At 38.4% G+C, this 144,179-nt stretch overlaps 7 protein-coding genes across 10 annotated transcripts in view; 3 read left to right on the top strand and 4 right to left on the bottom strand.

Moving 5' to 3' along the window:
* Positions 1-33,629, top strand: part of LOC584901 (phosphatidylinositol 3,4,5-trisphosphate 5-phosphatase 2B) — a 69,900-nt gene extending 36,271 nt beyond the window's left edge. The window contains exons 3-26 of one of the 2 annotated variants that reach the window (XM_030982068.1): positions 2,776-2,917; positions 5,187-5,430; positions 9,684-9,777; positions 10,149-10,229; positions 10,622-10,840; positions 11,299-11,437; positions 12,056-12,150; positions 13,163-13,265; positions 13,806-14,014; positions 14,818-14,935; positions 16,024-16,120; positions 16,909-17,047; positions 17,444-17,543; positions 18,609-18,697; positions 20,010-20,091; positions 20,703-20,792; positions 21,331-21,450; positions 22,267-22,361; positions 25,234-25,321; positions 26,410-26,506; positions 28,463-28,530; positions 29,027-29,116; positions 29,610-30,640; positions 33,152-33,629. In XM_030982068.1, the coding sequence (XP_030837928.1) occupies positions 2,776-2,917; positions 5,187-5,430; positions 9,684-9,777; positions 10,149-10,229; positions 10,622-10,840; positions 11,299-11,437; positions 12,056-12,150; positions 13,163-13,265; positions 13,806-14,014; positions 14,818-14,935; positions 16,024-16,120; positions 16,909-17,047; positions 17,444-17,543; positions 18,609-18,697; positions 20,010-20,091; positions 20,703-20,792; positions 21,331-21,450; positions 22,267-22,361; positions 25,234-25,321; positions 26,410-26,506; positions 28,463-28,530; positions 29,027-29,116; positions 29,610-30,640; positions 33,152-33,370 (3,849 nt within the window). In that variant the 3' untranslated portion in view covers positions 33,371-33,629. Of the gene's footprint in view, positions 1-2,775; positions 2,918-5,186; positions 5,431-9,683; positions 9,778-10,148; positions 10,230-10,621; positions 10,841-11,298; positions 11,438-12,055; positions 12,151-13,162; positions 13,266-13,805; positions 14,015-14,817; positions 14,936-16,023; positions 16,121-16,908; positions 17,048-17,443; positions 17,544-18,608; positions 18,698-20,009; positions 20,092-20,702; positions 20,793-21,330; positions 21,451-22,266; positions 22,362-25,233; positions 25,322-26,409; positions 26,507-28,462; positions 28,531-29,026; positions 29,117-29,609; positions 30,641-32,964 lie in introns of both variants that reach the window. The other variant, XM_030982069.1, reaches the window with a different exon arrangement.
* Positions 33,630-42,132: 8,503 nt separating this feature from the next.
* Positions 42,133-44,420, bottom strand: LOC105436564 (mediator of RNA polymerase II transcription subunit 11-like). The gene is made up of 3 exons (XM_030982066.1): positions 44,286-44,420; positions 42,994-43,124; positions 42,133-42,408 (listed from the first exon to the last, which is right to left on the bottom strand). Exons 1-3 carry the CDS (start codon positions 44,362-44,364, stop codon positions 42,280-42,282), a joined length of 339 nt encoding a protein of 112 aa, XP_030837926.1. The 5' UTR covers positions 44,365-44,420; the 3' UTR covers positions 42,133-42,279.
* Positions 44,421-45,715: 1,295 nt separating this feature from the next.
* On the top strand, positions 45,716-72,666 carry LOC115922692 (histone deacetylase complex subunit SAP130-like). Of its 3 annotated transcripts, none has more exons than XM_030982065.1 (18): positions 45,716-45,780; positions 50,576-50,854; positions 51,606-52,161; positions 52,860-52,996; positions 54,336-54,475; positions 56,037-56,587; positions 57,272-57,370; positions 58,869-59,162; positions 59,590-59,664; positions 59,911-60,084; positions 60,912-61,062; positions 61,763-61,876; positions 62,468-62,743; positions 64,059-64,183; positions 64,561-64,719; positions 66,206-66,309; positions 67,836-67,955; positions 69,039-72,666. In XM_030982065.1, exons 2-18 carry the CDS (start codon positions 50,591-50,593, stop codon positions 69,186-69,188), a joined length of 3,489 nt encoding a protein of 1,162 aa, XP_030837925.1. In that variant the 5' UTR covers positions 45,716-45,780; positions 50,576-50,590; the 3' UTR covers positions 69,189-72,666. The 3 variants fall into 3 exon arrangements, with proteins under 3 accessions (XP_030837925.1, XP_030837924.1, XP_030837923.1); XM_030982064.1 differs by having other exon boundaries at positions 59,911-60,126; positions 64,564-64,719; XM_030982063.1 differs by having other exon boundaries at positions 59,911-60,126.
* A 15,332-nt stretch (positions 72,667-87,998) lies between these two features.
* Positions 87,999-94,582, top strand: LOC105445094. Its single transcript, XM_030982062.1, has 4 exons — positions 87,999-90,930; positions 91,428-91,643; positions 92,792-92,881; positions 93,930-94,582. Exons 1-4 carry the CDS (start codon positions 88,059-88,061, stop codon positions 94,064-94,066), a joined length of 3,315 nt encoding a protein of 1,104 aa, XP_030837922.1. The 5' UTR covers positions 87,999-88,058; the 3' UTR covers positions 94,067-94,582.
* A 4,012-nt stretch (positions 94,583-98,594) lies between these two features.
* On the bottom strand, positions 98,595-105,766 carry LOC589484 (cholesterol 24-hydroxylase). The gene is made up of 6 exons (XM_030982061.1): positions 105,699-105,766; positions 104,365-104,449; positions 103,827-103,937; positions 102,064-102,152; positions 99,714-99,780; positions 98,595-98,930 (listed from the first exon to the last, which is right to left on the bottom strand). Exons 1-6 carry the CDS (start codon positions 105,704-105,706, stop codon positions 98,787-98,789), a joined length of 504 nt encoding a protein of 167 aa, XP_030837921.1. The 5' UTR covers positions 105,707-105,766; the 3' UTR covers positions 98,595-98,786.
* Positions 105,767-107,153: 1,387 nt separating this feature from the next.
* LOC115922490 (cholesterol 24-hydroxylase-like) lies at positions 107,154-119,187 on the bottom strand. Its single transcript, XM_030981417.1, has 4 exons — positions 119,021-119,187; positions 117,958-118,096; positions 111,312-111,425; positions 107,154-107,489 (listed from the first exon to the last, which is right to left on the bottom strand). Exons 1-4 carry the CDS (start codon positions 119,185-119,187, stop codon positions 107,199-107,201), a joined length of 711 nt encoding a protein of 236 aa, XP_030837277.1. The 3' UTR covers positions 107,154-107,198.
* Positions 119,188-121,406: 2,219 nt separating this feature from the next.
* LOC115922690 (cholesterol 24-hydroxylase-like) lies at positions 121,407-132,107 on the bottom strand. The gene is made up of 3 exons (XM_030982060.1): positions 131,926-132,107; positions 122,382-122,456; positions 121,407-121,568 (listed from the first exon to the last, which is right to left on the bottom strand). Exons 1-3 carry the CDS (start codon positions 132,057-132,059, stop codon positions 121,472-121,474), a joined length of 306 nt encoding a protein of 101 aa, XP_030837920.1. The 5' UTR covers positions 132,060-132,107; the 3' UTR covers positions 121,407-121,471.
* Positions 132,108-144,179: the final 12,072 nt, after the last annotated feature.

The following is a 144,179-nucleotide window of genomic DNA, read 5'->3' as shown; positions in this document are numbered from 1 at the left end:
TTGAGAAGTGTTACACTGGTGGCAGCGGTGGGATATGAGAACTTCTACATTTCTCCTCGACCTTTAGCAGTTTATTTGACTGAGTTTGCTTCTTGTATGATTGATTGTGGGGGTGTATCAGCATTCATGTGAGAAGTGTTAAACCACTAACAGTGATGTGGGTGCACAGGTGACTGGAACAACAAGTGTTCAAAGTTTTAAACTACAAGTCAAGCAAAAGCAAGCAGTATATTGTAACTAAAGGCTGGTGAAACCTCAAAGTTGCTTTTGTACACACTTCATGTAACTCCAAGTTAAGTTCCCCCTTCCCCTCCTATGGCTCATATTCACAGTTGTATTTTGCTAACCATAAGATTGCTCATGATTAAAACTTTGGGTTAAACCATGAGTGCATCTGCATGGCCCTTATAACTACAATATATCTTCAAAATTTAAAACCACAAGCATAACTTCAGGTGTACTTCTTGGTCCGTCTGCCGTGTGAACTCATCTAGAGCCTTAGAGCGATGTAAATCCCTACTCATTCAGTGGGTGATTAACTGCTGTGATAACAAGAAATGAGGATCTTAGCACTCCTCCTGAAAGACAGGCTGAATCTTATACTGCTTTCTAACTGGCTTCTATCCGAGTCACACCGATGAAAATACTGATTGAATTTTCCTCATGTAAACAAAGGTGAAACCGCAGTTTTCCCCCTGTCGCTTTCTAACTGCCGGTGAAATTCACTCGCTGTGGCGAGCCCTTGCCGGAAGTGAAGAATTATTGCGTAATTATTAAGCCCGCGCTCCATCTAGCTAGCATGCAGCATGTTCAACCATAAGTCAACAAACACAGCTGGTTACAATAAAGCGCGCGTATACTGCAACCTTTGACCATTTTAATCGCTGTTTTAATCGCCTTTTTCTCCCGAACGATTTCTAACTGGCAGTTTCATCGGTGTCACACCGATAGAATGAGAATTTAATGGCCTATTTCTCTTCTTTTCATCGGCTATTTAATCGCCTTTTTCTCCTCTGTTGCTTTCTAACTGGCCCTTTCATCGGATGCATCCGGCTGCATCCGATGAAAATCAGTGCAGTTAGAAGAGGGTATTAGTTGCGCTCCCAGGCCCTTGATTCATGTACGCTCGTTACCGAATTGGTTGAGTTTTGTTAAGGAGATCCGAGACGAGCATCTCCTTGGTTTTTTTAATGATGATAGAAATGAATATCCTTGGTTTATTCAGCACTTGATAAAACTACACAATGTCATGAAGCACTTTAAGAAAAAGAAGATTACTCTGACCATAAGCGCTTCGCAAATATAAATACCTCAGTCATCAGGTCCAGGCATCTCCATGGTCCAGGCTTGCCAGCCCATATAGTGTGCACAATTGCATATTCTCCTCTCTCTGGGGAGCCAAATTACTTGTTCACAGATGATTACAATGCTGAACAAACCACAATGATTTTTTACATCCAAATGAGTATCCATTAAATAAATGAATTAATCTGGATGGAGAGAAGCATTATAGAAAAAAAGCCTTGCCTGAGGATATAAATTGTTTAGAATTATATGATTTATTTCCCTTCTAACGCTCAACGGATCATATCATCTTGTATAGACATATCATCTTAGTAGAGACATAACATCGTGTAGAGACATATCATCTTTGTACTATGAAAGCCATTGTGATAATGATTTTCTTTTTCCTTTTCAAAGCTCCTTAATGATTAGACAGGATTGTTTTTCTTCAGCATATATGAAGCTAAATTTAGAGTCAACTTATTATGTCTGGATGTTGGCTGGATGTGGAGCCAATTTATAGATTTGATGTGAATTATCGGATTAACTCATTGATATTACACATGCATGTTGAACTGTACTTGATACATTCAATCAAATCAATATGTGATTTAATCTTTGACAGTTGTATGCCTAGATACCATTTGTTCATACTGATAGTGCCTGAACATCTCATATCATCTTTTAAAAACTCTTTTTGGCCACTTTGTATTTGGACGATTGTCATGAATCGACTTCCAAAAGTGAAAATTTGATTTAAAGGATTGTTTTTTCATTGACAAATTGTGCTTGAAATATCTTTCATAGATACTAACTGCTTGATAGAGGTATGTGCCTCTGTTTCTTGAATAAAAATGTAGACTTTCTCAGTCCAAACTGCCTACAGCTTGGCAGGAGTTACTTGGGGCGCGTTCATGCTTGATTTTGACGGCCAGAATCAGGCATCTGTTACGCGTTTAGTTTAAAACACGATTGCGTTCATGCTCACTTTTGTAGAATCACCGAAAAACGGCGATCACGATCGCCGATCGTAAACTCACAAAAAGATGCGTTTACAATTTGTAAACGCGTTTAAATGGGGTCAACGCACTAACCTCTAGTGGGTCTACGTAGCATGCGCACACAGGTTTGCGAATCCAGCTGAGGGCCACCCAAGGAGAATTGCCTGGAGAAGTGAGCATGAACAGTGCACCGTGGAACTGCGATTACGATGAGCGTTTACGATGAGCGTTACAAATTGCTCATTCTGCCTTTAAAATCAAGCATGAACGCGCCCTTTGTGTTACATCCTGATTTCCTGGACATCTAGAAATAGTCTGTGCCAAGAAGGGCATTAACTTTGCATTCAAGTACACGTCTGTTCACTCTGAGCAGATAGTTGCATGCTGTGATCCTTAATTATTATTAATGTGATTGTGTTGTTAGTGTTAGCATATATTTAATAATGATTTCATGTTTTATTTAATATTGTTCATATGATTTTCTTTACAGTCTTCGGATCCGAACAGCAAGTTCCACCCATTCAGCAACCTCTCTGAGCTCGTTAACAGCTACAAGATTACCAACAATGGTCTCTGCTGCCCTCTACAACATCCCGTCGAAGCCAAGAAAGAAGAGGAAGACCAAGACACAGGTAGGTTTAACGTAGACTATTCTTAGCAACTGGAACAAGTCCAAGGGATTAATAATCAAATTTCATTAAAAGGAACGCTGTGGAGTGGTCATTTAATTGCACTTGTGAATGTAACAAGTCGGCAAGCACAGCAAATAATTTCTAGCTAATATGGGAACATGAGGAGCATTTTAAGAGCGATCCTTTTCATATGGCTATGATATTCTGCCACATTAGGAATAAAACAGAGGAAAATGTTTGGACGTTATCTTTTATCTGAACCAGAACTTGCAATCGTCTTTAAACTTGAGGTACAGGTGTACATGTAGTTCTGCTAAGTAATGACAGGAAATGATTCATGTGGAATTAAATAAAATTACACTGAATGTTCAAGATTAGAAATCGATGATGTCTGCCAAATGATCGTGGTAGAGAGCGGAGAGAAGTAAGTTACAGGGAATCGAGTTTGTTGCCCTGCCACGACCACTAGGATAACATGTGATCTCGTGCGTGAAAGATGAGTTGTGCTTTTCAGTGACCATGAAGTTGTAGGTCTATTTATATTCTTTTCGCTGGTTCAGACAACATGCCCATATAGCATGATAAACAAACAATTTAGAATTATCTTCTGCCAGTTCCTTGTAGAAGACGATTCCATTTCCAGAATCCAAATATTAGCTTGAAGTTTTTAGGTCATGGTAAGATAGAGCATAATGCTTTGAGAGGCTATCTTTTGAATGCTCATCTTCCAAAGCAATTTAATTTCTATTTTGCTTCATTGTCTGCACCCAAGAGTATCCACCCCTGTGTACATGTATAGAAACTAGCACATGCTGTTAGACAGAACGTATCATAAGTAGAATTCAACAAGAGCGTAGAATTACTAGTGAAAGTGATCATGGGGAGTGCTTGCGTCATGCTAGAGTCATTCAGACCTCCAGTTCTTGATCTTCTCAGTTTTTTTACTTCTTTGAATTTTCAAAGGCTTTGTAACTATTTCTCTTCAACTTATATATTTATGTCAAAACTGATTAAGAAGATAAAAAATAATAAAAATCATCTGTTGAGAGTCAGGTGGGTTTTGTTAACCTTGCGTTAAGTGGATATGAGTTAAAACCCTTTTCAATTCGGAACAAATGGATTTTTCTTTCAAAGATATGAGAATTATTGTATGTCAGAGTCAACATATACATGATAATTTCTCTTATTTTTCAGTATGACACATAAATTGAGATTTAATGTCAATCTACATGATGTACATTATTTGTGGCATACATTTTAAGGGTAGTTTTATTGTTTGATTTACTTTAAAACCCCGTCAAGTATAATCACTCATAAAAGTTGAAATACCAGTTATTTAATTCTGCTAACTTTACATTCTGCAGTTGAGTGTGAATGCATCTTTGCTTTGACGTTCACATCATGTTCATAAGAGGTCTCCAGAACGTTTCCAGAACGTTTCCTCCCCACTCATTGAAATCATCCACCCCACGTCGTCGCCACAGTTTCTATTTTAGGGTCCTGGGCAAAGCAAGAGCTTGGCCTGACTGTCAACGAGTAGGCAAAAGATGAAATTGCGGGAATTTCTGTGCAGGAAGTTGGCAGCAATTCTATTTGATTGGGAGGATATCGAAATATAAATAACGACTGTCAAGAGTTAACTCTCTTCCTGCTAAACATTGCTCATGTCACAGCTTACATAATGTAGAAAAGTTTAAAGTAAAAATTGAGTTTTTTTTTGCCTAGTGTATAGAAACCAAATCAATATGGAATATGAGTGAAAGTATAATTTTCCTTGATATATCTTTTTTTATGCCGAGCTGTAGTAGGGTGAGTGGACAAATATGATCAGTTTAGTAAAACCTTTGATGTGTTCAGTAACAACACATATCCTGGACCTGCCCATGTACTGACATAGTCTGGTTGTTCATTTTTTTGTGGAAACTCTCATTAAAGGAAAACCTCACCCCGAAGAAAAAGTGTAGGTTTTGCAGTGGGGAATCTTGTCCATTAATCGGCAAGAACACAATAATCTGTCAGAATAACTGAAGTTATTTCTTAGGTAAAGTTTTCTTTAAGGCTTGTGTACATATCTGCCATGATGACACAGAGTTTCAAAAGCATGTTTACATGTAAGTGTACTGCACTTCACATTTTTGTAGTTCTTATACTATACTATAATACAAATTTATGATACTTCTTGTGTGAGCTGTGACGTATTGCATATCTAGACACTCCCAATGAAGCATCTTTATCTTCTCCTGCCTTTCTCGCCATCTTCTTCCCTTAGATGATGAGGATGAGAGATTTTCCAGCGATACCTCCGGGTCATCCCAAGATGGTCCTCAGCATCTCCTCCAAGCCAGACTGGATGCCATGGACCTCACACCCCTGGAAGGGGGTGACTTTGTGGGGCGGCTTAAGGAGTATGTGAACAAGGGGGTGCGGGAGGACAGCGAGGAGGTCAGGTTAGGCGGAGGCCACGCCTCTAATTTTAGGAGCATGATGATGGCTTCCACTAAAGATCTCACAAGGTAAGAATCATATTTTATGTGAACTTATATTGTTAAAGCCTGTGTGTACTAGTTTGGCCAGGGGGATTAAACCTCCCTGTAAGGTCACTGACAGGTGGTTATCTCATCAAATCAGAAGATCATTAGGGACCAACAGACACCAATTTAGGCATTGTGTGCTATCTAGAGGGCGCAAGTAGCTGCAAGTAGTGCAGTGGGGCTTTAAATGACCTGACATTAGCAATGAGCTTCATTTGCTCAAGTGATATAATGTTAGTGCTTTGGTTGCAGCTGGTTTAAAGGTTAGATTTGGTTTGGGGTTTAATAAAAGAATAGAAAGTGCAAAAAGAAGAAATAGAAGAAAAGAAGAGGGAAAGAGAGAGAGAGAGAGAGAGAAAATAGATAAAAAGATAAAGGGGAGCTGGGGAGATAGACATTCACAGAAAGATGAAAAAATCGGGGGAAGGGGAAGGAAAAGAAGAATGAGAAATATGAAGACAGAGAGTAAGAGTTGGAAAAAAAATGTTAAAACCATTAAAGAAAAAGAGAGAGAGAGAGGGAGGGAGGGATAGAGAGAGAGAGAGAGCAAGCAACTGAAAGATAGAGAAGTTTTCTTCTGATCCCCTTTTCTCACCCTATTCTCCATACCCTTCTCTCCATTGAAGCAAGTTACATCCTTGAATGGCTTTGTGTATATTCTCCAGATTTACGATATAAATATTGAAAACTTAATCATACGTAGCTCTATGTGGGGTATCAATGAGAATAAAGAGATTGTAGGTAGTGAGGTTCCTTTTCAGAGGAGAAGAGTTGATATACTGTAGAATGATTAGCAGAAGGAAAGAAAAGAGAGAAAATTAGACAAAATATGAGAGAGATAGGTAGGTTCATGTTTACAGGGAGCAAGATAGAAGAGAGAGAGAGAGAGAGAGAGAGAGAGAGAGAGAGAGATAGAGATAGAGATAGAGGTGGGGAAGGGGATAGAGAAATTTATAAAGCTTGGGGTGATAACTGATGAAAATATATAATGACAAAGAAAAAACTACAAAAGCTAGAGAGAGAGAATGGAAATACTAAGAAGCAAGAGAGTTAGATATTGGCAGCAATACAGAACAATAGATAGAGAGGGAGAGTGAGAGAGAGGGGGAGGGAGAGAGAGTGAGAGGGCATGCAAGACGAGCTACAGAAAGAGAAATCTTCTTCTCTTCCCTTTTTCTTACCCCCTCCTCAGTACCCTTCTCTCCATTGACGCAAGTCACATCATTGAATGGCTTTGTGTATATTCCCCAGATATACAACATAAATCTTGAGAACGTAATCATACGTAGCTCTATGTGGGGTATCAATGAGAATAAAGAGACTGTAGGTAGTGAGGTTCCTTTTCAGAGGAGAAGAGTTGATATACTGTAGAAAGATTAGCAGAAGGAAAGAAAAGAGAGAGAATTAAACAAAATGTGAGAGAGGGAGTTAAATTCATGTTTATGGGGAGCACGATAGAAGAGAGAAAGAGAGAAAGAATGAGAGAGAGAGAGAGAGAGAGAGAGAGGGGGGAGGGAGGGAGGGGATAGAGAAATTTATAAAGCTTGGGGTGATGAAAATATATAATGACAAAGAAAAAACTACAAAAGCTAGAGAGAGAGAATGGAAATACTAAGAAGTAAGAGTGTATGAGAGTTAGATATTGGCAGCAATACAGAACGATAGATAGAGAGGGAGAGAGAGAGAGAGAGGGGGGGGGGGGAGAGTGAGAGGGCATGCAAGGCGAGCTACAGAAGGAGAAATCTTCTTCTCTTCCCTTTTTCTTACCCCCTCCTCAATACCCTTCTCTCCATTGACGCAAGTCACATCATTGAATGGCTTTGTGTATATTCTCCAGATATACAACATAAATCTTGAGAACGTAATCATACGTAGCTCTATGTGGGGTATCAATGAGAATATAGAGACTGTAGGTATAGTGAGGTTCTTTTTCAGAGGAGAAGAGTTGATATACTGTAGAAAGACTAGCAGAAGGAAAGGAACGAGAGAGAATTAAACAAAATGTGAGAGAGGGAGTTTAATTCATGTTTATAGGGAGCAAGATAGAAGAGAGAAAGAGGAGGGGGAGAAATTTATAAAGCTTTGGGGTGATGAAAATATATAATGACAAAGAAAAAACTACAAAAGCTAGAGAGAGAGAATGGAAATACTAAAAACCAAGAGTGTACGAGAGTTAGATATTGGCAGCAATACAGAACAATAGATAGAGAGAGAGAGAGAGAGCATGCAAGGTGAGTTACAGATAAATAAGTCTTCTTCTCTTTCCCTTTTTCATACCCCCTCCTCCATACCCTTCTCTCCATTGACGCAAGTCACATCCTTGAATGGCTTTATGTTTACCCTCCAGATTTACAATATAAATATTGAGAAAACATAATCTTAGGTAGCTCTATGAGGGTATTTCCCTTTAAAAGCCCTAGCAAGTGTTGTCACATCGAGCCAAAATGTTGAGTCATAAAACTTGTGTCCAGAGCCAGAAAGGCATTAACTCCGATCATTTTACGCATACAACTGCACTGAATGCCTCTCTGCCTCTGAGAGGTTGATAGGATGAAGGATTAAGAACATCAGTGTGTTCAGAGCCAGAGTGCTGTTAACTCATATCATTTATCACAGTGTTAATGCCCTTCTGGCTATTTTCATCATCTTGAGCTAAGGTTTGGATACCCTTACACAAAACCATTGTCATTGATATGCCCCAAATGCATGAAGGTTTTCAGGAGATGTATCGAAAATCATTCCAGTACTACTGTAAAAACGCAATTCATATTGTTCTAATTGATTACAATCTTAATCCTTTATTTACTAAAACATACAATGTGTAAAGTGTTATTTTTCAAATATTGGGGCTGCTTTTAGTTACATTCTCAACAAATTGATTATATTTTACATTACTCCTATGACAATGTCTGATTGTCATTTTGAAAAGTTAACTACTCCCTTTAATACTAAGACCATTGTTTATTATCATCAAACCACTTCCTTACAATACGAGTAGAATAAAGTACTCGATGCAAATTCACTATGTATTGAAGAGGATAGGGAAAGGATAGCAAAGCAAAGGGGAATTATTTTGTAATTTCCTCTTGTCACTGTATGCAGATATTGTTCTTTCATATTGCTTACTGTACATGTATAATTACTGGCAATGACAAGTGTAGACCTATTCAAAGAGTCCTGGTGAAATTGTTTATCGGTGTATTATATGATATAATTTATGAGCATGTAGCTATAATAGTCTTCTACTAGCCTTGAAAACTTGTAGCCTTGAAAACAAGACAAATTAGTCGGTGGAAAATATAAATGATATCAAATTTTCATGCTGTTGTACATTGTAATTGTCTAACAACTTCCAACAAAAGTCTGAAATTTGAGAAAAAAAACAATGGATTTTGCCTCCACTGTAAATGCCCCTTCTGATTTTGTTTGAGGTTTTTAGAGATTAAGCATTGTATTGGGTTACATAGGGGGTTGATTAACAAGTAGACTGCTGAAAAGAAATAAACATATGATTATTAAGGTAGATTTTAATCAACCCCTTCTGTAGTTTGCAGGCACATATCATTGTCTGTCATTGTGCATAACAGTGTCTGCAAAGTGAGACTACAATATGCTCTGTACTTGAGCTGCACCGGACAACATAGCCAGAACCTGTCAAGGCTCTGCTCAATGCTATAGGAATTATGGTTAAGTGTCAAATTAGAGTCTGTGCTTGGAGACTACCCATGAATGGAAAATCCCACGCATGACATTTTGTGTTGAAATTTGTGTTTTTACTATGAATGGCAGCATTTTCCTGGAATTTGAAACAGGTACTTGATTGGGGAAGGTTACTTGTACAAGAGATAATTTATAACTCATTTAACAACAAAATGAAGTATTTCAACACAATTTTGCTCTTCAAGGTTCATATCCTGGGATGACATTTTTAAAGAAAAAAAATGATGGCACAGAATGAGGTTAATGAATAAGATGAAAAGGGATATAGAGCAAAGGATGTTATTGGTAAGGGTGTACAAATTTTAACAAGAAGGACAGGTTGAATTGACTGTGGTTAAGGAGTGAAGGGGTGGGTGGGGTTGCTTCTCCTATGTCACTGCTTGACAGTATTGTCATTTCTGTCACTTTTTGTTGTTTTGTTGTTGGTTGCTTTAATAAGGTGTTTTGTAGTGTTCTTTGCAAACAACAAACTAAAATCAAAACTCTTTTCTCTTTTTTATCTTTCATTTGTACAGGCAACTTAACTTTTTCCAACTCCAACTGGATGCTATGCAGTGTCTCTTTGATGTTCAACTCCCCTCCAATAAGAAATTCACCCTCCCAGATAATGTAAGTCTTTTTACTTCCCCCATGAATTTTCATTTTTATTTTTTAAAATAAATACTTGATGAAGGAATAGATCCATGCCATAGTGGGAGTGTCTAAGATATGTGTTTAATTAAGGGTACAGATATAATTTAATGTTATGATTGGAGAAAATAAGAATGAATGACATTTTGAGTTTACAACAATTATGAAAGTGATGCTCACAAGGTAAATCACAGAGTTGCCAATTTCAGATTTATTGATCACAATTTGAAAACTCTTTTACTTCTATGCTTTCGTTGAAGCCAACTTGATGCATGAGTGGACTCCCCCTATAACCTATTAAACATTGTAGATAAAATAATTTAAGTTTTTTATAACTTTTCTTTTTGCAGTCCCCAGTAGAGAGCAGTCCTGAGAACCTATACAAGAGATTTGCAGAATGTGAGAAGCAGGTCAAAAGTCTTGAGTCAAAGGTGAGCTAATATCAATGTCAAATGAATTCTCAATTCTAGTATATTTTTTTCATTACTATCTTAAGGCTTATCATTATGGATTTATTTGAATCAAAATCAGTTTAATATGTTAACACTCATGTGCTGGTTGTGTAAGTCAGGAAATGGATAGACATTGAACATTGAAAGGTCAAAGGTTAATAACATGCACAAAGTTGGTTGCTCTGTCAAAATTTGAGTGTACAAAAGGTTGGCAGGTTTATTGTTATCCTAAGAAACATTGGCTATATTTATAATTATGAGGAAGTTAAATGTATTAATTTGTTAACAACTAGTATGACAACTAGTTTGTTTTGTAAGACGGGTTGAGTTTCCTTATCTTATTTTACGTATCCCCAATTAACTGTATCCAGGTCAAGGCGACGCTACGTGACCTTTACAAGCCCAGCATGGACTCCCATAGCCCATCCTCCACGTTGGTTACCAAGGCAACCCCTCAACCAGGAGATGATGAGGATGTTGATGATGATGAGCCTGCTACGTACATGCCTGTGCCAGACAACCTTCCTTCTTTCAGTGACAGGGACGTCCGGGATCTACCCACACGCAATATTCTTCCAACGCCGTTCGAGGTATGGAGACATTATTTTCAGAACAGAATCCTGATAATGTTGATTGTTCTGGATTATTGCAGAGAACTATTTTTGCTGTGGCAACAATGATTCAGTTTTATTTTGTCAAAGATGTAGGTTGTTGATTACAATAAAGTTTTCAGTAAGGTATAGTGTTAGGGTTGAGGTTTGGTATACTGTGGTCCAGGGTTGACGTTATGAATTTGGTTACCATGACAAATCCTCTTCTCTTTCATCTGAGTCTTGGAATGGGCGCCCGTAACTATTAGTGTTCATATTGTGCAGCTTTTCAGACTCATGATAAAGGTAATTTCTATAGTTTAATGTGTAGAAGTTTTATTTAAGTATGCATTAATTTAATGCACGCACTAGATATGTAAAAAGGGGTATGAGTCTATGCTCATTTGTTAGTGCAAAGTTTAAAAATGTTTTCACATGTTTCTCATTGTCTCATTCAGGTGAAAGTACTCAATGTTCCATCCTTGACCCATCCAAAAGTCAAGTTGACCGTTGACCTCGCAACTGGTCATCTGGTGGTGGCCAAAATAACAGGCAAAGAGATGAATGAAGATGTCCAGCTATTGACTCATGATAAAGGTATAAAATTAAGCCCTACTTGTAATTTTTGTGTCGTTTCAAATAACTTTACATTTTGAAAAAACAGGTGGATATGATCATGTGTGAGTTTGCACATGAATTGCTTATATATTGGCAAATATACTCTATAAACTTTCAGGATACAGAAAATTTTCATTGATTGAGGTAAGCACAACATGTAGTTTGAGCTTCTACCAGCCTCGAAATTAGCTGGCACTCTTTCACCCACTTCTGTAAACTTTCTCAAGCCCAAGGGATTTCTCAAATAACTTGTTGCTGTCTATTGTTTTGAGATGCATGTAACTGAAACAAACATCAAAGATAAGCAACAGTATAACATGCTATTCATTAACTGACATTATGTTAATTAATTTGCATTTAATCAACATTAAATTTCATGACAGTCGATCCATCTTGTGTTCATCATCATCTAGTGCCGTCCCTTCGGAAGGGGTTGGTGGCTATGCACCTCCATCGCTTGCTGTCATGTACCCTTGCTCTAACCTCTCCGTAGTTAAGACCAGTCCATTTCTTGACATCATCAAACCAAGCGATTCGCTGTCTACCCCTTTCTCGTTACATCTCCAATAAAATTTGTGATTAATTTGTCATTTTCAGTTGCCCAGCTGATCAAATCAAAGACGAGTAACACCAAGCTAGCCATCAAACTGAGCAACGGAAAGAAGAAGGAGTATGCCTTTGAGGATGCCAAGGTAAGGTGCAGGTGCTAGGGTTGTAGGGATTCTTTCTCATGCCTTTCAGTCATAAGGTTAAGGGTGCAAATCCCAGCACGGAACTAGCATCTTTTAACAAGACATCAATCAGCATTTACCACTCAACATCCGGATACAAATTGTTGATATGCTTGAGCGTTAAGGCCAGGTTCATAGTATTACTGTCTAGGTGCCTTTAACAAAAAAGAGAACCTTATCTTTAACTCTTTTTTTCTGCTTTCCCTGACTTTCAGAACACCTTGGTTGACTTTTAACACATATACAGTGCCTATTTTACACAAATGGAATTTGCAGTCCAGAGATTTAGTTCCTGGCAAATGAAGAGTTGATATATCGCTAATGTTTAATAATAATAATAATAATAATAATAATAGCTCACATTTATAATGCGCCTAATACTACGTTTCTAGGCGCGGAACATATTATTACCCCGGTCATCGGATTCAGGCTTACCCGCACACAAGGTGTGCACATTCTCCACTCCCTGGGGAGCATTCCAGCCAGACGCCATTTTACAAGCGCCACTTGCTAATCAAACCACATTAGCTTTCGCATCCTACCGGGTACCCATTTTAACACCTGGGTGGAGAGTGGCAAATGTAGATCAATGTCTTGCCAAAGGACATTAGTGCCGCGGCGGGACTTGAACCGCGGACCTTGTGATCCACAGTCCGGTGACATATCCACTCGACCACGACACCTCTACCTGATATGGTTATGTCCTCTAGATTGGAGACAAGTTATTGTTCTAATTATTGATCAAATTATTTTACCGCTGGTCTGCCTGTAGAGTATAAAACATGCTTGCTTACATTATATTTTATGAAGTGTTGCAGCAGCGCACGAAACGTTGTGATTTTTTATCAAATCATATGAACAAAGATACAACTGCCAAATATAGCCTTATTTACGTCAAGTGTATAGAAACAAAAGAGAGAAGGAACGAACTGTTTGTTCTACGTATATTAATTTGGTTTTATCCCCTGCACAGAAACGAGAGACATTTTGTCAGATGTTACAGTACATGAAGATGGTCCATTCTAAGAGCAAGGAAGTGGATCAGATCTCTGTCTTCATTGGAACATGGAATATGGGTGAGTCTCTCAGACCTCAGACCGCAGACCTTGTGATCCACAGTCCGGTGACATATCCACTCGTCCACAGCACCTATATATGGCTCCTTGCAATTAAAAATCTTTTGTCCACAGCTGTCCATACAGCAATCAAATCCCAGTGTGCCTGGTCATGCAGACAGGCAATTTATCTTTCATCTCTCAATTGTTTGGTTTTCCTCTTAAGGAGTACCAAACTGGAAAACGTCTTAATTACTATTGCCAGTGTCTTGATATGTATCAAATAAAAATAAAAGAAATTTGTTGAAAAATTTCAGAGGCCTACCGCAAAAATCTATCATCATCATCAACTTCAGGTGACGCTGTAAAGCGCTGCTGTGGTCTTCACGAGAGCACGCCATGCAACTCTTTCACCTGCCATTTGTGTTGCACCTTTCATTCCTTATCCAGACACTTTCTTGATATACATGAACGTTAATCGTATTTATAGCTTCACGCTTTTGCTATCTTTTAGTCTCTAAATTCTGATTTTTTTTTTCATTCTTTGTCTCTTCCCACCAGGTGATGCCCCGCCTCCAAACTGCATCACAACGTGGCTGACATGTCAGGGGGATGGGAAGACGCGGGACAGTCGTCTGGTTTACATGCCTCACGACCTCTATGTCATCGGTACACAGGAGAGCACACTCAGTGAGAGGGACTGGGTCAACAGACTCAAAGTGGAGATACAAAACATATGCAGGGTGCCTGGAGAAAAGGAATATTCTGTGGTACGTGAGAAAGGGTTGATGTACTTACATGAAAAGCTGTATGTGGGACTGGGTTGTAGTATGGTTGGGCTGGATGTGTAGAATCACTACATAACCTACATGTATGTAGGGTACCGCAGCGGTAAAGCATATATTGTGGTGAGGTATACTTACTCACTTATTTGAGATTATATATGTGGGATTGAGATGGGCTGTCATCCCAGAAAATTTGTCGGCCGGTTGGCAGAAGGGTAAGCGCGCGTGCGATTCAAAAACTACTTTTCGAATTATTCGCATTTAAAGATTTGTTTTGAATTAAAACTGCTTTCCATCCCGAAAATTGCTTTAAAACTTAAAAGAGTAATAGAAATGTTATAGTAGAACACGGCCACAATTTTTTTCTCGGAAATAAGTCAGTTTTATAAAAGTTTGAGGCAATTTAGAGCTTACGTCCTTTTGCTTAACGCTTCATTTTTTACTTGAAATTCGAGCTAACGCCCTTCTGCCAGCCAGGCGACGAAGTCCTGATCACTTTGAAATCACAATGATGGATGTCAGACAAGTCACAACATGTCCTACTACATATACATGTAGCTCTCAGTATGTAATTATTCTAGTTTTGTTTTCTCTCTCTGTCTCTGTCTCTCTCTCTCTCTCTGTCTCTCTCTCTGTCTCTCTCTCTGTCTCTCTCTGTCTCTCTCTCTCTCTCTTTCTGTCTGTCTCTCTTTTTCTGTGTCTGTCTCTGTCTGTCTCTCTCTCTGTCTCTCTGTCTCTCTGTCTCTCTCTGTCTCTCTCTCTCTCTGTCTCTCTCTCTCTCTCTACAGGTGACGGTGTGTTCACTATGGGGCATTAGAATAGCAGTACTTGTCAAGCCTGAACATCAGGATCGCATCAGTCACGTGAGGGAGTCCTCCGTCAAGACTGGTATCGCCAATGCACTGGGTAAGTTCAGGGCTCACTCACAGATAAGTGGGTGATTCAACAGAACGATGGAATTGCATGACCAGGTGTAGTTAGCACATGATAACAAAAACACTCATTAATAATTATTGTTACCTATACAAGGCATTTTTTCACAAATGATATACACCTTTGATATCAAGCATGATTTTTACTCACCGTGTATGCATGTATTTCCCTTAATCTTGTCCAGAGATGAAAATGTAATGGTGACGTAATTATTGTTACCGTGCGTACACTTGAATGCGTACACAATACTGCGTGTATGCACTACAATAAAAGCGCACTGACAGATACAAGGAAGAATGGAATATGGGAGGATATTGCCCTCTGATTTAATACAGTGGTCTACAGGGAAAACCCGGAAGAGGGCACTATGGCAAATATTGCCCACTCCGGTTTCCTATTCGGAGTATTCTGCAACATACGCCTTTTTATATTACAGCTAATATGCTTTGTATGGGTACAATCAATTATGATGGTGGCTTCTTGTCTTCCCTCATTAGATATTGAATATGCATAGATCTTTTAAAGCCCCACTGTACTGCTTATAGCTACTTGCACCCTCTATATATAATGTATTATTATTATTATTATTATATAGCAAACAATACCTATTATTATATATCACAAACAATGCTTAACTGGTGCCTGTTGGTCCCCCATGATCCCCTTTTTTAACGTTAATTGAGAGCTGATTTGATGAGATAACCACCTGTCAGTGACCTTGCAGGGAGGTCTAATCCCCCTGGCCAAACTAGTGCAGACAGGCTTTAAATATGAAGAGATCCCACTTTGTTCATTTTAGAGTAATCACTCTCAAAGTGAAGAACATGCTTCATTCATAATTATTGTTTTCCCTGTTGATAAAGAACTTCCATCTGCACCTGTGTACCTTTGGAATGCGGCATTTATGCATCCCGGTACATGAAAAAGGATTTACATAACATACTTGATCACTTATCCAGTATTTTCCTCAGTTGATAGTCAACTAATCTGCTGCAGTTGATAGTACCTATTATATTTTAAGAACAGCTTTGCTGTTTCCTTTTTATTTTTGTACAATATAGGTAATAAGGGCGCAGTTGGTGTGTCTTTCTCATTCAATGGAACGTCTTTCTGTTTTGTCAATTGCCATCTTACATCAGGGACGGAGAAATGTACGAGGTAAGCAAATCAGATCAGATCAAGGGGGTGTTTCATAAAGCTGTTCGTAAAGTTGCGCTTGACTTTACGAACGACTTGTATATGAAGTGCCAGATAGGATGCTAGAAGTTTTTCCTGATGTTTTAACAAAATGTGACTACATTTCCAATAACCTCAATTAAATTATGGCAAAAAAGATACCTTTGCATTAAAAATGTTTGTTATAATAAGAATGTTAATCTACATCTGCACAGTTCAACTTTTGTTGATGCAGTTAAAAATGATTGACCATCCCATTTTGCTTTTCATATAAAGTCATTCGTAAAATCATACGTAACTTTACAAACAGCTTTATGAAACACCCCCCTGGTCACGTAGCAAAATACAATACAGAGTGGCCCAAAGATAGCGCAACACCTGAAATCTGCAATTTGAATGTCATCATTAACATAAATGTCATTGGTTTTATTTTGTTCTGATAGGACTTAAAGCCCTAGGGCCCCTCAGTGAATTACCTGCCGGCATATACTGTCTTTCATAGAAGTGAGGTACACAAATCATCATTATTGCATTCTTTGAGTCACCATAAAATTTAGGAATGTTAAATATAACATTCTCTCAAAAAATTCTCTTTTTTATTTCTGTCTTGTTTTTCTCTTGCTCTTCATGTTACTCCCTCTCTGTCTCCCTATTTATCTCTGTCTTTTCTCTTTCTGTCTTTCTCCTCACTGTCTGCCTTTTGGTCTCTTTCTCTGTCTGTCTGTTTTTTTCTTTCTCTCTTTCTCTCTCTCTCTCTCTCTCTCACTTAGGCGGAACAACAACTTTCATGACATCCTTCGAGGACTGAGCCTTGGTGCTAAGGGTCTAAGTCTCTTTGATCTTAACAATCAGTTCCATCATATATTCTGGCTTGGTGACCTCAACTATCGTATCGACTGGAATGTACAGGTATGTGATAAATATATTGCAGGATTTGTATGTGTTTATATATGCTCGTCTTGCTTGGCATAAGTGAGAGAGAAAGAGAAAGAGAGAGCCAAATTATATTTAGTGAAAAATAGATGCATACAGAGAATGATAATGATTCACACCATGATGATGATGATGATGATGATGATGATGATGATGATGATGATGATGATTTTTCTACCAGAGGACATGCCCTTACACTAAGAGCCACCAGTGTTCTGCATCATGATAAACATTTCAATACTCTGACAACAATTCAGGAATAAGCCTCCAATTACACACAAGTAGATCAAAACTATCTAAGAATAGGTACATACTTTATTTTCTTTAACTCTATGTGTTTTGTTCAATGTCGTGAATGTTTTTGCATTGCAGGAGATCCTGACCAACATCAAGAGTGGCCATTATGAAGTGCTGTTCAACCATGATCAGCTCAAGATTGAGAAAGATCAGGGAAAAGTCTTTGTAGCATTTGGTAAGTTGACTCTCATTCAGAGGTAATCTTGCGTTCTGCAGGGCCCCCGTCTTATAAAGAGTTGCGATCGATCCAAATCAATAGCAAGTCCTCCAGTCAATCGCAAGCTTGTGGTCCCCTTTCTTTTATGTACTTATTTGCACTTGCTTTCAATCGCTACCTAGTTGCGATTAATATCAACTCCTTATATAAGATGAGGCCTGGTAATGACAAAAAGTTACTTCTCAGAGAATCAAACAAAACTTATCGTGTTGCAAGTTTTTCATTGAATGTTCCCAACTACAAATCAATCATGATAACTGCAAATGATTTTCCTGACAGGAATAAGCAACACAAAATAAGAAAATGAAGCTAGTCATCCAGAGATATGTGCATAACATGTGGTCTAATACATTACTAGAACTCAGTATTAGTTTTGGGTCATTTACTCATATGCTGGTATTTGTGGGATGTACAAGATGATTCTTCAACCTTTGTCATGAAGAAATATGAATTGAACTATAAATGTGACGTGCACCTTGAAGGCATGTTTTCAACAAAGCTCAAAAACATGAAAAGGAAGTGATTATAAATTGCTTCTTGAGAGTTCTGATAAATAGACACAGATGCATGTGTTATGATTAATTACAAATCAATAGTCGGGAAAGCAATATGAAACTAAGATTTGACCATTACAAGGATGGCAGTCATAAGCTATAAATTCGATTTTGTTCATCTACATAGAGATAAATGTACCCGACCTTCTGAGGTTTCACATTAATGGTATCACATTAAAAAGTTTTATTGATGGAGCACTTAATGAATGTTGACAAACCATAATGTTTGAACTCTTGATGCTCTTTAAGTTGAAAATTAATTAATTGATCTTTCATAATTTATTAATGCATGTGTAGATTTGTTTTCACTTTGTGTGACATAGACCATGTATTTGTGTATTTGTATCTTTCAGTGAACGATTGAAGTAATGTTTTACTCTTTTGTGTGATTAAAAAAAAATGTGTGTCGTCACAATGAAATACACATTGTTATGATGTCCATGCTTTAATCTTTATTTTATTCATTCAGAGGAGGATGACATCACATTCCCTCCAACCTATCGCTATGAGCTAGGTCATAGGTCAACATACGCCTACAAGAAGATCAAGAAGACTGGGGTAAGTGCTTGCATCAGTCAAGTTCTTTCATATCATCTTTCAAATGTTTTCCAATTTTTAGATAATCATGTGATATTTATCTGATTGTCGGAATCCAATATTCATTTTGTCCTCATTTCTTTGTTTTTGTCTATCTATCTCTGTCTCAATCTTTTGATCTCTGTTGTGAGTTTCTCTTTCTCTCTCTCTCTCTCTCTCTCTCTCTCTCTCCTTTTCTTTCTCTCTCTCTCCTTTTCTCTCTCTCTCTCTCTCTCTCTTTCTCTCTTTTTTTCTCTCTTTCTCTTTGTCTCTCTTTCTCTTTCTCTCATCCTCTCTTTTCCTCTCTCTCTCTTTCTCTCATCCTCTCTTTTCCTCTCTCTCTTTCTCTTTATCTTTTTAGCTCTTTCTCAATCTTTTCATCTTTCTCTCTCTCTCTTTCTCTTTCTCTCTCTCTCTTTCTCTCTCTTTCTCTTTCTCTCTCCCTCTCTCTCTCTTTCTCTTTCTCTCTATCTTGTTAGCTCTTTCTCTATCTTTTCATCTCTCTCTCTCTCTCTCTCTTTCTCCCTTTGTCTCATCTCTCTTTCTTTCTTTAACTCTCTGTATTACTATCTCCCTCTGCCTTTTCTCTCTATATGTCTCTCTATGTTATTTTGTCTCTTCCCTGCTCTTCTAACTATAACGGAAATGAAACTAGGTCTCAACATTTACGAGTACATGCTGTGGACTTAATTGAACTTCCATTATACAGCCCATTAAATATTCTATACAAGCTATGAGTGAGATTAAGTGGTTGCATATCTTTGACCAGACATTTGTATTATTTAGAAGTGTATGAAGATCTATTGTTTTAATAGTTTTTTTGTTAAATGCTTTTGTATGAATGAATCTGTGATCTGTCCAAGGAGATAAGTTTTAAGCTAAATGTAGCTCAGTCATGATATGGTAAAACAATCAAAAAACAAACAACAAACAAAATTAAAAAACTGGCAAAATATTGTAGCAGGAATGTAGTTCCCATTTCCAATCGCTCATAACAGACAGATAAGTGGGTATGCTTTTATTAGGGGCCTTTATTTTACAAAGCTACATTTCCCCCCTAACCTAATTTATAAGAATCATTAACATTATTATTATTAATATTTGCCCTGATTTGTTTATTTAACATATGTTATGTGAATGTGAATTAATCAATTGTAGGTTTGAGGCTTACAAAATCATAGAGAAAATTGATTGCGACAATGAATCACGATAACACTGTGTACGAATGTGTATAGCATGTATACCCAGTGTATATTCAACTGATGTTTTCTTGTCTGCTCCGTACCTGATTTAGATTCGCATTAATCAGCCTTCGTGGTGTGATCGAGTACTATGGAAGTCCTACCCAGACACCCACATAATCAATACCACGTATGGTAAGTAATGTTGGGATTGTCTGTAATACACTCATCACCAAATACATATATGGATCGTAAGATTTTTGATCTGTCTGTAGTGCCCACATACTCAATTCCATGTATGATTAGTTAAGTTTAGTTTCAGCTGTACAGTGCACATGTGTGTGTTTGTGTGTGTGTGTAATTGGGTTTTTACAGACGTGTATCAATCAGATATGATTATTTACGTCTGTGGACCGACCTGTAACGTCACCATCCGAAAGACGTGACTCAGTTTCGAACCGGGGTCGCGGCCTGAGTCAGTTTGTAGGCGAAGACAGAGAGCTGACCAAGTGAACGTGCTGCGAGACCAACTGACATGTAGTTTGTGAGGATTATATCAATACTACATATGGAGAAAAAAATCCAGTTTATTCCAGCTCAATCCTGTCTCAACTCGTTTCATTTCCAATAAAATCAAACCTGCTTTTAAAGTGACCACCTGTCGACAAAGACCACATTTTTTCCCCCTTGAAAATAGTTTCTCATGGAAACATGTACTATAGGAACCTGCCCTTGGGTGGTCTTTATAGACAGGTTTCACTGTAGTTATGTTATTTATAATCCTAGTTGTATCATTCTGTGCTCAGGTTGTACAACGGACATTGTTAGCAGCGATCACTCCCCTGTCTTTTCAACATTTGATGTCGGTCTCTCGGCCTCCACTGTCATTCCGAAAGGTATTTTGCTTTATTTTTTCTGTGATAATCTTAATTTTAAACAGTCATTACTGAACTAACCTCTGAAAAGATATTGCCAGGGCCTGTGAACTGTAGCATAAAATACTGTGGTTCATGAATTGTTTTAATTCTTATGATAATAATGGAAACTGTATATATAGTGCACTTGTCCATCACATCGCGATACCACAGGTGCTCCATTAATCCAGTCAATGTGTAGCGCTCTGGCATAACGGCTACCCATTTACACCTGGGTAGAGAGTGGCAAATGTGAATCAATGCCTTGCCAAAGGTTGTTAGTTCAGGGTTTCGATTCCTTCAAGTAATGGAATGATATTCAAATTTCTGTTTGTATATTTGTCATAAGTAGAATAGAGTAAGGAGGTTCATAACATATCTGTGTCTATGTGAATTGCCTGTCCTTTAAATGTGCATCAAAGTATATAGTATTAAAAATTACATCTCTGTAAAACAAAGTGCTTAATTTTAAGTTGTTTAGCTTCAGTTCTTTTATCTCTTGTTTATTTGTTTTGAGTAGAACAGAGCGAGGGCGGTACACAAGATGTGAAGATCATTTTTACCCAGGTAGATGCTACCATCGTCACCAGTATGTGTAGCAGTCGCTTCTATCTGGAGTTCTTCTCCACGTGTCTAGAAGGTAGGACAGATCCATTTCAACATATCGAGGGGTCAGTGACACAAAGACGTAACTCCATTTTGGCCATTTTGAGAAAAAGTGGTTTATGTGTCACTGAGCACCTGGGCCTTAAAGAGTTAAGTCTATGTTTCATTAGTCATTGACTTCAATGGGGTGTTGGGTGGAGTTAAGTTTTTGTGTTTTCTGGAAAGCCCACATTTTTCTAAACATTTTGATATCAAATACTAATTTTTGCAAAATATGAATTACGTCTTTGTGTCACTGAACCCTCGATATAAAAAATATAAATAATAGACCAGGGACAGATTAATGGCTCAAAACATTAGATATTGAATTGTGTGATCATTAAAATGACATTACAATAACATGGCAATTACAAATGTACATGTACAGCAATCTTTATTAAAATGTGGGAAGACAAAGTGAAAACTTCTTACAAAGCCATTATAGAGTTTTTTGTTTTCATTCTCCTTTTTTCGCGTTATATAAATTGTAAAATGAAACATTTTTCTTACATTGCTGATGATATTGATTACTCTGTTTATTCATTGTTTTGTAGTATAAATACATGTTCATGTGCTTTTATTGTTACTTAATGAAAATAATGCAGATAAACGATTGATTGATTGATTAATTGATTGGTTTGTAATGTAGTGATGTGTGTATTTCAGATCATGAAGATATTTGCAAATTTTTGCAATTTTTTTTTTGAAATATGTAGTGTTCCTCTTCTGAAGTATGCAACATTTTTCTTTTGAGATGGTCAAGATGTCATTTTTGATTGTTCAAACATGTTTCCTTTGATTTAATCTTCAGCCAAGTCAGAGAAGAGTGGTTACAACTCAATGTGCCAGCAGAACAATACTCTGAAACTCACCAAGCCATCATGGACTAAGGACCAACTTGTAAAGGTAGATTATTATCCTACTTTTTTCTCTCTTTCTATATATCTCTTTGTCTGTTTGTCTATCTTTGTATCTCTCTCTTTCTCTCTATCTCTATGTCACTGCTCGTCTTTCTCCCTTATGTACCCTAAACCATCATGGACTAACTACCAGGGACCCATTTCATAAAGCCTTTTTGAATGACAAATGACAAAAATCAGTGACAATTCTGCTGATAACCAATCAGAAGCAAAGGATTTCACTAGCTTATAACAAAAACTGTCATTTATCACTGATGACAAGTTTTGTGAAACGGGGCCCAGGTCGTCATGGCGAGATTGTGTTACGGTCTGTTGCAACTTCTCTTAATCCCTAATTCTTCCCTCGAACAGAAATAAAACATTTTAACGAAATGCAACCATTCAGCTTTTAAGACATGTAAAGCAATGCACTTTTCTGTCTGTTGTAAGATACAAAATTGTGAAGTGCACTTTACTGCAATTTTGCTTGCAGAAATGTAAAATGAAAGTGTCCCTCTTCTCAAAATAGATGATACTTGTCTTTGAAGATAACTGTGATCTCACTGTGCATGCCCTTTTAATTCATCATCATATTTTTAGGCAACTTACCTTGTCAAAATAGGACAAAAGGCCTAATAGGCCAGTTTCGGCGGTTACGTAATGCGCGGTTACTGTAACCAAGCCCGACAAGCTTTGTCAAATCACCATTTTGAATCTGTGCATTGTGTATTAGACTGTCGGTTCTTGCCGTTAAATTGCATTCATATCTTTCTATCAAAACTGCGTGTATATATATGAATTTCTGTTTTGGCCGGAAATATCTTCCAACTTGCCATTCATCAAGCTGAGTTTCAGGCAGCTGCAATATTTTCTAAGAAAAAGAGGAGTTTCGACTACGGTATACACCCGAGAAAAGACTCGTTAAATTAGCGTCCGCAGTAGCGGACTAGCCTGCCCGTAGCCCCTGACCTACGGGGTCCGTGTCACTCGGTAGACGTGACTGTATGGGGAAATTACAACGGGCAGGATTTTCGTTAAGTGAACTAGTTACATACCTCCCTTAAGTTTGACGATATTCCTGACTTTGGGACCTATGACGTATTCAATTATCTAGTAGAGAATATGGCGGACCATGCATTTATGATCGTCGAAAACTGAAGGCTTTTAAGAGTTTTGAAGACTTTCGATTGATATTTCTCGATGGCCATAGATTATGTGGCCTGGAGAAGCTCGAGTACAATCCCCCCTCTAGTTAGCTCTCGGCAGCTCATGATAGCGACTTGTGACTAGATTATACAGGTCAAACCGACGCAAAAAGACAGAACATACCAACTTGAACAAAAAGAAAAAATATATAAATAATAAACAAATAAAAAGTAGAAGTCTAGACTAGATCTAATAGAAAATGTAATAACAATTTTATTTTTAAATGTTTTTTTTAAAATAATAATAATTTCTTCTTGAAGTTGAATAACGAAGGTCCGGCATAATTGCAGTCTAATACTATTAACTTTTATTTTATGAAAATCAAACTTAATTCCTAATCTTATTCTAAACAATAATTCATCATCCTGATTCTTCTTCCTCGCCATCATAAGGTTTTTTATTATTACTTTTATTATTCCCTTTTTCCATTGCTCTATCATTCTTTTTCCTTGTTCATTGTTTTTCTTCATTTTTTCCGTTCAAAATTATTTGTTTATCATTATTCATCATTCTTGTTCTAGCTCTCTGTCATCGGACGATATTATTTTATAAATATTATTTTATTAACAAAGACCTTATAGTGAAATAATTATTACCTTTATTGTTATTATTTCTCGTTGCTTTTGTTAATAATATTGATTCTGCGGTCAGTGCTTGCTTCTCGTTAGCCGTTTCTTGTCCGCCTTGAAATAGTCCGTATCGAGGCGTTTCACAAACATTTTTTAATCCATAAAATTGTTTTCATTTTGAAAATGTGAATCGCGCCTACACGAACACGAACACGTGGTACGCGCGCACGCTTCTGCAAGCAGAGGTGACTGTGTGTGCGAACGAGTGGAAAATAGTTCATCACTTCTTTCATTTCCACGTCCAAATTTGTACTCAGATTCAAGCTAAGGTAAATGCAAAATTGAATGGAAATTACCGATTTCGGCTAGCTAACTTATATTTTGGTGCTTCGCTTTCTGTTTCATCATTGGCTTTCAAGCCAATGTCGCTTGTATCATCGACGTCGTTTTTCTTCTTTTTTAGGGGGTATCGTGCGCTGCCTGTACCGGGGACTTGGCCGAATAGGTTTAGCTGCAAGATGTGAATCGCTAGTTCTGTACCAGCAATGCTTTTCTATTATTCTTGCCTAAGACTCAGCGATTTTAAAGATCAAATGTATGAAGAACAAAATCACATCTCAAAGATATTTATTATTCAAGTTTGAAACTGCCTCCTTTTTCTTCTCTCTCTCTCTCAAAATAGCGAAAACAAACGATACAATCACACCTAGCGAACACAGTCATGTATGGTATGCACGCAAAGTGTAGTCTGCTACGCACCGCGAGTTCTGCTTGTCCGACCCTCCGATTACGTAATGCGATTTAAAGGTCTCTGAATACATTACGAAACTGGCCTATTGATGAAGCTTTCAAGAGATGTTAGATGCTACTTTTCGAGAGGCACGATAGCTCAGTCGGTAGAGCAGTGGTCTCGTAATCCGGTGACCCGGGTTCGAAACCAAGTCGATGCGCTAGTGTCCGTTGGTAAGGCATTAATCCACATTACCAGGTCTCTCGGAAAGAACCTAAAGCCGTCGGCCGTCTGGTTGCTTACTAACAAGCATTTATGCTTTCTTAGCAGTCAGGTAAAATAACCAACAATAACCAACTTTTGTTTTGTTACAGTTGAATCCTATAGTATCCGACGTGGAGTACTTGGAAGAGCAGTTCATCTTGGTAGCTATCAAATCGGAAGACAGTGACGAGTCGTACGGTAAGAAATTCTACCTCTCTTTGCCCTTCAACAGTAGAACAACAAAACATGTTCATGTGCTATGCACTTGAGTTGCCTGTACACAAAGACAACCTGCCTATAAGGATTGTTTTTTGTGTCTCCCTCGAGGGGTCTATAGAGCTATAAATTTGTGAAGTATTGAAGAGGTTTCGTAGTTGACTGGGATTGTAAAGCTCATGGGTTCGTCGCATTTTATCTAAATTGCCCCTCTCCACCCAGATGTTTAACTGGGTACCCGATAGGATACAAACGTCAATGTGTTTTGATTAGCATGTGTGGGCCTGTCAAAAGGGTGACTAGCCTGAATGCTCCCAAGGGAGTGGAGAGTGTGCACTGTACAGTGCAGGATCATAACATAATCCAGTGATCGGGGTAATAATACTGTATGAGCGCTCTGGTCGGTTACACTGTAACTGGTAAAGCACTTTATAAGAAACAGTTATTCTTAGTAATCTGTGTTTTAAAGCCTATCTGCACTAGTTTGGTCAGAAGGGATTAGACCTCCGTACATGGTCACTGACAGGCGATATCTCATCAAATCAGCTCTCAATTAACATAAGAAAAGGGGACCATGTGGGATCAACGCGTACCGCTTAGGCATTGTTGGCTATATAGAGGGGGCAAGAAGCTATAAGTAGTGCAGTCAAGCTTTAATCAAAGACATATGTGACTCTACTTTAACTCCTGCTTATCTAATCCTCTTTAAGTGTTGTGGTCGAGTGGTTTAAGACGTTGACTGGAGATGCGATAGTCAAGGGTTCGAATCCCGACACGGTACTAATATCCTTTGGCAAGATATTAACCTGCACTTGCTACTCTCCACCCAGGTGTTAAATGGGTACCCGGTAGGATGCGACCGTCATTGTTGGTCAAACAGTTTTTGAGCGTCAAGTAACGCCTGGCTGGAATGCTCCCCAGGGAGTGGAGATTGTGCACACAGTGTGTGTGGGCAAGCACTGAATCCAATGACCGAGGTAATAATATATTTGTAAAGCGCTAAGAGACATTTGTGATAAGCACTATATAAAAACTAAATATTATTATTATTATTATTGTTATTATTACAGGAGAGTTTGTAGTGTCATTGCGCAACCGGTTTGAGTCGTCACCTGTCTTGTTCAAGAGCATCCTCACACACCAAGGACACAGAACAGGAGAAGTGGAGTAAGTCTTTGAAGATTGATTGATTGATTGATTGATTGATTGATTGATTGATTTTATTATGCCTCCGTTACGAAGTAGCCAGAGGCATTATGTTTTCGGGTTGTCCGTCCGTCCGAACGTCCGTACGTCCCGTTCTCGTGATCGCGTTATCTGAAGAACCGATTGATGGATTCCTGCCAAACTTTGGTCATGTATGTATCTTACAGAGCCGATGAACTGATTAGATTTTGGGGTCACGAGGTCAAAGGTCAAAGGTCACAGGGCTCATTATGTATGCAAAAACAGCTCGTGATCGCGTTATCTCAAGAACCAATTGATGGATTCCTGCCAAACTTAGGTCATGTATGTTACTTGCAGAGCCGATGAACTGATTAGATTTGGGGGTCTTGGTCAAGGTCAAAGGTCATGCGGCTCATTATGTATGCAAAAAATAGCTTGTGATCGCATAATCATTAGAACAGATTGATGGATTCCTGCCAAACTTAGATCATGTATGTATCTTGCAGAGCCAATGAACTGAGTAGATTCTTGGGTCATGAGGTCAAAGGTCAAATGTCATGGGCTCATTATGTATGCAAAAATAGCTTGTGAACGCATTCTCAATAGAACTGACAGATGGATTACTATTTAACTCTTTGACATCTTGCAGAGCCAATGAACTGAGTATATTTTAGGGTCATGAGGTCAAAGATCAAAGGGTCATATAATTATGTATATGAGAAATTGCTTTTTGGTTTGTAAACTTGCTCCATGACGGAGGCATCATTTTCGACTGCGCGCAGTCGAAGTTCCATCTAGTTTCATTTCATTTAACAATTGTTTGCACAATAAAGAACATAGTTGACAAAGTAAGATCAAAATTATGAAATAAAACAGAAACCTACCGGTACTGGAAAGCATAGCTCGTTTTTTGTAGATTCCCAAGAATAAATATAATATAAAACTTTTTTTCATAAATCATTTTAAAGTGTCTTAATAATCACAGTAAAATAGATATAATATAATAACATATTTTCATAAACCATTTATAAAGTATCTAAATAATCAAAATATACAAAAAGAAAAGAATGGCAAAAACGGGACACAAAGGACAGGAAACTGACATAATAAGATAAGACATGACAGGACAAGACAACAACAAAATCATTGTACATCCTGCCAACTTCCCTCTTCAAATTGGCAATTTTGATTTCAAGAGTTGCCTCTTAGATACATATAGTGTAACATTGTTACTGTGTAAAGAACATTGTCACAAACTCTCTTAGAAACAAGGATATTTGCCCTCAATACCTTATTCTATTCTATTCTTTTGAAAACCATGTAACCGGAGTTTCAATAAATGATAGTCCCCATGTGTTTGGTAGAATTAGGTCCAAGGGGGTGTTTCACAAAGATCCTAAGTTGAACTTATCTCTAAGTTGGACTTAACAATTATGGAAAGCCGTTAGCATCATTGAAAATATTTTGTAGAAGTTATTTCAAAAGGCATAAAATGTTGATTCAAAACATTCATATTTTCTATCATCAAGGAGATTTCATGTTCTTGATGTAGAATTTATAAAAAGTCTAAAATAGTACAATTTTTGCTTATGAATATATTTTATTTTAAGGCTACAAATGGCTCTCCATAATTTTTGAGTCCAACTTAGAGTTAAGTTTGGCTTAAGATCTTTGTGAAACACCCCCCAAGTGTATTAATGTATTAGCAAGAAACCCTAACACCATCCCGGCTCTGTCCAACAGCTGTAAAATCTTAAAAGAGGAATATGTTACTTAGCTGATGTTTCTATCTGTCAAAAGTGGGTATGGCAGGTCTGTGAAGTTGCAGACTGAAGAGAATGAAACCCACAGATGGCCGCCTCAAACATTTTAAAAACCTTGCACTCTGTTGAACGTTTCTGTCAAATTCACGATCATGGAAAAGTTATCTTTTTATCCTATGTTCATTGTCTACAGAGGAATGGTTCACGTGAAGTCCAGGGACGAGAGTCTGTATGGTGGCTTCAGGAAGGCAAAGACATACGGTAAGTTGAGCGGAAAAGAATTTATCCTACAAAAAAATAAAAGCTAAATTGTGAAAAATTCTTGACTTGACTGTAGGAAAGTGATCAAAGAGCTATTTTCTGAGAGTGATTTTATCGAGAACACACCTAGAAATAAAGTCTGCATTAGGTTTCATGCGCATGTTTTTTTTCCGGTTATTTTTTTATACTATTTACTCCCTTTAACTTGTAACTCATAGAATGCATCAAAGAGGTATTGGAGTTGATTTTGTCCATACATATACCAAGCCGAATGACAATGTGATTGGTCCACATTTTAATAGAAAGACAGCTCGGACCATTGTACCTTTTTGTTCCTATTTTGTGATAATCAGAATTGGTGAAATTTTGGGAGTTAATATTATCCAAGCATATACTAGCCCAATGACAATGTCCGTTCTTAGGTGATTGGTCCAAATTGAGAACCACAGCGCAGGCCACTTTATCTTTACCTTGTTTCCTGTTTTTTTAAAATCAGAACTGGTGAAGTTTGAAGACAAGACTGACAGCATGTCATCGGGCGATGTAAGCGATGAGACCGCCTCAGCTAAGATCAGTAAAGCTAAAGGTAAGCATTGTTTTGGTAGAAGAGTGTCCTCTTAAAATATCTCAGAAGATACAAATTTTGAAGAATAAAAATTATTGTACGTGATAACTTATTTAAGAAATATACTGAAAGTGTGAAACATGGATGCTTCATTTCGTCTGTCCAGCCACAAGGGCATTCACTCTGTGTTAAAGAATATGAGTTGATGCATTTCTAGCTTCAAACAGACAAATTGTTGTATAACAACAGTAGATACAGGAAAATCAGATTGTGGAAAGCTATCATTGTGCTTATCTGGCCATGCATTTATCATTCTTTAACATTGGTGCTGGTTGGGAACATGCACGTAACTTTGGGCGTGGATCTACGGATAGTAAAGATAGGACTTGTAATAGTTCTCCATACAACGCCAATGCCAACAAGACCATCTTTTTATATCTTAGGCTTTTTGGTTAATTCTTGATAGGTGTAGATTAATGCCTTTGCTGTTTCTTTAACTGTCCTTTGTGTTCAGTTTGCATTGAGAACACCAAGAACAAGGTGAGACAGTGGGTCAACAAGGCACCCAGTGAAGATCATTCAAGGAAGTCCCAAGAAGCTGCTCCACCTATACCTACCGCACCCCGCCCTAGGGATCTCAATGTCTCCAGTGGGTCACTCACCCCTCCCCAGAGTGACCCCGCCCCTGTGCCTCCAACGAGGAGGAAAAATGGCCTCAAGGTATCGACTGGGAAAGCGATGAGTCAGAATGGAGTTGGTGAGGAGAGCGAACAACCCCCACCGTTGCCCCCTCCACGCCTTGGAGCTAGTCCAATGAGCTCAAGCCCTATGAGTACCAACCCCTTGAATGCGGCACTCATGAACACCATGCCCATGAGTGCCACGCCTATGAGTGCCACGCCTATGAGTGCTGACCCGATGGATGGAGGAGAGTACATGGGACTGAGTTTAGACGCGATGCCTCTGAGCAGATCCTCAGCGGCAGAACAATCGGGAGGACCGGACGTAGGAAGAGGGATGAACCAAGTCACCAAGCCGCGTCTCAGAGGATGTCGATCAGTTCCTGCCGAGTCAGACATTCCACCTCCGCTCCCTTCCCGCTTACCTGCACCCCCTCAACGCTCACTCTCCCGGGACGTTGCACTTCCCCCTCCTCTCCCTGCAAGGCCTTCCCTCACGCTACCTCCCTTCCACCCGGAGCGGTCTGATTCAGAGACATCCGATGAGGGGCAGGTGCTAGAGCACTCACCACCCAGGAGAACACCACCGGCGCTTCCAGGGCAGCAAGTGAGTCGGCTACGAGATCACTGGGAGAGACGGTCCAGCCGCGATTCGTCCCCAGATAGTAACCGGTCAAGCGTGGATACAGGAGACGCAAAACCAGCCCTACCGCTCAGGATCACGGAAAGAATGGCGCCTGATGGACGTCCTTCTTCGTCTTCTACGGATGACGGTCAGCTGCTTCTAGAAGGACTTCCTCCGCCCCTCCCTAGCAAGTCCAGACAGAATACACCACCTAGAAGAACAACAGACACTGAGCTGGAAGTAAGTATTCCTCTGTGAAAGCACAGTCTTGCTCGTGAGGTCTAGTCCCACTCACCTGATGAAAAAAAAACTATTAACTATCTCTGAATAAAGGTAGCGTCTAAGCTGTTCAAACCTGCTTTTCCGACCTACTGTGTCGACAGACCACCTGTCTATTTGTCTTAATTCATTTTTTTACCTGAAGTAGATTTTCAAATTAGAAGTACATAAAGACTTCCTGCCTATAAAGACAGCTTTTCTGGTCTCCCCTAAATTGTCTTTATAATGGCCTGCAGGTTTCACAGTCTTCAGTTTTTCTGATTAAAATTAAGATTGGTTCAATCGTGCTGAGTGAATCCATCTCAGTCTACTTTACAAATATATTGTCAAGGTTCAGCCAAAAAGAGAATGGTCGTTGAGAGAGAAAGTTTGCCACTTTCTTTGTATCTCTTTTTATTCTCAGTGCATTTCTTCAACATATTTCAGAACAAATATGAAAAATAACAACAAGTATAATATGTCAATCTTGATGATGTTTTTTTTTTACTGGCTACCTTCATATTCCAAATCCTTTTAATACGAATTATAGGGTTGGGTATTTTATTGGGTACGTGGGACTACGCCTTTAGACTCGCACGGCTCGTTTTGTTGTCGGGTTTTTGTTTGTTGCCTGATTGAGGTACAATAGAATAGGCATCTTTGTGTTGGTGTGGCAAATACTGTTCAGAGAGCTCTATACTTCCAAACTGCTGATTTCTTCTCTCCTAAAATATTATTTACAAAGCATTGACTCTTTCTGTTTTTCAAACGTTTATTGTTTGCTGTGTCATTTCTTTTACAAACTTCATCATCTGTGCTGTCTTTGCTTATAGTTTTCATGTGTAGAACTCTTTAAACATATTATTGCATGAGTCCAAAGTCAAGATTGAAAAAAAAAGAAAAACACCACTTATCGAAAATTAATGAAATCTTTCACTTTTTGTTCATATTTTCCATTTCTCTCAAATCAATAGAAGTAAAACTTTAATTTCAAATAAATGTATTTTCTCCTCTTTTTCTGCTCATCTTAATTTACATGTATTTATTATTTGATGTATCCTACTAAAGGATTTAATGTATGCCGGCCAGCTGCTCACTTTCAAGGTATTTGAAATGAAATAATGCACAAGCTCTGAAACTGAAGTCTGTCTCCTTTTGCGGAGTTTGCTTTTCAATGCTGCCAATAAAACTGCTTTAAAGGCTTCATTTAACAATGTTAAATCTGAGATGCATGGCCCTGCGTGCTACCAGTGTCTGTGATATGGTGTAATATTGAAGCCCTAAACAAAAGTTGCTCTTCAAAATCTTTAAGTGACCGGTTTTACCATACTCGTTTTCCCCAATAGACTGTAGTGTTATGAAAACCGTTAGGGAAACGCAAAATTTTGTTTTGATTTCCAATCATAAATATCTTGATAATTAGACAAGCAATTGGATTGTAAAAGTCATGGGGTTCCTGACTGACCTAAAGGTTTATAATTATCATTGCAGCATGAGCTAAATCCTGGATGTTCTTTCAGAATCTCAGACAAAGTTACCCAATCCCTTTAAAATGAGTCTGGAGTTTGTAAAGTAATCCTCGGAAAGAAAAAAGTCTAAATACTCTTTGCTATTTACCAGGGTAGAACCAGGATTTTGTAATGGAGGCACAATTAAACAAAAAATTAACTGCCTTTAAATTTGAAATGAAGGAGGGAATATTAACAGTAAGGTATGTTAGATTTGGGTTTTCAAAGGTTGTGGGGGGGGGGGAGCATTGGCTGGTTGTGCCCATTCAACCCACTGCTCTTTACAATACTTTTTTGTTCTCAAAGCAATGTAATACAACACAGTTTCATTGATTGGACAGATAAATACTACAGCATTAAGAGCTCAATGTTTTATTACATGTTCACACCATGTGAGTGGGTTAGTGGCATTGGCTTGTTGTGATCATATTAAATCCATTTTCCCATTTCTTCATGTCTCTTGTCTACCATCATCTGATCTTGTTTCGTTTTCATTTCCAGATTAGATTCATGAGAAGCCATCATTTTCCTATTCACAAACTAAATACATCCTCATTCCCTTTCCATTAATAACCTTGCGTTTATTGTTATGCCATTTCCCATCTTACCAAAAAAATTATTGCAGTGTTTGTATATATATGATTTTATGATTTATGTGGTGGTTTTGTTTATAAATCAAAAGCATTTATTTTATTTTTGCCGAAAAAAAAAGCCTTTCATTATGCATTGCATGACTTACCTATCTTGTTTGTCTTCCCTTTCCTTCCTTTTTATTTTCTTTCTGGGTGTTGTGATTAGATTTAGTGTTTTATTTGGATGTTTTCGTTTGGTTTTCGTTTGATTTCCAGATGAAATAAACCAGATCATCTCATGTTCAATATCGTTCTAAAAGAAGAAAAGAAAGAAAGAAACGAAAACAATCCTTATTTGCACCTCTTGCCCCCCTCCTCCCCTCACTCCCTCCCTCCCTCTGGGGTTTAAACAGGACTATGACTGCCTGCGTCGGCCCATCACCATCACGGAGTGGCTTAGCAATCTAGGGCTCATGCAGTACAAGCAGCAGCTCTACGATAACGGTTGGGACAACGTGGCTTTCCTGGATACGATCACGGATCAGGATCTCATCTCTGCCAGGGTGGAGAGCATCAAGCATCGACGACACATGCTGGAGAGTATAACCTGTATCATGGCTATGCAACGATGATGAGGATGATGATGACGGGACGTCAAGGCTGGGGACCTAGACCACATGAAGAAGAACCTAGACTGCTACAATAAGGACCTAGATTACCTGAATAAGGACCTAGACCACAAGAATAAAGACCTAGAAAACAAAATTATGAACTTTTGCCACATTATTGTAAGTCGAGGCTGGAGACCTGGGGGGCGTTTCACAAAACTTGACATCAGTGACAAATGATAGTTTTTGTTATAAGCTAGTGAAATCCTTGCTTCTGATTGGTTATCAGCAGATTTATCACTGATTTTTGTCATTTGGCGTTTCACAAAACTTGACATCAGTGACAAATGATAGTTTTTGTTATAGGCTACTGAAATCATTGCTTCTGATTGGTTATCAGCAGATTTGTCACTGATTTTTGTCATTTGTCATTGAAAAAAGGCTTTGTGAAATGGGTCCCTGGACAACGTGAAGAAGAACCTAGACTGATGATGATGATGATGATGATCCACAACACTTGTATGGCGCCATTTATCTGTTTCAATAAGGACCTAGAATAAGGACCAAGATCACATGAATAAGGACCTAGACTACTAGAATAAGACCTAGATAACAAAATTATGAACTTGTGCCACATTATCGTAACACTTTGTCTCAGTGACTGGACCTGTTTAAATGAATGAAAGCATGAAAACTGCTTCATATATTTTCAGTCGATCAGGAGTTGTTAAACCGTGCAACTTTTATATGTCTTTCAAGTACAATACATGCCACAATCATACATGTTTTCTTTCCTCTATTTTGCAATATGTGATGTGAAACGTACAGTACAGCCATCCATTGGCGAATCCAAATTTTCTTTGAAATCATTTTTCTCAGAATATTTCGATTTACTGATGCATGCGTGTATAGGCCTATATACCTGTACTTGTCTATTTGCAAAGGGCGGTGAAGCAACAAAAAGTTATGACTTAATTTTAAACTGTATTTTAAATGTATATGATATTTGATTTTGCAAAGTGTCTCTGAAAATATATATGTAAAATCTAGTTGTACATGTATATCTACTTACATTGTACTACTACATGTAATTCAGCATATCCTAGTTCAAGTTACACTTCTTATAAATCTTGTTACTATTAATCATGTTAAAACTGCATGATACATGATATTAAAAACAAAGACACTCCCTTTTTACAATAGCTCTTGTGATTGTTCCAATTGCATACACATATACATTGGGGCCTGTATGTACATTGTACATGTACCATGTAATTTTGCTTAGAGTACTTGAGTAGAACTAAGTAATGGATTAATCCTAAATTTGTCTTTATATATTACAGCAATCAATTTGTCATTTGACTTTCAGGTCCGATTTCGAATGTTTGTATGTATACTTGTAAATATATGTACAAGTGTATGTTCAGGTCCCAGCCTGAAAATGAAAAATATCACTATGAAAAAGTTGACCACAGTTATTCATTGCATATGGATGATAATTGATTAATTTGTGCTGTTTTTGTATAGATTTTTGTAATCATATGATCTGATTGTCACTGTGTATGTGTTGTAGCTGTTGTGTGTACATTCTTTTTATGGAAGTAACATTGCAGACTTACTCTAAAACTAAATCTATTTTTCTACCTGATTATATTGATGTATATAAGTAAGTTTAGTACAATATTGTGTAATTATCACTTGGAGATAGATCTAACCTAGAGTTAATTGATGTAATAACATGTAAACATGCACTTGTTGTTAACAGTAACAAATATATTATTCTTTTAGGACCCTCTTGCATAAAAAGTTGTGTTTAATCGCAAATACGTGATCCTGATTGGTTGAAAATCAAGTTGCGTTTAATGTGCCGAGTTGCGTTTAAACGCAACTTTTTATTTTATGCAAGAGGGCCAGGTAGGTGCCAGCTCTATTATATCTATTATTGCACATGTAGCTTGTTATAATTAGTGTCTGTTATATGACACATACACCCACACACATAGTGACAAATATATTATTCTTTTAGGACCCTCTTGCATAAAAAGTTGTGTTTAATCGCAAATACGTGATCCTGATTGGTTGAAAATCAAGTTGCGTTTAATGTGCCGAGTTGCGTTTAAACGCAACTTTTTATTTTATGCAAGAGGGCCAGGTAGGTGCCAGCTCTATTATATCTATTATTGCACATGTAGCTTGTTATAATTAGTGTCTGTTATATGACACATACACCCACACACATAGTGACTGTGCAATCATCTGTTTCATCATTTTCTGTGATGAGGTTCAAGAGACATGTTCCTTGGATAATTACTTTGAAGCCAGTATCATCCCACGCTGGACCCAATACTATAAACCATATAGTAAACCTAAACCTACATGTAATGCCCTATGTACATGAATAGACTGGTTTACTGATATATTCAAATGTTATGCATAGTTTTTCAACAAAGGTTGTTCTTCACAACCTGAAAGCTTGCTAGAGGCTTGCATGACATAGCAACAAGTAATGTATGCAGACTGGATTCCAAGTATTGTAGTTCATGAATAACAGGTTAATGGAATAATTTGAATACGTTAGTAATCCAGTCTTTTCCCTTTTGTAATGGCCACATATAAAACAAATTCATACAAATGTCTGTGAGGTAGATGTGCAGGATGGCCTTCTTCAAAGCTTATGCGTGAATGAAATGGCATTCTATGGCAAATTAGAAATACTTGTAGGAAGTCTAGGATCTAGTTTTTTCAAATTCTTTGTTCTTGAGTTTTTAACTTTGATTTGGCGTTTCTTATTTTTACCTCCTCCAATAAAAATATTTTCAATTACCCAGTAGCTTTTGGGGGCATAACATTTATTCAAAGAAGTTTGTACATGTATATAGAATTGTGATAATGGCAGTAGAAAATATAATGTATATTGTACATGACCTGATTCGGGCGAGTATAGATAATTAATGCCAAAGTTACTAGTTATGTGTAAATGTTTGAAATACCTGATATATACAGTGTATAAACAGAAAGTTGATATACATTATTGTATTTTAGGTTGTACTTATATATTGATATATATACCTGTAGCGTTATTCTGAACTGATTCTTCTTTTGTTGTTTGGTACATTTGTTCTGAACGAGAATGAATTAATGCCGTGTCACAATATGAAGTACTTCTAGACTAAATAGTTTGTATAAATTTGTCGATTAGCGTAAGAAAATTGATGTAAATATCAAATGTTGCATATTTTGGCTGAATTTTATAATGGATGAAAATCTGTAATTTGTATATAAGAATACAAGTATTTTGAAAATTTAGTGTGTAGTGCTAACAAATAGAAAACAACTGTTCCGTGTATATTTCATCAATGATATATTACTTTTTTTTTGCTATAAATATAATATGACTTTATAAAGTGCATAATAAACTCTTGTCTCTCTCTCTCTTGAACTAAATCACAGATTTTGGAGAAAAAAGAAGCAAATTTCAAGGAATACAGTGTCATTCTGATTTAATTTGTTGGGGCGATTAACCAACCGAAAAATGTTGCAAGAAAGAACAAGTATAAATGAAAATGTTTTTTCTCATTTGACCAGATGACCTTGCAACAATGAATATCAGCAACTTTGCAGGAACAATTTTACCTGCATTTAAAGAAGTATCTCTTCAAGTGAATTATGATACAACAAATAGTAACCTTCATTATTGCAGGCTATTAAAAAACTAAATGTTCAATGTTCTAGAGAGTCTGGACTTGCCTTGGGTGGTAATTCTGTTGTAATATTTACAGCAGAGAAGAAATTTTTTTTGGCTTCCAATTTACTTGTTATGCTTACCTACTTGCTGCGCTTCCTATTGGTACATTATATATCTTTCGAGAATTCTGTTTCATCATTTTGCTACTGTATAATTGTGGACCTCAGTTATATATAGTTGTGGAGAAAACGAATTTGAATTATCTTCCTATTTCTCATAAATGTATGTCTGAGAGCTAACTCATGAAAAAATATTTGTGACATTTTTTCGTTGCCAGTCTATTAAATTGATTTTCATTTCAAAGCCTGTATACAGACACCCGTCAGTGATAGTAATCAGGGTAATCTTCATCATAGTTTCATGTGTCAGCAGTAGTGTGTCCTGGTGGGGGGGGGGGGGTCTGATAAGGTGGGCATGTGTCCCCCCCCCCCCACAAAATCCAATCTGATGTATACCGTACTTGAACCCGATGACTACTCAATTGTATAATTCCATAGACTTAATATAGGGACCCTCCAGCTGTCATGGGCAATGGGTTATTAAAGTGCATGAAAGAAAAATAAATATGCCCCCAAACTGTCTTCATGTCCCCCCTCCCCCCCCCCCCCCCAAAAAAAAAATAATAATAATCTTATTTGATATACTTGTTACTTGTAGAGATAATCCCGATGGCAGCTATCATACAGCTAAACTGGGATGTCCGTGCAACGTGCTGGCATAGTGACAGTGCATGCTGGCATAGTGACATTGCATGAAGAATATACTGTACGTACATGCTTCTAGTTGCCCCACCCTGACCCCCATCCCCCACCATCCACACTAAAACCAAATACTGGATGCACTCCTGCTCTGTGACAATGTATGACAATCACAGTTGATATAGTGAAGAAAGGATGATATGCAAGATTTAAAAAATAAAAAATAAAGCAAGGGAGAAAAATGAATTGGTGAATTCACTTGATTATATTACATGACATATGGGAATTGTATAGTATCCTTGTTTACCCACAAAAAAAGATAATCTTTTCCCCCCAATTCAATGTTGGAATAAATATTGAAGGTGCTCTCTTTAATGCTATATGCACAATCACATTTTGAAAGGCTAGTTTTAAATCTTTGGAACGAATTTGTTTTATTTTTCTATTTCTACATCAAGTTCTTAGCCCATTATATCACTGCATTTTCAATTTTGATTTTCTTTCAACTGCACTTCAGGCAATCTTATAAAGGATAATGGGCAATATTTCATCAGATATATTCCATTTCCAATTTCAACTCTTCACCGATTGTTGTATATGTTACTTGTTGAAATGTGAAACTGTAAAAGCTTGTATAAAGTGAGTCAAGAATTTATAATTATAAAAGAAAAATCTTGTTATTTTTGCTACTTTGGTGAAGCTCTGGGGTGCAAATAATAAATTTCTATGTAAAGAAGAAATATTTAATGTATTTGTGTTTATTTTGTGTTTTGTGTAAGTGTGAAAATAAGAATATTATACTAGCTAAATCTTTATGAAAGACAGTGCTCAACATATTTTAAAAATTAGCAAAGATGTTGTATCCAATCTCTTAAAGAGAGAGAAAGCCCCTCCCCTACCCCTGATATTAAATTGGTTTTAATAGAAGCACAACAATTAGAGAAACAATGCAGTGAAAGTTTGAGAAAAATCAGGGAAATAAATAAGAAAGTTATGAATCTTTTAAAATCATGAAAGTCATGGACTGTTCGAGACAAATTGGCAATGCAATGCAAATTGTGATGTCATTCCCTCACAATTCACCACCGATCTGAATGACCTAAAATCTCCATTTCTCTGAATGTTAATGGAATAGTAGACCTGTCTTATATGGGGGTGCATGAAAGAATATATGATAGAGATAGGCATGAATAAAAAACATTTTTATCAAAATGAAATTTAATGACCCTTCTTGCATTCAACAAGGGATAAAATGTGAGGGGGTGACATATCTAGAGACCGCGTTGCCAATTCGACTCACAGATTTGAAGTATTTCATTGAACCTGCCTTCAATCAGCAGATGTACGAGATTTATTGTTTTATTACCAACGCTCCTTCTCTCCCCTTCCCTTTTCTTCTCTGCAAGTCACTCTTCTTTATTTTTATTTTTATTGTTGTATCTAAGTTGAGGGCTGCGGGCACGTCAAGCTACTTTACTTATTTCTGTAGCACTACTGCATCTAATGTATGTTAATAATGCATTCAATATATTTGTTTAATTTCGTTTATCATCTGTATAAAATTATATACACCTAAAATATTTTATCAAATCAAATCAAATCAAAAGTTATGGATTTCAAAACAACTTTCTTATTTATTTTCCAATTTTTCTCAAACCGTCACTGATCTGTTATTTCGTTTATTATCTGTATAAAATTATTTACACCTAAAATATTTTATCAAATCAAATCAAATCAAAAGTTATGGATTTAAAAACATAACTTTCTTATTTATTTTCCAATTTTTCTCAAACCATCACTGATATGTTCTTATTGTATTAAAACAAACGAATTATCAGGGTGGACTATTTGAGTGTATCCACCGTAAAGGGGATTTGGGGCCATCATCCAAGACTATAAACTTTAACCAGAATTTGTGAATTCACAATATCAGGGAATAATTTTCCTCAAATTTTTTGATTAGCTATTTCAGCCGATGGATGAATATTTAAAATGAAATTCTGTACATTTCTATGGAAGAAAACTGCTACACAAAAGATATTTTGTATAGCAGTCATGCAAAAATGCATAGCAAATTGCGATGCGATACCAGGAAAATTATTCCCTGAATATACATTTTTCTTGTATGATTACTTTTATCTATAAAATCTATCATATAAGCTGTCACATAGAACGAATATTGAAATTGTAAAACAATAATGTCCCCCTTCCCCACTCAGTAATATTTAGGCTTCACAAAAACATTCTCTATAAACTAACTATACATTGTTGATTGTTTGAAACAAATCTTCTGAATCAAATTAAAAAAACGTATATTCATATAATTGTTGTACTATGACATAATGACCAATTTTAATTGATCCAGTAATTCCCAGAAACTTCCCTTCATAGCGTATATGCCACCACCACATCCAATAAACATGTTGTCACTGTTTTAATATTCACATAATGTAAACAAAAAGTACACAGAATATTATGTGAGCTTTGCTATCCACAGATATGGTTTTATTCATGTTCAATTTCGACATTAAAAGCTGATATCTTGAATGAGCAATAATCATTAATCAATCATAAGATGAAATTATGAATCTACTACGGCCAATAATAATAATAATGGTTTCTTATATAGCGCTCAAGTAGACCTTCCTGGCGCTCCCGATTATTACCCTGGCAATGTCCACATGTTCAAAATAAGGCTAGGTTTTGGTCATGCAATTGAATTGAAAGAGAAAGAATAACTAGGAAGTTATTGCTGATATATTGGCTATGTAGTTCATAACAGAAATAATTGTTTGTGAGGTTTTGGAATAACCAAAATAACAAATATAATGAACCTTTCTGAAAATCTGGAATAACAGTCAGCAGTACGTACACACATATAATATTAAATCATACCTGTACATGTATGTCAATACACACACAAGTGACATCGAATCGGGTTCTAAGTATTGAACTATTAAGTTATTAAATTATATTTGGAAAAAGAGGACCAAGAGAATTATTTTTCATGTGACATTGCTTAAATCTTTTTTTCCATAGAGGAATACAGTGGCAGAGAAAGCTCAAGCTCACAGAGAATACCCAGTATTCTTCTTTATTGTAAGTCAGTTGAAGTCACAGGAGTGAAAGTTATAAAAATCAAACTTTTGAAGGCGAGTTTGCTAAAAAAAATCATGATATAATGTAATTAGTTTCAACTGATGATACTATGGAAAATCTTGTATGAAAAGTGGATTAGTGGAATCTGGAATACCTCCATGTCACAGACACAGAAGTTGTTACACTTATCTAAGGAGACTCTGGCACTACAAATAAATTTGGCTTCCTGAAAGCGTTTCGAAATCGAGCTTTACAGAAGAAGGAAGATTGTCCAAAGAGCTGAACATCATTCATTGCTACTTTAAAGCCCTACTGCACTACTTGTAGCTACTTGCTCCCTCTATATAGAAAACAATGCCTAATCGGTGACCATTGGTCCCCCATGATCCTCTTTTTCAATGTTAATTGAGAGCTGAGTTGATGAGATAACCACCTGTCCAGTGACCTTCCAGGGTGGTCTAATCCCTCCTATAAACTAGTACAGATAAGCTTTAAGTCTTGAAATGTGCATCTATGAATATCATATCCTCACTTCTAGTTCCACAGTTCTTTGATCTGCTGTAGATGTTGCCTTTAATGTCACAGATCTATGATCATCACTGCACTGCTCCTACCTGAGCACTGTATCAGTGCCCCACAGGATTCCATGACATTTGCTCCGGCGACAATTGCTCCGCTGTAAATTTCATATACTAATCGAATGGCTAACTTCAACCCTGGATTCAACACTATACCCTACCCTAAACCTAACCCTAAACCTAACATAAAACCCTATTGAAACCCTAACCCTAACCCTACATCTTAGACGAAATAAAGCCCGGAGCAATTGTCGCAGGAGCAAATGTCGTGTCACCGCCCCACAGACATACACATGGCATCACTAAGGGCAATGAGGAAGATGATCACTGAAGTAAGTAGACTCCATCTCAACTAGCTTGCATGCTATCGCTTCTCAGCAGACAACTATGACAGTGTTGATGAAAATGCTCTATCATTGGACTGAGAAGTGCGTTCTTGACCTCTTCATCATGAAGCAGATGACAATATTGGTAGAGCTCACAACCATTGACTCTTGTAACTCCCTCAACTTGGTCTTGGCATGCTTCACCATGTACTCGTACCTCAATATGGGCTGAGAATAATGCCCATGTTGACAATGGTAACACCGGTCGTCATTAAACAGAGTGTTTTCTAGCCCTCCATGATCATCTGAGCAAGCTCTGACCGTCCCAGGTGAAGACGTCGATGTACACGAAGATGTCCATCACGAATAACAAGCTAGTGATCAATGGATGGAGAATTATTTCCCTCCTCTCAGCCTGGTATGTGCTATGGCTGGCACCCATGAAGCAGAATGATGATGACAACGTCCATCACGAAGACACCCCTGATCATTGGACTGTAAGCGTTTTCTTGATTTCTGTGAGTTTCGTCTTAGCGTGCTCTAGTCTGTGTATCGCCATCTGGGCTTCTTTCTGAGCCGAGTAACTAGATCCCTCGTGGGGCTGTCCCGTCGATACCTAAAATTGTGAAAATAAGATTGAATTGATCAGCAAAATGTTGATAGCAAAAGAATATGTAAAGGAAAGTTATAAAGAACATATAATAACTAGTAGAACAAATTTATCTCTGTGATTAGGTGCTGCTTGTAATTGTGTTTACATTTTTGCAAAGAAAAAGACATGCCATGGTTTGCATTTCTATTTAAACAATCATGTGTCAAACAACTTCAAGTTCAAAGATTTTGTACTGTTTAGTGTTTAGCTCAATGCCCCATTCCCCACCTATTTTTCAGATGTCTCTGATTGTATTCGATAAAATGCACAACATTTAAGCTCATCAGAAACCTGGTATTTTCATCAAGAGTTCACTACTACAGGCTTAGAACTTAGAAGAACAATAATATGCCAAAGCCAAGGAGAGTTAAATCAAGCAAGGGTATTAAAGAACATTATAGTTTAATTGAAATTAGAGAAAGATATCTTACTCTTAGTTAGGTTTAGGCCTTCAATTTCATGTATGGTACCTGGCCCTGACAATCATCGTTCTACGGGTGATGGGGGGGGGGGGGGGGGGGATTCAGTCACGTTCCCCAAAACTCTTACCTGTGAAAGATAGTTGATCTGCTCCATGAGTCTCTTCTCAACAGCTTCCAGTGTCTTTGCAAATGTTTTGGTGTTGGAGTCAATCTGTTTTTCAACAGGTCTATCCTTGGACAGTTCTAGAATCACTTTTCCTGTCAATCAGAAGAAGAAAAAAAATCAGGAATTAAAAGAATTATAGATTAAAAAAACAATAAAGATGGTGCAGGCGCAGATCCAGGATTTCTTAGGGGAGGGGGCCCAAATTTGAAATTATGCGACCAGCAGTGGCGTAAGGAGAAAAAAAGTTTCGGGGATGGGGGAGACAAAAAAAATCTGCATCACCCCACTTTTACATGCAGGTCCGATGAGCATATTTTTATACCTCATTCATGACACAGGCAGGTAACTAATTGATGAGGGGTCCAGGGGCGGAGCACCCAGAAGCTAGGGGGTCTTAGGCATTAAGATACTGTCAGATGGGGGGAAGGGGGCTCGAGGCCCCTGACATGTAGGCTTTTAAATAAGCATATTGTTTGCCTGACTGTAAATTTAGGAATTTCTCATTTTCCAAAAGATGCATAAAAAAGTATAACTTACTAAAAAGTGAGGAAAAATCTCCCAAAATTATGTCATTTCAGCAACATTTGTAAATCTTTGGTATTGAATTAGAAATAAACTGTGTTTGAATCTTATTGGGAGGGGGCACCTGACCCCCCCCCCCCAATCCACAACTTGTTGCCGTGAAATTGCGAACTGATATCCCCCTTTTCTTTTCTTCTTCCTCTTTTTTTCCTTCCCTTTATCTCCTCTCTTCCTTCCTTCTCTCTTATTTTTTTGATGGGGGTTGGGGGAGGCAATGCCCCTTTGCCCACCCCCTTTTTCTTTTCTTCCTCTTCCTTCTTTCCCTTTATTTAACTCTCCTCTTTCCCTTTGCCTTCTTTTCCTACTCTCTCTCTCTCTCTCTCGCTTTTTGTAGGGGAGGGGGGGGGTGGGCAAGGCCTGCTCGCCCCCCACCCCCTGAATCCGCACCTGCTCAATGGAATGCAACCATTTTCTGATGAACTTGGGCATCGCCATGGGATTATTTATAGTTTATGCACAGTTCGAATAGCGCGGGCAGAATCACAATGGATGCACGCATTTGTATTCACATTTCCGTGTGCAAATTCCAGTGTGCGGCAACGTCAACGCAAAAGGCAAAGACACATTGCAAACCACGAACTCAACTCATCAATGTAATGTAGCAAACACACAAGTCTCTCTCAAGTCATAATAATGTCAAAAAGAAAAAGAATAAAATTATTATATTTTACCTGCATGTTGGACAACTAAGGCAATATCTGTTTCGATACTCTCCAGTTGCTTTAGTCTGTCTTCAAATCCAGATGACATGATGACAATTTTTATATCAACATGTGTTGTGGTGGCGATCTAGTACATGAACGTTATCATCAGCGCGCGCTATATAAGTGTATACTACATAGAGATTGAGTAGCTGGTAAGCTAGCTGAACGTTACAGTGCAGTGTGCAGTGAGGCATACGGAGGCATAATGATTACATTAGCTTATTGTAATATGGACGATTCCATTTGGACGGGGGTGTCAATCTCATTATATCTTGCAGGTGCGACGACCAACCTGGCTGGGACGATGGTTTCTTTTTACGGATATAGTCTAGGCAGAATGTGCCCTTCTAGTTTTTGCTACTTCGATAGCAACTATAGCCTTCAGAGTGATACCCTTTTCCCATCACTGAATTTTGAGAAAATCGTGAAGATCCACAATTTGAGAAAAGATGGAAGAGGAACTAATAAGAAAGTAAGAAAAAACGCTGGTAGATTATTTTGTTTTCTTAGTTGTCTTTACCTATAGTTTACCATTTTCTTTGATTTTTTCATGTGAGATATATATGGCATGGGTTCACCAACACTATTTAAAACGCTATCCCTGCATATATAATTAAGTTATGTGTATTATAACTGTATACAGTGGCATATATGTAAGATTTTTTCAAGGGGGGAGTTTTGAAATTAGATTGCATGTGACCCTGCGGCGAATCAGCCAGCCGGGGGGGGGGGGGGTAGGAGCATTAATGTTTTCTCGACGGGGGAAGGTGAGGGGTAGTAGTCCTAGTGTTAAGATTTTGTTCAACACCCATCCTGCACCCCCCCCCCCCTTGAGCAAAAAAAAGGGGGGGGGGAAGGAGCTTTTAATTTAATTTTATTTTTTATTTTTTGTTTTATTATTATTTATTTTTTAGGGGGGCAGGGGGTCCGAGGCCCACTCTCCTGGATCCGCCACTGACAGGAACATTGAGGGGGATGTTTACCCTCAAACACCAACCCCCCCCCCCCCACCCCCCCCCCCCCCCCCCGCGTTCGCGCCTTACCTGTTATTTGTAGGTATTTGGATCTAGCTGATGATTATTTTTCCCAACATCTATTAAAATCATAATTTGTTCAAAACTTTCCAAATTTACTGTACATTACACCCCCTCTAAAAGTTTCCAATTTTATATCAGATTTTAGCTTGCGCTGATGGAGAATATTTCTTTATCCCCTACAAGAAATAGAACAGACTGGGAATGGGTCACAATTAAGCCAATCGCAATCCTCGTTCTAGAAAGCTTGACCCTGTAATATTTACGTGGAGTGTTGGCCAATTAGACGAAGGCTAGCAAACTCAATTCCTGGCGTGGTACACGGTTCAAACATCGGAAGTACGGAGAGGATCGTTTTGCGAAAAACGTAGTCGTATCAAACATTTTGGGAAATTTACGCAATTTACAAGGGAGAAGAAAATATCTTTGTAAGTATTCGAGATCTGTACTCTTTTTTCAACCGGGAGGTAAATTTAAAAGAAAATTTATCGTAAGGTATGTTGATGATTCTTGTGCAAACATGAGCCTTATTTTCATGTTTTCTTGTGTCTGCTGCCGGGAAACATGTACAATTACGGTGTAGATTGTACGGTACCGCGCTGTTGTGGCTGTCGGTGTAATTCGTGATCGTGGCAAGCCTTGCTATTTTTAATGGGAAATGACAGATGATATCTGCTTGATCTTGAGTCTGAGGAAGTTACCGTGGAATGTGGCAAATGAGTGAATTTATTGCGAATCATGCCTTGTTGCATGTAGAACTGATATTTGTACATTTGATACCTTGTCGTCTTCCAATGTAATGACAATGTTGACATTTTTTTGAGGAATGAAATTCAATGTGGAAATGGGCTGAATTACATTGCCAGTGCATTGCAGATGCACGGAGCTGAGGCTGAGCTGAGTTGACGACGTTATTGCAAAAAAAAATCTAACTTTACTTTAGCTTCAGTCTTTACTTGGTAGTTCATCTTCTAATGTTTCTGGTAAATATTAACTTCTGGATGTGCTTTTTTCCCTACTTGGGAAAGGAGAAATAAAAGAAGATGGATGTACCAAAATGTAAGAGTATTTTGCAATATGGTTGTTGTAATTTTGGTCTCGATTTTATGGCTGATATCTGTGCGGTAGGCCTATGCCAATGCAATGCCGGCCACTGCCCACTGGCATGGCCATTTCATGAACACTGAAAATTGAAGTAATTCAATTACTGATGTCACATGACAGAAGACAAAATTAGTCATGATTTAAAAATAAAAGTAATTAGATCTATGTTTCTTACCTTTTTTGTGTCAATTTTCTTATCTATTTAAAAGAAATGAAGACATAATAAATATACACTTTCTGAAATTTCTCACAGGTTTCATGGCAAATCGCTGCAAGATACAATTGCATCACGAATCCGGGCTAACTCGCCCCACGGGACATCTCGCCCCAGCATCGAGACTGGGTCGAGATGTCCCGACACGATTCATCGATCGAGAGATACCAATGTGTATATGTTTGTGCTCATTGTACATTTTAGACGATATGGCTGATATTTGTTCACATTCTTTCATCCTGGCCGTTAATTAGCAGACTACTGGTATCTCTCGATCGATAAATCATGTCGGGATATCTCGCTGGGGCGAGATGTCCCGTGGGGCGAGTTAGCCCGACTCCTGCATCACGTACGGTACGGACAGAGGGGCGCGTGCGTCAGCACCCCACCTTTGGTATGCAGTTGTATTGTGCAGCACTTGTATTGTGCAGCGCTTTGCTGTGAAACCTGTGAGAAAGTGTATAGGCCTAGTATGTCTTTGTTTTTAGGAAAAGTACTCCAAAATAGACATGAAACAGGTGAGAAACATCAACAACTTTTAAATCATTACCATTATTTGAACAATTGATGAAGATTTAGTTGAGTTTTGGTATGTTTTAGAAGGGTATCTCCACATCGAAGTTACAGGTCAAAGTCTGGATATGATTCTGAACTAGCGTCACTTCATCTAGGTCTATCTGAATATTAGTTTGTTTTTGGTTCAAATCTTTACTTTTGAATTTAAAAGACCAAATAATCTATTTGATTATGATGTCGTTTTTTCACTAGAGTCGGGTAGGGTAACTAAGACAAACAAATTTGACTTCATAAAAGTTTATTTATTTAAAGAAGAGCTGTGAAAATAAAATGGCAGATCTCATGTCAAATACATACAGTATTTGATGAAATTGATGGATTCCGAGGTATGTTATTTTATGGCTAGTCAAAACAAACATCTGAAATGGCTTGTTTTTCAACAATTCTGAATTTATATAATAAATTAAAACTGTTAACTCTGCAGGGTCTGTGTTGGGGTCCTCCTTTGTCCAGTTCATACATTGTGTATATTGCATCGGTTGGATCTATATTTACGTTGGTCTATATATACTGGATACTGGATAGATCTAATCGAGATATCCTGGGATGGTATGAGAAGTAAATGTTTACTGTTTATTTTAGGGACAGCAAAATCATTGCGTTATTGATGGATCAAGGTGGTAGAATATTCCGATATCTGCAAAGGCAGTACCATGTATGAAAAGTCAAAGTGTTTAAACAAATTTCTTAAATTATATTGACAATTAAAATTATTTCACCAGAATTAAAAGATGAAAATCAATACATAAAACATTAAGGATTTTTAAAGATTATACATGTATATTGTGTAAACTAAAAGGAAAAGAAAAGGGGAAAACCGGTAAATACTCACTGGATGCATACATGATGTTGACTACATTACCCTCTCACGTAGCTCTGTGTGATTGTGATTTGTTATTACTCTTAATATTTAGGCCAAACTACAGTATATCTTGGACTTGATGGGCATTTCGTTTTGTGAAATCATCAAAATAGTTCTGTTTTTTTACAAGAAATAATGTGAGTGGATCAACTTGCAATTTAAGCAATTTTAGCCCATAATGCTCATTTTAAACCTGATACAGTGAAACCTGTCTATAAAGACCACACAATTTACCCAAATAAGACAAGAATAGTGGTCTTTATAGGCAGGTTGTCGTTATGTACAGGAGGTCCCTGTACATGTTTCAATGAGAAACCATTTTCAAGGGCAACAAAAATGTGGTCTTTCTATACAGGTGTTCACTATTGCAGGTTTGACTGTAATATGAATCAGTTAAGAAAAGATAAATAGTGTACAGTAAGGCCTAATTATCTATATAATTTAACATAGAGTAGTGTGACATGTCTGAATTACACTGTACACCTGTATATTTGTTCTTGTGTATTTACCAAGTGTGAGTTATACTGATTTTGTGCAGATTAGACTTAGAATTATTTATGATGGATTTGTGAGTAGGAGGGATGAACTTAGTTTTTACCCTTGTAAGAGGAAATGTTAAAGGTTATTAATCCCATTTCTAATGCACATGTAGCCACACCTCAAATGTGAAGGTCACATGTACATGTCAAGTTGTAATATCGTAATAGTTTTGACTTTTGAGGTACTGTGATAACATGTGACATTTCAATCAATTTTTTTCAATACCAAATACATGTACATGTATGTAAAGTGTACACAATCATCCGTAGGAGAATTTTAAACTTTTTGTTATGCTTGATTCTTTAGTTGTAGAATCATTTGTTTAATTTATTTAATTATTTATTTTTATTATTATTATTATTATTATTATCATTTTTTTTTTTTTTTTTTTTTTTTTTGGGGGGGGGGGGCGTTTTTTGTTAACATTTGATACAGAGTTTTTAAAATGTGTATTGATTGGCATTAACATTAAGATGAAAAACTAGTTTAGTAAATGTGGTGTTTTCAGCAAATTTAATTATATAACTTGGCAAGTGGTTATTTTTTTTTACTAGGCTCTTAAAACTGTACTTTCTTTTACCTTGATTGTTGTATGTAAGTCATTTTTCAATGATAATTACAAATGTAGAAAGCAATGCATTTTGGAATGTATTCACCAAGTCCTAATGTGATTAATTGGCTAATGTGCGTTCATTAACCATTAGCAACCAGGCCCATTATGGTGGTTGCTGGAACACCTTGCTCAATACTTAAGTCATCGCTATTTGTTGGGGCTGGAGGGATGGGGGGGGGGGGGGGGGGGGGAGGGGGATACATAGTAGTAGCCTACAGTACATGTATGTACGGTCTAGGCCCACATGTACAGTTCATACTTTTAAGATAAAAGATTTGTGGTCACAGAGTACAGGCACCATGAGTATCATATTGCGCTTTCCCAGGTAAAGGGTAATCTTGGCACTGTGCCAAGTTTGAATGTCAGAGTGAGCTAAAGAGCGATGATTCACCATAGGGGAAGTACCTTATGTCATGTGATCTGTGCATTGTGTATTCATTAGAACGGTGGGCTCATAGAGTGGGCAGTGTGCTTCTTTTATTTGTTTGTGTGCTTTTGTTTTTATTTGTTTTTATTTGTTTCTTTCTTATTTTGTTGTTCTAATCTAGTTCAGAATGTAGTTGAATAAATGAATTACTAAAAAAGAAATCAAAGAACATAAACAAGATAGGCAGTAACTTTATAAAAAATAGAAAGCTCCATGTAGAATGTACATGTGTATCTGCTAATTTTCCATATAGACAAATCACCAAAATGGCTCCTAAAATTGATTGATTGATCATTCATAAACCTGACTGCTGTAAATGCATGCTTTTGCATGTACATTGCACAGTATACAAAGTATCAACATTTTGTAGGGTACAAGGGGATCCCATAGCATTAAGTCCTCCCCAAGGAACTGGTCTGTCTTACCAAGGCCACTTGCACATACATCAAATTCAAATCCTTCTTGAACCTTGTTTCTTCAGACTTTGAGCCATTTATAAAAAGTAATTAAAATAATTAATCATATGCTTACATTACATTGTATCTACAATGTAGAGGACAACTTTGGGAGTGGGAATATGGCTATGTTAGTTGGGTTAGAGTGGCCCTTTAAGTCCTCTCCAAGGGACTTGTATACCTTGAAAGGCCTATAGCACATGAAACCGGTTTTTAAAGGGCCACTCTAACCCAACTCTGTCAGAAATTATTCTACATGTCTTTTTTCCCCATTTTTTAGCCCGTTTTGGTTAGAGTGGCCCTTTAAACTTAGACCTACTGTACATGCAGATGCTTTGGGAGTTGGGACAAATGCTCTACCACTGAGCCGTTTTTTTTTAAAGTAGCAAAGATAATTAATCATTCATTATTTGTACTCTCTTTTCTTCGCAGTCCAAAATTGGCAACATGAGTAGCCACACCCTGCCCCCAGAGGGAGGGGGCGGCAAGGGGCCAGCCAGCCAGACTTCCTCGTCCCAACCCCCCAAACAACAGCAGCAGCAGACACTGACGCAAAAGCTCGTAGCAGAGAAGAAACCGCAGGAAAAGGCGAAAGTGATAGTGCAGCCGGTTCACCCACCGCTGTCCACTACTCTGCCGTTACTGAGACAGAATGATTCACCAACACCTGTACAACAGCCGACGCCTGCCATCATTGAAACTACAGTGCCAGTGAGTTTTTCCTGTTTTAACAAATATATTCACCCTATTAGTGATAAGGGATAGTAATATAGCGTACTACACTGTACATGAAAGTTAAGCCTGGCTTAACTTAGTCCTGATTTTTATGGAGTGCCTCTTGCCAACTCATTTACCCTGTACAGATTATTTTAATTCTGCAATGAAAAGTGGCCCAAAAATTAATTTTGCAACGAAATGGGAAGAAAAAGATAGTATGAGAATGAACTAAATTTCAACAAAGTTTTTATTGAATTATCTTTGTCATGAATATTGAAGAAAGAAGATGAAACCTAGCATTCCATAGAAGTGTGAACAAAAATTCTTGTTTAGTCTGGACTTAGTCCCGGCTTAACTTATGAGAATACCACACTAGGGGTTTATGTATAAATCAGTGGGTGTTTCTCGAATAGGGGATAGGGATACATGTCAAATGCAAAAGGAGCAATGGAGATACCATTGAAGAGAAGAATTTGTTAGAGGAATTACACCGTGGAAGAATTTAGAGTGATGATCAAAGTACAGACAAATTTTGAAAGCATAAAGAATGCCAGAGACATGAAAATAGCAAGAATGATTTATGTAAGCTTATTAAGGTTCCATGTTTGATCTGTGTATTAAACCAAGTTAATGTAGGAATATGAAATTCTTTATAAAAAGTGCCTACTGTAAATTGAAGGAAAAAAACAGATTTTACTTGGAATTGTACAAACCCTTTTTACTATCTTTGTTTTGTTTTAAATAGGTCATCAAGTCAAGCATTCCTAATCTGAAGCAGCAGACTGTACCCATTCTATCAGGTGTAGCTTCCACCAAGCCAGCTCTGATCCCTACTATTCCCATCTCCTACACCACAACCACCTCCACCGCCCCTACCACTACCCCCATCACACACCCCCATAGTACCAGCTCTGCCACGCCCAACGCCCCTGCCGTAGTCACCACCCAGGCCCGTCTAGCGTACCCGCCTCTAAACGTCACCATGACCTCTGTTGTTCCGACAAGGATCACTACAACCGTTGCTGCGGCATCAGGCGCGACTGCAGCAGCAGCAGCATCAGCTGCAGGTGGTGTCCCTGTCTCCGGTGTCCAAGCCCAGTACATCCCCTCTGTGCAAAAGCTACCACCCAACTCGTTACCTGCTGAAGTACCGGGTCATACCAAAGCAGGCTTGGTACCCGCCTCACACCTGGTAGCGGGGGCTAATATGTTAGCAGGGCAGGTGCCGTACATCAGTGGTTCTCCTCTGGGGCTACAGCTCCCACCAGGCACACATCCATACTCTACACAGCTTCCACGTGGTACGTAAATAAGTTTCCTGACTCGTATGTTACAGATGTGTACGCCATAAAGTCAGCCCCAAAGTTTTGTCTTTTGTTAGACATTAACGCTACACAGTTTCTTTTTTGATAGAATTTTTATGAATGTTCAGAGGAATGACTGTCATAATATCCATTAACTATGCAAGAATAACAGCTCTTTACAGTTCTGTGCCATATACTGTACTCATGACAATAGTTGTGGTGTTTTCAAATACTCTAAACCTTACCTAAAACCCAATTACAACCCTAAACCTATATATCTATGAATGAGTTAGCTTAGAGCCTGTGTCCTATTAGTCTAGTCTAGTGTTTCAATGTGTACATTTGTATTTGTAGTTTCACTCCTGGGGGATGTTTCACAAAAACTAAGATCGACTTTAAGTTGGACTAAACTATGGCAGGCTGTTCATGCCACTATTTACTTTCACCACTTACTGGCATTGGTCTCTTTTGATAATTCATTATTAAAGGAAAAAATATTATCTAAACAAATTCGAAAGATCACAATGGTGAGAGCAAATAGTGGCATGAACAGCCTGCCATAGTTAAGTCCGACTTAAAGTCGATTTCAGTCATTGTGAAACACTCCCCTAGTACATTAATATCGGCCAATGATTTAAAAAAAAAAGACTTATTTATATCCTCTGCATCCAATGTTTTAATCTGTCTGTCTTCAGGACCAACCTCAACTAATCTTAGTCTGGCTGCCACTGGGAAGTCTGGGCTGACTACAGCCTTGTTGACCAGAGCTGGTGTCCCCCAAGGAGCAGTTAGTACTGCCGCGTTTCCTCAGCAGTCCATCTATGGTTACTCTGTAAGTCATGTCATATTGCTTAGGCCTAAACAAAAATATGTTGTATTGCCCTTTGCGACCGCCCCAAAAATCTTGAAATCTACGGTCGGCTTTAAAAAAAAAACTACTGTTTTTTGGAGAAAACAAATATTAAAGCATTAAAAACTGGGAAATATCAGCCCAAAGAGGGAGGAAAAACATCAACAAAAAGTTTTTAAAATATAGAAATTCCTGACCAACTGACCCATGTTTTGGCACCGAAAGGGCAATACAGTACATTATCTTTTTTGTTTAAAGGCCTTATTAATCCGACTAGTGAAACGGATGTTTTCTTTATCAATACTCTGTACACTTATTATTTAAGAATCGTATCATTGCTGTTGGGTCTAATGCACTATTCAACATTTTGATTCCATACTTGCCAAAGCAAAACTAGCACTTGTTGAAAATACGTTCTCAGTTAATATGAAAAGCAAAAAAAATGTGCAAATTGCAAATAGGTACATGCTTCCTTTTTATGTAATAAGAATTTTTTGTGGTGCCATGAAATTTTTGATTAAGCATATGAAAACAGATGAAACCTTTAGTTTAAGTTTGCAGTCTACTGTACATAAAATTAAGGCTGCGACGGGTAGTCGAATGCTCGAGTACCCGCACAGTTGACAACTACTCGAGTACGATTTCTCGTACCCGAATATTCGGCCGCCATTTTTTTTTTTTTTGGCCAGCGCTTCTCACCTCAATCATTGTCAACTCACCACTCAGAAACTGGGACCAAATGTCCAGATTTCTGTCTGTCATCTATGGTTACAAAGAAAGCAAGTGCTAGCGATATGAATATAAAGGTGTATGCTTAACATGTCATAGCATGGCTCCTGTTTGGTACCGTTATTACAACCATAATATAACTGAGTCTTGGGGAATTCTTATATTTGAATGTCATATGTGCCATGACACTGTACAAAGACAGGTTCAGGAAGGAATTGTTAAATCGTAAATTGTTAGTTGCAGAATCAGTTATTAAGGGATATAATGGATGTACTTCACATTTATTTATACTTTGTTAATCTGCCCATTTAACCGTATAATGATATCACTAGTAGTGATCTCGGGTATGTCTACGGTTGTTATTTGTGTTATTATGTTTCTATACCAAAGCCTACATATATACCATTTTGTACTCATGTCTATTGTGTGTTGTATTTATTCCTGATTTTGTATTTTTTTATAAATTGATAGTGCATGTATGATAATTGATGTTTTACAAATTGAAGAAACAGCTGGAAAACGAATTTTATGCCCTGTAACTATGCATGATCAATAAAAGAGAATTGACTAAATCTCTCTTGACTTTGAACAGCGCCACCATGCACCGGGTCAGGTCCATCTCTTAACGCAACAACGGGCAGGGTCACCAGGTGTCCTAACAGCTGGAGCCCTTCCTCGAGCTGCATCCCCAGCCAGTACTCTGGCTTCATCACAGCAACATGAATCATTAAGGTAAGTCTAGGTTGTTTTTAAAGGTAAAGACCAGTATTGGAAACGCCCCAATTTCAAAAAATGAAATGGAAGCTCTTATTACCAATCATGTGAAAGAATATGTTTTGACTAATACATGATGATAACAATTTTGCTGGGAAACCGCCTACTAATTGATATATTTGGTAAATTAGTTTATCTATTGGACTGTGAGAGATAAATGCACGTGTCGCGCATGTGTGCGTATAGTCCCATATACATCTTTTTGTGTACAGTGCTTGTAACTTAACGAAGACTGGGCCAAATTTTTTTTCATTTTGATGATTCCAGAACCTTGCAGTACACACCAATACTTATATGCTAGATGATCAACCTTTTCTGATCGATTCCACACCGTTTCTTTCACAATGCAATCGCATGACCAGAACTCAACTTCATCTTTAATCTGGTATTTTGTCTGATGCTCTTTTTACTAGTATTTGTATCAGAATGGATAGGGTACTGCAGAAATGGTCTTAAAGGGAGTGGGTCGTCAGTTTCCATGTGCAGAAGGCCATTATTCGCTGACATCGGACTTGGTGAAAACACCATTAATGGGTGTACAATTCTGCACACAGCAAACCTGTAGGCCCATCAAGAATTACCCCCTAATCTCTCGGCTCAGGGAAAATCAAAGCATTACATAAGGTCTAATGGTCGTAAAACTGAAGGCTAACCCTGATGATTGACATTTGACAACACCTGTTGTTGGGTAAACACCCGAATGGTGTCGAATTCCCCATGAGAGCTGACTTCTATGTGTCTTTAATTTCCTCTCATGATCCTTTCAAGTCACTAATCCATGCCTTTTTTTGAAGGCTTCAAATTGATACCTCATTTATTCCTTCCCAGTTTCTAATCTTAATCTCCTCATATATGCCTTACATGATCCCCACAGGGGCGTTGTAGCGTGCGCCTGTAATCCAGCTAACAATCAAAGTTACAATCAAAGGACGCAGGTTCGAAACTGAGTCGCGTCTTTCGGATGGTGACTTTAAAAGTCGGTCCCCAGACGTAAATAATCATATCTGATTAATACACGTCTGTAAAGACCCAAGTACACACACACACACATTCAAGACTCTAAGCCATGACCTTCTTGGTCCTTTTTTGATCCCCTCAGATTGATACCTCACATGATCCCTTCAAGACTCTAAGCCATGCCCTTCTTGGTCCCTTTTTGATCCCCTCAAATTGATACCTCACATGATCCCTTCAAGACTCTAAGCCATGCCCTTCTTTGTCCCTTTTTGATCCCCTCAAATTGATACCTCACATGATCCCTACAAGACTCTAAGCCATGCCCTTCTTGGTCCCTTTTTGATCCCCTCAGATTGATACCTCACATGATCCCTTCAAGTCTCTAAGCCATGCCCTTCTTTGTCCCTTTTTGATCCCCTCAAATTGATACCTCACATGATCCCTTCAAGACTCTAAGCCATGCCCTTCTTGGTCCCTTTTTGATCCCCTCAAATTGATACCTCACATGATCCCTTCAAGACTCTAAGCCATGCCCTTCTTGGTCCCTTTTTGATCCCCTCAGATTGATACCTCACATGATCCCTTCAAGTCAAGGACTGAAACCCGACAGCTCGACCCAAGCCAAGGTTGAACTCAAGATGGTCATCAAGAAAGACACGACCAAGCCGGATTCCTCCACCAAGACCGACGCCAAAGCAGACACAAGGCCATCATCGCGGACAGAGACCACCGATAAACCTGGAGATGCAAAGAAGGACGGGAAAGCAGAAGAACGCATACAAGGAGTCAAGCTAGCCGTTGCCATGGCGTCTGGCAAGGGAACGTCGGCTTCGGAGAAGGACCCGAGGGACGACGTGGCTCGAAGTGCAGCGGAGGCAACGAAAGTGGAGATGCGGTCTTCGGAAGGGCGCGTGGAGATGAGGGTCGATGTGAGACCCATTCATAGAGGTCCGGAGGTGATGGGACCGAGATGGTCCGTACCGCAGAGATGGGGTGGTCTCCCACCGTCGGGGCCCACAGGGGGTCTACCAAGTCACATGATGACCCAGGTTGTAACCAGTGTAGGGGGTATGCTTCATCCAATCTCATCAGTCCCTGCAGGTACTCCAAACAGTAAGTAGCACCAGGGCCCTGTTTCATAAAACTTGATATCAATAACAAGTTACAAGCTACTTTCATAAGCTACTGAAATCATGGCATCTGATTGGCCGAGAGCAAATTAGTCATAGAAATTTAGCATTTGTTCTAGATAACAAGTTTATGAAAAGGGCCCCAGGCTTTCAAATTCATGTGTACTTTAGGGTATGTGACAAAGTGATCTTCATATTCAGAGATATATCTTTTTCTTCAATGTTTTTTCATAAGGGCCGGGCAAACATGACTTATATGACAATTTGTACAGCCAGTCTACCCAGAAAGGATGATGGATATATATGCGTTGCTCACTGATTTTATGCATTGAATCTTTATCAGTGATTTCCTTGGATCAAATACCTTTTTTTACATATATTCTATTTTTTTTTAGTATAGGGTGATGTGTGACCAACCCTGAAGGGAATTAAAGTTTTCTTTGAAGCTAAGAGCCACTCAAAATACCATATTCTGCAATGTACATTTCAACACTTCATAATTGAGTTTTACCGGTTGGATACTTAAACCTTATTAAAATTCCTGTCCTTTTTCATTATCAAGGTTTAAATAGAATGCGTGAGGTATATTGCTTTCGCTAAAAAGTCAGAAACGTGTCTTTTGAGATGAAAGACCTCACAATTTGTATTTTGATTTTGTTTGTTTCAGCTTCGTCACATCCGATGGTTAGAGCGCCCCCACCCACGACATCATCAGGCACAGGAGCATCACAGCCCACTGCAACCAATTCAGGCACCATTCCCGTCGGTGAGTTTTAAGAACAATAATAATTGTTTCTTATATAACTCTTACCAGTTACAATCTGACTTACCAAAGCGTGATAGTATTATCACCCTAGTCACTGGATTCAGTTAAGAGTACAATTTTGCACTGAACAGAACACACTCCACTGGAGAGTATTTCCAGCCAGTTACCTTTTGAATGGGTGTGAACATGCTAATAACAATCATATTTATGTTCAATTAAGGTCCGTCTTAGAAATACTTTGTGACATATTTTCTGATTTCAAAGTAATATAGACCATTTCGGATGTAGTGTCATTTAATATATCCATTGAACTTATAGATTTTTACATTGTCTAACACTACAAAATATATAAACAGAATATATTTGGATTTGGAGAATTCTTTTTTTAATGTCAGAAATATATTCAGCCACTGCTGTCTTTGAAGAAAATGTAATAATTATTGAAGATATTGTTGCATTGCAGAGGTTAGTAGGTCCTTCAGTCACATTACCATCAGGAAGTCCATTACATTGTTTGTAAGGATGTCTCTGTTATCCTGTAAGCCACCTTAATGTTGGATAAAGTTGAATTACGATGTTCTCCATTCCAATGTCAAGTTTTTTCTCTCCAACTCATACCTTATTCTCTGAGTTTTGTCATAAATCAGTAGTATTACGCAAGGGATCTGGTAACTTTGTCTCAGATTCTGAAACAAAATCCTGGATTTAGCTCATGCTGCCATGATAATTATAAACCTTTAGACAAGCGGATCGCCTGTCTGATTATCAAGATATTTATGATTGAAATTACAAATTTTGAAAACCGTTTGCCAAACGGTTTTCATAGCACTACAGTCTATTAGGGAAAAGAGTACTTTTTTGAGGCACTTCTTGATCATTTTGAATCACAATTTTTTTTTTTTTTTTTTTTTTTTTTTTTTGGGGGGGGGGGGGCTTCAATATTACACCATATCACAGACACTAATAACACATAGGACCATGCATTTCAGATTTAACATTTTTAAACGATGCCTTTAAATTGTTTTAAATTAAAATTGTCATGTAAAGTGAGACCTGCTAGCTACCCCCTGTGTAGAAAAGCCACCTTCATGTTTCTTTTCAATGGTACATGTATTTCTCATATAAAAAATTACTAAAGTTACCTGTCAGTAAAGGCCACCTGTTAGTGAAAACATATTTCTTCTCTACCTTGAACAGAAAAGCCTCCTTCCTGTTTCTTTTCAATGGTATTTCTCATAAAAAAAATTACTAAAGTTACCTGTCAGTAAAGGCCACCTGTTAGTGAAAACATATTTCTTCTCTACCTTGAACAGTCTTTATATCGTCTATTTTAAGTCATAAGGGCATTAACTCATATTAGTTTACAGAGGTAATACCCTTACCCATACAACCCTACAGGTTTCACTGTAAATTTCTGTAAAAAGTGTGTTGATTTCTCGTGCTATCTGGGTTCCCCAACATTGAGTTTATATCCTATATTTTTGCATTACCCCATCAGCTAAAGTCTATCCCCGCCAACAGCAGCAGCAGCAGACGCAGCAGCCCCCTCCCCAGGTACCCACCTCCCAGCGGTTCCCCATGCTCTCTGATCAGACGGCGGGGCCTGCCTATATCCAGATGCATCGGAGCTCACCGGGCGTGACCGCCAGTACCCCGGCCTCCACCCACCCTGCTACCATCTCCACCACGGTGCCGGTCCCCCACACCACGCCCGCGGGGGCAACAGAGGTCAAGATGGAGAGACCACCGCCCCACGGATATGCCCTCTCATATTATTATCATCCAGATTTAGGTGAGGAATGGTGGATTTCTCATCATTTGATAATAATATAATAATTACGTTTTATTTACCCAGGGTAGTCACTTCAGATATGAAACTGCTCTTCCAGCGAGCCCTGCATAACATAATATGTTATTACTACCCTTTTCCAATCTCATATGCTGAGCGCCTAGCTAGAAGGCAGAAGGTCCTATTGTTATAAGTCTTTGGTATGACTCGGCCGGGGTTCGAACCCACGACCTCCCGTTCATGAGGCAGGCGCTCTAACCACTGAGCCACCATCCCCGGATTATAATATTATAATTATTGTGTTAGAACTGATATTGACACAAAATAAACTCTCTTAGAATCCAAGAAAACTGCTGTTTATGTCATACGTCTGACTATGTTTAAAAGACACGTCCTTCAATATTTGTGCTTGTTTTTCTTTCTTTCATAGGTTACCAGCATGCTGTTGCTATGCAACAATATCCTGGTCGTCATGGTTACAACCCAATCATTAGACCGCCCGTTGGTAAGTAGGCATCTTGCCCTTTCTGTATTGTGCTAGAAATATCATGGGGAAAAATGCTTGTGCCAAATTGTATCAATAATGTTCTGAGTAGAATTATTGGGGTATTCTTCAAATGATCCCTGTCCCCCACTCCCCCCCCCCCTAAAATTTATATTTTCTCTTGCATTCCAAAGCAATTAAGACTTTAAGACTATTGTTTAGATGTGATTTCATAATTTTCAACTGTTCTGTTAATCTTATCTCTAGACGGTCAACACCGATTACCTCATCACCCTGGCTCATCGTTGAATCAGAACAGTCCTGTTGCAGCAGCATTAGCAGCTACAACCCATGCAGCCAATATGGCTGGGGCCCCCGGAAGGCCAGGCCAGCTGACTATGATGGTTGGAGCAGATCACAGGCGGCCTATTGGATTGCAGGGTAATACTACCCCGGGGGTGCCCAGCACTAGTGTGGGGGAAGGTTGGTCAAAAATGCTTGTTGGCATGTCGGTTGACCCGTGTAGTCGTGTCCAATGGGATAGTTTGATGTAGATTTTAGCATGTTTGCTGTGGCTAGATTTGAAAATAATATTAAATTTGTTTGAGTATTTTCTTATGGTTTGCATGTTTTCCTTTACTTTCTATTTTATGTTATTTTGTTCAATTATTTTGTAGTGTGTATACCATGTTTATTCAGTTATGTGAAAGCTTGGCAATGTTTATATTTTTAGAAGCAAGTTGTCGATATTGCATGTGTTTCTTTTCATTCTTCTATAAGTTCAGCTGGATATTTTGTTTAACAATTATGGAACAAATGCCTGACAATTTTTGGGGGAATTTGTGCATGTTCAAAGATGAAAAACAATTGCCGAATTCTTTGCAAATCAATGAGAAAATTTTACATTTGTAATGCCTGCCTCTTATTTTACTATGCTTCTGGTGATTATTAATTTATGTAAATAGTTTTTTATTTGATCTTTTTTGCAGCATACACATCTTACCTCATATAGGATAACCCTTTTTAAAGTGCTAAATACCAGTAGTTTTCAGAATATATGTAATGAGAATGTGTTTTTTATTCAAGCTTGTGATGAAAAACTTAATAATCAAAAGAAAACGGCATGAATGATCAGTTTGAAGACCTGTATGAATTGTTTAATGTCATGTACAGTGGTTATGCATTTGCTCTTCTATTTCTTGTTGTTTAGACAAAATTTCAAACAATGTTTCTATAAATACCCTAATTGTCTTGTTATCTCCCGTCAGGATCAGCCGAGGGCAGTGTTCCTTCGTTCACGATGGCACAGGTACCGCCCGGAGCCCTGGGGTTGACCCAGGGTCAGATGCCTCCATCCTCCGCAGCCAATCCCGGTGCTTCCCCTCGACCTAGTATTCTCAGGAAAAGAAATAATGATAGGTGAGATCAAAGTTCTTTTCCTTCTGTCCCACAGAATCTAGTGATCATAGAAGGGAGCACAGAAATGTTATATTTAAAACAAAAGGTTGAGTTTTGGGAAGAGGTGAAAAATAATTTGTTGTGAGCGTTATCATTGTTATTAAGCAAGTGTGGAAGAACATCAGATGAAAAATGTTCCCTGAAAAGCATGGCTCTTCAAATGCCTTCATATTCTAAATATGGCATGTAATATCGTAAAAATCGGGACAGATTTTTACACCACGTGTTCGTGTAGTCCCGTATACATCCTTCTATGTACAGTGCTTGTAACTTCACCAAGACTTGGCCAAATTTCTTATCATTTTGATGCTTCCAGAACCTTGCAGTACACCCCAATACTTATATGCTAGATGAGCAACCTTTTCTTCCACAATGTTTCTTTCACAATTCAATCGCATGACCAGAACTCGACTTTATCTTTAACCATGCTTCTTCATGACCTTGCCTCCTTGTAAACTCTATCCCTATTAGTCACAGGTGTTTCCAATTAAAAAATAATGCACAAACAACAAAAAAGGGCAACATTTTTTGTGGGTTTGGGTAGCTATTTTAGTATTTCTTTTCTTCTAAAGCCATTGCTTTCATGCTTTTATTCTTCCACTGCCTTTAAAGGTAATATTTCAACTTATGAACACTTCATTGTTTTTTCCTGTCTTTTTAGCGCATCAAGCCGGAAACCCGTCATGGCCAGCGCCGTCATGTCACAACCAGGTAGCCCAGGGGTCAAAGTTGAAATCACAAGAATACCGGTCACAAGTAATTCACCAAAGCCAAGGTGAGTGTTAAAAGTGTTCCTGTGACCTTCCTTTCTTACTCATCAAAACATGATAAGGGCTTTAGTGTGCAAACTGTTTGAAGTATGTTATATCAACCCAGCATGGTGAGATTTCATGTATTGGCTTGATGAAGGTAGATGAAACATTGTTACATCCAAGATTCATGCAATGCGTTTGATTTGTTGATGTTGCTCAAATGTTCAATGTACATTGTCTTCTTCAGGAGCAAATAATGAATTGAATGATAAGAATTAGTAGCGATTTAGAATATAAATGTTGAAAATATCTTGATGAGTTGGTAACACACCTTTCCAGTGGACTTGTGAGCTTAGCAGGCAAGTGTGTATTCAACACTTCGCCACACTTTAGCCCGATTTTTCCCTCAGTTTTTGTCCATTTTCTGTTCTAAATAGATTTTCTTGCAAGATTCCATGTGTACCTCATGTGTTTCTTAAAGAGATCAGTTATCAATAAGCAATAAACCATCTGTTACCATAGTTATTCATTTGTATATGAAGACTATTCTTTACTGATTTTCCTTGAAAAATGGCATTCTCGGTTATCCTCTCCCACTTTCAATTTGTGTACAGTGATTCATTACCCAGTAGTCAACATTCAGAGAACAGCAACGCCTCTGAGACCAGCACAGATACTGCACCCCTCTCTACCGGTAGTGGTCCCATCTCCACCGGTCCTGGTCCTATCCGCATCAAGCAGGAGACAGATACCAACGGACTGGACCTGGTACCCCTCGGTGGCTCGGCCTCGACGCACGAGAACAGCATTAGCAGTTTGGCGCCCTCAGTAGGTAGTACGGAGGAAGTGGGTCCATCGCCGAGGAAGAAACCCAGGAAACAGCAGCACATGTAAGTAGTACAGAATTGGTATGATTGGATAATGGTATACACGGTCAAACCTATTAATGTGGCCACCTCTCTGTTAAGGCTTACTTTCAATAGTGATCTCTTTGATTATGTGTCGGGTAGAGTTCAAACATCACTGGGAGGTGTTTCATAAAGCTGTTCGTAAAGTTACGCATGACTTTACGAACGACTTGAATATGAAGTGCCAGATAGGATGCCCAAAGTTTTTAACAAAGTGTGACTATATTTTCAATAACCTCAATTAAATTATAGCAAAAAATATACTTTGCATTAAAAATGATTTTTATAATAAAAATGTTAATCTACATCTGTACAGTTCAACTTAAGTTGATGCAGTTGAAAATGATTGAGCATCCCATTTGGCTTTTCATATATAAGTCATTCGTAAAGTCATGCATAACTTTACGAACAGCTTTATGAAACACCCCCCTGGTTTGAAGAAGCTTGTTGTGCCATCCATAATTTGGTAATTTTCTTGAATGCTCCTCTTCCCCTGATTGACTAATAGTGAGGATGTAATACTTCTGTGGACCTCCCGGTCATTAGCCTACAATCATTACCTCTATATTATTTCCTTTGCATGTGGGAAATTAGAAAAGTACTTGAAAGCCTAACGATACATGTATTTTTTAAAACATTGTAAAGCAAGGTATATACAATATCAATCCAAATCTCTCGTTCACAATTAGTGATTGTAATGAAATTGAGTTTTTTCTTAAAGCTTTGTTTAAACTGCCCTCTGGGGGCGGAATGCGCTCCATTTCGTCATCCAACTTATACCCTGTCATCGTCACACCTGCGAGTGTGGCTACAACAACTAGATTGAATTGCTTGTCTCTTTAGCTGCCTCACATGAATGAAAAATAATGCGTACAATCCATAGTGCATCTTGTTTGACTTATGACCTCTGAATGTTTTCTTCGTATTTCAGTATTGCCACTGAGCATCCAATGATGCCAGTTGATTATTCAACAGATGATAAGAAGAATTAGTAGTAGTAGTGTGTGTGTGTGTATTTGGGTTTTTTACAGACATGTATCAATCAGATATTATTATTTACGTCTGGGGACCCACCTTTTATGTCACCATCCGAAAGATGCGACTTAGTTTTGAACCTGCATCCTTGGCTGAATCAATTTGTAACTTCTATTGTTAGCTGGATTACAGGCGCACACCACAACGCCCTGTAGTAGTGGTAGTAGAAGTCATAGTCACTGTTCTAGCAGTAGAAGAAGTAGTGGTAGTAGTAGGAGGTATGATGATGATAATGATGATGATAATATATTTTGTTTTGCAGTATTGCCACGGAACATCCGATGATGCTGGATGATCAGTCAACGGATGATGAGAAGGAGACCAAACAGAAAGTGCCTTTCAAGCTGCATAAGAAAGAGAAGAAAGAGAAGAAAAATGCTGCTAAAGGTAATTAAAACTCTTAAGAAATAACAATAAGTAACTTAGTATGAAGGTTTCATTTCTCTTTAACTGCAGTAGAGGGATAAATAAAATGTAGGTGATTGTGTACTGTGTTAGGTGCACAGTTGAAGGTCAACATTGACCAATAATCAATCGTCACCGGAACATGTCTTGCAACGTTCCCACGAACATGAGACCTGGGGCCCGTTCCACAAAGCCCTTTTTCAATGACAAATGACAAAAATCAGTGACAAATCTGCTGATAACCAATCAGAAGCAAGGAATTCAGTAGCTTATAACAAAGACTGTCATTTGTCACTGATGACAAGATTTGTGAAACGCCCCCCTGATCTTACTTTCCTATCTCTTTCTACACGTAATAGCAGCAGCCGCGGCGGCAGCAGCAGCCAACGCAGAAGCAGAGGCCATGAAGGTGGTACAGTTCTTCAAGAGACCATGTCCAAGGCTGGTAGATAACTACAGACAATCCTGGAAGCCGGCTCATAATCACTTTGAGAAGTACTCGGATGTCAAACCTAAAGGTAAGTCTTTATCTGAACTTCTGCTGTGTCCATAATAATTATAATAATAATAATAATTATTATAGTGCTTATATAGCACCTAATACTTACTTTATCAGAAGTCTGTAAGCGCTCTACAAATAATGCAGCATAATTACCCTGGCTTTAGCAGTGCAGCTGTTTATGCGCGCTGTGTTTCAAGGAATAAATTCCTACCAGATACCTATTTACTTCACCTGGGTGGAGTGTGGCAAATGAAGGGGGTTTTGCTTGTTTCAAGAGCTGACCAACGCACAAAGAATGCTTACTTGCAACTCGTTCACCGGGAGTATTATACAAAGTCTGTCTAAATGAGGAATGATACCAAACATTGTAACTATTGGAAATGTTCATGCTTAGGGAGTATCATCATAGAATTATGGAAAGTTTCATTTCTGTTTCGTTATTTACATTCTCTCTCTCTTTTGTTTTGTTGTTTATTTAGTCAGCTGGGAAGTTAGTGGTCTAAAATTATGATACATGTATATTGTCATTGAAGTGGCAGCTTCATAGTAACTTGTCACAGAGAAAAACACAGAAATAAAAATAGTATAAGATGAGTTGGAGTTTTGTTCTTTTTTTATCAAGTAACGATCATAGTGGAGGCCCTGTTCAAAAGCTCCGAGAAATAGGTTCATACTATATCTTTTAAAGCCTATCTGCACTAGTTTGGCCAGAAGGGATTGGACCTCCCTGCATGGTCAATAGTGGTCAATGGCAGGTGGTTATCTCATCAAATCAGCTCTCAACATAAGAAAAAGGGGACTATGGGGGATCAACAGGGACCGCTTAGGCATTGTTGGCAATATAGAGGGCGCAAGTAGGGGCAAGTAGTGCAGTCTATAGTGATGGGAATTTTCATGACAGTATTTCAAATACGGTTTAAAGGCAAGGTTCACAATTTCAGAATGCTCTTTTATTGCAATATAAACATAATTTGATGAAATTTGAAATAATTATGCATTGAATTGTATACTGATTGTGGTGCGACAGATGGTGTATACTTGCAAAATAAAGAAACAATTGCCTGACTTTGATAATATTAGAGTTTCGATTATAAATTACTTCAAAAACGAAAAGTATATTGCAAATTCGAATTGTAGAAATAATAAATTCACAAGAAAATGGTTTCAATTCAGGAATTTGTTTACTTAAAATGATATTTTTTCTGTATTTGTTTTTCTTTCCATGAGTGTTAGAAATGAATTATTGATTTTTCAGTTTTCTGTTAACTCAACAGCTCAACAATATTTGTATCTTGAAAAGCTAATTTTATTTTATTTATGTTATTATGTAAATTACCTTGAATATATATTTTTGTATGTGTTTCAAATGAAAATCAATAAAATCCCTGTGGAGGGAAAAATATGAAGAAAAAAATAATAATAATTTGATGAACAAAAATATAAGTTATTGATACAAATATACATCAAAGCAATGATGAATTGTATTTTTTTTCAATTTGCAGAAGAGAAGAAGATTGGTATTCATGAAATTGCCAACCAGCGAGGTATTCTAAAGAAGACGGATGGCTGGAAAATTCATCATATTGCCTACCAATTTGAGGATTTAGTACGTACTCAACACACCTTTCATATTGACATACACGTTTTGAAGTTAAATCACCTTGTTATAGATTCTGTTGCTATTTCTATCTGAGAATTTTTTTATGAGGAGTAAATCTGAGGAAGTAGAGCCATAGAAGATTTGGATGAAGTAAGTAACTGAGCTGAGTTTGAAAGAACGAGGGAGAGTTATACAGGTGACAGATCGGAAATTAACTTTAATCACTGACAGTAATTGAGCCTTATATTGCTTTCCATTGAAGCTATTTACAGTGAAACCTGCATATAAATACCACTCAAGGGAAACATGAAAAGTGGTCTTTATATTTTATTTTTTTAAATTTATTTTTTTAAAATTTATTCGTACGGGGTAGCCCATTCAACATCAGTTGGTCTCCCATGGGGCCCCTAAAAACATACATACATGAATGCAACACGATATGTTTAAATAAAATCATTCAAAGTACATACACAATAATGCCAAGTAAATAGTTTAAAAAGAGAATGTAAAAACATTGAAATATATCAAGGTGAATGTTTGCAATATAGAATAATCAAATATTTAAAGTACAATACCGAGTAACAGAAAATAAAGATATTTAAACAAATATGAAACAGACTATTGGTGAGTAACTAGGTGCCATAGAATCCCCAATGACTTGAGATATTGTTTAAGATTAAATTTGAAAGATACCAAAAAGGGCAACTCCCGTATAATAACCGGCAAATTATTCCACAAATTTGGACATAGGTAATATAAAGAGTGTTTGCAGTACTCAGTGCGGCATTTGGGAACGACAAGATCGTGTCTGGCGGCTTGCCTCGTATTTTTATCATGTTTTCTACTTAACTCTTGGAAATAATTTGAGTAGTAATCAGGAGAGAGGCCTTGACAGCATTTATAAACAAATATATAACGGAAATAAGTTATTCGATATCTGAAATGTATCCAGTTCAGACTTGAGAACATTTCCTTAGATTGGCTATAAATATTACACCGAAGGATCAGACGGGCTGCCCTCTTTTGTAGTTTAGTAATTCGATCTACATGTATAGGCAGGTGGTCTTTATGTACAGGTTCTTTCAGTACAGGTTTAAATGAAAAACCATATTCATGGGAAACAAAAAAATGTGGTCTTTATAGACAGGTGGTCACTAAAGCAGGTTTGACTGTATTTGCTTCTCAGTACAGTCAAACCTGTCTATAGTGACCACCCAAGGGAAACACAAAAAGCAGCCTTTGTAGACAGGTGGTCTTTGTAGACTGGTTCCTTTAGTACATAATTCAATGAGAAACCATTTTCAAGGGAAACAACAAATGTGGCCTTTGTAGACAGGTGGTCTTTGTAGACAGGTGGTCACTAAACCAGGTTTGACTGTATCACAGTGAAACAAGCACCAACTCATAAAAACAAGACAGTGGTAAACCATTCCATACAAATTAACAGAATAAGTGTGTAAAAACTAGTGCAAACTCAGAAACTGTGTCAGGCCTAATTGTAAACTGATTTCCTCTTTGTTTCTTGGTTTCAGAATTCAATGGAGAAGGATTGTTATGACGAGATGAAGTCGATGAAGGATGGTTTACAAGGGATGAACAGCAACAGCAAACTGAAGGAATCAGAAACGCATAAACTCTCAGAACTCGTACAGGTGAGTCAAACACTTTGTACAAGAACCATGGGCCCCCATATTCTTATTTTGAACCCCTCCCTCCCCCTCCCATTTTCAAATTTGAACAAGATGCTCATGTATTCAAGGGTTAAGTTTTTTACTCTTTAAAGCCCATTAGTTTACAGGAGGGAGATTAGACCACCCTGCAAGGTCACTGACAGGTGGTTATCTCATCAAATCAGCTCTCAATAAACATAAGAAAAAGAGGATCATGGGGGACCAATGGTCACCGATTAGGCACTGTTTGCTATATAGAGGGCGCAAGTAGCTATAAGTAGTGCAGTGGGGCTTTAAATGCCACACAAAAAATCTCGTGTGCCACACTGTATTAATCATGGGATAGATATATAAACAAAATGCTTCAAGATTATTGAACTGTTTCCAGTTGCAAGATAATTTTATACAGGTATTAATAGGGTTATCATTGCCATTGTTTTGCACAAAGCAAGTCTTCCATCAATAAATGCCATTTGTTTTGTTCAAAACTAACAAAAGGTAGCGTGGATCCTTGCATAAGGCTAAACTGTACATTACCACCAATAACCTTGAGCTTTTATAATGACCTTGAGTTTTGATAATGACCTTGAGCTTTGATAATGAGGGATGAAAGATGTCTCGTAATCAAACAAAATTTATCCTGGAATAGTGAGGACTTCAAATACATGATGCATGGCAGTAACTTTGTAAGATAGTTTACTGTAGCCGATTTAATGAGGTTATGAAATCAAGCTAGTAGTCTTAATCCCCATGTGTAGCATGCAGTTCCATTGAGAGTTTTTATTTTGATTAAATGTGATTTTCATTGAGTGTGTGTTAGTTGACTTATGCTTGTGTTGCTGCAAGTTGATAGATACCAATACACAGTGAAACCTGCCTATAAAGACCATGTAAGGGAGTCAAGCAAAGTGGTCATTATAGGCAGGTGGTCTTCATGTACAGGTCTCGTTATTACTTGTTTCAATGAGAAACCATTTTCAAGGGAAACACAAAATGTGGTCTTTGTAGACAGTTGGTAACTAAAGAAGGTTTGACTGTATATGTTTTTGTCATGTTTTTTCCCAGGGGTCGATACAAAGGAGTCAGTACGTGATGGAATATTTAGAGGAAGCAAAAGGAACAATACTCAAGATGCTCGACCACAAGACAAAGGTTGCTGGCATCGTCAAGAAACATGCAAACAAGAGACATGTCAAGAAAAAGCACAGTCCCTGAGTCCAATGGCCGACCGTTCACGTCGTGTTCTCGGCAACAAAAAACTCTCACCGTGGACAATCATTATTTATAGGGTCAGATGGGGTCAAAGTATGTTTAGGTCAAATCAAATGGCATCAGGTCAGTTCAGCAGTGGTTCAGCAGAGATTTTGCATCTATAATTGAAATATGGCGATACCAACAGGTTGGACTCTATTTACAGGGAGTTCAATGCGTGGTGGGAAAGCAGACTGGATCACAATGGGGAACTCCCCGAAAATGCCATCCTTGAAATCTACAAACCATGAGGAAGTGCTCTTTTGTCCTCTCTCTCTCTCTCTCTCTCTCTCCCTCTCTCTCCCCCCCCCCCCCCCCTCTCTCTCTCTCTCTCTCTCTCTCTCTCTCACGCTAATCACCTGCTGAGTACAGCAAGGCGTGACCAAGCATTGGAAATGGATGTATCACACGATCATAAAGATATTGAAACTCCGAAGCCTTGTCCACACTTGACACGATAGCCACCCTAAAGAAAAATGAGCTGCAGCAAAATAGAAACATTGTGCATGCAAGTAAATGACTAATAGAGAAGAGTAAAAGCAGCTACAAGCTATGAAAGCTCCTGAGCATACCTGTTTATCTCAATGTATGAGATGCAGAGTCGTGAAGTGCACTACGTTTACTGCATTTTTTTTTTATGATGCTGCAGCATTTTTTGTTTGATGGTTAATATTTTGTGTGAACAAGGCTTTTGCATATCTGTGAGGGAAACTGGACACAAAGTGCACTGAATTTAATAGCCTAATATGAACATCTGGACCCTGTTTCATAAAACTTGATATCAATAACAAGTTACAAGCTACTGTTATAAGCTACCGAAATCATGGCATCTGATTGGCCGAGAGCAAATTTGTCATAGAAATATAGCGTTTGTTATTGATAAAAAGTTTCATGAAACAGGCCCCAGAATGTGTGACTTGTGTACTGCTAGTAAAGCAAGTTATACTTCGAGCTATACCATTAAAAATAGATTTGATATGGATGAGTATTTAGACAAGATTTTAATTTCCTCACATTACAAAGCAACTGAGAAGTGTTATTGAAGAATAAAGCCATAGTTTACTAGAAGTTGACATTTATCGCACAAATACAAGGAGTGACGAGTCGGGGGTGTTACAGCGAGGCGTTCGTGAAAGAGGTGCTATTTTTGAAACCTTGGTTAGATGCATTTGATGTGAAAAACAGTTGATGAGTTTTTTTTTCTGATCATGAGATTTAAGTACAACTTCGGTGCAATGGTTTTAGCAGGGAACAAAAATCATGATTTTATTGATTTGTTCTGATCAGTTTTCTTGAAAAACATTCCATGTTGGGAATATAAAGAAAAAGAGGGATGTAGCAAACTACAAAGTTTGTATTGTAGCATGGCTTGATACATGTTTGGGCACAGTCTACATTGCCCTCCCCCCCCCACCAATTATTTACATGGGGCCAATGCGTACAGACCCTAACACTGTCGCTCATTTCATGAAACCGTTATCCCATTCAAACGTGCGTTAAATTCAATACATTCGTTTCAATGAGTTGTCAGTGAACTTGTACTCATGACAGTTTTGTGAAATGCTCCCCTTCACCCCTTAATGACAAAAGGTGATATGGAGCCCAGAATATTGATTTCAAGATATTGTTTATTAATGGCTCACCACCTGAAATAAGAATGTGAAGGTTGTTGTGAGATATTTATAGAACAAACCAAAAACTATGTCTTACCATTCATTACTTCACAATTGTTGAGTGGTCTTGATATTTTGAAACCTATCAAGCCATTCATATGACGTCCCAGCCTCTTTTTCAGTCATGCTCAGATTAATTGCTAAAGGTGCGACTCGAAGCATTCTGGACTAGAGACCTTTTTAGCGTAACCATTGATTTGAAGGCGTCGTTTAACAATGCCAAATCTGAGATGCAAGGCCCTACGTGTTATCAGTGTCTCTGATATGGTGTAATATCAAAGCCCTAATAAATTTGCGCTTCAAAAAAGTAAGAATCTTTGAGTGAACGGTATTACCATACACATTTTCCCCAATAGACGGTAATGTTAAAAAAATCGTTGGGAAAACAATTTTTGAAATTATCTTGATAATCAAACATGCCATTGGCTTGTAAAAGTCATGGGATTCATTTCTGACCTTAAGTTTGATAATTATGTTAGCAGCACAAGCTAAATCCAGGATTTTGTTTACAATCAGAGGCAAAGTTACCCAATACCTTGAATGAAACTAAATGGATGGTGGCTTTAAAGGTAGTGTCAACTCTTTGTTAAGGGTCACAAACAGTGGGAGGGGGGGTTGGGGAATAGAACTGAACATTGAGCGATTTAGCTCTCGAAAGCTCCAAAAGAGCTCTGGTATATTGTAATGGAGCTCTGGTAACAAAAAAACACGATGAAATACATTTATATCGCTGTTGAAATATCACAACATTTCTTAAAAGGAGCCCCCGTGAACAGAACATTATTTTTGTACGTCTAAATGCCCTTTGAGAAGTAGAATGGTGCTTGGCAGACGACATGGTTTCAGGCCGTGTCCTTAGCATACAAAGAATGTGTGTGACATTTATGATTGGACATGGCTGCAGCCTCTGTCATAGTAGTAATTGGTTACATAACCTGTAAGGCATTATGACAAAGAATTATGATTGCAATTTTATTAACGAATAAATGTTATGTCTGCATACTCGCTTCATCATAGAAATCATTACTTGCTGCAGGAAAGGTTTTTTTAAGAGTAAAACTAATCTGAAATTTTGACAATTTGAGGCTTTCAGTCACACCATCTGGTAGCTATACTGAAAAGGCTATTGATGTAATAATCTATAATTGTCCTTTTCTCTAAATTAAAGCAAGCAGTGCGAGCTACAGTTGTTCGACACCTGCTCTCATGACAATTTTCTGAACTAAAAGAATTCCTAACTTCAACCTTGGCTACAACACAATCCCTAACCCTTACCCTAACTCTTATCCTAACCAAATCTCAACCTAGGACACAATCGCAGCCCTGACCGTAGACCGTAAGCTTCAATTCTTTGAATGTCTGTTGTTCCACTGACTGCCTCTTGATGGGGAAGGCTGAAAAATGTCTTTTCCCCCTTTTTGTAACAATAAAAGGAGGTTATTTCTACATCTTTGGAGGAAAAGTTGCCCAAATGTTAGATCCCCTGGCTGGAAGTACTGCGACACGATCCGAGAGAGTGAAGAAATTGCCACATTTGGAGATATTAAGAGAATGTTGTATACAAATGATGTCATAGTGAGTTTATGTTGTAATATATTGCTGTTGTCTAAGGACCAGTACTGGTTCATTATTATTACTTTGTATTATACCTGTACATAAAGATGTCAAATACCTGTAGCATTCAGTTGAATCTTTTGTTGTTGACTTTTTGAACAAAAAACAAAAAAATTACATATATCAGACGAACTATGATGTCTGGAGAAACTAAACAGTAAGTGCTGGTGTTCTTTTATTTTTTTGTCTTTTAGAAGATGAGATGATCAGTGAATGAATGAGATTAAAAAAAGAGGGAAAGTAAGAAGACAGATAGAGAGAGGGTGAGAGGTTAATAAGATGGAGAAGAGAGGGAGAGAGAGAAGGGGCACAGACTGAGAGAATTAAGGTAGATGAGACCAGCAGAAGAGAAAGATGTTGGGGGGGGGGGCGGGCGGTGGACTGATAGAAAAATGCTTGCGACAAATAGAGGACGCAATTAGAGTGAAATTATTAAAAGGATTATAAATGAGAAAAGCTACAGGAGGGAAGAGCTTTAAAAAATTTCTTCACTTTATGACAGTAGATTTATTATTTTTTTCCAATTCACCTTGGTTCTTTAGACCCCCATTGAAGAACAGTTTTGTCATGTTGCTGAATGGGCTATTCAACCATTCACTACATTCTTGATTTTACACATGCTTTTCTATGTGATTGTTTTTTATATTGTGATCTGCAAAACGAATTCTATGCCACACCCTACGACCCCTCATATTCTAAGGAAAAAAGCAGATTGAACATTTGTTGACCCAGTTCCATCCTAAATATCTCGATGCTTTTCAGCTCTTTTGAAGATGGAGGGCAAATCTAAAATAGAGAATGGTTGATTCTGGGCAAAGTTAGTTTGTTTCATAAATTATCAAGTTTCTGAGACACCGTACAGGCCGAAAGAAAGCATCGACGATGCCCCTAAAAGAGAAAAATATAACAATGGCAATATTTAGTTGGAACTACAACTCATATTTATTTATCGTGTGGCACCAAGAAGGTTATGACCATTGGTTCATTTTCTTTGACAACAGTGTTTTCTAATATGCTCATGGCTATAGTATACGAGTTCTTATTCGAGCCTCTGGCCGGACCTGTGTGTTTTTGTAATTGGGTTTTTACAGACGTGTATCAATCGAAAGACGTGACTTAGTTTCGAACCTGCGTCCTCGAATCGAAAGACGTGACTTAGTTTCGAACCTGCGTCCTCGGCTGAATTATTTTAAGTAACTTTCATTGTCGGCTGGATTACAAGTGCACGCAACAATGCCCCCCCCCCCCTTTGTATTTTTTTTGTTTTGTAGCATTCTTTATTGCATTCATTCAGTACAAAATATATTTTAAGAAAACATACATCTTCATTGATTTACATAACATATATCAAAATGTAAAGAAAATTGTACACCCCTCAAAAAAAAAAAAAAAAATTAATACACAGTACATGATATTTTCTAATTAAGTATACTGGATGAATATTATAGATCAAAGCCTTACGCACAGACAGACACCACACCAGGGGCGGGTCCAGCCGGCGGCAGGGGAGAGGGCCCAATTCGTGGGAAAATATTTAGCGGCGAAACAGCCAGAAAATAAGCGGGGGGGGGGGAGCACTATTAAAAAAAAAATTGGCCCTCAAAAATATGAAAATTCGCACCCCCATCCCTTCAGCGTCAGGGTAGGGGGCCCATCTATTTGAAGAAAAAAAAGGTAAATTTAATGTGTTTTTTCCCCAGGGGAGGGGGCCCGGAGCCCCCTCCCTGTATCCGTCACTGCACCACACACGCTTACCTCCCCCCCTTCATTCCAAAGCACAACAAATCCCCCGTCCCTTCCCGAGCACAGTCACATCTACACATTTGTTGGAAATCCTGTCTCTAATTCCTTTTCCTTATGACCAAATTATATAAAAATGTTTGAGTCTGAGAAAGAAGTAATTGCCTCGGCGTCTTTAACTGTGGAAGTCGTTCCACTAATCATCATCATCATCACCATCATCAAAATCATCATCATCATCATCACCATCATCACCATCATCATCACCATCATCACCATCATCATCATCATCACCATCATCACCATCATCATAATCCTCATCATAATCATCATCATCAATTATTGTCATCATCTGCATCATATGGGCCTTATCATAATTATCATCACCATCATACTATACTTATTTTTTTTAAACTTTATGGAAGCATCTGAAGATCTGCTTAATCATCATCTGCATCATAATCACCACCGCTATCATCTGTAGTATAACCGTCATCATCACCATCATCTTCATTCTCACAATCAGTGACGGATCCATGGTAGTGAGCACTATCAGGGGCCAGTCTTTAAAAAAAAACTTTTTTGGCTCGTAAGCCGCCCCCCCCCCCCCAGTGGGTCCTCGCCTGGTCACCACCACCAGTGATCCTTGTTACCACCATCATCATCATCATATATCATCACCATCAGTGATCACAATCACATCATCTGCATCAGGATTACCTCTAAATCCTGGTCAATCATTACAATTCTGATTAATAGGCATTCACTTCCACCAGCTGATACAGCTGCACAACACTGGCAGATCTAGGAATGATCATAGCAAGCTGCATTGGCCCATTGGTCATTAGTCGAGTCTGGAATTTCGGTGACAAGATCCCCCCCCCCCACCTTCTTTTTAATTTATCAAGTTTTTAGTGTGCCACTTTGGCTACAAGTTTCTCTGAAAAGCAAACAAAGAAAAGTATAATAGTACAGGCTTCTTCCTAAAATAAAACCACTTTTAATAAAAATCCACATACCTTAGGTTACACAAATGAAAGAGCAAAATGCACACACAAAATGTTATACATTAAACAAAAATTATTTTGTCTCATAAACAAAGATAAAACATATATAAATTTCTACAAGAATATCACAAGGTATCTAAGGAATATTATTTTACACATAACATTACTTGGAATACTTGGTAGCTCTACCAATATCAAGAGCCTAGTAAAACAAACTTTGTTAAACAAATTCTTAGTAATATATTCTTTAATCAAAGAAAGAATGATTTGCTGTTAAATGTCAAAGAAACAGGCCTTTATTTTAATCTTTTTTGCGTCATCAGATGTGCAAATTCAGCTAATAAAGGCAAACAGATTGTATAAGATGAGGCCATTGCTCAAGTGGCCTAATAATACTCCTATCGAGTATTGCACAGCAGTTCAATGACTTGAGAACTCTACCCCTAAAGGCTCATTCAGATATGAAATGAAATGAAATGAAATGAAATTAAATAAACTTCAACATTTTTTTTAAATGATGCGTAAAGGAATGAAAGCTACACGCAATAAAGTTCCTACGCATTTTCACTGAGGTCTGTGAATTGAATATAATGTCTGGTATGAATATAATGAATTACTGGACTTATAAATGTCAAATGGCATCACAAATATATCAATACATATTGCGACTCCTACCGATAAGAATACTGTTTCGCTTACTGCTACTAGAACGTCAAACATATCTTTGTCTATTGATTGATAAATGCAATTGGAAGACAAGTATCAGGACAAAACAGGAAAATGGGTATGTATAAAGAAAACAACCTTCAAGATAACGAGGTCTCTTCTGGCAAAATGCAGTATAGTACTTATATTTGTAAGTCTTAAGATATACAAGTTACAAACTATCAACAAATAAAATATTCAAACATTCTCATATAGTACATATCATAATCAGCAAACAAGAAAACCCAATGCATGTAACTATAGAAAATTTGCCTCTGCAATATGTTTATGTGTTAGTTAATCTCCCTTTCAAATAAAACATAATAGCCTCTTTACAGTAGGATTATTAAATAAATAACAGCCTCTTCCAATCATTTGCACATATATATGAGCACATCTAATTTTTTTTAACTTTCTGGGCAGGATCGACCTATATTAAAATAGAGTTGCTATTGATTCAACTTGACTCTCTTTTCCTCTCTTCTTTTCTCTTTTCCAAGCCCTCCGCTATCCTCCTCTCCTCTTTGCCTATCCCTTTTTTACTTTCTTCCTTTCTCCCATTTATAATGTATAATTGTATTTATGTATTCGGGCGTACCCACTACAAGCTATGCTTATCGGGTTTCGCGCCTTCTTCCTTGTAATACAAGTTCTTTAATCATATTTATGTTCCTACTTATAAATTGTATTGTTTGGAAGAAAATAAATGTTCATTTGAATTTGAATTTGAATATAGGCTTACTACGAGATAGGAGATTGCATCTTTGTTATAGGTTGGAAGACTCATGATTGATTCACATCAGTCACATCTCTTTAAAATGGCCCGGGAATCATACCCCCTCCCCCTCCCCCTTTACATTGTGTATAGGATATTGCAGGAGAGTTATCGAGATACTTGACTAGAGATCCATATCCACAGGTTTGAGTTCTGGCACTATACTTGTGTTGTCATGAAAGAGCAGTTTCATCTATATTAATTATCTTTACCCAGGTGCATAAAGGATACCATATCCAGAGTGATCCAAATATCATAGAGACTTGAGTTAGTATGTGCACAACTGTACAATATGTATATATATATATATATATATATATATATATATATATATATATATATATAAAGATCTGACATTTGGGAGACATTCCGGTGTTATTATACCTACTTATAGGAGACACCCAGATTAGGGAGACATTTTCGTGTCTCCTTTACGTTTCAACACCCCATACATGCAGTTTTACAAGGAACGGTGTCCAAAATGCTTCATGAATATTCATGTTAACATTGTAGCTCAATGTTCGCACCGTCCATTTGATACAAGGGTACATCAACTTAAAATAGAAACCCTTTCAAATATGGGGGTGTATACTCGGCGTTGATATAACAGTGCATTTGAGAGACACAAAGTTTATGGGATATATCTCGCTTTCTCAATCGTATATGTGTGGGATATTCATTTCTAAGATCAGATGTGATTCTAACAACGTAATAATGTGCATCTTGCTCATTATTTTTTTAAAGAAAAATATATATCCGTTATGGTGTGAAAAGCACCCTCTTTTTTAAGGTAGTTTATTCCAATGCGATATCGCGATCTTCGCACATGCGCAGTAATATTATACAAATAACGCACGTCCCAGAGTGCAATAGCGGTGAATGCAGTACGCGCGAGGTTTCTTTAGATTGGTGCCGCTCTGTGCAACGAGCCGCTTGCGGCGAGTTGACAGTGCGAACCATCTGAAGAAACCGAGCGAACACTGCATTTACGTTTCGCACAACAGGGTCAAGTGCGTTATTTGTTTTATAAAATAGCGACACAAACAGCAACAAACAAAAGTTTAGATCTTAAGTACTGGTATATACGAGAGTTCGATCTAGATCTAACTTAGAGTTATGTTGGTTCTAGAAATTAAATGAGGGTCTAAGACCTTGCAGGCTTACCAAAAAGTCCACGGGATTCATTGTTTTATTAAAAATAAAATGCATAGGGTGTCTAGAGACGAGTCTACATCAGACAGCTGAAATTCCTGGCTTCATTATAAAATCCAAAAGTCAAAACAGGCCTAAATCCAAGGCAAAAGTAAAATAAAAATTTGCTTTTTAATAATACCCCGCTGGCCGCTCTAGCTAGCTAGCTAGAGCTAAGCTACGCGTACGTTGCGCTGGGTTCATGGTGGAGCGTACAATATTAGCTACGCGTAGCCTACAATAATTGCAATGCAACTCGAGGGAGCGCGTACTACACTTACGCGCGCGCACTGGATCTCCATGGTCACGCGTACGCACCGTGCAATATAACTTTTTACTGCGCTTTTTCTGCACTCATTTCTGCAAAATCGTGCTTGCATCAAATTTTTTTCAATGTCATGTGACGCGTATTGACCAATCAAGATGCTTAAAATACTAGAGCCATTTTATAAATACATATATTTGCCGATAAAATTGTCTCCCTTGCACCGTAATATATAGCAAAAAGTGTCTCCTAACTACACCGCTACACAGCAGATCAAGATGTTACTAGGACCTCCACGAATGTAGCCCAGGCGTTGCCGCCCAAGCTTCCCGCGCCGGTACGGTACGGTATGCAGGCTATAGCAGCATGCAAGTCGGGACGGTTGTCTGAACTTCAGGTAGGCCTATAGGGTCTATATGTGGATATTTTATTCTTTTCTGTTAATCATATTCATAGACTACTTCTAGGCCTATTACCGTACTACTAGTCCTGCATATATGGGGCTGAGACACTCATGAGAGTGGTAGCCAATTGACTTTAGAGTAGAAAAGTCTAGACTAGATCTAGATCCACTCCAGCAAAGCATAGATCTTCTAGAGAGTCGACCCTGTGTGATTCTCATACTAGATCTAGTACGTCTTGGGCCTTGGCTTGGCAAACAAAAATTCTCCAATTTAGAGGTCTAACAGTTAGAATCTAACGTTAGAAGTAGAAGAGTCTAGTACTAGTAAAATCTAGATCTAGTAGGGGTCTAGACTCTATATCTAGATCTAGCTGATCTAGACTCTACTATATAGACCCTACTAGATTCTAGACCCTACTAGTCTAGTCTAGATAGATCTATCAAGTATCATCTAACTTAGACCTAGGTCTAGATCTAAGTTAGATCTACTACTAGATCTAGGCTAGTAGTAGTACCGCCTAGATCTATCCGGGGCGGGGGTGGGTAGAGTCTAGGCCCTACTCAAATTATTTGTTGTTGGGGGTGTGCCGCAGTCAGGGGCGTCGCTAGACCTTTTTCAGTGGGGGGGGGGGGGGTGTAAGTTAGAGACCACCGATTACCGACAAAACTAGCCACCAATTACCGACAAAATGTAATAATGTCCCTGTGTCTACAAATTTAACCCTATCAATACTAGTATCAACCCGGGGCCGAAGGCTAAATTATTTTTTCTATGAACTAGATCTAGATCTACATGTAGATCTAGTCTATCTAGAATCTAGATCTATAGTAGATCTAGATCTACTTGCGTATGCGCAAATTGTCATTTTCCTTGACATATAAGAATTATTTCGTTAACTTAGTCAGTATCATAGCTAGATCTAGACTAGATCTATATATTTAAATGCAGGCGCGTAGATCTAGTTTGGATCCTATTTTAGGGGGAGGGGGTAGTGAGAAGCGAATCACTTAAAGAGCGCGCAAAGGGCCCTCCCGCGCGAAGCTTTGACGTTTCATTGAATTATGAGAGAAGCAGACGATTAGTTGTAGTGTTCTCGACTCTTAATCCTTATCTGACTTTATAGATTCCACCCTTCCGCGCGAAGCGCGGAAGCTTTGACGTTTCATTGAATTATTATAGAAAGCAGACGCTTCTGTGTAGTATTCTCGAATCTTAATCCTTAATTGTCTGAAATCGGTTTCCCCCAATCGCGCGAAGCGTGGAAGCTTTGACGTTTTATTAAATTATGAGAGAAAGAAGACGATTCGTTGTACTGCTCTCGACTCTAAACCCTTGTATGAATTCAGTTTCCCCCAATCGCGCGAAGCGCGGAAGCTCTGACGTTTCATTAAATTATGAGAGAAAGCGATTCTTGGTACTGTTCTCGTCTCTTAATCCTTATCTGAATGAAGATTCCACCCTTCCACGCGAAGCGCGGAAAATTTCATGTTTCATTAAATTATTATAGAAAGCAGACGATTCAGTGTAGTATTCTTGACTCTTAATCCTTAATTGTCTGAATTCAGTTTCCCCCAATCGCGCGAAACGCGGAAGCTTAGACGTTTCATTAAATTTGTAGTATTTATTATTAGACAATGAAGACAATTCGTTGTACCGTTTTCGATTCTTAATCAGCCCTAATTGTCCGCATCCAGATTTCCTCTATCGCGCTTCGCGCGAAAGCTTTGGAGTTTCATTAACATATTAGAGAAAAAGGACGATTCGTTGTACCGTTCTTGACTCCTAATCTTTGTCTGAATTCAGTTTACCCCCTCCCGCGCGGAAGTTTTGACGTTTTATTAAACTATTAGAGATAGAAGACGATTCGTCGTAACGTTCTCGACTCTTAATCCTTGTCTGAATGAAGATTCCACCCTTCCACGCAAAGCGTGGAAAATTTCACGTTTCATTAAATTATTATAGAAAGCAGACGATTCAGTGTAGTATTCTTGACTCTTAATCCTTAATTGTCTGAATTCAGTTTCCCCCAATCGCGCAAAGCGCGGAAGCTTTGACGTTTTATTAAACTATTAGAGATAGAAGACGATTCGTCGTAACGTTCTCGACTCTTAATCCTTGTCTGAATGAAGTTTCCCCCTCCCGCGCGTAGCGCGAAAGCTTTAGCATTTCATTAACATATTAGAAAAAAAGGACGATTCGTTGTACCGTTCTTGACTCCTAATCCTTGTCTGAATTCAGTTTTTCCCCCGCCCGCGCTTGCGGAAGTTTTGACGTTTTCTTTTTGGCGTTTCATCACAATATAGAGAAAGTAGACGATTCGTCGTACCGTTCTCGACTCTTAATTCTTATCTAAATAATGTTCCGCGCGAAGCGCGAAAGCTTTGACGTTTCATTAACATTTTAGAGAAAAAGGACGATTCGTTGTACCGTTCTTGACTCTAATCCTTGTTTGAATTTAGTTTACCCGAAACTTTTAAACCTCTGATTTCTTTGGCTGATATTATAGGAAAGTCAAACTTCTAGAAAGTACAAGTATTATAGTTGTAGTCTCTCTCGATGTCGTCACAGTTAGTAGGGGGAAAAAAAATTGTCGGCCAACCGACATTATACATCTCGCCGACTTCAAATTCCTGCATTTATATAGTACCCGAGGATCGAGCAAGAATACCGACACGGCTGACCCGACACAGCAATTTATTTATGCGTGTCTTTCTTGCTCCCTCGACGAGACGACTCCACCCAACATGCCCCCCTCCACCTCTCTCAGGCTCTTACCTCCCCTTGTTTCCTTTTTCTCTTTTTTTCTTCCTTTTCTCCTTTTCTTTCTTTTCTCTTTTCTTTTCTTTCCTCTCTTCCCTCTTTTTCTTTTTTCTCTTCTCTTTCCTTTCCTCTCCTTTTTTCCTTTCTTTTCCTTTCTTTCCTTTCTTTTCCTTTTCTTTCTTTCTTTTCTTTCCCTTTCCCTCTCTTTTTTCCCCTCCCCCTTTTCTTTGTTTTCCCGACGGCAGCGCAATTTCGCACCCCCCACACCCACCCCCCCCCCTTTGGCGACGCCCCTGGCCGCAGTCAGCTCAAATTAAGCTAGTAGGGTCTACTCAGCTAGTTTAGTAGAGTCTAGGGCTAATTGGCCCTCCCCTGAGTAAAGGATAGGGCTTAGCCTTGCTATAGCCTAGGGGGCAACAAGTTGAGTGAAAAATAGGGTCTTGAGAACGGGTCATGGCAAGAGTTCCATATAGAGTCTAGTCCTAGTAGGCCTACTCCTAGATCTAGATCTCCCACCCCCCCCCCCCCCCCCGCTGAAAAAAATTAACGACTGATAGAATCTACTTAGTTAGACTAGACCTATGTCTAGACTATGATAGAATTTTAAATTACTGGAAGTCCACCTGAGTCCGCGTTGCCCAAACCCTAACGCTAGGACAGAAATACTGGACGAAATAGCTTTAACATTAATGGATACAACATTAAATATAACATAACACATTGTGTTATTCTTCAAGTTCAACATCCAAAAAAATCAAATAAATTATTATTAAGTTCTTTTCTCATGTTTTAGTAGGGGGTATAAATATGGAACTCTTGTCTGGGTCAGAATTCGACCATCATGTCATGAATTGACCGCGCTTGTTGCGTGTGTACATGTATGTGTCTATGAGCGCCGCTCAGCGGCTATGTACAGCGCTCATGCATTGGCTGTTCTGGGCAAAAATCCGGCCCGCACTGTTCGGATGCCATATGGTTTGGGAACTGGGAGTTTGCCGCATAGCGGCAAGAGAGAAGGGGGGAAATAATTTTGTAACCCTTGAGAGCGGCAACCGGCCCGGCCTGGCCGAGCGGCCCTCATTAAAAAATTGGCTCTGAAAAAGGGGGTCTTTGTAGCGGCACATACCCGTGTCACCAATATATGCGAGTACATTGGGATTTATCAATCGAATCATGTATTTTGGAGGTGGAAAACTTTCAATTGACGTCAAAGAATTTGAAATTAGGTATTACATAAAGGTAATAATTGAGTTCAAACCCATATCAATTATCATTTGTTCATTTTGGGGGATTTTGTATCATATAGTAATGGGTGACATTCATGGATTTTGAATGCCAATATGCCAGGCGCGGTAAAAAAAAAATTGTTGCCAATTTGAATGAAATGTAAAAATCCATGTCAAAATTATTAATTGTCACTGTGTGTCAAAATAGAATAGTCAAAGTGGATGATTGATATGATCAGTCTTGCTTCGATATTTAATATAATATCTTGTGCATCTTTCTGGTCTTAGCGGTAATTTTGACATTGGAATCATTGCAAGGTCAAACTTTTTTGTTTTGCATTGTTGTGGGTCAACCTAGATACACGCACCCGCTATTGCTTGCACCTACATGTACAAAGCATGAAGCTTAATTCCTATTCACTGTCGAAGCCTATGTAACGACCCCGGTCCCGGCTTGTACATTTCGATAGCAACCGCTCAAACAAATGCTTAACGCAGGGCAATCAAGTGCTGTTGGATTATATGCGAATGTGTACTGTGCGCGTGCGTGGCCACGCACTGCGCATTCCAACTTCGACAGCGAATATAGAACCATATGTCAAAAAATGCTGATTACAACGATTTACCCTAGACCTCTATAACAAAACAAATTTCTGTTTATTTGTGTTGTTGGCATAGGGTTCTGCGTTGAACTGCTCGCGAAACACCCAACGATGAACATGCAGTATCTGCAGAAACTTTGCATGCTTTTTGGGTTGTCAAAATAATTTTCCTGATTTTTTCATTGGATTGTAGACCATGCAAGACTGGATCTATGACAATTCCATTGAGAAACAAAAATAAGACAGGGAAATTAAGTTCTAGAGGAAGCTTTGTAGGTGCACCGCTATCGCAAGAGATAGCGGGTGCGTGTATCTACATTGTAGGGTCAAACAGTCTTTTTTAACACAATTTTTCTGACACAATATGAAAAATATGTACATGTTTTTATTTTCCTGCAGCAACTACTTGCCCAAGAAGACGAGCGATGTGAGGAGTCGCGGTTGCAGGGCTAGGGCTTTTTTTTTCAAGCATCAAGATCAAGGAAAGAGTCACTGGTAAGTTTCACTGGGTATTCAAAATTTTGTATCCAAGACCAATTCGAGAGATCGACAAGAGCTGTAAGATATTCTCCGATAGCGGCGCTATATTACTTTGGTTGTGCTGCCTACTTCCAGGACAGGCACGAGTGAATAGCTTTCCTATTGAAATCAGCCAAAATCATGATGCGTCATTATAACGAACGGTTCTAAAACGCTATCGAAAAGTGATTTAAACATTGATTTAAATCAGTTTAAATAAGTGTTTTTGTGAGTATGGGGTTCCGTTGCGGATGAAATGATCAAATTAGCCGGCAAAAATTGAATTCTGTAGGATTTCGGCGTAAAAGACCGAAAGTAGGTAGCACAACCTGAAGCTGGACCCGCTGAGCCAACAGCGCACGTCAACCAATCAGAAACAAGCATTTAATTCATTTAATTTAACGCCCTCTAGCGGCCAAATAGTTATTGTCAATCCCCCAATTTCATCATTCCCAATTAGGCCACTTGTGGTGATGGTGACATACACTAAAATAGATAATGGACCCCTTTTTGGAACTTGATACTTCCCTTACTGGAATGTAATCCCTTCTTCCATAGCGGTGTAACCCTACTAAATTTGATGAATACCATCTGTAGTTTTTCCTATTAAATGCTGTTATAATTCTTGGTTTATATAGGCCTTGTCTTCATTTTCTATTTTTCTCTAACCCTTTTAGACATGCTGACCAGAAGAAGACACTGTGGTGTTGGAAAACCCAACCCCCTTGAGGTAGCAGCACAATACACAGAGAAAGAAAAGGACCCTCCTCACTTCATTGTCAAGCTGTTTGAGAACAAAGGTAAGCAACATCATTTTTTAATTCATAATTAAGTTTCATGGGGCTGCTACAAGTTTAGGTCGTATACTGTCCAACAATATTTGATTGATGTCACAGCAGAAACATAACTTAACAACATAATTTGCATATTTTGCACATTCATTTCAACTCAAGTTCTTTTGTTTTATGCCTCCGACATGAAGTGGTGCCGGAGGCATTCTGTTTTTAGGTTATCCGTCTGTCCGTCCATATTTCTTCTTACCACGATAACATAAAGGGATGTACATGTATACCTGGTGTTCTAGAAGGCGCTGTTCGATGGCATGTTGTGCGCCGCCAATTTTATCCCGAAGATTGACCAGGCATATTTACATCATTTTTTTACTGTTTGGAACATGGCATTGTGTAAACACCGGTATGATCGAATAACATATATTGGTGTCAATGGCAACTCACACCGTCTGTCCGAGTACACATTGTCAAGATATTCTGACAAAATTAATTGTACTGATCAAATTGGCACTGTGATTTTTGGAAACATATAAATTCCTGCCATTTCCATCTCAACATAAAAGAAATAGAATAGTGAATCTGGCATAAGAAAATCAGACACACTTCTTGGATACTTTTTGTAATCCTTACTTCCTCAAACTCTACAATGTACAGAACCTGCAAACCCAACTCTTGGAGGGTGTCCAAAATGAAAACAGTGAGAAACAAAACAAATTGAGTTGAGCTGGACATCCTTATTTACTACATATAGAGTATATAGGGACAATGTCTAGATGTGCGCCTGAAAGTAAATTGCACGAAATAAATTGCAAATCAATATTTTGTTGAAGATGACTTTCAGCTGTGACGTCAACAATCAACTATCGTTGTTTAGAGGTACCATAATGTTGGTGTAATGATGTCTTACTGTAATTTTTCTTACAGGAAGAGGGATAGTGGCACAAAGAGACATCTCAAAAGGGGAGTTTTTGTTGGAGTACCCAGGCCAACTTATATCTGCCCAAGAAGGCAACCAACGTGAGGAGGAGGAATCATCTGGTTTTCGTTTTTTTTTTAAGCATCAAGGACAAAGCTACTGGTAAGTTTGCACGTTTTATTCCTATTAGGAGATTATGAAACGGGCACTGTCCATCCGTATGTGTACTACCTATTACTTTTGGATGGTTCGTCCTATCATTACCAAATTTGAATGGTAGATGCATTAGCTAGGGAGGCCTATACATTTTAGTGTGGTCAAAGGTCACTCAGACTTTGTGTACAAAATGTTAAATTTGTACATAAGATGTTAAATCTACATATTACTTTTGGATGGTTCATCCCATCCTCACTAAAGCTGGATTTGGGGGTCATGCGGTCAAAGGTCATAGGGCAATAAATAGCTTGTGGTCGTGTTATCTCAAGAACCGATTGACGGATTCTCACCAAACTTGGCCCATGTATGTACCTTAAGGGGCCAATGATGAACTAATTCGATTTTTGGGTTATGAGGTCAAAGGTCACAGGGCTCATTATATATGCAATAAGAGCTTGTGATCACGTTATGTAATTGGGCTTAATATGTAAATCGCGCAATAGTGGAGGCATCATTTTCGACTGCGCGCAGTCGAACATCCATCTAGTTGAATGACATACAATATTGTACACTTTTCTTTGGAATACAGTCTTGATGCAACTGATGAGTGTGCTTTTGGGGATAGACTCGGCCGCCTCGTGAATCATGGACAAGGGAGGGAGGAGAACGCCCGAATGAAGATACTAGATATGAAGTCACATCCACACATGTGGATAATTGCTACAAAGAACATATCTAAAGGGACCGAAGTTCTGTACAATTATGGAGTTCGAGAACTGCCGTGGAAGAAAAAGGTAAAATTAATTTTGATAAATTTAGAGTATGATGGAAATTACAAGATTATTATCAGATGTGATAAAAGTCAAATTTTACCTTTTCATGTTTTTGCTTGTAACCCATGATAGACAAAGCAATACAAGTCGATCATGTATGTGAGATTCAATTCTTTACCTCTGTACATTACCCATAATACTAAAAATTGCCCCATGTGATATAGCTAAACTGATTACATTTTGGACAAGTTTCTACTCATTATTTGGCTTTATTCATCTAATTTCTAATTATTTTTCCCCTCAGCATTTCAGAGGACAAGTTCAAAGGGAAGAAGAAGAAGGAGAGACACAAGTCCACCAACAGGAAAGAGGGACTCTAGGACAACAACAAGAAGGAGAGATGCAGGTTCACCAGCAAGAAGGACAGACACAAGGACATGAACAAGAAAGAGGGACTCTAGGGCACCAACAAGGAGAAGACATACATGTCCACCAACAAGGAGAGACACAGGTCCACCAACAAGGAGAGACAGAGGACCACCAACAAGAACGAGGAACACAAATCCACCAACAAGGAGGAGATACACATGTCCACCAACAAGAAGGAGAGACAGAGGGCCACCTACATGAAAGAGAGACTCTAGGACACCAACAAGAAGGAGAGATGGAGGTCCACCAACAAGAAGGAGAGACAGAGGGCCACCTACATGAAAGAGAGACTCTAGGACACCAACAAGAAGGAGATATGGAGGTCCACCAACAAGAAGGAGAGACAGAGGGCCACCTACATGAAAGAGAGACTCTAGGACACCAACAAGGAGGAGAGATGGAGGTCCACCAACAAGAAGGAGAGACAGAGGGCCACCTACATGAAAGAGAGACTCTAGGACACCAACAAGGAGGAGAGATGGAGGTCCACCAACAAGAAGGAGAGACAGAGGGCCACCTACATGAAAGAGAGACTCTAGGACACCAACAAGAAGGAGAGATGGAGGTCCACCAACAAGAAGGAGAGACAGAGGGCCACCTACATGAAAGAGAGACTCTAGGACACCAACAAGGAGGAGAGATGGAGGTCCACCAACAAGAAGGAGAGACAGAGGGCCACCTACATGAAAGAGAGACTCTAGGACACCAACAAGGAGGAGAGATGGAGGTCCACCAACAAGAAGGAGAGACAGAGGGCCACCTACATGAAAGAGAGACTCTAGGACACCAACAAGGAGGAGAGATGGAGGTCCACCAACAAGAAGGAGAGACAGAGGGCCACCTACATGAAAGAGAGACTCTAGGACACCAACAAGAAGGAGAGATGGAGGTCCACCAACAAGAAGGAGAGACAGAGGGCCACCTACATGAAATAGAGACTCTAGGACACCAACAAGGAGGAGAGATGGAGGTCCACCAACAAGAAGGAGAGACAGAGGGCCACCTACATGAAAGAGAGACTCTAGGACACCAACAAGAAGGAGAGATGGAGGTCCACCAACAAGAAGGAGAGACAGAGGGCCACCTACATGAAAGAGAGACTCTAGGACACCAACAAGGAGGAGAGATGGAGGTCCACCAACAAGAAGGAGAGACAGAGGGCCACCTACATGAAAGAGAGACTCTAGGACACCAACAAGAAGGAGAGATGGAGGTCCACCAACAAGAAGGAGAGACAGAGGGCCACCTACATGAAAGAGAGATTCTAGGACACCAACAAGAAGGAGAGATGGAGGTCCACCAACAAGAAGGAGAGACAGAGGGCCACCAGCAAGAAGGACAGACACAAGGACATGAACAAGAAAGAAGGACTCTAGGACACCAACAAGGAGAAGACATACATATATACCAACGAGGAAAGACACAGGTCCACCAACAAGAAGGAGAGACTCTAGGACACCAACAAGGAGGAGATACACATGTCCACCAAAAAGGAGTGACAGAGGACCACCAACAAGAAAGAGGAACACAAATCCATCAACAAGGAGAGACACAAGTCCACCAAAAAGGAGTGACAGAGGACCACCAACAAGAAAGAGGAACACAAATCCACCAACAAGGGGAGACACAAGTCCATCAACAAGAAAGAGAGACTCTAGGACACCAACAAGGAGGAGATACACATGTCCACCAACAAGGAGAGACACATGTCCACCAACAAGGAGGAGATACACATGTCCACCAGCAAGAAGGAGAGACAGAGGGCCACCAACATGAAAGAGAGACACAAGTCAACCAACAAGAGATAGGGACTCTAGGGCATCAACAAGAAAGAGGAACACAAATCCACCAGCACAGGGAGACACAACAAGAAAGAGGGACTCTAGGACACCAACAAGAAGGAGAGATGCAGATTAATCAGCAAGAAGGACAGACACAAGGACACGAACAAGAAAGAGGGACTATAGGACACCAACAAGGAGGAGACATACATTTCCAACAACAAGAAGGAGAGACACAGGTCCACCAACAAGAAAGAGGGACTCCAGGACTCCAACAAGGAGAGACACAAGGACACCAACCAGTCGAAGGAGAGTTCAAAGGATTAGAACAATCTGAGCATCCACAAAACTGTGTATCTCCATCAAGTTGTTCCTCAGATGAGGAAGAGCAGTACACACGCCCAAGAAGGTTCATCTACCCTAACCTATCTAAATCATCAAGTGAACTCCAAAATCATTTTGACAGTGATGAATCTGACCTTGATCCAACATATCGACCAGAGGAGGGTAGCAACGAGGAATACAGCAGTGATGATGAGGCAACTCTTGAGATTCATCCAAGAAATGTTCAAGTGCGCAAGAGACCATCTTCTGTTATATCTACACCAGATGAAAAACCTACAAAGATTTATAAACAGTGCCTTCCAGGATCATTTTCAGGGCCAGAATTGCCACATCAGAAAACCAATGATAATATGGAAACGACACACAAACACGAGGACAAGAAAACAAGGTACAAGAAGCCATCAAGGCCATGCCCTTTCTGCAACAAAGCTTGTGGTGAAAAGCTCTCGAGACACATTTGTTTGGTACATAAGGATAAGGAGCAGGTGAAATCTGCCATGCAGCTGCCAAAGCGGGAGAGAGACAAGGTGTTCTCAAAGTTCAGGAAGGAAGGCATATACCAAGTAAATAGAGAACGTATGAAAGATGACAACCCCATTTATGAAAGAGAAAAGTTACCAAAATCAGGGAATGATGACAACCTTAAAATGTGCAGTAACTGCAAGGGCTTTTACAGCTCACATTTCTTCTGGCATCACAGGAAAGTTTGCCAAGGTGATATATGCACTCCATCTGAAGGAGTACCAGTAAACCTCATGGAAGGGAAAGATCCAGTGTATCAAAAACACCCAGACTTTGTCACTGACATACTTAGTAGATTCCAGAATGATGACGTTGGGAATACGTGTAGAACGGACAAAGTGATAGTTAATGTTGGACATCGACTGTGGACTAAACACAGATCCAAAAAAGACAAGAAACTTGAAGTAAGAAAATCAGTTATGGCTGATATGAGAAGACTTGCCACCTTATACACTGAGTTTAAGAAGAAACACGAGTTTCATGGGACTGCAGATCTCACAATGGGACATGCTGGAGACATGTTCAGTAGAGAGCACTTCGAATCTTTGACGGAGGCAATCCAGACGCTCACTTATGATGAAACTGAAGGCAAACTAAAGCCAGGACTGAAACTCTGCTTGTACTTTGTGCTGAAAAAAGCTAGCAAAATCACTAAAGCTAGTTTTCTTGTATCCAGGCTAGATGAAGATGCATCTGAGATTGACAAGTTCGTAGAGATTCTTGACTTGAACCAGAATTTGATTTTTGGGGATGCACACTACGAAATCCAAAAGAATCGCCAAGTGCGTTTGAGGAAGCCTGCAGAGCTCCCGCTTGAGGCTGACATTGAAGCATTGAAGACATACACTCAAAAGAAAGTCACAGAAATCATCTCTGATGAGTTCCTGGTTTGGGATTCTCACACATTTGTAGAGTTACGAGATCTGACTTGCTCGCGATTGACATTGTGGAATGCAAGGCGTGGTGGAGAACCCAGCAGGCTTACAACCGAAGAATGGAGAGATGCAGAAGAGGGTGTATGGATGCAGAAAGACAAGATTCATGAAGTTAAAAATCCAGCCCATCAGGAACTTTTATCTCAGCTCAAGATATGCTACCAGACTGGGAAGGGCACTAATCGCTTGGTTCCAGTCCTGTTCCCAAGAGACACTGTGAAACCTGTGCAACTTCTATGCGATCAGGAAATCCGGCATACAGCAGGAATAAGACCTGATAATAAGTACATATTCGCTTGTACTCAAATGTCTCATGACCATGTTGGAGGGTGGCATGCTCTAAAGAATGTCTCAGACAACATCAGCCTTTCGTCCAACGTTACGGTGAATGCCACCAAGAACAGGCACAGAGTGTCTACAATTTACGCATCCCTCGACTTGCCTGATGCTGACTTGGAACTATTTTACCGGCATATGGGACACTCCTCTACAATCAATCAAACAATCTACCAGACCCCACTTGCCATCCAAGAAATCACCCGAGTAGGGAGTCATCTCCATCATATAGATATAGGAGGTAGGTAAACATTTATACAAATTTTGCATTGGTTCAATGTACCATATTATATGTACAGCAAATTTATGATTATCTCGAGTTCAGATTTATAACAGCGAGGCAGTAGTAATAGAAATAAGAGCTGATATAATTTTGAATTGGGATAGCATATAGGATAATAACATCGAGCAACAAAACAACCAGTAAATGATACACCCAATTGTACATTTATATGAAAACAATTGCAAAACATTGATGGAAAAAACTTGCACCATTTCATATTCCCAAATCTGAAGCAAACCTAACGCAGAAAACAAAAATGTTCATCAAGTGATATTTACTATTTATTTATTTCATAAACTCTTTGTGTTTGGTATATATTTATTTTGTATTTGTTTGATTGCACTATTACAAATTTGTTAATTTGTTTATGCTCTCTCTCTCTTATATTGACTGTTGTTATATCGTGTATGCAAATTATTGATGTTCGCATTTTATATGTCTTTCCCTTCCCATAGGAATGAGGGCACGCAAAGAATCTGAAGCGTCTGATGACGATGGCTGCTCAAGTGCACCAGCGACCTCAAAGGATGGCTGCTCTACAGCACGGGTGAACTCTAAACATGACGACTCAACTCTAACAGTGACCTCTGAGGATGGCAGCTCAACTACACCAGCGACCTCAAAGGATGGCTGCTCTACTGCAACATTGACCTCTGGGGATAGGTCTTCAGGTAATATGAAAGCGAAGTGTTTTTTTTTTTGCACATTGTTGCTTTGATATTAAACAGGGAGTTGTTCCCATTAACTCTGCAGTTCAACTATCACATGTGCTGAATTCATAGTTGTATTGTATTGTTGAGAATCATAGGCATGAGTTCAAAACTTGGTTCTTGTAGAATGAATCAGTTCATAAAGGTTTCAGCATATGATACAATGGAGATTCATGAAGAAAAAAAAAAGTAGTAGATTCATGCATTTATATGACAAATATTGGTGTAAAACTAATTGGATCTGCTCAGGAACGCAACACTGTATGGGAAAAGTTTATAGCTGACCATAATGAGAAGTTTTCCCAGCAACCATTGTAAATACTGAAAGATTGTGTGATATGGATACAATTTGAATCTAGCAACTGCGAGAGTAATGGTAAAGGTGTATTTGGCCTAGACATTTAAAAGTTGGAGGGACACATGGGCTCTAACTACCTGTGCGCATGCATACAGCTTGTTGATTGATTTATTCCATATTTTTTAGCCCATGTGAGCAGAATGCTCAAGTGAGATTTTGCCATCCGTTTTGTTTGAAGGGGGTATACTGGAATCAGCGTGCAGTCGGTTGGGCGGTCGCGCGGTCGGTCGAATCTTGTGTCGTGAACTACTTCCTCAGTTTTTGAACAATTCTAGTGAAATTTGGCACAAATGTTTGCCTTGGGGTGTTGATGAGCAGACACACTATAGGCCCCTGAGCAAATTTACAAACTTTTTTTTCCCCCTTGGGGCACTATGGGGAGGTTGCGAAATTCAGGTGAGCATCTAGTCTACTGGGCTCTTTTTGAGTATTTTTTATTTTATTTTTGCCACATCATATGAGATGGGGATTTGAGGTTTGCAAAACATTAATCACCCTGTTTAAATTACATTATCTTTTGCCCATAAATAAATTGGTACATGTAGGTGTCCCGATGCTGTGGTTATGTTTCATGAGATAAAGCAAATTCAGGGGAGGGTAGTCATGCAAGCTGCAACCGGAGTGTTGTGCGTTTTAAAGTATTTTTCTTCTTTTCAAACATCTTTCATAGATGTAGGCACAACATGTGACAAACTGTGAAACATGTCTGAAGCGTAGAAGTATATAAGGCTTATATGTTATGTCATTACAGCCCGAAGGTACAACCGCTGGTCAAAGCAGGGAAGCAAGCAGTGCAAGCAGTATTTCTCTGCAGCAATCAAACAAGGGGAACCATTACCAGGTAAGCTTCTTTGTGTTTATGTTTAAGTGCATCTTTAGGCAAAGGGTTGAGAAAAGTTGTAATTTTGTTGTCATTTTAAAGGGCAGGAAACTGGTATAGCATGTATTAGAAGTGTGCATATAATTTATATAAAAATCAGAATATTGTGTTCCAAGAAACTAAGTTCCAGGGATCCCCAGCTTTCAGTTTTGGTAGCTTCCATTTACTAGTTTCAAGGTCTAGTCATTATTATACCCCTGCCAAACGAAGTATATAGGAATCAGCGTGTTGGCAGAAGTTGATGACAGTGGCAGAAAGTGCATTGCCATGGTAATGGCATATTATGACAAACAAAGGGGGGGGGGGGATCTTGCGTCGCGAACTACTCCTTCAGTTTTTAACAATTACGTGATAACTCAAGTATGACTTGATGGAATATCATCAAACTTTGAGTAGGACTTGGCAATTAATAAATTTGATTTTGAGTGACACTGCAATAGCTGGGGGGGGGGGGGGGGGAGGGGGTTATTCCCCCATCCATCAGATGTTCTTCGTTTACGCGATAATTTGAGTATGACTTGATTGATGTCATTAAACTTGGTGAGACGGTCATGTAGGACATGACAAGTAACTCAGGACTCATTTGATTTCCCCACCCCCATCTCGGACCTCTGCCATATATCAATGTGTGGCATGTGTGTATACATGGATTATTTGTTTTACAAAAATGCATAGTCAAATTTATTGTTATTCCTATTTGATTATGCACATATGCAACTTTTTTTCCAGGAGTTCTACTTTTTTTCTTCAGTTTCCAGCATTTATGGAGAAAGTGCACTTAATTGACATTAATTGGCTTTTCATGTACTCTGAAAGATAGCTTAGTCAAATTAATAATAAGTATTGAAATTTCATATGAGTTGATAGTGCAAATATGCAAATTTGTTCAATATAATGCAGTGCGTGAGAGGGCAGAGGCATACCAGTCGACTAGTTCCTATTTAATAACCTAAGATAGTATCGATGATGACAAAGGATTTAGAATGTATTGTTCTTATTTCATACCCAGGGAGGAAGGCCTGCACCACTTTCCTGCAAAGACATCAAATCACCATGGAATGGCAGGCGGTAAGAAATAAGGTGATGAACGAAAGGAATAAAGCAAAGAAAAACTTTGATGACAGAAAGAGGAGCTTCCTAAACTAATAATATTAGTTGGGTCAGATCATATGGTCTGATTAACATCTTTTGTTGCCTTTTTTGGCACAATACATGTACCTTCACCTGTATATTCCAGTAGGTATGTGGCTTCTAAATGAATATTCATGAAAGAGCTTGCACAAGGACTCATCCTCGTTTTGTTTCAGTGTCAAGCCTGGTCCTTTATCTGCACATGCGCAACCTGTAACTTGCTCTAATTTGTGATAGAGCTGAATTGATGAAAGTCTAATATGGTGGGCAAAGAGGTCAGTTGAAACATTGGTGTAATGATGATTAATGAGCCTGAATGAAGTTAGTTTATTTCGGTTTTCCCTGCCATTGACTTAGTGTATGTATTAAAGAAAGTGCTAAATGGTTATATAGTGGACATTTTGTAACCTGGATGTATGCAAGTTAAATGAATATTAAAGGTAATACAAAGTTTTGGGAATATTTCACTAGGGTCGGAGAATAACGTTTAAATTTTCATTATCATTGTAAAACCTTGTGTACGAAAAACCGCCTCTGAATAAATTGGGCTCTAAAACGCTTTGGATTTCGAGATATTCTAATATGAAATTTATCGGTGCTCCCGATAAATTTCAAATAGCGCCTACGGTCATATAACGGTAGCTGCGACCATGAAAATCTCGGAATATGCAGTTCTGATATTAGGTTTCCAAAAGAATAGTCAAGAAACATTGCTTTAAAGCTAAAGTAATATCAATCCGGAGAGGGCGCTATACAACATAAAGAGTTTATTATCTACAATTTCATCACTTTAGACTCGATTACAACAGCGACAACGATCATTGTGTTTTGTTGGATCGTATATATGCTTCCAATATGCACATTTGAACAAAATTCATGACCCCATACCAAAACTTTGTATTACCTTTAAATTTAATTCAGGATCAAATGAAGATGACATGTATCTAATTAATGATGTAATGATGAATACTGCTTTCAGTGCATGATGAAGGTTTGGACATTAGAAATGATTGGTTGCACACTGTACAGTGAAGTGTAGTTATGCAGTCAAACTTCAAGTTCAATTCAAGTTTATTAGAGTGAACTACATATTATTAGACAAAGGGTATTTATAGTACTTGATAATGATGTCAGTTTGAGCACAATCCCTTTTCGAAGTGTTTTTGAAGAGCATCAACTTGATTCCACAAGCACAGATATTACAAAGACACTTAGATGTCATTTTACTATCTAATCTTGCATATATATGGATTGCACGTTTGCATCTAGTTGAACTTTTGTTATTGTTATTCCTGTTATTGGAATATTTTACAGCATTGCCTTTTATATGGTGTACATATTTGGCTACATCAGTGTTCTTTGTGACAAGAGTAAATAATGCTAATTTGCTCATTTAGTGCTATAATAATTACATGTGTTAATGTTTTTATTCATGAGAAATGTAGGAAAAGTATAACGATTACATTCTGACCCACTAGGTACGTTGTAGTGTTGCATAACATTGGGCACTGTCCCTATTCATCCCAGAATAGACATCGAAATATGAAAATGACTACATCGGGATTAATTTCAGAACCGAAGATCTCCACATGTATGTTCTTTCTTTTGCTTTCATTTGTGAGGACCCAGACCAAAAATGAGATGACTTCCTTTACTAGATTCAAAAGATACAGGCAAAGTTTTGACCACATCTTAATTTTACACCTTTTTTGAGAAGCTCTGTTTTCGTTCATGCACGAGTGGTTATTCATTGGTTCATGTCAAGTTAGTCATGGTTGGGTAGAGTATGTATGTTCCAATTATATGTAGAATTTCAAGGTTAAGCATTATTAGTTTTATAAATATTTTAGAAATATAAAACTACTACTGCTACTACTACTACTACTTCTACTACTACTACTACTACTACTACTACTACTACTACTACTAGTCTTGTATTACTACAACTACTACTAGTAGTACTACAGTACTACTACTGCTGCTGCCACTGCTGCTACTACTGCTACTACTACTACTACTACTACTACTACTACTACTACTACTACATTGGAACCTCTTTATAACGAGGTCCTTGGGACCATGAAAATTACCTAATGTTATATCAGGTTTCTCATTATATCAGTGTAAAAAACCAAAGAAATATAAAGAGCTGGGACCAGCAAAATTACCTCGTTATAAGAGGATTTTGTTATATCCGATATCGTTATAACGAGGTTCCACTGTACTACTACTACTACTGCTACTGCTGCTACTACTACTACCACTACTACTACTACTTCTACTACTACTACTACCACTACCAAGGAGGTTTACTACCAAAACCACCACCACACTACTTTGTTCTGTCTCTCTCCCTCCCTTTCCCTATTTCCAATTTTCTGTCTCTTTCTTGCCATTTCTTTATTTTCTTGCCTGATGATGTGATACACTGAAATATTTTCTTGTATTGTCTGTGCAATTTAAATTGTTTCTTTAATATTCAATGTGACTATTAATTTAATATTTTGCATTGAGATCTCTCCCATTTATATAATATATGTATTCTACTTCATGCTTATTTATAATTTTGAGCATGTGCCCAATTTTTATTGCTTGATTTTAGACTTGCTCAATTAATCCATGGTTTACCTTTGTAATAAATTCCTTGCTAATAAAATAACTAAATAGTTCCCGCGTTTTGTTTTTGCTTTTGAATGTGACCTTTTGTGGATGACCAGTTGAAGATGTGAATGCATATTTTGATTGAGTTTGTGTCCATATACACATGTCTGTGAGATTCGTTGTGTCTGGTTCGTTTTGTTTGGCTTGTGCTAAACGGTCGGGTCGCGTTCGGGTTCCTTTTTGAAAGTTAGCATATGGTGTCTTCACATGCAAGATTCTTTTTCCTTTTCATATTTTTCTTATAGTATACAAATCCATTCATATGACATTGATAATGATATTATGATTTATAAAGAGGATAGTTATAATTATGATAATGGGATGAAGATGGTAAAAACTGTTGCGCACCTGTTGCGCCCTGGATCCGCCACTGCATGTCATATCGAGTATTAACAAAAACAAAGGACATGTGCGAATATACCTCCACACAAGAAAAAAATGATAAAAAAAACATTAATAATAACATAGACAAAATAATCGATAAACTTGTACTTCAAGGAGACACAAATATGTCTCCATTGAGTGGGTGTTTCCTAGAAGTAATGCATGTCTTCAAAGACCCAGGAAGTTTCCAGTTTGTGGAATTAAATCAAATAACAATAATAATAATGATGATGATAATATTTCTATAGATCTGACATTTGGGAGACATTTTGGTGTTATTATACCTACTTATAGGAGACACCCACATGAAGGAGACATTTTCGTGTTAATAAACAAGAATTTATAACAATGTTAATAGAAATGATAATAATGATAATAGTTATTATAATTATAACGATAATAGTAATTTAATATAGACTAAGCCTATGTGCAATCCTTATAACCCTTTAGGCTTGTATGAAGACTAATAGTATGTTCAAAAATCTATAAAGCAAAACATACATTTTAATTATGTTACATTTATATATATATATACATATAATTATGTGTGCATGCTCAGTATCACTATCATTAGGAGACATGTCTCCCAATAGTATGAGAAAGACAAAATGTCTCCCTTTTGTTGCTCAGATAGTAATGAAACGTAAAGGAGACATAAATTACGACGGTATATCTTTTACCGAAAAAGTGTGTCTTTGAGGGTAAAAAGTAATTAAGTAATTGAAAGACTCTGGTTTGAAGATCTTTTCTGCGAAATAAAAACGAAAGTTTGTATGCTTGTTTTAACTTTATGGTACCATTTTGCTACTGTCTCCAAAATATTGATTTTTATCACATGTCTTCCGTATGTGCAATCCATAGTTATATATATATATATATATATATGTATATGTATGTATATGTGCGTATATATGGATATATATCTATAAAAAAAAAAGTTTAAGCTCACTTCCTTATTTTGTATTCATTATGTATCATGACTATATTGTTTATCTTATGAATTGTTTTGTATATTATCTTTGTAAACACATTTTATATTATGTATTGTATTATTTTGAACGCAGAAATAAAAGCAAACAAACAAACAAACAAACAAACAATGATTAGTTGTTAGAGTGCTCCTTAGTGAGTGTACTCTCTTAAAAAAAAGAATGAATTTTCACTCTTTTTTCACTTTCTTGGGAGTGACGTCCGTGATCACTTGTTTAGGTGTGAAAATCGATTTATTTTAGAGTGCTCTCTAAGAAGAAAAGAGTGAATGTTCACTCTATTTTCACTACATTTTCACTCTCCAGAGGAGTGACGTCCGTGATCACTCGATTTTTTTAGAGAGTATCCAGAGTGATCGTATGTGCACAAGTGTACAATGTTTAGTGGTTAGAGTGCTCCTTAGTGAGTGTAGTTGAATTGTACCCCCTTGTAAGTGTTTAAACATAATACATGTACATCAAATCCACAATATAAAACAATAATAACAGTTATCACACAATGTGTCCTAATATGATGTGATGATGCGGGTTTCTCATTGTGATTATGTCACAGGTTTCTCATTGTGATGTCACAAGTTTCTCAATGTGATGTCACAGGTTTCTCAATGTGATGTCACAGGTTTCTCAATGTGATGTCACAGGTTTCTCATTGTGATGTCACAGGTTTCTCAATGTGATGTCACAGGTTTCTCATTGTCATGTCACAGGTTTCTCATTGTCATGTAACTTTTGCAGCCATCTTTGGGCGTAAGAGTGACTGCTTCTACAAAATCAAAGCTCTGGTTGGGTACAAGTTGGAATTCCAGTTGCTGAATGAGCTTACATAGGACCACCTTGGATTCAATCTAATAGGAATACAATCAAAATTACAAAAGGAATCTGCATCAAAGGTTGAAAATATATCCTAGTTGATAGTTTTAAAAAAAATGGAAATCTGTTTATTTTGTTTTCCAATCAATACTATTACAAAGATGAGAGGAAAATAAATATCAATAACGAACAAAGATTCCTGTTCATCTGATGACTGTATCAAGCTGAAAGCCCTCCTAAAGCATGATTCATATAAAACATCAACAAAATAAATACCATATTTTAATGTCAACTTGTGTTCACAATTCCATAATGCAAAAAAGAGGAATGGGACATAGGAGTTCATTAAAAAAAAAAATCATGTTTACAAGTATGCACTGCTATGGGATTTATATTGCCCTTAAAGGTAAAGACCAGTTATGGTCATGCGATTGCATTGTGAAAGAAACGTTGTGGAATCGATCAGAAAAGGTTGATCATCTAGCATCTAGCATATGCAAGGTTCTGGAATCATCAAAATGATAAGAAATTTGGCCCATTCTTCGTAAAGTTACAAGCACTATACACAGAAAGATGTATATGGGACTACCCTATATCTCTCACAGACCATGAGAGAAACAAATTTACCAAATATATGAATTAGTAGGCGGTTTCCCGGCAAATTTGTTATCATCATATATTAGTCAAAACATATTCTTTCACATGATTGGTAATGAGAGCTTCCATTTCATTTTTTGAAATTGGGGCGTTTCCAATACTGGTCTTTACCTTTAAGGGATGCCTACTGTAGATTGTACTACTTTGATTGATATACTCACCATAGCAAACGTCTGGCCGATGCAGGCTCGAGCACCCAGAGAAAATGGTATGTACGCAAATAAGGGGCTGCAAGATCATAAAACAAAGTTCACAATATAAGGTAATACAGACATTTTGGTCAAGGCCATGAAAAAATCTATTTATTTTTCTTGTTATCGTCTTTCACTAGGACTTAATTTATGGTTAGTTTCATCCTATTGGCTTTGAAAGCTTTTAGTACAATAAAGGTCGGGGTCATTCCTATCACCAGGAAGAAGAAAAAAAAATTAAATCAATTTTTACCTTTTTACTGACTTGAGATTTATTAACATGTATTGTTTTGTGGTTTCACATCATTGATAATAAAAATGTATGACTTCTTATAAACTGTTTATTAAGTGAGTGTCAATAATGTGACCCAGCCCCACAAACCATCAAAAAGTCGCCATATTACAATTTTATTTTAATAGCTTAGGTTCTGGTTCTAAGAGGAGATTCTTAGGTTTAAAAATCATGTATTTATTACTCATCAAGTTTCCTAACCCAACTAAAAAAGAGTAAAATGTCTGTTCCGAAATAATGTTCCTTCAGTTGGAGAGTATGCAGTCTATTGAAACACTCTGAATCTCAAGGTATTGTGCAAAGTGACAACTCTATTTATCTATCTGCGTATCTCCTCCCGGTTCGGAGGTTGATTGCAACATCTCGCCATTTTCATCTTCTGCCATTCTGGTGCACTCTTGCAGTTTTAGTCCACTCCAGTTATTGCATTCTCTTCCCAGTTGATTCTGGGTCTCCCTCTAGGTCTACTTCCTTCCACTCTTCCTTCCAATACATCCTTTAAGAGGCTTTGGTGCCTTTTAACATGACCAAAGTATTTGATTTTTCTCTCCTTAACTAATCCTACTAGTGCAATTTGTTTACGCCCTGCCATGTGCAATATCTCTTTGTTGGTTCTCATTCGTTTCCAGGATATTTTCATCATTCTTCTGTAGATCCACATTTCAAAAGATGTTATTCTATTTTCCATGGCCTTGTTTATTGTCCATGTTTCTGCTCCATACAATAGGACAGGGTCACAGACCATACATAACAGTTTACTAGTCTCAACCTAGTCTCAACCTAGTCTCAACCTAAGCGCAAATTTCACCTTTCTATTTGTGAATAATCCTTTCATTGCCAGAGGTGACAACAGGATGATTAAAACTTCTATCATAAAGGGATAAACTGATTAAATCTTATAATACAAGTGAAGCATATCCTGCTCTCTATTTTGTCTATGTATCAATAAAACAGCTTGCTCTATTTCAAGATATAGGAGATAAAAGTGAGACTAGTGGGCCAGGGTTGTAAAGAAATGAAAATTACAACACTAGACAGACTCAAAATCAGATAAACATAGGTCTATAAAATATGCCTAAATACCTATTTAAAGATATAGGAGATAAAAATGAGACTAGTGGGCCAGGGTTGTAAAGAAATGAAAATTACAACACTAGACAGACTCAAAATCAGATAAACATAGGTCTACAAAATATGCCTAAATACTTATTTTAGATTGTTTAATGCTTACAAATTTTGAAATAAGTAGAGAGTATTCTACAATTTGACGATCCTGACCGAATACATATTTATTCAACCCTAACTGAAAATCAAGAGCTTTAATTCAGTTTCCTTCATCATGATATCAAGGGTTAATCATTATGTTTTGGATATATTTTGAAAATTAAATTAATGCCTATTATTATCACGATATAATTGTTATATTCTGATCAACATTTTAGTCTTGTGTGTGGTACTTTCGTAACTTAATTGCTCAGTCTTCAGTGGGTCATATTTTGATTTGCGTTTCTGAACGCACTCGGTACCACGAAGCGTGATTCCTTTCTTGCAGCCTCAATTTTAGAGCGATAAAAACACCTACCAACAACTGAAACGATATCCATTTATTTCTAAAGCATATTTATTTAATTAAATTGAAATATAAGTTTGTGAATTGCATATTTTAAGTTCTTTATTTCAAAATATCAGTGTGAAATTTAATTTTGAAAACCCGAAACCCGAATATTCAAACCCGTGTTTCGGCGTGACGGTCGGGGACCGGGCGGGGAACCGCTTTGACTCAGGCCTATAGTACCATCATATATATATATATATATATATATATATATATATATATATATATATATTATTATTTAATTTAATTTTAGAAGGTCGGAGATGATCCAAACAAAGCAAAAAAATGGTTATGAAATATATTAATAGATTTCCCTGTTATTTTTTCTTTCTTCTCCAACTAACACTAAATAATATCCCTTAATCTATCAGGTTTTTCTTTGACAGTATAATTATGATTGATTTTATTCCTACCTGTCCTCATCCCTTGTGAATCTCTCCGGATCAAACTTCTCTGGATTCTTGAAATGTTTCTCATTCCTACCCATTCCATATACGGGTATCTGAATAGAAAGAGAGTAATAGGAATTGTAAAAAGTGGTTTCATTAATACACTATCATATCTTTATTACTTTCATAATCGTATACATTCTAATACAAAATTATAGTAAGCAATACAGAAAGGAAATACAGAGGAAGCTATCAAGAATAGTGTTTATAACTACCTCTTCTTTATATCAGGTTAAGTGTGCTGGTCCCATTGCTTTGTATTCTGTTCATTTTCATTGCTGATTTAAAAAAAATGATACGAGAAGGTAATTTCTTTGGCCATACGTAATTTGTTGAACTGCAACTTGCTCATGTTACTCCTGTACTGAAGAAGTCATCCCTCGATCGTGATGAGATGAGCAGTTATCAGCCTATATCTAATCTGCCTTTCCTCCTCAAAGTCCTCGAGAGAGTAGTCGCCAAAAGACTAACATCACACCTTGAGACCATGCAATATCAAATGACATCTTGAGGGCAGAGGACGAAAAAAAGCAGCTATGGTAATTCTTTTGGACTTATCGGTTGCATTCGAAAGAATTGATCACAAAGTGCTTCTCCGGGGCCTGCAACGGGACTTCGAGGTCGATGACACTGCCCTGGAGTGGTTCAGGTCATATCTTCACTGCAGACGACAGGATGTGAACTTCATTGGAACTGTGTCGGATAAAGCTTCCTTAATCTACGGCGTTTCGCAGGGTTCCGTCCTTGGACCGGTACTCTTCACGTTGTACACTTCCCTCTTGGGAACGTAGCCTGCCAAAATGGTCTTCAAGTCCACTTGTACGCAGATGACACCCAGCTGTATGTGACATTTGATCGAACGGTGGCAACTGATGAAAAGGCTGCAATGGATGGTGAAGAATTTCATGACCGAATACCTCATCATCTCTTCACCAAACATGAGGAAAAAGATCAAACTATGGACCTCCAAGTTGGCAATGTGTCTGGCTCTCCTACAGTAAGCGCCTGTAAACTTGGGGTCTACTTCGATCAGTCCATGAAGATGTACAGGCACATTTTACAGGTATGTCAGACTGCTTACTTCCAGCTTTCTAACATTGCAGCTATTAGACCATTGCTTATAGGGTAGGCAGCAGAAAACCTTATCCATTCACTAGTTTCCTCACGACTTGATTTCTGTAACAGTTTTCTAGCTGGTCTTCCTTCTGCAACCTTGAAAGAACATCAAGGAGTACAGAATGCAGCAGCACGTTTGCTTCCTGGGCTGAGGAAGCATGGTCACATCTTTCCTGTACTGGCTGAGCTGCATGTGCTTCCTGTCAAGAGCAGAATTGAATCCAAGGTCCTGCTGCTCACATTTAAGGCGATTCATGGTCAGACCCCTGGATATGTGTCATCTTCAATTGAGCGGCGTCATCTTCTCCCCGGTCTTCCCTCAGGTAGCCTTAATCTCCAGATGCCCATTACTCATCTCAAGGGATATGGAGACCGGGCACTTTTCTTTATTGCTTCTCGCCTGTGGAACTCCCTCCCATCATTTTTTCGCGAAATTGACAATCAGGACCACTTTAAAGCTTCACTCATGACTCAGATCTTCCTTCAGACATTTAAATGTAAACTTTATCGGAGGAGCTCGCGCCTTTGAATGTTTTTTTAAAAACAGATATATGGTGCCATAAAAATGATGTGAATCTTCATTATCATTGACTGTGGATATACATACTTACCATTACAACACTGCCTTTAGGCACTTTGTATCCACATAGATCCATCTCATGAGGTAAAAGTCTATGGATATGACCAAAAGGAGGGTTGATTCTAAGAGCCTCTTTCAAAACCTGAAAGAGAAGACAGTTAATAATATACATTAGCCAAGAACTATCAGCATTCTATCGATGTAATTAAAATGGATTTCCTCAAAGTTGAAGGGGGAAAAGACAAAAATATCCTGTAAATAAATGCCCTGTAAGGTAACAGGTGCGTGAAATAAGGTTCAAAGCTCTTGGGAATTCATGTTTGAGAAGTACATTTTTGAACTAGGAAATCCAGAAGTTTATCAATGATAAATTATAAACATTGATGCAACAGCAAGTCCTACACAAATGGTTGCCATAAGTAAGATACTATTTTGTTTTGATTGTAAAAAAAAAAAATCACTGTTTTGTGTCTTCATCGGACATTGTTTTGTTAATGAAACTTTAGTCCTACGGTTCATAACAAAAAGTGTAACCTTTTGATGTAAAAAGAAAAGAATTGCAGTCTTACCAAGGTTAGATACTTCATCTTGCTGACATCTGAATATTCAACATAGTTTCTCCCTTTCAATACAGTATCAATTTCATCACGGAGTCTGGGTGAAAATGAAAAGATCAAAAAGATTTATAACTATATTTTAGTTGAATAAATTAATTTCTTTGGGATCAGCAGGTATCAGTAATATTTCTACTAGAAAAATAAATCACAATAATTGTTAACTGAGAAGGAAACTTAAGCAAATTGATAAATACCAGGAAAAGTTTCCAAACGTGAGTTTAATTTTATGTCAGAAAATTATTGCAATTTTAAACTTGCCCATAATAAAGGTATTTCGACTTAGATCAGAAAATAAAGCAGCAAAGGTTACCGGAAGAAGCCATTCTATGTCTCAATAAAAATTTCTGATACTGCTACTCGAAATCATCATTTATAACTTCATCAGCTATTGCAATTAACACAATTTAAAAAAAAAACATGAGGTCTCATGAGCAGCAAAATTCTGTGAAAATGTGTGAATGATTTAGGACCATTATTGCAGAGATGCCAACCTTTTGACACAAAAAACAGACCGAGTATCCTAAAAAATCAGATTTTGGAAAAAGAAATCAGATTTTCACGAAAAACTTGACACTTCCACTGGTCCATCGGCCCCGGGCCAGTCAATTTCAGAAAAATGTTTTACTGGTAAGTACGGTCAAGTAAAATGTTTGCTCTTTCATTAGAATTTTAAAAGAAAAATTGTAAAGCAAAGTTTTTTGTTGGTGTTGCGGGGGTTTACTTGTACCTGTTTCAATGCAATTCCGCTGTTTTTATGGGTTTTGAAAAAATAATTAAAAAAAGATTTTTAAATCGCATTTTAAAAGGTGATATCGTATTTCACTCTGATTATCGTACTAAATATGAGTACTAGATATAATCGTACTGGTTAGCATCTCTGTTATTGTTTCAATCCCTAACAATAATCCTGATCACACTTATATACGATAACTCTGTGGTATATAAGGTGGTACATCTATGTAAGGATATGGTACCATTAGATACAAACAGGAGGTACATCTATGTAAGGATATGGTACCATTACATACAAACAGGAGGTACATCTGTGTAAGGATATGGTACCATTAGATACAAACAGGAGGTACATCTATGTAAGGATATGGTACCATTACATACAAACAGGAGGTACATCTATGTAAGGATATGGTACCATTAGATACAAACAGGAGGTACATCTATGTAAGGATATGGTACCATTACATACAAACAGGAGGTACATCTGTGTAAGGATATGGTACCATTAGACACAAACAGGAGGTACATCTATTTGAAGATACGATATTCACTTTTTCATGACTTGAGGATTTCTACCAAGATGAAGAAGAGTGAAGGAGAGAAGGTTGAATGTTGTTTCCTGACCTGGTGGGTACAAATATCATTGAAATGTTATATCGTTCAACAATGTAGCATTAAACACTAGATGGTAGATATGCAAACCAAACTACAACTTACAAAGAAATCAACCTGACTTCCAAAAACATCCCTGTCATGTCATATTTACACAAAATCTGATATATGTATATATATATATATATAATTTTTATATATATATATAGGCGTGAAGAAAATGGTCTAGAACGTGAGACGTAGCTGTACTTTTCGCACTGTCTCGCACTTTTATATGTATATATATATATATATATATATAGTCTTGTTTTGATAAGGCCCCTAAAAAAAATCTACTGTTATTTCAGTCAATATAGAGCTATATTAGAGAAGGGTAGCGTCTTCAGTTAACAAACTGCTATCCCAGGGCCTGGCATAATAAAAGAACAATAAATTTAACACATTTGCACACTCGAAAAGTATAAACTGCACACAACAGCAGTTATAAAATATAAGAAACTGAGATTATGATTTACAAAATGGTGCGAAATAACTGATTTTACACATATATTTAATTAAAACATCAAATAATTGAATCAATAAATTGTTTAAAATGTAAAATATAAACACTTGGATTACATTTGCAGTCTATTCTAGGATAGCACGTATTGTAGGAAGATTTAACATAACCACAATTTTCTTACACTGACAGTTATATCAACTTCCTTGCTAACTTTTCATACTGTAAAAGCAGATTTACCTCATAAACTTTGGAAATTAACTTAAGAAATAGTCTATAATGTGCAAAGCGGTCAACCATCTCCTTTGGAAGATCAGAACCAATGCTTCATACTTTGAAAACATCCTTAGTAGGCATAGTACTATAAAGGTGATTCATGGATCTGTGTTAAAGGTAAAATGTGTAATTAGGATTCAGGGTTTTATAGATACTGTACAGTGCGTCCTAGAAAAAACGAAACCGAGAATTATCGATGTTTTATTATAACTTAATCACAATTATAATTGATAAATGACACATTGTTAAGCTCAGATCCTCCTCTTTCATTTGATGCAACTCATATAATGCATATTTCAAGCATGAGTGATTAAAATGAATTTGAAGAGAGGAAAGCAAAAAGTCATTTGGCGGACGGTATCTGAACTTCAAAAAGAAAATTATATTTCTAGAAAGTTGAGTTTCTGCCCTTTCATATGGTAACTCAGTTAGGCAAAATGAGCTAGAAATAACAAAGTTCTGTTTGTTTGCCTGCCGTAGAAACAAACTGAATTAACAAAAGACTTAACTCTGTTTCGTTGACAATCGGCCGTAGACGAAAGACTTCATGCATGGCTGATTTTCAACGAAACGGAGTTAAGTCTTTTGTCAATTATGCTGTGCAGTTTTGAAACTGGAGTTATCAGAATTGGATTGAAGGTGCATGGAGACAAATAGCTGACCACTAGACCAGTTTATTATAAGAATAAGAAAGAAAGATGGTGCACAAAAAGTTACCAGCTCCAAAGAAGGTAAAGAACTCATCGACCAGTTCTTCTAAGTCAAAGTCTTTGATTCCTCCTTCCGAGTTGTTTGACTCCTGCAGGATGTAAGTTAGAATGTCACGAGGAACTTGGTCACCCCGTCTAAGAGCATCCATACGAGCCAAGATGCAACGCCGACCCATCGCTCGGATCTCATTAGCAGCTGCTCTAACCTCACGTTTGTATTTGAGGTCTTTGGGAAGGATGCTGTACTGTACGGTAAGAATACATGAATAAACACATACATTATAAACATACAGCAAACCCGTTGGTTTTATCCAAATACCTTGAAAAGAGACTCATACACTGTATAAAAATAAACAGCCTGAGAAGTGTCAGAACCATGGGATGATCACTTATGAACATAATTTCTTGTTGCTTAATGAGTAAAGATACATTTTAAATGTATCACATTGTCATACATGAATCTCTATCCCCATCATAACTTAGAAATTTACCAATTCTGTTTGCAGCAGTAAATACCGACCATGCATTATGGCTCAAGGCATGGGCACACAGAAGATTTTTTTTTTATGTTGGGGACCGGGGGGAAATTTAATGAATTATTGGAAATTTATTGCATTTTCTTGTTTTTCTTTTTTTCTATTTGTGGGAACTACCCCCTACCCTAGCCCCCTGCTGCATACAGTCAAAACAAAAAAAATCCCCATCACCCCCACTCTTACATGCAGGCCCCGCTAAACGCTTCTCGGCGGGGGTCAAGGGGCGGAGCCCCCTAAAGCTCAGGGGTTTTGGGCAATAAATTACGTTCAGATGAGCATAGTTTGATACCTTATTTGTGACACTGGCAGGACACAAATTGGTGTTGGGTCCAGGGGGCGGAGCCCCAGAAGCTCAGGGGTTTTATACATTACATTATCGTCAGATGAGCATATTTTTATACCCTATTTGTGACACTGGCAGGTCACGAATTGGCCTGGGGTCCAGGGGATGGAGCCCCGGAAGCTCAGGGGTTTTATACATTAAATTATTGTCAGATGAGCATATTTTGATACCTTATTTGTGGCACTGGTATGTCACTAATTGGTGTAGGGTCCATGGGGCGGAGCCCCCAGGAGCTGAGGGGTTATAGGCATTAAATTACCATCAGAATGGGCATTCAGGTGCCTGACTTTGGGCACTAGGTGAAATCCAGGGGGCAAAACAAATCTGTCCCCTTTTTTTTCCTTCTTTTTTTGCCACTGGAGCGTAGATCCCCTAGCATATTGCCGGCGTTTAGTCTCATTTGACAACGCCTAATTGAGTCAGCAGCCTAACATATTAGCTTATGGACGTTTACAAAAAGAATCGTTAAAAATTCATTTTTTGTTTAAACGAAAAGCACATCCACCCCGACGTACGTTGTCACTATCTCTTTCATTGGAACCCTCATGATATGATCCGTCCAGGAGGTAGAGGTCAGTGGTTTGTGCTGGCAATGTTCCAGGGAGCGAAAATGAGACAACCGGAGCCATATGTTGATAAGCATAGTAGCATACACATGCTTTAGCAGTCACGCAAAAACAAACACTGGCAAATTATTATTCAGATCTATTAGCAATAAATCATTGTCAACATTTTTTCATAAATTGGGGTAAAAAAAAAATCCAACTATATGAGCGACAGTGTAGGCCTATGACATGAGAGCGCACACTAGACACCCACCAAAATATTACCTTTTTACCCTATAGAAGACGGAACACTGGGGGCAGCATCACCAAAAGTTGTAGGTGTGTAGATTATACCAAGATACACCTCCATACAAAATTTGAAAGAAATCTGTTAAAGGTAAAGACCAGTATTGGAAACGCCCCAATTTCAAAAATTGAAATGGAAGCTCTTATTACCAATCATGTGAAAGAATATGGTTTGACTAATACATGATGATTAAAATTTTGCCGGGAAACCGCCTACTAATTGATATATTTGGTAAATTAGTTTATCCATTGGTATGTGAGAGATAAACGCACGTGTCGCGCACGTGTGCGTAGTCCCATATACATCTTCCTGTGTACATTGCTTGTAACTTTACGAAGACTGGCCAAATTTCTTATCATTTTGAAGATTCCAGAACCTTGCAGTACACACCAATACTATATGCTAGATGATCAACCTTCTCTGATCGATTCCACAACGTTTCTTTCACAATGCAATCGCATGCTGGTCTTAATCTTTAAGGAATGATGCAGTTATACCGCAAACTAGTGCCACGAAGACATCTATCAAAATATGACCTTTGACCCTGTTAAAGACAGAACACTGGAAGCAGCATCACCAAAATCTATAGACATGTAGATTATATCAAGATACACGTTTATTGAAAAATCGAACAAAATCCCTTGAAAAATGTGGCCTAAAGAGCACACACAAACCATCAAAAAAATATGGCCTTTTAGCCTATAAAAAACGGAAACTCTGGTGGCAGCATCACCAAAAGTGCTGTAGACCAAGATACACCTCCATACAAAATTTGAAAGAAATCTGATGCAGTTAGAATGCACACTAGAGTACACAAAAGTCACCTATCATAATATGACCTTTGACCCTTTAAAAGACGAAACAGTGCATGAGGCATCATCACCAAAATATATAGGCTTGAAGACTATTCCAAGATACACCTTCGTTCAAAATTTGAACGAAATCCTTTCAGAAATGTGGGTCATAGAGCGCGCACAAACCATCCACAAAATATGGCCTTTTACACTATAGAAGACGGATCACTAGCTGGGGGCAGCATCACCAAAATGTATAGGTGTGGAGACTGTACCACGATACGCCTCCATACTAAATTTGAAAGAAATCCGTCAGGGAATGTTGCAGTTAGAGCGCACACAAGAATATGACGCGGCGACGCGCCGCCGTGTCATATTCTTGTGTTACGCTGCTGAATCCAAAGTACCCCACCGGCATACTGCGGGGATACAATAATATAAAATAATCTAAATTTTAAACAGACCGAGAACATTTATATTGCGAAATATTGTAAGCGCTATGAGCGCCCAGCAGAAGTTAGCCCGGCGCTATACAGTGCGTCCCAGATAAAACGAAACCGAGAATTATCGATGTTTTATCATAACTTAATCACAATTATAATTTATAAATGACACATAATATTATTTGGAAAGCAACTTTGATGCAACTCATAATAATGCATATTTCACGCATGAGTGATTAAAATCAATTTGAAGAGAGGAAACCGAAAAGTTGTTTGGCGGGCGGTATCTGAATTTCAAAGAGAAAATCACATTTCTAAAAGGTTGAGTTTCTGCCCTTTCATATGACACCTCATTCAGGAAATATGAGCTAGGAATAACAAAGTTCTGATTGTTTAAAGTAGTGTTTGCATTTCCATAATTTGATTAAACGAATTCGTTTTCACTGGTTGCTTGCCGTATCAACAAACGAAATTAACAAAAGACTTACTCTGTTTCGTTGACAATCAGCCGTAGACGAAAGACTTCATGCATGGCTGATTGTCAACGAAATGGAGTTAAGTCTTTTGTCAATTCTGCCTTTTGCTACGGCAGGCAGCCAGTGAAAACGAATTCGTTTAATCAAATTATGGAAATGCAAGCACTACTTTAAACAAACAGAACTCTGTCATTCCTAGCTCATTTTTCCTGATTGAGGTGTCATATGAAAGGGCAGAAACTCAACTTTCTAGAAATGTGATTTTCTCTTTGAAATTCAGATACCGCCCGCCAAACGACTTTTCGGTTTCATCTCTTCAAATTGATTTTAATCACTCATGCGTTAATTATGCATCATAGAGAGTTACATCAAATGAAAGAGGAGGGTCTAAGCTTTCCAAATATGTGTCATTTATTAATTATAAATGTGATTAAGTTATGATAAAACATCGATAATTCTCGGTTTCATTTTTTCTGGGACGACAACAAGCCACTGTCATCATCATCATATTGTGAAATATCGACCTGAAATAAATTATCATCCCAAGAATTAACAGACGTATGGAGGGGGGTTCATTTTGGGATTCTGACCCCTACATGACATGTGGTCTGTGATAGACATACCTTTAGTAGTGGATTTCTGTATACAGATAGCAAGCCAGACATAACCTTTGGAAAGAGCTGACAAAGAGGGGAATCTGGGTTCCCAATGATATCATCCTCCATTCCAAATCCAACCTAAAAAATACACAAATACTTTGAATCAATACTAAAATCATATTATAACACAAAATACGTACTTATACGTTACTTTAAATGTATTTGGTAACATTGTAGAGCCCCCATCACACCTGACTTTCTCACTACGTTCTCGAAAATGTTGCCAAACGGGCTCAAACTGTGTGCGAACGGAGTTGAACGTAATAGCAACTGTTTGCGACCTGTTTAAGGACTTCATGGACGGGCTAGGACTGGACTAATGTCTCTAATACGATCCTAGTTCGTTCATTAACAGTCAACAATACGTCTAACTCGTCTGTACCGTCCACAGTCAGTTCATATCAAGTTCAGATCGAATAAATTTGATATTTCCAAGCAGTCCAAACCATTTTTACTAGTTCGGAACTTGTTCTAACTATAGTTTATAACCCAACCACCCCGTTCAGAGACAGTTCAACTCGTCCTCATCTCGTTCTTAGTGCGTTCGAACGCGCTTCTATCGCTTTGCAATCCCGCCCTGGTTCGAGTGCTATACAAACCCAGCATGTTCTTCCTCATTGATGCTCCACCACATCACGTGGTAACACGTTCCTATAGTAGTATCCAAGTACGTCCATCTCGTTTAAGTTCGTTGTCACTCCGTCCAACTGCAGGACGGGGAGAATTTTGAACAGGCTCAAAGTTCTAGACCACCCTTCCCGTCCAAGCCAGTCCGAGCCCGTCCATGAAGTCTTTAAAAAGATCATAGTTGCTAATACGTTCTCTCCGTTCACACACAGTTCGAACCCGTTCGGCAACATTTTCCAGATCGTAGTGAGATCTAGTTTGGTGTGATAGGTGCTTGACTTGAACGTCTTGATCTGCAAAGCCTAAAGCGTTGAAGTTGAACGGGAATGAGGAATGGCGAGAACGCGCTGAGTTTTTACAACTCCCGAGTCAGGACGGGATTACACACGCTCTAGGAGCGCGTTCGAACGCACTCAGAACGAGATGAGGAAGAGTTGAACTGCCTCTGAACGGGGTGGTCGGGTTAAAAACTAGTTAGAACAAGTGGCGAACTAGTTAGAATGGGTTTGGACGTATTGGAAACGAGGTAGAACTAGTTAATAATGGGTTTAAACTGACAACAGACTGGTTTGGACTGCCTAATCTACCCGATCTGAACTTATTATTATGAAAATTACATTCTATATAACAGAAAGTTGATAGGAAAGAACAAAAATAGTAAAAATAGAACAGAGAGGAGAAAAAAATGAGGAGAGAAATAATTATAGGAAAGCATGTTCACTTATAAAGAGAAAGTTACCAATTGGGCTGTTCATGTGTCTGTGATTACATCATAAAAATAACGAAGTACCAATAGGCAGCGGGTACATCATTAAAAACAAGCAAAATCATCAAACAGACAACAGCTTTATCTGACATTATTGTCCTGGGAATGTACTAGCAACAGCTGAGGCATGTACGTAAGTGATCAAAATACTAACATGTCATTGAATTCCACAAGAGGTCATTTCACACATAAATACAAGAGAGGTATCAATATCGAGCAATTAAATACATTTGCGCCTTAAGGGAAAAAGTCTCCAAGGAGAGCGATATTTGTAGAATAGATGGTAAGGTGTTCCAAAATTTTGGCCCAGAGTATCGAATGTCAAATTGAAATCTTCGGGTTCTATGTTAAGGGAGATGAATGTTTGCAGCGCTTCTCGTATTATACGTATGGGTTTCCGAGTTGCATTGAAAATTGATAAAATTACTAAATTGTGATTGGAAGATGTTATTCATGCTTTTATACATGAAAATACCCTGTTGATGCAAGTTGATATCACTGAATCTCAAGAAAATAATTTGTTTAAAGATGGGACCAGTTTGGGAACGATAGTGCATTCCGGGTATTATACGAATAATCTTCTTCTGCAATAGTGTAAGCGTTTGTATTTTGTACTTGCAGGAATTCGCCCAAACAAGATTACAGTAAGAACTAGATTTGTAATACTTGTTTGGAACAAGTATAGGTGGGCTGATCCAACTAAAAGTTGAGACAAAATAAGGGCACATTAGAGATATCTTATTGTCTCAGCTAAAACATACTCGAAGTTCAGCGTAAACGAAGCTAAAACGACGTAGATATTGCTCGCGAAAGACGGGAATGTAGAATGTAGAATCGAGTTTTGAGAAAAAGTAATGTCCCATAGAGAATATACGCAAAATGTGAAAAATTGACATGCCTCCTTTAATTGCAAAAATACGCCACGATGCCTTTGTCAAAATGAAGAATAATAACCACTGCTTTTGTAGAGAATTGTCTCAGGTAGAACATATCAAAATTTTGGAAGAAAATTGATCAATATTTTTAGAGATACAATCAATTTTCAAAAAATATGCTGACATCATAATATGCAAATTGAAATTATGAGTTCGGAGGCCATTATGATGACGTCATGAGAAAATTGAGAGTCAAATGAAACATGAAATCATATCTCCAATTTATTCTCTATCAAAATATGAAGAAAAAAATTGGGGTCACCTTGCAGCCTAAAGAGCTACAATGGATTTTGTATAGGCATGTTTTGCCCATATATGCTATGTATAACAAGAGCTCGCGCGCACGGAAATTTTTGTTAAACGGTCGATCATTCCGTTATTAATAGTCATAAAGAGACAAACATGGTATCAATTTGTTTGTAAAAATATGTGGAATATTATGAAAGAAAAAAAAATGGCGATCCTATGTTGTGTAATAGTTTTACGCGCGAAAACGCGCGCGCATGCACGTGTGCGCGATTTTATATAAAATGCTTAGAATGGCCTTAAACGTATGCAAAATTATTTTGAGACGATTTTGAGCATTTTTAAATTTTTACGCGCGCATTGACGCGCGGACGTACGCACACGCGCGCGTTATTTGACCTGAAATTGACCGGACTGATATTGACCTTGATCATGATAAATATGAATGAGAAATACCTTTTGGTTATGAAGATATGATCATGAGTTGATTTTCCGAAAAATTTACAAAATGGCGCCTAGATGACGTCATCAGTCAAGGTCAATGATGAAAACGTTATTGTGCTTTGTACATATGCCTATACATATGTGTGCCAAATTTGAAGGCATTTGATTGAGCCATTTTCAAGTCATCGTGCTTACAAAAAAGTGGTTAGATGTAAGAAAAATAAATAAAGGCAATTCTAACGAAATTATAAGGTGGTCTGTACGATATACAGCCCACCTGATAAATAAAGGCAATTCTAACGAAATTATAAGGTGGTCTGTACGTTATATACAGCCCACCTGAAAATATGGAAGTATAAGAGCACAATGATAACATACGTAGAATGTGATTGGGCAAGAGATGTTTGAGTCTGGATATAATGCCAATGTTTTTGGACACCTCACTTTCAACTTCGTGAATATGGTATTTCCAAGACAAGGAACTATCTAAATAAACGCCAAGAAATTTGACTTTATCTACCCTTGGCAATATGACATTATCAAGAACAATATTGAAATCATTTAAATCTGCATTCTTTTCATTGTGAAAAATCATATAATTACATTTCTTTACATTTACAGATAATTTATTAGATTTGAACCATTCACATATATATGCAAGACCTGCATTTACTGTATCCATAAGAGACTTCAAGTTTGAATCTCTGTGAAATATGTTTGTGTCGTCTGCATACAGTATAAAAGGCAATTCATAAGCAGATTTATAAATATTATTCACATATAATATAAATAACAATGGCCCAAGCAGGCTACCCTGTGGAATTCCGCATGTTATTGTCCTAAACTCCGAAATAGAAGATTGATATTTGGTACATTGTAATCGATTGTTAAGATAGCTGGTAAACCATTTAGGAGCTACACCACGTATTCCATAACGATATAGTTTAGATAGTAAAATATTGTGATTAACTATTGTGTCAAATGCCTTAGACATATCTATAAAACCTCCAATTGCAAATTCATTTGCCTCAAAGGCGTCTATGACTTTACTAGAAAGACTGGTAAGAGCTATACACGTTGAATAATCCCTACGGAAACCATATTGATGTTTATTGAGAATAGAATGTTTGTCAAGAAATTCAATAGTTCTTTTATAAACAGTGCGCTCGAATAATTTAGAGAAGACTGACAGTACAGAAATGGGCCTATAGTTTGTAAATTCACGCTTGTCACCAGATTTAAAGGGATCGTTTAACAATGTTAAATCTGAGATACACGGCCCTACGTGTTATCAGTGTCTGTGATATGGTGTAATATTGAAGCCCGGAAAAAATTGCGCTTCAAAATGATCAAGAAGTGCCTCAAAAAAGTAAAAATCTTCGAGTGACCGGTTTTACCATACTCGTTTTCCCCAATAGACTGTAGTGTTATGAAAACCGTCAGGCGAACGGTTTTCAAAATTTGTAATTCCAATCATAAATATCTTGATAATCAGACAGGCGATCGGCTTGTAAAAGTCATGGAGTTCCTGACTGACCTAAAGGTTTATAATCATCATTGCATCATGAGCTAAATCCAGAATTTTATTTCAGAATCTGAGACAAAGTTACCGGATCCCTTTAAACACTGGTGTTACTTAAGCTTTCTTTAGCTCATCTGGAAAAATTCCGTTTAATAATGAAATGTTGAATATATGGCATAGGGGTCTACAGATGTACATAATGACCTGTTTAATGACTCTTGGACTGTATTCGTCCAAACCTGCAGCTTTATTGTTTCCAAAAGTACTAACAATGTTACAAATTTCGTTTTCCCTAGTAGGATATAAATACAAAGAGTCAACAGGTGGATCATTCGTATACTGTAAATAATTCGTTTGGGTACCTGGGATTTTATTTTCTAAAGATGGACCAATTGTATTGAAGTCATTAAAGGAGTTCGAAATAATGTCCGGTTCTGTAGCGATGTCCCCGTTATAATTACATACAGAATTCTCAGCTGGCTTACTTTTGTTAAGTATAGTGAATTGATCGTTTGCCACGTACGATTTACATTAGATTTATTAAGTAAAAATTTGTCATGGAAATACTGAGATTTTGCTTTACGAATTAATCTGCTGTGAGTAGGTTACGATAGTTTTTATACACATAAGCATTTTGGTCTGATGGGTTACGTAAATACATTTTGTATAATTTACTCTTATGACGGATCGACTGTAACAGTCCATTCGTCATCCAACATTTTAATTTCTTGTTTTGTTTTTCTTTCTAATACAATTGGAAAATGCTTATCATACAATGCACGAAATTTATTTTGAAAAATATTATAACTATCGTTTGGATCTTCTGCAGCATATACATCCCTCCAGTTGACTTCGTGCAAATTCCTAATTAAGGCCTCAATATTTCTCTGATTTATAATTCTGTGACCTATGATTACTTTCGATGATTTGATATTAGCAACATTTAACTTTGAAATGGTAAAGACAGGCAAGTGATCGGATACATCACAATACAATAGACCAGTATCATGAAATGAAAGTAAGTTATTTGTAAGTATATTATCTATTTAAGTGGCAGATGACTTCGTAATTATCTCTGTTCCATTTACTATTTTTGTTCTTTCCTATCACCTTTCTGTTATATGAAATATAATTTTCATAATAATATCTATAATGTTCTCTCGGTAACTGTTTTAATGTATTATGGGCGTTCCCAACTCAAGCTATGCTTTCCGGGTTTTCGCCTCCTTCCGTATCTGAATTATTTACTGTATACTCTATGTTGAATTGTGTTTCATATTGTACTGTTGAGAAGTAAATAAATGTTAATAAATACAATACAATAGTTATGAACAGGCTGTGGACGGGGTACAAACGAGATGGACGTATTGAGGACTGTTTACGATCGAACTAGGATCGTATTATAGACATTTTTTACACATTCTGCCCCGACCACAACCCGTTTTACGATTTTCTAGGACAGTTCCAGAACGTAGTGAGAACTAGTTTGGTGTGATGGGGGCTTAACCTGAATGGGGGGGGGGGGGGGAGAATGGTCCCAGTTGAATTACACATACCGGTATACTACATGTATTTCTACTCAAGGACCCTATAAAAGGCAGATTTAAAAGTATGAAAGAAAATATGAATAAAGTGTGTAAAAGAGACAAAAAGAAACATTTGATTTTTTCAATAGCTGTGACTCAAAGTACACCAGGGTATGCTCTAGATCAAGAAGTCCAAAAAAGCTTAGCCAATGGTTTAGATAGCTTCCGTAATCATTATACCACAAATGAAGTCAAGAGGTAATTTTAAGATTACATTAAACAAAAATTAAACTAAAGCCATTTCTAAAAAGGGATGGCATTCTGAAAATTATTAATGTCATAACAAACTGAAATTAGAACAAGTCATTTGTCAATTTATGCACAAAGCTGGCTGTGTAAATGAACAGTTAAGAAAAACATCTGCGCAAGCACCAACACTAAGAGTCTATTCCACGCAATTTCAGTTTCCCATAATAACTTATTTCTCAATAACATGAAAGATAACACAGTTTGTAACATACAAGAATGGCCCCAGTACACTGACCTTTCCAATGACTTCCATGGTCAACCTTTCAAATTCCTTGGTCATGACAACCTCAGTCTGACCATCACTTAATGGGATCAAGTGATTGACCAATTTATCTGAACAGCTATTGAACTCGTTCATCATGCCTATTAAATATCTGCAGAAAAGACATCACAAATCAATTCTTAGTAGTTTAGCAAAATGTATTGAAAACACAAAACTTGAAAACATGTATATAGAATGCAAAAGGCATTATTGTTATATATATTGTTATCTTGGTGCATCTAAAAAAAAATCCAAATAATCTGAATAACTGGTTTGGTATTCTTTAACCTAATTGAGTCAGTAGAGGTTTAGCGTAACTTTAAGTCCCTACACTGTATATCATGGTTCTTCCTCTAATATGAAATCTAATAGTGATTTCTCAATTTTTCTTTCAATGGTGTTCCGGATGCAAATCTGCAAAATCACATGCCACTACATTTCAAGATATATATATTTGTTCATACTTCATGGAATTAACATTGACTTCTTTATACACTTCTTGATCTTCTTCCACTCTAATCCTCATTTGCCTCGTACTTCATGTTAAATTTGAAAGAACGTGAATATATCTGTTTTCTTAGGAGTTTTCTTAAGAGTTTGAAATTGTTCAAGGAATTATTCTACTTTGTATGGCGCATCACATGACAGAACAGGTTTTATATCAAGAAGTCACTGTTACTAATCTGTTGTCCATGTTTCTACAGATCAAAAGAAATATCAAAGAGGAAAATGGCATGGACAGATTTATAACTATACCGTTCCGATTAAACAAAAGACCTTTTACTAGTAATCATAAGAAAACATGTTCACATGTTCTCCTTCTTAAGCAATTCAAAATGGATTAAATCAAACTGTGTTCAATTTCTAGTTGGCAGGTCAGGTGCATATGCATTGGTGGACTTATGGTTGGGACTTGGTAAACAAGCAGAAAGTAAAATATGACAGAATTATAAAATGACTGTTACCCTCCTCCCCCCCCCCCCCCCCTCTCCCCTTTCGTTTTATGAGGCAAGGCCTGTATTTGTAGGAGTCTTACTTGCGATGGAAAGCAGGATTAAAGAGAGCACGTTTCTTCATCCAGACCTCATGGTTCATCTCAGAGAGCAGACCATTACCTAAGGTCCTGGCTCCATACAAAGACTTCAAGGCACGGTACTGATCAGGCGACTTTGAATATTTGCTTCGTGTCAGAATTTCCTTCATAAGAGAAAAAATTACTCAGATTGCATCATGATCGAAAGTAATTAAAAATCACAAGGTGCCATTTGTACAAGAAATGTTCATCTCACTCTGCTTAAATAGAAGGTTATTAAGTAAATAGGTTAGTTAAAGGCAGGGGCGTACGCAGGATTTTTTCAAGGGGGGGGTTTTGCTCCCGAAAATTTGAAAATCGCGCCGGCCGAAAAGTCGCTCAGTGGGGGGTTTTTTTTTTTTTTTGGAGTCCAAAATAAATCGCAACGACTCAGCCAGCCGAAAAGTCGCTCAGTAACACTGGTCTCGAAATTTCAAAATTTGACATTTCTTCGTTGGTAAGGTCACCTTTTTTAGGTTAACCGTGGGAATAATAAAAAAAAAAAATAATAATTAAATAAAATAATTCCCAAATTTGTTTACACACATAAAAATACCAAAGGGTTGAACCCCAAACGTACGCCCTGGTAAAGGTAAGACCAGTATGAAATGCCCCAATTTCAAAAAATGAAATGGAAGCTCTTATTACCAATCATGTGAAAGAATATGTTTGAATATTACATGATGATAAAAATGTTGACGGGAAACCGCCTCCTAATTGATATATTTGGTAAATTAGTGTATCTCTCGCCTGTTGAGAGATATGAAATGCACGTGTCGCGCACGTGTGTGTAGTCCCATATACATCTTTCTGTGTACAGTGCTTCTAACTTTATGAAGACTTGGCCAAATTTCTTATCATTTTGATGATTCCAGAACCTTGCAGTACATCTATGCTAGATGATCAACCTTTTCTGATCGATTTCACAACGTTTCTTTCACAATGCAATCCCATGACCATAACTGGTCTTTAGCTTTAAAGATACTCTGTCCCTTCTGCACTGAGCCAACATCAAATTATGTAGAACTTTGCAGGAATTATGAATATGTCATGTATGTCTTACATGTATCTGTGAAATTAAACATTAGCAGTGTACTAATATTCAACTTAAGCAAGGACATCCGTTTACTTTCTAGACTTCCCTGTCAGACACTATTGAGTGACTGACTGACATCTTTTTTTATCTTTGGTAATAACATACATAAAATGAGCTGTAACCACTACTTGTAATGGCCAAAATGTAACTGTTGAATCTTTGAGCAGCACAAAACTTATGACCATAAGGATATTACTTAGGTGATTACAATCACTTATGTCGATTCGACAACTAATGGTCATTATTTTCCTACAAAAAGCCATTTTCAAACCCTTTTATTTTGAGGGAAGTTTTAAATTTAAGCATTGTGTTTCAAATGCCATTGGAATTTAACCTTTGTATTTTTTTAACCTTTAAAACATGAAAAATAATTTGTGAGCTTTCTTGTTCTTTTCATGTTAGTTTGGAAGTGTGTTATTGTATAAATGTTGCTCATAAATGCCCTCACATTCGAAATATGATGAGAAATACATGTAGCTTAAACGTTTGGACCAAACTTTCATGTCTGTGTATGTAGCCTTGTAATACACATTTTTTGGTGCAGTGCATGGGCCTTTCAGAAATACTGAGTCAATTTATATCATATTGCGATCATATCAAAACCTCACAGTACATCGATTCTGAAGTACTACATAATCACCATTGCCCAAATGGCTTCCAGTTTTTATATTAATCACATGACAAGACTGGTCATGACCTAACTTCTTTAAGTACATCGATCGATGTTGGGAACTGGTCATAACTGGTGTCAGAAATGAATGTGTAGCTGGGTTATTTGTTTCTAGTCTAGATGTCTAATACAATGAAGGTTTACAAAATAATGCTAATAATGTGAATTTTCCCTTCCTGTCATGACTTTTGACAAATTACATTTCTAATCTTTCAGTATCAGGGATAATCTTGACCTGAAACCTTGCCATCCATATATCCCTCTTTTGTTTTGTTCTTTTCTGAAAGGGGAGTAGTACTAAAGGATGGGGGGGGGGTGGTAAAAATAAATTATGTACTTATACACTCAGGCATTTCTCCATCCATATTATGAAGTGATTAGTAAAGCAAATGGCTCAAGAAATCATGAAATGATTTTGACAATAAATTCAGGAAGCTATACAATCGAGAAACAATTCTATCCACAGTTGCAAGTACAACCATTGCCCTATTTGAGGTATACATCTAATATCAATTTGTAGTCGAAATTGAAACTGATAGCAAAATGATGGAGTGCTATTTATGGGTAATAAAAAAAAATTAAAAACTCTCCTCAGAATACCCCCTATGTTTTAATACAATAATAGTTCAATCAGAATAATAATTCAATTCTAAACTGAAGTTACCTTGATAACTGTTGAGTCATCACAAACGATTGTAGTTCTGAAAACAATGTGGAGACAGTACACTGGACCCAGTTCTTTGCTCCTAAATATTAATCAATAAGTAAAGGGGAGACACATCGATTAAAAAGAAATCTGGTTAGTACTTCAGCACCGCCTGTATATAAAGTTGCCAGTCAGTTTAATGAATTGCAAATAAACTATCAGAAATTCAAAAAGTGTTTTTATCCATTCAGCATGCCAATACTGGGGGTCCTAGGCCCCTAGGAATGAAGTACAAAACCATAACTTCTACACTGCTTCAATTATAATCAATAATAAATCATGACGGTAGTCCAGTTATATGATTTACGTTGGTTGGCATGGCTCAGTAATATAATAGTATACAAATATACAGTGCCTTGAGAGGTTCTGGTTAAAACTATGCGCAAGAGGTGACTCCAATAGTACTATTTGCTGAGGGGCGCAGCCCCGAAGCAAATGGTACTTTTGGAGTCGCCGAGGCCTATAGTTTAACCAGTACCTCGAATAGAAGGCATGGTATATTTGTTTTATATCCTGCATCACAAATTTATTTAAAAAAAAAAAAAAAAAAAATGTCAATTTTTATCTAAGAAGATTTAAAATATTTTATTTTCATTAAATTAAGATTTGAAGAAAAAAAAATTGATTCAATTCAAAAAAAAAAAATTCACATTTTTTTTTCAACTCCCAAATAGTAAACCAAAATAGTACTCTCATATAGTACTTTCTAAAAATAGGTCAAATATTTCTGGTCATGTGACGAGCTCTCAACCAATCAAAAGCCAACAAATTTTTGATGCAGGATATAATAGCAATTATTACTGCAATGCTTTTTCCAAAAAACCCAATTGAAAGGTAGAAGAGTATTTCTTACCACTCAACCATTTTTGTCGTAACTGGTCCATTTTTGGCAACCTCTTTGAAGAGGGGTAGATGTCCAAGCAAGAAGCTGTGCATAAATAAGATAATTGAAACTATAATTATGCCATTGATTCATTTTTTCTTTTCTTCTATTTGACTGTTCTATTTCTCTTGGGACAAATGTTAGTCAAAATGAGGAATAAAGAGCTGATGGTGTCGAGGGAGGGGGAGGGGAAGGGATGGGGTGAGGGAGGGAGGCGGGGAAGGGAGGGAGGCAAGGTCTCATATGTCAGTTATATATAATAGAATTCCCCACACCATACAATTATTTCTGTCTAATTATCACCTAGCCCTGGCATTGAGGCTAGTAGTATGGTAGCAAGGCCAAGATCAGATACGCCAGAGAAACCACAAATTATACAGCCAGGAATGTAAGCACAATCCCTGACTGCCGTCAACTCAAAGTTATTGTGAAAAAATTGCTTGTAAGTTGTACATTAATTTGAGTTAATTTCATTTAAATATATAATATACCAGGCCAAGTCTCACACTTTGAGCCTTTTCCAAAAATTAGCGAGTCTGTCCTGCGGCAAATTAAAATGTCCAAATTTGAGTTTGCTCATATTTATACAGATTAGCAATGTGACATGACACAACCCATCTAAGGCCGCACGGAAAAACCTAACGTTGAAATAATGACCTGATGACACCACTAACTTTAGCCTAGGCGTTTAGCAAAGTATCTCCTTTTGAAGGCGTGTTTTGAATCGGAAAATCATCGATAATTGAGTTTGCCATATTTCAACATTGCCTTTTATTTAGTTAAGACCATTTTTAAAAATCACAGTTCACAAAACAAGGGATAGCTTGCAGAAGAATCTTCGAAGACCTAAGACTAGAGTAGCTACTATATAGTAGACCGAAAGCAGCAGTCTCTGATATCGACGGTTGTTCGCTGAGATTACATCTCGCTCCTCTGACCGCCTCTATACATAGACTGAACAAGGGCAAGTCCAGTCCAAAAATAACTTTACTTTCAATAAAAGCAGAAAAATCAGACAAACCAATCAAAAAAAATTGAGCAAAAATCGGATAAATAATAGACAGTTATGAATTTTTGAAAAAAGTATGTTAAACTATGGAACAATGAGAAATCAACACCAATTGCCAAGATGGTTATCAGTCTGTGACGTCATGTCCTCACAACTTATCATTTGCTTTACATAGTTTAATCCCATTAATTTGCCTTTTTATCACCCAAAACTTGATTTCCCCATGCCTTTGCCCAGGTTATATAATTTGTATCATATTGCGTGCATGACATTTCCCAAAAACCTTTATGAATTTGAAGAATTTATACGATTTTCTGAATATTGTATTTCATATTATTGATTTTTATATAAATAGTTTATCAAAATTCTTTTTTTTCTTGATTTAATTGGACAAAAATTACTTTTTATTTGTGCATCCACACAAACACATATTTCTAACAATCTAACTTGGATGCTGGTGTGAAGAAATAAGATTCTTAGGGTGAAAATAGGAAATTTATATTATCAATATACAAAAAATAATTAGTGGATAGTGAGGACCATACGTCACAGACTCATGAGTGAGTTGCCAACTTGTGTAGTGATTTTTAAAGTTTTTCATGTCATTAAAAATTCATAACTTTCTTATTAGTTATCCGATTTTGCTCAATTTTTTTTTATTGGTTTGTCTGATTTTTGTGGTTCTATTGAAAGTAAGTTATTTTTGGAGTGGACTTGGGCTGAAGTACTTCCTATGGGGTACCGTGTGGAATGAATGGTTTGGTTCGGCCGGACTGATATGATGAGATATGCAACAAGTTTTGTTTCCACTCTTTACGTCTTCACTTATCCACTTTGGATTCAAAATTATATTACATATTAATTTTAAAAGAAAAGATTTACGATAGCTTGCCGAGTTAGATCCTAAATTATTGTTTAATCCGAGAAAGACTTGTCGTCAACATTGAAGGCATGAATACATAATTATTATTGTTTTAAACCAAGAAGGTACACCATGGTAATAAATTTTAACAAACACATCAAATATACCTAGACATCTCGCAACCATAGCCATTGTAAAACCATATATTAATGATACATGTAAAATATAGATTGGAGCAATTCTCGTCAATTGGCTGAGTGTGATTTATATAATGAGTAATATTTGCATCTACCTGTAGTTGAAGAATAGATACAGTGCATAAACTGGAACATATGGAGATGTGGAGAAATCAAGTTGGAGCTCAATTGGAAGGAAGTAACGAGGATTACTAAAGCAAGAGAGACTGGGAGACGAGGAAAGCAAGAAGTTATGGAAATCGAGAGATGACTCGCGAGATAGCCTTGCATTAGTTAAGGAATTAATCCTTTATATAATTTTGTCTTCAGAGGAAGTAGACCAATTTCTTTTTAAATTGGAGATAAGTGTAAGTATTAGACAAATCGGAAAAAGAATTAATGAGAAAATTATTAATTTTTTTAAATGGAGATCAATACATGTAAATTAGATGGGGAATCTCCAACTGGCATTTATGTGCGATGTCACACGTAAGTGTAACGCATGTCACACACAAAAAATGAGAAGATAAGAGAGAATAATGTAAAAGAGAAGAAGATAGAGGATGGAGGGAAAGGGGAGACAGAGAGAGAGAGAGAGAGCGAGAAAGGAAGAAAGGAAAAAGCAAGAACATGAAACTGAAAGTACGAAACGAAACGAAACGGACGAAAGTACAACAATACGAAAACAGAAGTTCTATAAAATTGTCTTTAAGGATACTATTTCCCTTTTGCAGCCAGCATCAAATTCTGGAGAACTTTGCAGGAATTATGAATATGTCATGTATGTCCTATCTGTGAAATGTAAACATTAGCAGTGTCTTAGTATTCAAATTATGCAAGGAGACCCGTTTACCTTCTAGACTTCACTGTCGGAAACTATTGAGTGACTGACATTTTTCTTTGGTAATAACATACATAAAATGAGCTGTAACAGGTACACGAGCAGGTTGGGATGGGGGGGGGGCAAACATTCCAGGGGGCTCACATTCCAGGGGCAGTGACGTAGTGAGAAAAAAGTTCGGAAGGGGGGAGGGGGGCAGACGAAAAACCTGCATCACCACCAGTCTTACACGTAACATGCAGGTCCCGCGGAACGTTTTTCAAAGTGGAGTATTATCGATCAGGTAGAGCGTAAATTGGCGTGGGGGTCCAGGGCATGAGCCTCGGCAGGGGGTCAAGGGGCTGAGCCCCGGAAGCTCAGGGGTTTTAGGTATTTAATTACGGTTAGATTAGCATCCAGGGGCCCTCTGTAAGGCAATTGACGTGTTCCAAGGGGGGAGAGCCCCCAGAAGCTCAGAGGTTCTAATATTTAACTACGGCCAGATGAGCATCCAGGGACCCGCCTTAGAGCCCTTGTTGGGATCCAGGGGGAAGAGCCCCTGAAAGCTCGGGGGTTTTAGGCATTTAATTACGGTCAGATGAGCATTTTTTATACCTTATTTGTGACATTGGCAGGTCACTTATTTTTTTCTCCGTCTTTCTTTCTTTTTCTCTTTAACATACTTTTTCAAAAAGGAGGGGGGGGGGGGGGGCTCGAGCCCATACACTTTGCAGACCATGACATAAAGGCTTCTAAATAAGCGTATTTCGCCTGACTGTAATTTGGGAGTTTCTTATTTTCCAACAAACGCATAAAAAGGTATGACTTACAAAAAAAATGGAGAAAAAATGCCGGAAAATCATGTCACAACATCAACATTTGTAAATCACTTGTTTGGAATAAGAAATACATCACCCCCCCCCCCCCCACTCGGTACGCCAGCGTTCAGGGGCTCATGTCTTCCCACCCCTATCACAAAAAAGCGGACACGCTTTCCCATTCTCGCACAATATGTCCACGATATGCGCGTATCGCTATTATAGAGACCTCCATTGATAAATGCCGTATAGGTGGCATGCGCAATGTTTATGAAATGTAATTCCTGTGAACTTTCCTTTTTCTTTGAATGGAATTGTAAATGTGATTTAATTCAGGTTTTTATTATTGTTACGTTCTTTTGGTTTAAAAATACAAACCATGTTTACTCCTTTACTTTTTTTTTTGGAGGGGGGGGGGGGGCGTTTTTTTTTTTGGGGGGGGGGGGGCAAAAATGCGTTTCCCCCCCCCACTTCCGGCGCCTTTGTACACGAGCATTGAATCTTTGTGCAGCACAAAACGTACGACCATTCGGTAAAAGGGTCTGAAAATCAGACTATTACTTAGATGGTTGCAATCACTTATGTCGATTCGACAACAATTACTAATGGTCGTTATTTTTCCACTAAAAGCCAGTTTCAAGCCCCTTCGTTTTGAGGAAAGTTCTAAATTAGTATTGTCTTTCAAATGCCGCTGGGATTGAACCTTTTCTTTTTTTTTTCGCCTGCAATTTGGGACATAGTACCTTTAAGAGAGAAAGAGAGGTTATTTCTAAAATTAAATTTTACAATTTCTATCGCTTGTGACGACTACTTTGAATTTCCGGAAAAAAAAAAAAATCAAGAACTTCCTGGGGCTCCGCCCCAAGACTCTCGGCAAAGGCAATTTATTCACACAATTTCTTGCTGTATGCTGCCTCGAGATCACTGGAGCGAAGGAAGGTAACAATAAGAATCCATATTCAGTGAAGGATTCACTATGAATATGACTGACAAAGAAAGCTGCCTTGAGATCACAAGCGAAGAAAGGTAAGAATCCCTGAGTGAAGGATTTATCCTTTGTATGCAGACGGATTCTTTTACCATCCTTGACCAATTTTATGAGATGGAATGTTAAATCTGAGGGCTTTTTGTCCTCTTTGAAAAGAGCACACAATAAGGGCAGTGCAACTTAAATATCAAGGGATGGATTCAAGATTAATTCTAGAATGAAAGGAAAGGCTATTCGACTTTCAAGAGCGATAAAAACTCTAATCCATCCCAGGCCTTGAAATTTAAAGTGCACTTCCCCCACTGTGTGCTCTTTTCAAAGAGGATTAAGAAAATCTATTAAGAAAAAAAAACACTTTTATAAACGATTTCGTTTTAAGCCAACGTGTGTGAATGAAGCAATATATATACGAAATATCGTTATAAGTTAAATACACTTCTACGTTTTGCTAAAAGAAAATATTTCTATGAAAAATTTGACAAAGTCAAAGGAAATTTAAAGAAAACGAGGTAATTTTTAAACGATATTCTAGGTAGAAACAAACCATCAAAAGCCAATGGAATTATTCACCAAGATATCAAGGTAGAAGATCCGTTTGATGTGGCAAATAAATTAATGAATTTTTTGTGAGTGTAGGAGATAACCTTACACGATCTTTACCAAATCCATGTGCAATATTCTCTGACTTTATGCCTCAAATGTTTGCCAAATCTTTGTTTTTTAACCCTATATACCGAACATGAAGTTGTTGATGTTATAAAGAATATTAGTTCCGGAAAGAGCCTTGGATACGATAACATATCTCCCGATATTCTTAAACCTAGTATATATTTCATTATTAAAACCTTGACTCCAGTGGCGTACCTGGGGTACTCCGTCAGGGGGGCAAGCGTCCGAAACAAACAAAAAAGGCGATGCTAATTTTCACTTCTGGCGAGCCAGCGAGCAAAAAAATCTTTAAGTAACGTTTGGTATATAAACTGGTATTGTTGCAAGTTGGGGGTGGGAACATTCACTTGTTAGCGACGTTAATTTCATTTTTTTGCAAACGAGCGTAGCGAGCAAGAAAAAAAAAATCGCTTCTTTTTTAATAATTGCCACTTAGACTTGGTTCAATTGTCCCATGCAGGGCCCGGGAACAATATTGTGTTTAGGGTGATTTTATACCCATTTTAGCTAGCGAGCGAAAATACATCTTTCTCTCAATGAATTGCTATATAAAATTTGTTTCATTGTTGCAGGTCGGGGCGGGCACAATCGTGTTTAAGGCAATGTCAATCCCATTTTGGCGGGCAGGCAATCCCCTACATTTCTCTTTTAATGATATTGTAGCAGGTTAGTGGTGGGCACATAATTCCACGAGCTTGCGAGCGTAGCGAGCGAGCGAAAAAATTCACTTCTCTTTTATAGGGAAAATATGGTACATAAAACTTGGGTTCATTGTTCCATGTCAGGGACGTGATTATTAAAAGCGGTGTTATTTCTATTTTGGCGAGCGAGCGAGTAAAAAAAAAAATCACTTCTCTTTTTTAGGGAAAATATTGTACATAAAACTTGGGTTCATTGTTCCATGTCAGGGACGTGATTATTAAAAGCGGTGTTATTTCTATTTTGGCGAGCGAGCGAGTAAAAAAAAAAAATCACTTCTCTTTTATAGGGAAAATATGGTACATAAACTTGGGTTCATTGTTCCATGTCAGGGACGTGATTATTAAAAGCGGTGTTATTTCTATTTTGGCGAGCGAGCGTAGCGAGCGAGCAAAATTTTTGTAATGATAATTGGTTCATAAATTTCAGATATTTTTGTTGCAGGGCAGGGCTTACACAATCATGTCTAAGGTGATGTTAATTCCGTTTTGGCGAGCACGAGCACACCAAATCTTCTTTGAATAACGTTTGGTACATAATTATTAACTGGTTGTTGCAGGTTGGGGGCGGGCACGTTAGCGGTGGCAATTCCATTTTGGCGAGCGAGCATAGCGAGCAAGCAAAAAAAAAAAAAAAAAAAATTCTTTAATAGAAATTAATAAATAAACTTGTTTTTATTGGTGCAGGTCAGGATGGACGCAATCGCGTTAAACGCGATTCAATTCCTAATTTGGCGAGAGGGCGAAAAAAACTCTTCCATTTTTAATGATATTGTTGCAGGTCAAGGGTGGGCACAATTGTTTCCAAAGCAATGTCTATTCATCTTATTCGCGAGCGAGTGTAGCGAGCGAAAAAAATGAATTAGTCGCTTTTAGTAACATTTGGTACATACATTGTGTGTTATTGTTGCCATGGTTGCAGGTCGGTGCCCGTCGGGGCAGGCACAATTGTATTCTAGGCAATGCTAATCCTTTTCTTTTTTCAAAAATAGGCTAGCAAGCAGTTCGCGCCAGCGAAGAGTTTCAAATTATTATATAACTTATATTTTCCTATTTTCATTTGTCTTATTTTTTCAGGGCCGTATGCGGAATATTTTTCTGGTGGGGGAGGGGGAAAGATGAGTTAAAAGTTTTCGAAGAATCTCAAAAGCAAAAGGAGTGAAGGGAGTTCAAGCGACCGAACTGGTCATGAGGGTACTTTTGCATTTTCAAAAGTAGAATTGAAGGATTTGGTATAGGCCTACACTACATTTTCAGGAAAAAACTGTACGTTTTCAAAATATCTGGGGTCAACTGCCTTCCTCCCCCCCCCCCCTGTTGCGTACGGCCATGGTCTTTTTTTTTCAATTTCCCCATTTTTTCCTTTCCTTTTTCTTTTCCCTTTTTCTTCTCCTTTTCTCTCTTCTTCCTTTTTTCTTTTCTTTTCCTTTTTTCTTTTTTTCTTTTTCTTTCCTTTAATTCTTCCCTTTTCCTTTTTTCTTTTTTTTCGTTCCTTTCTTTTCTTTTCTTTTCTTTCCCCTTTTTCTTTTTTTTCCGGTCAGGGGGCACTCTGCCCCCCCCCCCCCCCCCTGCCCCCCCCCATAGGTACGCCAGTGCTTGACTCACATATGTAATCAATCTATCTATACAAACCGGCGTCTTTCCTGATAAGATGAAAAAAGCAAAAGCTACTCCTATTTATAAAAAGGGTGGTAAATTTGACTGTAATAATTACAGACCAATATCTGTTTTGCCATCGTTTTCTAAAGTTCTCGAAAGACTCGTATATAATACATTGTGTAATTTTTTTTATCATGAATAATTTGCTTAGTCCTAACCAATATGGTTTTAGGAAGAACTGTTCAACTGAATTTGCATTGATTGAACTTTATGACATATTCTTAAATGCATTAATACAAACAAACATGCAATCACTATTTTCATGGATCTATCGAAGGCGTTCGATACTCTCTCACACTCAATACTGTCATCTAAGTTATCATTTTATGGAATAAGAGGCTTACCACATTCTTGGTTTTGTAGTTATTTAAGAAATAGGAAACAGTTTACTCTATATGATGGTCAATCATCAAATTCTAAAATGATTTCATCCGGTGTTCCTCAGGGGAGTATACTCGGCCCACTTTTATTTTTAATATATATTAATGACATAGTAAACTGTTCAGATTTCTTTAAATTTGTCTTATTTGCAGATGATACGTCACTGATAGCCTCTGATGTAAATTTTAATTCATTAGTCCGTAAGATTAATATAAACCTGGAACATGTGTATAATTGGCTTGTTTGTAATAAATTGTAGTTAACTATTTTGAAAACTACGTTTGTAATTTTTAGGAATAAACAAAATAAAAGACCTGACTACTCTGACGTAAAACTGTTACTAAACAGGTCTGAGTTGAAACAATATTCTACTTTTACATACTTAGGCGTACAGTTAGATGAATTCTTAACATGGGACTCTCACATTAATGTAACTTATAGTAAGATATCAAAAATTACTGGGATAATGAACAATGTGAAATGTATATTACCACCTAAACTGCTATACAAGACAATTTTCTCTCTTGAAAGTGAAATAACACTTTCAATTCATTTTAGAAATAACCTCTCTTTTCACCTAAAGACAATTTCTCTCTTGAAAGTCAAATAAACTCGAGAGCATCGATCCTGGGGCTCTGCCAGGCCCCTCAAGCTCTACGGATTCATTAGAAAGCAAAATATAAGCCCACTCAATAATTAATATATATTCAAACTTTATAGCGATTCATCCAAATGAAAAATCCACGTAAGAGGCATTTTGAAAGTTTTAAGAGAATTCCTTCAAATTCAGGAATGGGGTGTTCTTTTTCAGGAAACTCTATTTAAACGTGTGGAAGCACTCAGGGCGGCTCTGTTTTTTTCTTCAACTGTAACAACTCTCCTTGAATCAGATATGGACCATAAACAAGCCTCATTATCTTCAGTAAACACGTGTCATTTCGGACCTTAGAGCTATAATTATATAGTGTAATAGAGGCTAAGTGAGTCTTCCCTGGCCCTAGCTGGGCCTAGGGGCTAGACTATGTGCGGCTCAGCTTCCGCGCCGTGTCAGAGAACAAGTGTCACGCGCCCCCATGCGCCGTGATTTATGACCGCGAATCCTTCATGATTCAGCCGCGGACCCCCAAAAAACACATTTTTCGGGGCAATGTGGCAAGGGAAATCGGCTCTAACATAACAACGGGCAAGATAGGGCAGCCAAATGTGGTATCAAATTAAAGCTTAGACATCAGAAAAAATGGTGGTATTAAAATTGAAGCGAAAATCCCTGGAAATTCAAACATTTCCTCTGGATTTATAAAAAATAAATCCCCAAACATGAGTTTTGGCGTACTTTGGTTCCTCCCTGGCCCACTGCAGTGGGCCAGGGAGGAACCAAAGTGCGCCAAAGTGCGCCGCGGCGTGGGCTAACATAGAATTCCCGTTATGACTTACTGAAGAGGTTTCGGTTGAGGAATGTGACTGTAAATGTTCCGGACGTACGAAATGTAGAGGATAATTCCAAGGAAAATGGAGAAAAATGCCGTCACAAGAAGACCAAAACCAAATAAAATCAAATTTCCCTCCATTACAAGTTATTCCTCGATTTAGTTTTCTAGTCTTTCCGTGAAGACTCGGCTCCGGGCTCCCACAGTTAGTACGAAATTTAAGAAGGTTATACGATATAACTAGAAGTAAAACTAATATTGGATAGAGTGTGGGTTTTAGGTAGTTAACTTAAAGCTCCTAACAACCACTCCTGTGACCTTTTATTATTTACACAATTTCTTGCTGTCTAGACAGCCTCGAGATCACCGGAGCGAAGATAGGTCAGGAACGTGATTAGCAGTGGCGGATCCAGGGTGGGCCGAAACGGCCACGGCCCCCCCTTTGGCGGCGCAAAAAATTGAGAAGGAAAAAAGAGGAAGAAAAAAAAAAGGAAAAAAAGGGGAAAAAAGGAGAAGATAAAAGAAAAGAGATCGAACAAAAAAGTAAAGAAAAGAGAGAGAGAGTTCAAAAAAGAGGAAAGAAAAAGAAGAGAGGAGCCGGGGAGAAAGAAAAACAACCGGTCGGCCGGTTGTCTTTCTTTGCCGGTTGCCGCGGCCCTACTCAAATGGTAGTGACGGTAACGATGGATAAAGCAGGGACTTGTTAGTTGTATCCCAAGTCCCTGGATAAAGTGACTCTCACACTCTGCCGTGTAGGCCTACCGTGTGCCACCGTGCGCGAAAATGTCTGCGGACGGTGGAGAACGGCGAGGGCACACGGTGGTTCGTTATCAAAGCGGGCAACACGTTAATAGGGCGTTGGCGCTTATTTACACCCGGTGGGACCCGGCGAAAGTTTTGGGCATGTTCAAAACTTTGGCCGGCTGGCACCGGCCGCAAGTAAGCGGCAAGAGGACGGTGTTGAACGGTATGAGGACGGTATGAATACGTTATGAAAACGGTCACACTGTATGAGAAAACGGTCACACTGTATGAACACGTTCACAACACGCTCATAACCCGTTACAGATCGGTGATGAAAAATGGAGAGCGGACTGACCGTTGCCGTTCAAATCGGGGTATTTATGGCAGTCGTGTCATGACGTCAGCAGTCCGGGGACTCGCTCACAGGACGCTCCGAGCGGTGAGGGGACGCTAAGTGACTGGTAGGTGGCTGCTACAAACCCGGTGCACACGTTCGAGACCCGGTATGGGCCCGGTATGGAAACGGCCAAAATTTTCAACAAAAGTCAATCTGGGCGGTGAAGACGGTAGAAGCACGTTCAACATCCGGTATGCGCCCGGTGAGAACGGTCAGAAGATGGCAACGAAACGGTGAAAAGATTAATTTTATGATTTTTTTTTTTTGCGGCCGGGGACAAGTTCGCTCAAAACCCAACGTTCTGGACTCTGTTTTTTTTTTAATAGCCAGGCAGGTGGACGGTAGGCCTACACGGCAGAGTGTGAGAGCTCCGTAAGGGAATAAGGAGGAAGGGATGCACATGCAGGCGTGTACGCAGGGGGGGGGGGGGGGGGGGGGGGGGGGGGGTCGAACCCCCCTCAAATTTTTGTCAAGTTGTCAAGTTGGTCCTGAGGTGTATAATGCGTAGACTAGGGGTTCTCAAACTTTTTCTTTGACGGTCCAGAAGCGATTTCTATGAAAGCTGTAAGGTCCGAAATGACACTTGTATACTGAAGATAATGAGGCTTGTTTTTGGTCAATAAACAATGTTGTATATTATTATTGTATACATGTATATATATATATATATATATATAGTTCTCCTATTCAAACTTCGTCTGTAAAATGCATAATAAATTCGTTTTCGAGGGTTGGCAATGAAAATAGATAAACAGTAGAAACAGATCATGAATAAAGAAATAAACAGCTTGTTCGATTTGTTTTGAAGCATTATCTTTAAAAACCCGGACAGCTTTATCTTTATTATCCTTAAAAAATAACGTCTATAATCACTCTGAGATGGAATAAAATACCAATACGAATTGCATTATGCAACGTCTAAACATAAAGGTCGAGTCCCTGGGGACTTGGATCACGATAATGCCGATAATACTTTACCGATGACCAGATTTCAAGTAAAGTTTACTATAAAGAACCAATTCCGACATTCAGAAATGATTTTCGGTGACTGGTGTGTCAGATGTGATCATTCACAAAGGAAAGGCCAGCACATAAAAAAATTACAGTTCCTCTCTCAGCTCTCTTTACTCATGTGACCTTTGAAAAAGTTCGTTCCCGATTTGGGCGCATGCGGAGTGTGCAATTACGAACTCGCTTATGGATAAAAGAACATCATAATCAGATTATCCGACCCCGGAAACCCAATGAATTCATCAACTTTTATCATACTAGCCCATTTCCTTTCATAACTATACTTGACCTGTAATTCAGATGGCGGTCATTTTGGATTTGACCAATATGACCAGTAAGGCACCCCAAGGAGACCTCAAATCAGTGAAAGAACATCAAAATCAGATTCTCTGACCCCCCCCCCCCAACACTATAATATATAAACTATAATCATACAAGCGCTTTTCCTTTTGGAACTACGCTTGACCTTTAACTCAGATGGCGGCCATTTTTGGATTTGCCCAATATGGCAGTCCCAGAGAGCGCCCTTCTTGGCGTCCGGCAGAAATCGTAATAGTATGGTATAATCTACCTCTGGGGCAAATTTTGTGCTTTTAGAAGAATCTGCACCAAAATATTTCTAACCGCGCCCCACTAATACAAGTATAATTATACTTAATGAATGAAACGACTGGATAACCCATATTCAGCTTTGCCAGCTAGCTAGGGACCACACTACAGGTCTTCCTGGCGCGGGTCCAGGGGGGAGGGGGGGGGGGGCGGGGCGAGAGGGCCTTGACCCCAAACCGCCAACACAAAATGAAGAGAGAGAGAGAAGGGAAAGGGAAAGAAAAGAAAGGTACGGGAGATCAATTGTGATGTTTCCCACCTACGCGGTGTGGATCGGGGGCGAAAGGCCTTCGCCTGCCCTTCCCTGGCAAACAAAAAGAGAGAGAGAGAGAGAAGGAAGGAAAAGAAGGGAAAGGGAAAGAAGAGAGAAGAGGAAAGGAAGAAGAAAGAAAAGTGGGAAAAGAAGGAGATCGGGGGGGGGGGCCGGAAGGGCATTGCCACCCATGCTGTTGCCTCACCCCCCCCCCCCGCAAAACAAGAGAGAAGGAAGGAAAGGGTAAGAAACAAAAGAAGAAAAGAAAAGAAGGGATATCAGTTGGATCGGGGGCGAAAGGCCTTCGCCTGCCCTTCCCTGGCAACAAAGAAGAGAGAGAGAGAGAAGGAGGAAAAGAAGGGAAAGGGAAAGAATAGAAAAGGAAGAAGAAAAGAAAAAGGGGAAAAGAAGGAGATTGGGGGCCGGAACGGCCTTGCCGCCCATGCTGTTGCCCCCCCCCCCCCCCGCAAAACAAGAGAGAAGGAAGGAAAGGGAAAGAAACAAAAGAAGAAAAGAAAAGAAGGACTATCAGTTGCAATTTTTCTGCAAACAAGATGTGGATCGCGGAGAAAGGCCTTTGCCTCTGCCCCCTCCCCGACCACCCACCCCCTCCCCGCCAAAAAAAAAAAAGAGAGAAAAAGAAGGGAAAGGGAAAGAGGAGAGCTAAAATGGAACACAAAAGAGGGAAGAAGAAAAGAAAAGGGTGAAAAGAAACATAGATCAGTTGCGATTAATCCCACCAAAATCGCGTGGATCGGGGGGAGGGGGCGAAGGGCCCCTGCCACCCTCAGCAAACTTAAACGAGAGAGAGAGAGAGAGAGAGAGAGAGAGAAGTAAGGGAAGTGAAAGGGAAAGAGGAGAGAAAGGGACAGAAAACAAAGAGGAAGGGGAAAAAAGGAATTAGGGAAGATCAGTTGCGATTTTCATTGGTTCTTCTATCATCATTTTACAATTATCATTGTACAAATGTATTTATATATTCATTTATTTATTCCTGTTTGATAACAAAAATATGAATATAAACTCATAAACTCAAAACAGCAACAAAATTAAATGTAGGAGGAAACTATCTTGCTAGGAGCAAGAAGCGCAAAAATGATCATTAATATAATTCATATTGTTTTAATTACATCTTGTGAAATAGTATGCATTCAAGCTTTGGGGATTTTTTGTTGGTGTATTTGTATGAAAGAAAGCGTTTGAAGCTTATAATGCACATGTTGCAATTTCAGGTGCAACTTAGTGTTCAAATATGGGACACGCACGGCCAGGCACTAGTGTAGGAAATCTTCAAATGTTAATCAGGTATATGACTAAATTATTTGTCTGTTGCCTTCCGAAAAAGTTTATATTTAGTCAGGCCTGAATTGAGTCGCAAAACAATTATTATTTTAAAAGGAAAAAAAAACATATTTGATGACGTTCAAAATTCCCCAATAACCAATACGATTGGAGAGCGAGTACTCGTTTTTTTTTTCTTCAAAACTTACTTTACTTAAATAGCTGGCCCGGATACTTGAGCCTCTCACAAAACGCAAGTATAGGCCTGATGTGTCATATAAGGTAGATGCAGGCGCGGATCCAGCGGGGTGAGCGGGCCTTACCCCCCCCCCCCCCCTTCCGCAAGAGAGAGAGAGAGAGAGAGAGAGAGAGAGAGAGAAAAGAGAGAGAAGGAAAAGAGGGAAAGGGAAAGAGGAGAGAAGAAAGGGAAAGAAAGAAGAGGAAGAAGAAAAGAAAAGGGGGAAGAAGGAGATCGGGGGGGGGGGGCGAAAGGGCCATGCCTCCCAGGCTGTTTGCCTCCCCCCCCCCCCCAATAAAACAAATAAGAGAGAAGGAAGGAAGGAATAGGAAAGGAAAAGAGGAGATAAAGGGAAGGAAAATTGAGGAAGAACTAAAGAAAAGAAGGGGGATATCATGCAGTTGCAATTTTCCCGCCAACAAGTTGCGGATGGGGTGGGGCAAAAGGTCTTTGCCTCCCCCGCCCCCGCTAAAAAAAATGAGAGAGAAGGAAGGAAAAGGAAAAAGGAGAGCTAAAAGGGACCAAAAAAGAAGAAGAAGAAGAAAAAAAAGGGTGAAAAGAATTTTGATGCGGTGTTCGAGTAGAATTCTGTGAGATGATGATATACTTTCTCGTAGCTTGATGTGACGAAGTGTCTTTATCCAGATATCTGTTGATAGTATTAAAGAATATAGAAGCCTGATATGACCTTCTGCTCGTAACCGACACATCACCGCATTAAAATTAAATTGCAAATAGGGAATTCCAATGTTTTATGGCATTGTAATAAAACAAATTTCCAATACTACCTACTCTTTCTGGTAAGTTAAAGTTGAATCGGCTATTTCTTGTATTATAATCATGTAAGTCAGTAACAAGATGGAAGTTGGATCGAATATAATGATTCGACCTAGTATGATATATTTTATGCACGTGATGCAATACGAGTTGTTTTGATCTTTGGTCGACTTCAAGAAAACCAGCTTTAGAAAGTTCGCTGTAGCCAACATGAGTTCTTGGACCAGAACAGTTGATAAATCTCACCATTTTGTTCTGTATAATCTTCAACTTCTTTTGATCTGACTTTGTTTATGTTACTATACCATGCAGGGTTAGCAAAATTAAAGCAAAATTAGTCAAATAAACATAGAATAAGAGCAAAACAGAGTGTACGTCTTGCTTTTAAATCCATACAACTTTGATACCTGTAAAAAAATATTCTAGCATATTGACATCAATGATGCTAATTACCATGGTAAATCATGTGGCCGGCCCGGTACGTATTCGGTACTTGGAGGCTTTTTTTCTCAACGATATCGAAATGAGCGACGCGAGCGCGAGCGCGAGCCCGAATAGGTGTACGAAATAACGAAACGATGCCGCAGCTAGGCGACCCGATCGGCTCTGATAATTTGTCTTCCCGGTTTTCTCTTTTCCTTTTTCCTGACCCCTATTTATCAATTTCGAGGACACCTGTGCACATAAGCGCCGGAATTGGGGGGGGGGGGCAGTTGCCCCCCCCCCAGTCAAAATAGTGGGGGGGGGGGGGCAAAACGCATTTTTGCACCCCCAAAAAAGATACGCCCCCCCCCCCTCCAAAAAAAAAAAAAAAAGCAGTAAAGGGGTAAACATGGTTTGTATTTTTAACCCAAAAGAACATAACAAAAATAAAAAACCTGAAAAAAAATCACATATACAATTCCATTCAAAGAAAAGGAAAGTTCACAGTAATTAAATTTCATAAACATTGCGCATATGCCACCTATACGGTAATTATCGATGGAGGTCTTTATAATAGCGATACGCGCATATTGTGCGAGAATGGGAAAGCGTGTCTGTTTTTTTTTGTTATAGGGGTGAGAAGACATGAGCCCTTCAACGATGGCGTACTGATGGGGGGGGGGGGGAGAATTTTTTATTCGATATCAGTGATTTACAAATGTTGCTGTTATGACATTTTCCGGTATTTTTTCTCCATTTTTTTAAAAGTCATACCTTTTTATGCGTTTGTTGGAAAATAAGAAATTCCCAAATTACAGTCGGGCGAAAAATACGCTTGTTAATAAGCCTTTATGTCATGGTCTGCAAAGTGGCTGGGCTCGAGCCTGTGCCCCCCCCCCCCCCCCCTCACTTTTTGAAAAAATATGTTAAAAATAAAAAGAAAGAAAGACGGAGAGAAAAAATAAGTGAACTCCAAATGTCACAAATAAGGTATAAAAAATGCCTAAAACCCCAGAGCTTATGGGGGCTCTGCCCACGGACCCCACCAAGGGCCCTAAGGCGGTTCCCTGGATGCTCATCTGACCGTAATACAATACCTAAAACCCCTGAGCTTCAGGGTGCTCCGCCCCCTGGACCCCACCAAGGGCCCTAAGGCGGCCCCTGGATGCTCATCTGACCGTAGTTAAAAATTAAAACTTCTGAGCTTCTTGGGGCTCTCCCCCTCCCTCCCTAGAACACGTCATTAGCCTTAAAGAGGGCCCCTGGATGCTCATCTAACCGTTATTAAAAACCTAAAACCCCAACGCTTCCGGGGGCTCTGCCCCTGAACCCCACCAAGGGCCCTAAGGCGGGCCCTGGATGCTCATCTGACCGTTATTAAATACCTAAAACCCCTGACCTTTCGGGGGCTCTGCCCCCTGGACCCCACCAAGGACCCTAAGGCGGGTCCCTGGATGCTCATCTGACCGTAATTAAATACCTAAAACCCCTGAGCTTTCGGGGGCTCTGCCCCTGGACCCACCAGGGGCCCTAAGGCGGCCCCATGGACCACGTCAATAGCCTCAAAGAGGGCCCTTGGATGCTCATCTAACCGGCTCAGCCCCTTGAACCCCGGCCGAGGCTCATGCCCTGGATCCCACGCCAATTTACGCTCTGCCTGATCGTTAATACTCCACTTTGAAAAACGTTTCGCGGGACCTGCATGCGACGTGTAATACTGGTGGTGATGCAGATTTTTCGTCTGCACCCCCCCCCTTCAAAACGTTTTTTCTCATGGCGTCACTGCCCCTGGAAGGGGAGCCCCCTGGGCCCCTGGAATGTTTGCCCCCCCCCCCAATCCCACACTGCTTCCGGCGCTATATTTCGAGAAATATTTTGTCCGCGGACATTGCTTGAAATTGACCCCTTTTTCCGCGATTTTGGTAACGATCATGGTGGTCCCTAATTCACATTGATGATCCCAACGGGCAAATACTCAGTGTCAAGCCAAGATGGCGAACCGTGACGGTCACAGTATTAACGATCAGTTAGAGCGAATTGGCTTGGGGTCCAGGGCCTGAGCCCCGGTGTCATAGGCGATTTGTTCCGTGCAGGCGATCGGTTCCTCCGGAACTGATCGCCTGGATATGTACCCGCCGATTTGTTCCGGATTCGTAGATTCGTTCCGCTAGTCACAGGCGATCGGTTCCGGCCAGGCGATTCATTCCGTGGAACCAATCGGCGGGATATTTAGCCGCCGATCCGTTCCGAATCTCATCGGAGAGCGTGCGTGCTCACGTATTATTGAATACACGCCATGGTACACCCCTAAAGCAAAATGAACTATTCTGGTCGGCCTTTGCAACCAATCAAACTTCTCCAAATTAGCTACACCAACGATTGCCAATTTGAGAACTTTGTATAGAAATGCAGATTCCCGTTGTTCAAATATGTTGATAATTGCGGCCAATGATTGACCACAAACAATCATGGATGCTCATCTGACCGTTATTAAATACCTAAAACCCCTGACCTTTCGGGGGCTCTGCCCCCTGGACCCCACCAAGGACCCTAAGGCGGGTCCCTGGATGCTCATCTGACCGTAATTAAATACCTAAAACCCCTGAGCTTTCGGGGGCTCTGCCCCCTGGACCCCACCAGGGGCCCTAAGGCGGCCCCATGGACCACGTCAATAGCCTCAAAGAGGGCCCTTGGATGCTCATCTAACCGGCTCAGCCCCTTGAACCCCGGCCGAGGCTCATGCCCTGGATCCCACGCCAATTTACGCTCTGCCTGATCGTTAATACTCCACTTTGAAAAACGTTTCGCGGGACCTGCATGCGACGTGTAATACTGGTGGTGATGCAGATTTTTCGTCTGCACCCCCCCCCCTTCAAAACGTTTTTTCTCATGGCGTCACTGCCCCTGGAAGGGGAGCCCCCCTGGGCCCCTGGAATGTTTGCCCCCCCCCCCCCAATCCCAAACTGCTTCCGGCGCTATATTTCGAGAAATATTTTGTCCGCGGACATTGCTTGAAATTGACCCCTTTTTCCGCGATTTTGGTAACGATCATGGTGGTCCTTAATTCACATTGGTGATCCCAACGGGCAAATACTCAGTGTCAAGCCAAGATGGCGAACCGTGACGGTCACAGTATTAACGATCAGTTAGAGCGAATTGGCTTGGGGTCCAGGGCCTGAGCCCCGGTGTCATAGGCGATTTGTTCCGTGCAGGCGATCGGTTCCTCCGGAACTGATCGCCTGGATATGTACCCGCCGATTTGTTCCGGATTCGTAGATTCGTTCCGCTAGTCACAGGCGATCGGTTCCGGCCAGGCGATTCATTCCGTGGAACCAATCGGCGGGATATTTAGCCGCCGATCCGTTCCGAATCTCATCGGAGAGCGTGCGTGCTCACGTATTATTGAATACACGCCATGGTACACCCCTAAAGCAAAATGAACTATTCTGGTCGGCCTTTGCAACCAATCAAACTTCTCCAAATTAGCTACACCAACGATTGCCAATTTGAGAACTTTGTATAGAAATGCAGATTCCCGTTGTTCAAATATGTTGATAATTGCGGCCAATGATTGACCACAAACAGTAACTATAGACAGCGCCGTCGCGAAGCGACGGGGACTGGGTCGGGTCTAGCAAAAAGGGCAGTTGTTGCCATAGGCTTAGTTTGCCTGTAAAAGCAGATGTCGGGGTGTTTTCTAATCAGGCCTTCTAATTTGGTTTGAATGCTGCTTTATATGATATCGTGTTACGTCAACCACCTATTACCGGGCTTCATCACAGAATCTAATTATGCATGTGAGCTGCATGAATGATGTACATGTAGTTTAAATGAAAGAGATGCGGGGTGGGGTGGGGGGGGGGGGCCGGGGTCAACACAAAAAGAAATGAGTGGTCGAGCTGATAATTAAGAAGGACCAATAAAAAAAAAAGAAGAAGAAAAGAAGAGAAAGAAAATTCCTCAAGTAAAAGACGTGTCCGGCAGAATAAAAAAAAAAGAAATAAAAGAAAAACCCGACATATTTTGTTGAATTTTCAACCCTTGGTACTAGCCGACAAAAGTTAGTGTTAAACAGAGCCATAGCATAGTGTGTCTATACCCCCCCCCCCCCATTCCGCTACATACAGTGGCAGATCTGTTGCGCCCCCTTGTTTGGAAACCACTAATTTCACGTACATTTTCACGTACATGTAGGCCTAATATCAGAAAACTATCGCCTGCCCCCCCCCCCCCGTGCCGAGTATGCACGTGCGTGCATGCATATGATATACATGTACTCTATGCGCATAGTCAGTAGGTTATTTATTTATTTATTTTTCGTACCGCGCGCGGGTAATTCCGTACGAGGTTATAAACCTTATTATTAAGTAATATTTCAAAAAAAATAATATTGGTTTTCATTCCAACAATAAATACAAAAGTATCAAGATAAAGCTAAAATTTATTTTTACCATGTTTATTCGACACAAGTAATAAAAATATACGCGATTATATAAGCAGAAACGTTCGGCCAATGTCGGATAAGAACGGCGGCTTTCGAACGTATCTGCGAACGAGTCGATCCAGTAGATTCGTTCCGAGGAACAAATCGCCTACCACACCGGCAGTAGGTCAAGGGGCTGAGCCCTGGAAGCTCAGGGTTTTTAGAGTTAAATTACGGTCAGATAAGCATATTTAGATACCGGCAGGGAGTCCAGGGGCAGAGCCCCCGGAAGCTCGGGGGTTTTAGGTATTTAATTACGCTTAGATGAGCATATTTTGATACTTCATTTGTGACATTCGTAGGTCATTTCTTTTTTCTCTTTCTCTATTTCTTTCTCTGTAATATACTTTTTCAAAAAGTGAGGGGGGCTCGAGCCCCCGAGCCCAGCCGTTCTTCAGGTCCTGACATGAAAGCTTCTAAAAAAGCATATTTTTCGCCTGACTGTAAATTTGGGAATTTCTAATTTTCCAACAAACGCATAAAAAGGTATGACTTACAAAAAATTGAGAAAAAATACCGGAATGTCATGTCATTTCGGCAACATTTGTAAATCACTAGTATCGAATAAAATACCCCCCCCCCCATCAGTACGCCAGCGTTCAGGGGCTCACGTCTTCTCACCCCTATAACAAAAGACACACACGCTTTCCCATCCTTTCACAATATTTCCACGATATGCGCCATAAAACCTCCATTGATATAGGTGGCTTGCGGAATGTTAAGGAAATTTAATTCCTGTTAACACTTTCCTTTCTTTGAATGGAAATTTATATGTGATCTAATGTAGGTTTTTTATCATGGTTATGTTCTTTAGGGTTAAAACTACAAACCATCTTTACTCTATAACAGCTTTTCTTCCCTTTTTTTAAGGGGGGGGGGCAAAAATGCGTTCCCCCTCCCCACTTTTTTTTGTTGGGGGGGGGGGGCGAGTGGCCCCTGCACCCCCCTCACTTTCGGCGCCTATGACACCAGTCCTACGTATTAACTCTTCATTTTCGTAATATGTTTCCTTTTCTAGAACTTCAGTCAGTGCCAGCATTTCACACGCCTATAGATAATATGGAACTGTGAATTAATGACTTCATAATATGAATTTATAGAATTATTGATAGATACTCCCTAAGAAGAAAAGAGTGAATGTTCACTCTATTTTCACTCCCCGGTAGTCACGTCAGTGATCACTTGTTTAGGAGTGAATATCGATTGATTTAAAAGTGCTCTCTAAGAAGGAAATGAAGAGTGAATGTTTAATTTATTCTCACTACATTTTTCAATCTTCCGAGAGGAGTCACGTCAGTGATCACTCGATTTTTTTTTTTTTTTAGAGAATATGATTCTATTGATTAGAGGTAGAAAATCTAATGACAACCTTGCTCTAAAAAATAAACTAGATGATATTACTATAGAGAGAAAGATATGTAGGCATCATAGAGATAAAAAGTGTTAGTAGTATATATCTCTATGGTAGGCATCCATCTTGATCTACTGAAGATCATACCAGCATGCATGCGCAGGTGGCTGCGGTACATAGTCTTACCACTGAGGGCGATTATTACCCCTTTTTCCTTCTTCCCTTCCTTCCTTTTTTCCCTCCCCTTTATCTCCTCTTTTCCTTTTTTCTTTCCCTTTCCTTCCTTCTCGCTTATTTTGTTGATGTGGGGGGGGGGGGGGGGGGGAGGCAGCGCCGCACTGGGAGGGTATAGGCCCTTTCGGCTCCTCCGATCTCCTTCTTCCCCCTTTTTCTTATCTTCTTCCTCTTCTTTCGTTCCCTTGCTCTCCTCTTTCACTTTCCCTTCTTCTTTTTTCGTTCTCTCCCCGTCTCTCTCTCTCTCATGATATTCGTTCCAAACTAATGCCTATAACTTGCGGTGTTCCTCAGGGAAGCATTTTAGGCCCAATTCTATTTTCAAGTTATATAAATGATATGTGTATTTGTATAAAAGACTTCAAACTATTATTGTACGCAGATGACAGCGTACTACTCTATTCAAATCCTGATCCTAAATATATTGAGGAAAAGCTCAGTGAACAGCTGTCTACGTGTG

The sequence above is a fragment of the Strongylocentrotus purpuratus genome, unplaced genomic scaffold (assembly GCF_000002235.5).
Source record: "Strongylocentrotus purpuratus isolate Spur 01 unplaced genomic scaffold, Spur_5.0 spur5_scaffold_12, whole genome shotgun sequence".
NCBI lineage: Eukaryota > Metazoa > Echinodermata > Echinoidea > Camarodonta > Strongylocentrotidae > Strongylocentrotus > Strongylocentrotus purpuratus.
This window is presented reverse-complemented; position numbering and strand designations above follow the sequence as displayed.

What these genes read in the sequence shown, in the direction of transcription:
- LOC115922690 (XM_030982060.1), bottom strand. Translation starts at nt 132,059, where the DNA reads ATGGAGGGAAATTTGATTTTATTTGGTTTTGGTCTTCTTGTGACGGCA. An exon ending in CCTCAACCGAAACCTCTTCA is followed by an intron (nt 122,457 to 131,925) that starts GTAAGTCATAAC and finishes ATTTATGCACAG; the next exon opens with CTTCTTGCTTGGACATCTAC. An exon ending in ACGACAAAAATGGTTGAGTG is followed by an intron (nt 121,569 to 122,381) that starts GTAAGAAATACT and finishes ATTAATATTTAG; the next exon opens with GAGCAAAGAACTGGGTCCAG.
- LOC115922490 (XM_030981417.1), bottom strand. Translation starts at nt 119,187, where the DNA reads ATGAAGGAAATTCTGACACGAAGCAAATATTCAAAGTCGCCTGATCAG. An exon ending in AATCCTGCTTTCCATCGCAA is followed by an intron (nt 118,097 to 119,020) that starts GTAAGACTCCTA and finishes TCTTTTCTGCAG; the next exon opens with ATATTTAATAGGCATGATGA. An exon ending in ACAGAAATCCACTACTAAAG is followed by an intron (nt 107,490 to 111,311) that starts GTATGTCTATCA and finishes CTTACCGTACAG; the next exon opens with TACAGCATCCTTCCCAAAGA.
- LOC105436564 (XM_030982066.1), bottom strand. Translation starts at nt 44,364, where the DNA reads ATGTCATCTGGATTTGAAGACAGACTAAAGCAACTGGAGAGTATCGAA. An exon ending in CTTAGTTGTCCAACATGCAG is followed by an intron (nt 43,125 to 44,285) that starts GTAAAATATAAT and finishes TCTGATTGACAG; the next exon opens with GAAAAGTGATTCTAGAACTG. An exon ending in AGATCAACTATCTTTCACAG is followed by an intron (nt 42,409 to 42,993) that starts GTAAGAGTTTTG and finishes TCACAATTTTAG; the next exon opens with GTATCGACGGGACAGCCCCA.
- LOC105445094 (XM_030982062.1), top strand. Translation starts at nt 88,059, where the DNA reads ATGGAGGTCCACCAACAAGAAGGAGAGACAGAGGGCCACCAGCAAGAA. An exon ending in CCATCATATAGATATAGGAG is followed by an intron (nt 90,931 to 91,427) that starts GTAGGTAAACAT and finishes CCCTTCCCATAG; the next exon opens with GAATGAGGGCACGCAAAGAA. An exon ending in CTCTGGGGATAGGTCTTCAG is followed by an intron (nt 91,644 to 92,791) that starts GTAATATGAAAG and finishes ATGTCATTACAG; the next exon opens with CCCGAAGGTACAACCGCTGG.
- LOC589484 (XM_030982061.1), bottom strand. An exon ending in AGATGAAGTATCTAACCTTG is followed by an intron (nt 103,938 to 104,364) that starts GTAAGACTGCAA and finishes CTTCTCTTTCAG; the next exon opens with GTTTTGAAAGAGGCTCTTAG. An exon ending in TCGGCCAGACGTTTGCTATG is followed by an intron (nt 98,931 to 99,713) that starts GTGAGTATATCA and finishes TATTCCTATTAG; the next exon opens with ATTGAATCCAAGGTGGTCCT.
- LOC115922692 (XM_030982063.1), top strand. Translation starts at nt 50,591, where the DNA reads ATGAGTAGCCACACCCTGCCCCCAGAGGGAGGGGGCGGCAAGGGGCCA. An exon ending in CCCTGCAGGTACTCCAAACA is followed by an intron (nt 56,588 to 57,271) that starts GTAAGTAGCACC and finishes TGTTTGTTTCAG; the next exon opens with CTTCGTCACATCCGATGGTT. An exon ending in AATCATTAGACCGCCCGTTG is followed by an intron (nt 59,665 to 59,910) that starts GTAAGTAGGCAT and finishes TCTTATCTCTAG; the next exon opens with ACGGTCAACACCGATTACCT.